General features: G+C 38.9%; 1 protein-coding gene across 4 annotated transcripts; it reads right to left on the bottom strand.

Annotated features, from left to right (window-relative positions):
- Positions 1 to 49,141: 49,141 nt before the first annotated feature.
- LOC128643130 (C-reactive protein) lies at positions 49,142 to 114,315 on the bottom strand. 4 transcript variants are annotated; one of them, XM_053696085.1, is made up of 3 exons: positions 114,026 to 114,315; positions 101,907 to 102,016; positions 49,142 to 49,956 (listed from the first exon to the last, which is right to left on the bottom strand). In XM_053696085.1, the coding sequence occupies exons 2-3, from the start codon at positions 101,959 to 101,961 to the stop codon at positions 49,319 to 49,321; spliced, it is 693 nt and encodes a 230-aa protein (XP_053552060.1). In that variant the 5' UTR covers positions 101,962 to 102,016; positions 114,026 to 114,315; the 3' UTR covers positions 49,142 to 49,318. The 4 variants fall into 4 exon arrangements, with proteins under 4 accessions (XP_053552060.1, XP_053552069.1, XP_053552075.1 ...); XM_053696094.1 differs by lacking the exon at positions 114,026 to 114,315 and adding an exon at positions 106,965 to 107,065; XM_053696100.1 differs by lacking the exon at positions 101,907 to 102,016.
- Positions 114,316 to 144,179: the final 29,864 nt, after the last annotated feature.

Raw genomic sequence — 144,179 nt, 5'->3', positions numbered from 1 at the left:
GCTTGATAAATGGGCCTCATAGAGAAAAGAGAAGACTCGCCAGAAACACGGGCCCACAAGTTCCGTACGGAGCTTGATAAATGGGCCTCATAGAGAAAAGAGAAGACTCGCCAGAAACACGCCCACAAGTTCCATACAGAGCTTGATAAATGGGCCTCATAGAGAAAAGAGAAGATTCGCCAGAAACACGGGCCCACAAGTTCCATACAGAGCTTGATAAATGGGCCTCATAGAGAAAAGAGAAGACTCGCCAGAAACACGGCCCACAAGTTCCATACAGAGCTTGATAAATGGGCCTCATAGAGAAAAGAGAAGACTCGCCAGAAACACGGGCCCACAAGTTCCGTACGGAGCTTGATAAATGGGCCTCATAGAGAAAAGAGAAGACTCGCCAGAAACACGGGCCCACAAGTTCCATACAGAGCTTGATAAATGGGCCTCATAGAGAAAAGAGAAGACTCGCCAGAAACACGGGCCCACAAGTTCCGTTAGATTAGGGGTATGTGGGTGGTGGGTTGTAATGTTGGGGGGGGGTATTGTATGTTTTTTTTTTTACAGGCAAAAGAGCTGAACCACTTGGGGCATGCCCCACAAAGGGCCCTGTTCAGGGCTGGTAAGGTAAAAGAGCTTTGAACTTTAGTAATTTAGAATAGGGTAGGGCATTTTTTATTTTGGGGGTCTTTGTTATTTTATTAGGGGGCTTAGAGTAGGTGTAATTAGTTTAAAATTGTTGTAATATTTTTCTTATGTTTGTAAATATTTTTTTATTTTTTGTAACTTAGTTCTTTTTTATTTTTTGTACTTTAGTTAGTTTATTTCATTGTAGTTATTTGTAGGAATTGTATTTAATTTATTTATTGATAGTGTAGTGTTAGGTTTAATTGTAGGTAATTGTAGGTATTTTATTTAATTAATTTAATGATAGTATAGTGTTAGGTTTAATTGTAACTTAGGTTAGGATTTATTTTACAGGTAATTTTGTTATTATTTTAACTAGGTAGCTATTAAATAGTTCTTAACTATTTAATAGCTATTGTACCTGGTTAAAATAATTACAAAGTTGCCTGTCAAATAAATATTAATCCTAAAATAGCTACAATGAAATTATAATTTATATTGTAGCTATATTAGGATTTATTTTACAGGTAAGTATTTAGCTTTAAATAGGAATAATTTATTTAATAAGAGTTAATTATTTCGTTAGATTAAAATTATATTTAACTTAGGGGGGTGTTAGTGTTAGGGTTAGACTTAGCTTTAGGGGTTAATACATTTATTAGAATAGCGATGAGCTCCGGTCGGCAGATTAGGGGTTAATAAGTGTAGGCAGGTGGAGGCGACGTTGTGGGGGGCAGATTAAGGGTTAATAAATATAATATAGGGGTCGGCGGTGTTAGGGGCAGCAGATTAGGGGTACATAAGGATAACGTAGGTGGCGGTCGGCAGATTAGGGGTTAAAAAAATTTAATCGAGTGGCGGCGATGTGGGGGGACCTCGGTTTAGGGGTACATAGGTAGTTTATGGGTGTTAGTGTACTTTAGAGTACAGTAGTTAAGAGCTTTATGAACCTGCGTTAGCCCAGAAAGCTCTTAACTACTGACTTTTTTCCTGCGGCTGGAGTTTTGTCGTTAGATGTCTAACGCTCACTTCAGACACGACTCTAAATACCGGAGTTAGAAAAATCCCATTGAAAAGATAGGATACGCAATTTACGTAAGGGGATCTGCGGTATGGAAAAGTCGCGGCTGAAAAGTGAGCGTTAGACCCTATTTTGAGTGACTCCAAATACCGGAGTTAGCCTAAAACCAGCGTTAGGAGCCTCTAACGCTGGTTTTCACGGCTAACGCCAAACTCCAAATCTAGGCCAAAGTATCTAACATTATATATAATTTTCAGTTTCTGCAGAAAATGGCTTAATAACTGATTTTAATTATTATTAAAGAAGTAAATGTGTTTATTGAAATTCATCATGTATGTTTCTGACAATTTGAATTTGCCTTAACTCAGGACCATAATGACAGCCAGGACTGTAACAAATTGAAGTTCATTTTCCACAACATTAACGTTTCCATATGTTTCATAGTTTAAGGATTTCTAGTTAATCACATCCCCTTTATTCCCTTATTATACATACATTTATGTTTATTCTGATTGCTCAAAGCGTGTTAAAATATCCCTGCATAATAAAAACATAATTAGAAGACATAGAGGCCGAATGATCAAATGTCTGTCGGACCTGATACGACAGTGCGGATCAGGTCCGACAGGCATCGCTGAATGCGGAGAGAGCAATATGCTCTCCGTATTCAGCATTGCACCAGCAGCTCACAAGAGCTACTGGTGCAATGCCACCCCCTGCAGACTCGCAGCCAATGGGCCGCCAGCAGGGAGGTGTCAATAAACCCGATCGTACTCATCAGAGCAGGCGGACAGTCTTTAGACCGCTGCTCCATAACGTGATTCTGGGGAGTCTGAAGACTCGCCAGAAACACGGGCCCACAAGCTCCGTACAGAGCTTGATAAATGGGCCTCATAGAGAAAAGAGAAGACTCGCCAGAAACACGGGCCCACAAGTTCCATACAGAGCTTGATAAATGGGCCTCATAGAGAAAAGAGAAGACTCGCCAGAAACACGGGCCCACAAGTTCCATACAGAGCTTGATAAATGGGCCTCATAGAGAAAAGAGAAGACTCGCCAGAAACACGGGCCCACAAGTTCCGTACGGAGCTTGATAAATGGGCCTCATAGAGAAAAGAGAAGACTCGCCAGAAACACGCCCACAAGTTCCATACAGAGCTTGATAAATGGGCCTCATAGAGAAAAGAGAAGATTCGCCAGAAACACGGGCCCACAAGTTCCATACAGAGCTTGATAAATGGGCCTCATAGAGAAAAGAGAAGACTCGCCAGAAACACGGCCCACAAGTTCCATACAGAGCTTGATAAATGGGCCTCATAGAGAAAAGAGAAGACTCGCCAGAAACACGGGCCCACAAGTTCCGTACGGAGCTTGATAAATGGGCCTCATAGAGAAAAGAGAAGACTCGCTAGAAACACGGGCCCACAAGTTCCATACAGAGCTTGATAAATGGGCCTCATAGAGAAAAGAGAAGACTCGCCAGAAACACGGGCCCACAAGTTCCGTTAGATTAGGGGTATGTGGGTGGTGGGTTGTAATGTTGGGGGGGGGTATTGTATGTTTTTTTTTTTACAGGCAAAAGAGCTGAACCTCTTGGGGCATGCCCCGCAAAGGGCCCTGTTCAGGGCTGGTAAGGTAAAAGAGCTTTGAACTTTAGTAATTTAGAATAGGGTAGGGCATTTTTTATTTTGGGGGTCTTTGTTATTTTATTAGGGGGCTTAGAGTAGGTGTAATTAGTTTAAAATTGTTGTAATATTTTTCTTATGTTTGTAAATATTTTTTTATTTTTTGTAACTTAGTTCTTTTTTATTTTTTGTACTTTAGTTAGTTTATTTCATTGTAGTTATTTGTAGGAATTGTATTTAATTTATTTATTGATAGTGTAGTGTTAGGTTTAATTGTAGGTAATTGTAGGTATTTTATTTAATTAATTTAATGATAGTATAGTGTTAGGTTTAATTGTAACTTAGGTTAGGATTTATTTTACAGGTAATTTTGTTATTATTTTAACTAGGTAGCTATTAAATAGTTCTTAACTATTTAATAGCTATTGTACCTGGTTAAAATAATTACAAAGTTGCCTGTCAAATAAATATTAATCCTAAAATAGCTACAATGTAATTATAATTTATATTGTAGCTATATTAGGATTTATTTTACAGGTAAGTATTTAGCTTTAAATAGGAATAATTTATTTAATAAGAGTTAATTATTTCGTTAGATTAAAATTATATTTAACTTAGGGGGGTGTTAGTGTTAGGGTTAGACTTAGCTTTAGGGGTTAATACATTTATTAGAATAGCGATGAGCTCCGGTCGGCAGATTAGGGGTTAATAAGTGTAGGCAGGTGGAGGCGACGTTGTGGGGGGCAGATTAAGGGTTAATAAATATAATATAGGGGTCGGCGGTGTTAGGGGCAGCAGATTAGGGGTACATAAGGATAACGTAGGTGGCGGTCGGCAGATTAGGGGTTAAAAAAATTTAATCGAGTGGCGGCGATGTGGGGGGACCTCGGTTTAGGGGTACATAGGTAGTTTATGGGTGTTAGTGTACTTTAGAGTACAGTAGTTAAGAGCTTTATGAACCTGCGTTAGCCCAGAAAGCTCTTAACTACTGACTTTTTTCCTGCGGCTGGAGTTTTGTCGTTAGATGTCTAACGCTCACTTCAGACACGACTCTAAATACCGGAGTTAGAAAAATCCCATTGAAAAGATAGGATACGCAATTTACGTAAGGGGATCTGCGGTATGGAAAAGTCGCGGCTGAAAAGTGAGCGTTAGACCCTATTTTGAGTGACTCCAACGCTGGTTTTCACGGCTAACGCCAAACTCCAAATCTAGGCCAAAGTATCTAACATTATATATAATTTTCAGTTTCTGCAGAAAATGGCTTAATAACTGATTTTAATTATTATTAAAGAAGTAAATGTGTTTATTGAAATTCATCATGTATGTTTCTGACAATTTGAATTTGCCTTAACTCAGGACCATAATGACAGCCAGGACTGTAACAAATTGAAGTTCATTTTCCACAACATTAACGTTTCCATATGTTTCATAGTTTAAGGATTTCTAGTTAATCACATCCCCTTTATTCCCTTATTATACATACATTTATGTTTATTCTGATTGCTCAAAGCGTGTTAAAATATCCCTGCATAATAAAAACATAATTAGAAGACATAGAGGCCGAATGATCAAATGTCTGTCGGACCTGATACGACAGTGCGGATCAGGTCCGACAGGCATCGCTGAATGCGGAGAGAGCAATATGCTCTCCGTATTCAGCATTGCACCAGCAGCTCACAAGAGCTACTGGTGCAATGCCACCCCCTGCAGACTCGCAGCCAATGGGCCGCCAGCAGGGAGGTGTCAATAAACCCGATCGTACTCATCAGAGCAGGCGGACAGTCTTTAGACCGCTGCTCCATAACGTGATTCTGGGGAGTCTGAAGACTCGCCAGAAACACGGGCCCACAAGCTCCGTACAGAGCTTGATAAATGGGCCTCATAGAGAAAAGAGAAGACTCGCCAGAAACACGGGCCCACAAGTTCCATACAGAGCTTGATAAATGGGCCTCATAGAGAAAAGAGAAGACTCGCCAGAAACACGGGCCCACAAGTTACATACAGAGCTTGATAAATGGGCCTCATAGAGAAAAGAGAAGACTCGCCAGAAACACGGGCCCACAAGTTCCGTACGGAGCTTGATAAATGGGCCTCATAGAGAAAAGAGAAGACTCGCCAGAAACACGCCCACAAGTTCCATACAGAGCTTGATAAATGGGCCTCATAGAGAAAAGAGAAGATTTGCCAGAAACACGGGCCCACAAGTTCCATACAGAGCTTGATAAATGGGCCTCATAGAGAAAAGAGAAGACTCGCCAGAAACACGGCCCACAAGTTCCATACAGAGCTTGATAAATGGGCCTCATAGAGAAAAGAGAAGACTCGCCAGAAACACGGGCCCACAAGTTCCGTACGGAGCTTGATAAATGGGCCTCATAGAGAAAAGAGAAGACTCGCCAGAAACACGGGCCCACAAGTTCCATACAGAGCTTGATAAATGGGCCTCATAGAGAAAAGAGAAGACTCGCCAGAAACACAGGCCCACAAGTTCCGTACGGAGCTTGATAAATGGGCCTCATAGAGAAAGGAGAAGACTCGCCAGAAACACGCCCACAAGTTCCATACAGAGCTTGATAAATGGGCCTCATAGAGAAAAGAGAAGACTCGCCAGAAACACGGGCCCACAAGTTCCATACAGAGCTTGATAAATGGGCCTCATAGAGAAAAGAGAAGACTCGCCAGAAACACGGCCCACAAGTTCCATACAGAGCTTGATAAATGGGCCTCATAGAGAAAAGAGAAGACTCGCCAGAAACACGGGCCCACAAGTTCCGTACGGAGCTTGATAAATGGGCCTCATAGAGAAAAGAGAAGACTCGCCAGAAACACGGGCCCACAAGTTCCATACAGAGCTTGATAAATGGGCCTCATAGAGAAAAGAGAAGACTCGCCAGAAACACGGGCCCACAAGTTCCATACAGAGCTTGATAAATGGGCCTCATAGAGAAAAGAGAAGACTCGCCAGAAACACAGGCCCACAAGTTCCATACAGAGCTTGATAAATGGGCCTCATAGAGAAAAGAGAAGACTCGTCAGAAACACGGGCCCACAAGTTCCGTACGGAGCTTGATAAATGGGCCTCATAGAGAAAAGAGAAGACTCGCCAGAAACACGGGCCCACAAGCTCCATACGGAGCTTGATAAATGGGCCTCATAGAGAAAAGAGAAGACTCGCCAGAAACACGGGCCCACAAGCTCCGTACGGAGCTTGATAAATGGACCTCATAGAGAAAAGAGAAGACTCGCCAGAAACACGGGCCCACAAGTTCCATACAGAGCTTGATAAATGGGCCTCATTGTGTTCATAATCATATGACTACATTCCATTAATGGAGCATTTGGGATGTCATGGGCATACATAAAATAAGTGACTGATGTCATATGATTTTTTTTAAATGTGCTAGAGGTGTCCCAGATGTTACTACTTATTTTTTTTCTTTACTACTTTTACCACTAATTACATTTTATTGACTTAAAGGGCCATGCATTGTGTGTATTGGCTAGAGTGGTGCTTCTGATAAATGATAAACAATCTGAATGGCATTTGTATATGGGCTTGATGGACGTTTACTCAATTATTATTTTTTTAACTTTTAAAAGTTTCAAAATATGTTTTAAACTTTTTTGAAAAATTGAGAAAACTATTTTTTTTTTGTTAATATTTTCATCTAAAATTAGGATCAACACTGTGGGAAATATCATCTTCTATATCTGCATTTGAACAGTTCTCATGTCGTAAACATGAAACTGTTAAAGGAACAGTATACTCCAGAATTTTATATAAAAATATAGACAATCCCTTTATTACCCATTCCCAGTTTTGACAGATTTGCATTTTAGCCTATCAGTGCCCTGTCATAAGTAACTCCATGGGCGTGGTCACAATGTTATCTAATATGGCACAAATGAATTAGCGCCCTCTAGCTGTGAAAAACTGTCAAATGCATTTAGATAGGAGACGGCCTTCAATGGCTTAGAAATTAGCATATGAGCCAATTAGCTTTCAACTAAGAATACCAAGAGAACAAAGCAAATTTAATGGAAAGTTGTTACATGCCCTATCTGAATCATGAAAGTTTAGTTTTGAGTGACTAGGCTGTCCCTTTAAACTAGTGACATGAAAACACTATTTTTTTTAGATAGCTCATACTGTTTTAAACACCTTTACAATTTGCTTTTGTTATCTAATTTGCTTTGTTCTCTTGATATTTTTTGTTAAAAAGCAGACCTAGGTAGACTCAGGAGCAGCAATGCACTACTAGTAACTAGCTGCTGATTGGACACTGCATATATATAACTCCTGTCATTGGTTCAGCCGATGTGTTCAGGTAGGTCCCAGTAGTGTATTGCTGCTCCTTGTCAATGGATACCAAGGAAATAAAAATCATTTGGTATAGGAAAGTCAATTGGAAAGTTGTTCAAAATTCTATCTTCTGTGTAAACCATGAAAAAAAAATGGTTTTATATCCCTTTAACATGTACCAGTTTCATGTTGGGAAAAGGAGGACTGGATTCATGCAACAATCAATGCATACAAATACACAGTAAGACTGATGTACCCAAGATCTTAGCCGGAGGAGATTCACAGAATTGTTTTGTTGCTGTGCTGTTGGTGTTTACTGGACCCCATATGACGTATGGATTGGACGATTTATATTAGTGAATATATTACATTATTTTATTTTATTGAGTGGACAAAGAAAGACAGCGCCTCATAGTGCAGATAAAGTTCAGCAAATGGTGTCACACATGGACAAGCAGGTGGAAATATACTCACAGGAGTACTGGCACTCTTGTATAAAGAAGTGCAAATGTGCAGGCTGACATTAAACAGCAGTCAGTACGCTGGAACACGGATCCTCCAAGATGTAAAGGGTGCAGCCGTGGACTCTCCTCCGAAGTGCACACAAAATCTTCAATGCCGGCCCCGTCTACAATAAACAGGTGTATTGTGCACTTTCCCCTTGGTATCTGGAGTAATTTGGAGACAGCTTGTGTGACCAAAAACTTCCCCAAAGGGATGTAGGGAGACTGATAGATAAAAGCTGTGACCAAATATAAAATTAAATCAATGTTTGTTTTATTAAAACGAGCTTAAAATGCGTTTCTCGGCCGCAAGCTCCTGGCCGTTTCCTCAAGTTAGATATACATGTAAGATCTGAACAAATTTAAAAAGGGTGTCATGAAATTCAATTGGCCGAATTTCGACAAATCACAGCTTTGGATACAATGTAGACAAACGATATAACAGCTGAAAATAACTGTTTAACAAACCTATAATATGCTGAATCAAGCTAGATACATTCTTTCAAGACTAACGTAAAGCATTAAACAAATGTTTCACAAGGTTTTGCAGCATAAATATTGTGATTATATCAGTGAAAACGAACTGATGACCTTTCTAAAAGAATTTTTGTATGTGGATGCCGCACTGAAAAAAACATAAAATGTAAAGTATTTTCACAAATAATGTGCAAATTTTAACCAATGTATGATTATGTTTTAACACTGTCTTAAAGAGTGTGGAATAGCAAAATTATAAATAAAGCCTAGAGCTTATATAAATATATATATCCAAATATCTATTCTAATGATAAAAAGAATCCTTAAAAGAAATCTGAAGAAATAAAATGGAATTCAGAGCAAATATAAAAAGAGAATGTACAACGGGCAAACGCATATATACACTCACTCGTATATATAAAAAAGTATTGCATGTATACACCCGCATTTGGCATTGAACAATTAACTAAGAACAGTTCCTGATTTGAATACAAGTGTGTGTATATCATCGTGGAATTAGGCTGCATATCTATAGTAGTGATGTCGCAAACCTAAAATTTGAACGGCGAACATGAACTTCCGCAAATGTTCGCGAACCGGGCGATCTGGGCGAACCGCCATTGACTTCAATGGGCAGGCGAATTTTAAAACCCACAGAGACTCTTTCTGGCCACAATAGTGATGGAAAAGTTGTTTCAAGGGGACTAACACCTGGACTGTGGCATGCCGGAGGGGGATCCATGGCAAAACTCCCATGGAAAATGAAAGAGTCTGGTTTTAAGCCATAAAGGGCATAAATCACCTAACATTCCTAAATTGTTTGGAATAACGTGCTTTAAAAGATCAGGTATGATGTTGTATCGATCAGGTAGTGTAAGGGTTACGCCCGCTTCACAGTGACAGACTAAACTCCCCGTTTAATGCACCGCAAACAACCGCAAACAGTCCATTTGCACAACCACGAGATCGATAGATTTGATAGATAGATAGATAGATACATAGATTACATAGATCAATAGATGCAATATACATTTGATAGATACCAATTACATAGATCAAAAGATGCAATTTACATTTGATAGATACGAATTACATAGATCAAAAGATGCAATATACATTTGATAGATACAAATTACATGGATCAAAAGATGCAATATACATTTGATAGATACGAATTACATCAATAGATGCAATATACATTTGATAGTTACGAATTCCATAGATCAAAAGATGCAATATACATTTGATAGATACAAATTCCATAGATCAATAGATGCAATATACATTTGATAGATACGAATTGCATAGATCAATAGATGCAATATACATTTGATAGATACGAATTCCATAGATCAATAGATGCAATATACATTTGATAGATACGAATTGCACAGATCAATAGATGCAATATACATTTGATAGATACGATTGATAGTTAGATAGATTTATAGTTAGATAGATTTGATAGATAAATAGCTAATTTGAAAGATATATAATTTCCCAGGCAGAGAATTACAAAGACATGCGATTGGGACCCATGGTAAGGTTACTTCCTGCACAATCGAGTATACCAGTTGCAGAGGTTCTGACCCTGCATTCTGGCTGCGCCTCTCCCTGCAAGAGAGATCTGTTACAGAGTCTGTGGGCCTGTATGCAAAGAGCTGGCCTGCCTGAAAGGAGCAGCAAGGCAGATCCAATATACATTTGATAGATACGAATTACATAGATCAATAGATGCAATATACATTTGATAGATACGAATTACATAGATCAATAGATGCAATATACATTTGATAGATACAAATTACATAGATCAATAGATGCAATATACATTTGATAGATACGAATTCCATAGATCAATAGATGCAATATGCATTTGATAGATACGATTGATAGTTAGATAGATTTGATAGATAAATAGATCATTTGAAAGATATATAATTTCCCAGGCAGAGAATTACAAAGACGTGCGGGCTGGGAGCCATGGTAAGGTTACTTCCTTTTGCACAATCGAGTACAGGTTGGGGTCCGGGATTGCCTTTTTGTGCTGTCTGATTCTTTCAGGTATACCAGTTGCTGAGGTTCTGACCCTGCATTCTGGCTGCACCTCTCCCTGCAAGAGAGATCTGTTACAGAGTCTGTGGGCCGGTATGCAAAGAGCTGTCCTGCCTGAAAGGATCAGCAAGGCAGAGGGATCGATTCCTGCCTATAAGAAACCAGAGGGCACGCTACCTGCTGGAAGTGTGCAGTGAGGCAGAGGGATCTATTCCTGCCTAGAAGCAGACAGGCAGAGGGGACGCTACCTGCCTGGGAGCCCACTGAGACCAGCCCAGCTGGGGGAGATGCAGCCGCTGGCTTGACCCCGGTCTCAGCCACGATAGCCCTGGTCCCACTATTTGGAGGCAGAGGGATCTATTTCTGCCAAGAAGCAGCCTGGCAGGGGGATTTATTCATGCCTAGAAGCAGACAGGCAGAGGGGACGATAACTGCCAAGAAAGAGCTGCAGGGCAGAGAGGACGCTACCTGACTGGGAGTCCACTGAGACCAGCCCAGCTGGGGGAGATACACCCGCTGGCTTGACCCCGGTCTCAGCAACTATATCTCTGGTCCCACTATCCGGTGGCCACCCCTGGGTTTGGACAGAGGAAGGGAGACCCCCTAGTGGAGTACCGCTACATCCGGGAGATGGAAAAAGATGTTTGGACACCCAGTACAGGTCGTTCTCCTTCAGCCTTTTTATACGAGGGTCCCCGACCCCAAACAGGCACGACAGCATGAAAGACCCCATCTGCCATGACTTACTTTTGCACAATCGAGAACAGGTATGGCATCGATTTTAGGAAAACAGTGTAGGAAGTCCAGCACACAGTAGATTATGCAAAGTCACCGTGACCTGCTTCCAAGGTCAGAACAAATGTATTCAAAACGACAAAAGGTGACAGCATAAAGCATTTATTTAGAGACAGCAGGAAAAAGACAGCAACGTTTCGGGACTTCTGTCCCTTTGTCAAGCTAATGTGTACAATGAATTCAAACACCTTATATACCAATGAACCACCAGGTGGCGCAAAAAACACATATGCAAATAGGTACAAAATGTAACCTTTCATATACCAAATTAATTATTTTTTTATATAAATATCCTGATTTAATTATAATCATTATGTACAAAGATTACTCAGAAAAAGGCATTTTATCCAAAATTATTAGATGATAAATTTCATTTTTAAGTTTCATTTTTAATGTGCAATAATAGGATTTAAAGTGCAATATTGGATTTTAAATTTTAGATTTTAAAATGCATGTAGTTAGATATATCTTATAAAGAATTTTGATTCCCACCAATTTAATCCAGACATAATCTACTTAAAGAAACACTGATAAATCCCAGTCTTTATTCATGCCATTGGGATACAAGGTACCCAATTCATGAATCCAAAACGCCTCTCTTTGTTTTAACATTTTTTCCCTGTCCCCTCCTCTACGTAGTTTGGAGACATGGTCAATAATCTGAAAACAAAGCTGATTTATGGCGTGTTTTTTTTCTAAAAAATGTTCAGCGACTGGAGCTTTTAGATTTTTAATTCTTATAGAACTTTTGTGTACTATAATTCTGTCGCATACACATCTAGTTGTTTCTCCAACATAGCTCCGCCCACAAGGACATTTAATTAAATAAATAACATAATCGGTGTTACAAGTATAGTACCCTTTAATATGATATTTTTTACCATTACACGGGTGGTAAAACACTGGACCTTTAATTAGATTCCCACAGCATGAACAGTACAGACATGCATATGAGCCTAATCTGTTAGTAGTTATATATCTTTGGTTTATAGATCTTCTAGGGCCTATATCTGCCTTAATTAAATGATCTTGGAGATTTTTACTGCGTTTGTATGCAGGCATTGGAGGTTTTTGGAATTCTAGAATGTTAGGGTTACAATCAGCTAATATATTCCAATGTTTTCTAATAATTTTTTGAATGGCTGGACTGAGGCTGTTGAATTCAGAGACAAAGGCTAATCTGTTGTCTTTTTTAACCTGTTTTCTCTTATTTGTAGTCTGTAATAGACTTTCTCTAGAGGTTGACAACACTGAAGGTATTTCTTTCTGAATTAAAGATGATGGGTAGCCTCTCTCTAAAAATCTTTGGCCCATATCTGTTAATCTTTCATTGACCAAATTTGAATCAGAAACAATTCTCCTAACTCTCAATAGTTGACTTTTTGGAAGGGAGGAAATCAAAGATGGTGCATGAGCACTGTCATAGTGTAACAAGCTATTACGGTCAGTGGCACTGTCATAGTGTAACAAGCTATTACGGTCAGTGGTAAATATTTCTGGGACTAATATCACTAATGAGGAACTTTCTGTGCTAAACAAAGGCTTATCATATTGCCCTAAACAAAGTTGTAATTTCTTTAGGTTGCAAACTGATTTGTTTAAGTTTTTTCGTTCTCTAAGATTGAAAGCTTTTTTTAGTCATATTCCTTATCAAACAAAGCCTAAAATACAAAATAAAGAAATAATATCTATGCAGCAACTTGGCTTACGTAATAAAAGTGCATTTATTCCTAATCAATCAAACCACAGTGTAGAAACCTACATAAATTTGGTAAAAAATGATATTGAACATCTTAAATGTACTACTGAGTCTCATAAAAAACCAAGTCATAGGAAATACGGCTTAATTAATAATAAGAAATTAACAAACTTTGATAAAAAAGGAGTTTGAAACTTTGGAAGCTTTAAAACTTAAACATGACATCATACTTAAAAGAGACGATAAGGGTGGAGCTTTAGTTATAATGACTAAAACAGATTACATTAATGAAATATATAGGCAATTAAAGGATACCACTGTTTATAAGAAATTAACCATTAACCCTCTATTTTCTATACAAAAGGAATTAGATCACATTCTAAGTATAGCTTTGAAAAATGATTTAATAGATGAGGATTTAGTTAAATTTCTTACTGTTAAATACCCACACACTCCAGTTATGTATGTTCTTCCAAAGATATATAAAAATCATTGAAAGCACTGACTCCGTACTAACTAATGTCTCTATTTTTTTAAATCGAATGTTAAGACCCTATGTGGAACAATCTACTTCCTTTATTAAGGACACCAGCGACTTTCTCCTTAAATTGGACACTCTAAATTTTTCATCAAGTAAGTTTATTCTTTATAGTTTAGATGTAGAGAGTCTCTACACTTCTATTACCCATGCTAGTGGTATAGGTGCTATAATGTCAGTGCTTGTCAATGATGTTAATTTGAATGAACAAAAAGTTGATTTCTTGTTACAGTTAGTTGATATGGTATTAAACTGTAATTACTTTCTTTTTGAAGACAACTATTATATGCAGATCCAAGGGACAGCCATGGGTTCCAAAGTCGCCCCGAACTACGCTAACATTTTTATGAACGTTTTCGAAGAAAAATTTGTCTTTTGTAACAAGTGGTTTGTACTATGTGGCACCACCTGGTGGAGTTACATAGACGATATCTTTGGTGTGTGGTTGGGCGACGTTGGAACCCTAATGGCATTTGTAGTGGATCTTAATACTGCTACTAACCATATCATATTAAAGGGTACTATACTTGTAACACCGATTATGTTATTTATTTAATTAAATGTCCTTGTGGGCGGAGCTATGTTGGAAAAACAACTAGATGTGTACGCAACAGAATTATAGAACACAAAAGTTCTATAAGAATTAAAAATCTAAAAGCTCCAGTCGCTGAACATTTTTTAGAAAGAAATCACGCCATAAATCAGCTTCGTTTTCAGATTATTGACCATGTCCCCAAACTACATAGAGGAGGGGACAGGGAAAAATTTTTAAAACAAAGAGAGGCGTTTTTGGATTCATGAAATGGGTACCATGTATCCCAATGGCATGAATAAAGACTGGGATTTATCAGTGTTTCTTTAAGTAGATTATGTCTGGATTAAATTGGTGGGAATCAAAATTCTTTATAAGATATCTAACTACATGCATTTTAAAATCTAAAATTTAAAATCCAATATTGCACTTTAAATCCTTTTATTGCACTTTAAAAATGAAACTTAAAAATAAAATTTATCATCTAATAATTTTGGATAAAATGCCTTTTTCTGAGTAATCTTTGTACATAATGATTATAAATTAATTCAGGATATTTATATAAAAAAATGAATTAATTTGGTATATGAAAGGTTAAATTTTGTACCTATCTGTATATATGTGTTTTTAGCGCCACCTGGTGGTTCATTGGTATATAAGGTGTTTGAATTCATTGTACACATTAGCTTGACAAAGGGACAGAAGTCCCGAAACGTTGCTGTCTTTTTCCTGCTGGCTCTAAATAAATGCTTTATGCTGTCACCTTTTGTCGTTTTGAATCGATTTTAGGAACCCAGAGATAATTTTTAGGAACCGTGAGATGGAAAAAGATGTTTGTACACCCAGTACAGGTCGTTCTCCTTCAGCCTTTTTATACGAGGGTCCCGACCCCAAACAGGCACGACAGCATGAAAGACCCCATCTGCCATGACTTACTTTTACACAATCGAGTACAGGTATGGCATCGATTTTAGGAACCCGGAGATAATTTTTAGGAACCGGGAGATGGAAAAAGATGCTTGGACACCCAGTACAGGTCGTTATCCTTCAGCCTTTTTATACAAGGGTCCCCGACCCCAAACAGTCACGACAGCATGAAAGACCCCATCTGCCATGACTTACTTTTGCACAATCGAGTACAGGTATGGCATCGATTTTAGGAACCCGGAGATAATTATTAGGAACCGGGAGATGGAAAAAGATGTTTGGACACCCAGTACAGGTCGTTCTCCTTCAGCCTTTTTATACGAGGGTCCCCGACCCCAAACAGGCACGACAGCATGAAAGACCCCATCTGCCATGACTTACTTTTGCACAATCGAGTACAGGTATGGCATCGATTTTAGGAACCCGGAGATAATTTTTAGGAACCGGGAGATGGAAAAAGATGCTTGGACACCCAGTACAGGTCGTTCTCCTTCAGCCTTTTTATACGAGGGTCCCCGACCCTCAACAGGCACGACAGCATGAAAGACTCCATATGCCATCACTCCTTTTGCACAATCGAGTACAGGTATGGCATCATTTTTAGGAACCCGGAGATAATTTTTAGGAACCGGGAGATTGAAAAAGATGCTTGGTCGGTCTTCCTACTTCAAATTTGGGGCACTGCGCGTGTAATCTACTGTGCCACCAGATATGAGTGGTGTGTTAAGTAGTACTATTCTTAACAGTTTAATCACTGTTATGTGCCTTTTTTTGGTTTGGGTTTTGTAGCCACAGTGTAGCACCAGAGGCCAGAAAAATTAGTTATGTACAAATGCCTGAAAAATTAGGTATTGTTGCAGCCGCTGCTGTAGCAGCGGCCAGAAAAATTGATGTTTGTAAAACAGTTAGAAAGTGCCCTAAAACATTGCGGCTTGAACCCTAGTTGTTGGCGGATAAGTCACGCAAGTCAACCGGCATTCGAAGATAAAATACAGCAGCGTGTACCATTTGTAGCCCAAGGCAGCTCATCTCATCAGACCTTTTTTACTCTAATGTATCGCACAATGTCAGTCCCTTTGGGATCCATCCCTCATTCATTTTAATAAAGTTGAGATAATCAAGACTTTTTTGACCTAGGCGACTTCTCTTCTCAGTGACAATACCTCCTGCTGCACTGAAGGTCCTTTCTGACAGGACACTTGAAGCGGGGCAGGCCAGAAGTTCGATTGCAAATTGGATAGCTCAGGCCACTGATCAAGCCTGCACACCCAGTAGTCAAGGGGTCCATCGCTCCTCAGAGTGTCGAGATCCGCAGTTAATGCTAGGTAGTCTGCTACCTGTTGGTTGAGTCTTTCTCTGAGGCTGGATCCCGAAGGGCTGTGGCGATGCATAGGAGGGGTGACTTTGGGAAATTGGCTTCTTACACTCAAACATGTCCTTGACAGACACCTGACTGTGGGCAGATGACCAGGAACTGCTATGTAAGAGAGACTGAGTGGCGGATGGTTGAGAGGGGGCAAGGAGGACAGCAGTGGTTGACGTGGCTGAAGATGCTGGACCAGGAAGAGGATTGCGGCTTTGAGTTTGTGTGCTGCTTCTACTCATGTGTTCATCCCATCGGCATTTGTGATGTGAGACCATGTGCCTTCGCAAAGCAGTTGTACCTAGGTCGGTGTTGGACTTCCCACCACTCAGTTTCTTTTGGCACAGGTTGCAAATGGCATCGCTGTTGTCAGAGGCAGACACACACAAAAAATGCCACACTGCTGAGCTCTGCGATGATGGCAATCTGGTGGTGGCAACAGCATGCGTTGATTGGCGTGCTGTCTGGCTGACCCCGGGTGCCGATGCATGCTGTCTGACTGTGCCACTAGCCCCTTGCGATGACCTCCCCCTGCTTCCAACTCATCTCCTCCTCCTCCCTGTCTCCCCATCTGAACTTTCCCCCTCTTCTCTTCTAGCGGGCACCCACGTGACATCCACGGACGCATCATCATCAACCGATTCACTTGTATCTGACAAATCAACAAAGGAAGCAGCAGCGGGTACAACATCACCATCATCATCACACCGTACGTCCATGTCTGTAATGCTGCCTGACTGAGACATATCACTGTTATCTACATCCTCTGTCAATGATGGTTGCGCATCACTCATTTCTTCCAACTGATGTGTCAATAACTCCTCTGACAGATCAAGTGAAGTGGCTGTGGTGCTAGTGTTTGTGGTGGCGGCAGGCGGGCGAGTGGCACTGGTCACTTGAGAGGTGCCCGCAGCTAAGCTGGAGGTGGATGGTGCGTCAAGGTTAGGAGCGGAAGCTGTAGAAGTTTGGGTGTCCTGTGTTAGCCATTCAACTAGGTCCTCCTAAGAACTTTTCAAGTACATGGCACGTGGCCTCTGAACACTGTGCATTATTGTAGGGTCAAAGGTAATCACTGCACCACGACTACGACGGCACCTGCGGGGTGGCCTGCCTCTGCCTGTCATTTTTTTTTTAAATGCAGACTTACACTACTACAAAATATGAGTGGTGCCACTGGGCAAGTGGGCACAGTATACGCTGTGAGCCTGATACAAAAAAAGCAGACTGATCTTTCACAATCCAAAAAGTTTTTTTTTTAAATGTACACTTACACTACTATTAAACAAGATATGAGTGGTGGCACTGGGCAAGTGGGCACAGTATACGCTGTGAGCCTGACACAAAAAAGCAGACTGATGTTTTACAATCCAAAAAGTTTATTTTTTTTAAATGTACACTTACACTACTATTAAACAAGATATGAGTGGTGGCACTGGGCAAGTGGGCACAGTATACGCTGTGAGCCTGACACAAAAAAGCAGACTGATGTTTCACAGTCAAAAATGTTTATTTTTTAAATATTTAAACTACTGTTACAACAAATATGAGTGGTGCCACTAACTTGGCAAGTGGGCCTGGCACACACGCTGGCTGGCAGGCAGGCAACTGCAATTCGATTGCCCTAGCAGACTGATGTTTCACGGTCAAAAAAGTTTTTATTTTAAATATTTACACTACTGTTATAACAAATATGAGTGGTGCCACTAACTTGGCAAGTGGGCCTGGCACACACGCTGGCAGGCAGGCAACTTCAATTAGATTACACTAGCAGACTGATGTTTCACAGTCAAAAAAGTTTTTTTTTTTTAAATATTTACAATACTGTTATAACAAATATGATTGGTGGCACTAGTTGGCAAGTCGGCCTGGCACACACGCTGGCTGGCAGGCAGGCAACTGAAATTCGATTGCACTAGCAGACTGATGCTTCACAGTCAAAAAAGTTTTTATTTTAAATATTTACACTACTGTTACAACAAATATGAGTGGTGCCACTAACTTGGCAAGTGGGCCTGGCACACACGCTGGCAGGCAGGCAACTTCAAGTAGATTACACTAACAGACTGATGTTTCAGTCAAAAAAGTTTTTTTTTTTAAATTACACTACTGTTATAACAAATATGATTGGTGGCACTAGTTGGAAAGTGAGCCTGACACACACGCTGGCAGGCAGGCAACTGCAATTAAATAACACTAGCAGACTGAAGTAAAAAAAAAATTAAAACAAATTTACACTAATGTTACAACAGATAGGAGTGGTGGCACTGAGGATGGAAGTAGGCACAGTATATGCTGGGAGCCTGACACACAGGCTGGCACTAGTGGCAGGCTGGCCTGGCAACTGTAATTAAATAACACTAGCAGACTGATGTAAAAGTTTTTTTTTTTACAAAATTTACACTAATTTTACAACAGATAGGAGTGGTGGCACTGAGGATTGAAGCAGGCACAGTATATGCTGGGAGCTTGACACACAGGCTGGCACTAGTGGCAGGCTGGCCTGGCAAATAAAATTAAATAACACTAGCAGACTGATGTAAAAGGTTTTTTTTAAAAAAAATTACACTAATGTTACAACAGATAGGAGTGGTGGCACTGAGGATGGAAGTAGGCACAGTATATGCTGGGAGCCTGACACACAGGCTGGCACTAGTGGCAGGCTGGCCAGGCAACTAAAATTAAATAACACTAGCAGACTGATGTAAAAGTTTTTTTTTTACAAAAGTTACACTAATGTTACAACAGATATGAGTGGTGGTACTGAGGATGGAAGTAGACACAGTATATGCTGGGAGCCTGACACACAGGCTGGCACTAGTGGCAGGCTGGCCTGGCAACTACAATTAAATAAAAATTTACACTAATTTTACGCCAGATATGAGTGGTGGCACTGAGGCTGGCAGTGGCAGGCTGGCCTGGCAACTGCAATTAGACTGGTGTAAAAGTTTTTTATAAAAAAAATTACACTAATGTTACACCAGATATGAGTGGTGGAAAACAGAGCAATTAGGCACAGTATATGCTGTGGGCCTGACACACAGGCCTGATGGAAAATGAAATTAGATTACACTAGCAAACTGATGTAAAAGTTTTTTTTTTTTAAATTTACACTAATGTTACACCAGATATCAGTGGTGGCACAGAGCAATTAATCACAGTATATGCTGTGGGCCTGATACTATAGATATGCAGCCTAATTCCATGTAGATATACACACACTTGTGTTCCAATCAGGAACTGTTCTTAGTTAATTGTTCAATGCCAAATGCGGGTGTATACATGCAATACCTTTTTATATATACGAGTGAGTGTATATATGCGTTTTCCCGTTGTACATTCTCTTTTTATATTTGCTCTGAATTCCATTTTATTACTTCGGATTTCTTTTAAGGGTTCTTTTTATCATTAGAATAGATATTTGGATATATTTATATAAGCTCTAGGCTTTATTTTGCTATTCCACACTCTTTAAGACAATGTTAAAATATAATCATACATTGGTTAAAATTTGCACATTATTTGTGAAAATACTTTACATTTTATGTTTTTTTCAGTGCGGCATCCACATACAAAAATTCTTTTAGAAAGGTCATCAGTTCGTTTTCACTGATATAATCACAATATTTATGCTGCAAAACCTTGTGAAACATTTGTTTAATTCTTTACGTTAGTCTTGAAAGAATGTATCTAGCTTGATTCAGCATATTATAGGTTTGTTAAACAGTTATTTTCAGCTGTTATATCGTTTGTCTACATTGTATCCAAAGCTGTGATTTGTCGAAATTCGGCTAATTGAATTTCATGACACCCTTTTTAAATTTGTTTAGATCTTACATGTATATCTAACTTGAGGAAACAGCCAGGAGCTTGCGGCCGAGAAACGCGTTTTAAGCTCGTTTTATTAAAACAAACATTGTTTTAATTTTATATTTGGTCACGGCTTTTATCTATCAGTCTCCCTACATCCCTTTGGGGCAAATTTTTGGTCACACAAGTTGTCTCCAAATTTGCAGACATTTTCTGCTTACTCCAGATACCAAGGAGAAAGTGCACAATACACCTGTTTATTGTAGACGGGGCCGGCATTGAAGATTTTGTGTGCACTTCGGAGGAGAGTCCACGGCTGCATCCTTTACATCTTGGAAAATCCGTGTTCCAGCGTACTGACTGCTGTTTAATGTCAGCCTGCACATTCGCACTTCTTTATACAAGAGTGCCAGTACTCCTGTGAGTATATTTCCACCTGTTTGTCCATGTGTGACACTATTTGCTGAACTTTGTCTGCACTATGAGACGCTGTCTTTCTTTGTCCACTCTTTAGATACACTGATTGATCACTCAGTATTAAGACCAGCAGCCAAGCGCATTATTCTACCATCCTACCAGAGACTGTTCTAGCACCTGCAATATCACTTAAGGTTTTATCGTTCAAGGTTCTTGGACTGTTCTTCAATTAGCCTATTTTTACTATTTTATCACTTTGTGAGCACTATCACCTTGCTATTATTTTTATGTTTTTTGTTTATTGTTTTTATATATGTCTCAGTTTTTTTTGCATTCTAAAGTGGCGCACACTATTACTATATATATGATATAGGTCTGCAATTTTATTTTATTGATTAAGGGACAATAGGTCTCAGTACTGCAGCATCATACAGTAAATGGTGCTTTTTGCAGTTATATCATGATGTATCCGCATTTAAGCTGTTGCAGCAATTGTAAGTTGCCTTGTGTACTTCCACGCAGATCCAGCATTGTTGATCTTTAAAGGGACAGAAAACACCAGTTTTCTTATAACTGCATGCAACAGTCACTACTCTAAAGATGAATATGCACAGATACTGATCTAAAAATCCAGTATAAAACCTTTTAAAAACTTACTTAGAAGCTCCCAGATTTGCACTGTTGATGATGTTAGGCTGGGACACCCAGTGAAAGGGGCTTGGAATACATGAAGAACAGATATCCCCCCCCCCTTCCCTGCATATGAAAATACAGATTAGACAAACAGGTGCCACAAGAAACTGTAGACATAAGTATACATCTAAAGCTTTGGGGCTTGGTTAGGAGTCTGTAAATCAGCCCATTGTTATTAAAAAATAAGCAATACTATACATTGTTACAAAAACACTCCCAGATGGGCTATATAAATAGATAATTTACAAAACATTTATACAAAGAAAAATATAACGTACAATGTCCCTTTAAGTATAAAATAACTTGTTGATTGTGTGCATCTTCCCTATCTATGTTTCCCTTTTATATCTTAACAAAATTACTCCTAATTACTCAGCTTCACCTTAAATTTTTTTTTATATATATTTGATAATAGTGGTTAAAGACCATAAAGGATTAAATGCCCTATATTGTTTGGTGCTGTAACAAACACCTTAACCACCACTCTACTTTACCACCCACAAATAACACACTGACAACAGAGATTTGGCAACCATGAGGCCTATTTATCAAATGTCTGTCGGACCTGATCGAACAGTGCGGATCAGGTCCGACAGACATCGCTGAATGCGGAGAGCAATACGCTCTCCGTATTCAGCATTGCAACAGCAGCTCACAAGAGCTGCTGGTGCAACGCCGCCCCCTGCAGACTCGCAGCCAATCGGCCGCCAGCAGGGAGGTGTCAATCAAACTGATCGTACTCATCAGAGCAGGTGGACAGAGTTATGGAGCAGCCGTCTTTAGACCACTGCTTCCTAACTGCTGTTTCTGGTGAGTCTGAAGACTCGCTAGAAAGTCTGAAGACTCGCTAGAAACATGGGCCCTCAAGATCCATTTGGAGCTTGATAAATGGGCATCCATGTATGTCAAATTTATCAACAGTTTCAACGTCAAATAACGCTTAAACTCAGATGATGGCAACCAGGCCCTAATACTAAAAATCTCAGCTATGAAGGTTGGTGTCCTAGCTTGCTTAGATGGAGCCTAGCTATCACACCACTGAAGACATGGGCATCTACTCAATCTCTTCTACCTACTGGAAAACATCCCTGCCTCCTCAATGGCCATCACTCTCTCATAACGCTGTCATGGCCATTGCCCAAACCAACCATGTAGCTAGGATGTAATCAACCACTCCAACTCTTAAGGACCCCAGACTGTCTAGTCGTACAACATGTCTATTTGAGGGGAGTGCAAAATTTACTAGTTCAGACTTACCTCTTCTAGTTTTACTAACCCTGTGGGAGCTGAAAACTGCACAGCACCCCTAGTGGAAGCAGTAATCCTGATTGCCAACCACCATATAGGGAAAATGACCTCAGTCCAGGAAGTAAGAAGAGGGCAGCAACACGTGACTCCTCTTCGTGTACTGGTAAATAGGTTTTTAGGTTTCATGTCCCTTCAAAGTATATTTTACAATCAAATATATTGAATATTATTTATGAAAAGCAGCATAATAGTATTTAAAATAATACAGAAGGATACATTCTAGAAACTCTATAATGGTGAGGTATAATCATTGTTGATCATTTTATCTCATGGGTTAATTTGGCTGCATTCTAAGCCATCAAAATCCTTACAACTCCTACCTGCATCTATCAGAAAAAGCTAAGTGAACAAAATTGTTTTTTTTTATTTAATTGAGTTTCACCCAATATCTATCAAGCGCTATAAATCTTTACAATTGATCCTTCCCATTATTTAAAAACTTGAAAGAGCTTACCAGATCCCCAAAGCCATCCAAGAATTGGCACAAGCCCACTCACTAGATGACACACTGCTCCTATGCTCTCCTCCTGTTGCTAAGGATACGGCAGTGTAACGGCAGCATGGTGATGACATCATAACTGCCTACCCAGTCTTCCCTATGTAAAGGTCTCAGTCTCTCTCACCTGCACCCTAGTATAGGTGTTACTTCTTGTGCTCCTGTGTGCTGTATATCTGTATGCTGAATTGCTGGACTGCTTTACTGTTGATGAACTCTGACTGTTTTGACTACTCTGCTTGTATTAAACCCTGAATTGCTGGACTGTTTAACTGTTGATGAACTCTGCCTGTTTGACTACGCTGTTTGCCTTAAACTATACATTGCTGGATTGCTTAACTGTTGATGAACTCTGCCTGTTTAACTACACTGCTTGTCTTAACCCCTGAATTGCTGGATTGCTTTACCATTGATGAACTCTGCCTGTTTTGACTACTCTGCTTGCCTTAACCCCCTGAATTGCTGGACTGCTTTACTGTTGATGAACTCTGTCTGTTTTGACTTCTCTGCTTGCCTTAACCCTGAAATATTGTATTGCCATTCTGTTGCCGAACTCTGCCAGCCTGACTATTCTATGATTTACCCTTGAACTGCCTTACTGCTGGATTCCCTACCTATTGCCGTCAAAGACTATCCTGTCTGTTTCCAGTCCTTCAAGTGGTTTACCTTTGAACTGTCTAACCGCTGATTCTTACCTGCTGCTGCCAAAGACTACCCTGCATAGACTACCCTGCATAGTGTGAGTACAGCTTACCTAATTTTGTGAACTTTCTCTCTTTCTCTGGGATATTCCTTATCATTCCAGCTTGATGCCGGGATAAGAATACTACTGGCCAAGTTTGGTCTGATAGTGGAATATCCCACGAGCATTACACTAGAGTATTAGCATCAACCTCTCTAACACCACACATTGGGCCTGATTCTAAAAAATCCACTGGTCAAGACGTGGTTTTCCACTCCAACACTCGCAGGGGCAGCCCTCATGGAATTCTACAGAAAAAGGGCTGTCCTTGCAAGTGGCGAGATGTCTCCTATACAAATAACGAGAATTCTTTTCTAGGTAAAGGTTTGCAATGGAGAGTGAAGTGCAAAGGGGGAAACTGAATTGTTTTAAACAAAATTACGCTGTTTTCAGTGCATTGTACCTTTAATTTACTGTAATTTCCGTATGCATAGGTTTTCCTTTTAGAATAATTCACCTACAAATTTTATGTTTTTAATAAAATATGATTTTAAAATTTAACAATTTTGTTACGAATGTTGATGCACCTTAACAATACAATTTTTCCCTGCATATTTGTGTGTGAATGGTTCTATTATTAATTTTATATGATTTTAAAATTACAAATTTTATTGAGCACTTTTGTAATATTTGCATCTCCTTCCCATATAAAAAAATGCAGTATACACATCAGCTAGACACCCTGCTTACAGACTTTAAATCATTTCACCTGGGATATAGAAGGGCTGTCGAGCATTCTTATAGAATGTCACATGCCCAGGGATCTTTTTAGAATCAGGGCCTAACTCTTGAAATCCAGTAACTAAAAGGATAAATTGATGAACCATTTTACGTCCAGAATACCCATACACTATTGATCCAAAACCTATTAGTTGCTCTTGTCAAACACTGCCTATGATTCTGTCAGGTTATCGCTGTAATCCTGGTTATTGACTGATAACCACCTGGCCATGTGACCCTGCTTTAAAAAATTGTCCTCAGTGCTTATTTTTGGATGCTATGGTTCCTTTTACTGTATGGTATTGCTGCTTTCAAATAACGGGTCTAATGTTTGTTGTATAGTAAGGGAAATTTGGGGATACCCCAACCCCTTCATTTTGTTCCATATGCCTATGGTTCTTTTAAATGATCACTATTGCCATCTTGATCAATTAATAGACATCTGAGCATGTGACCCCTCCCTTGAAAATGGGTAACAACCTTGCTATATTCATAGTATAGGTGCTAATATATCCTTTTTGACAGCATCTCAATCCTGTTACTATTAATTGTGTGCTGTTGCTAAGTTATATATAGGTAATTTTTGCCTGCAACCAGAGAAAGCCACTGATATTTTCACCAGCATACAAACCTCTGATTGTGTCGCAAGTCACCACCAGGAAACAGCTTCTTTTAGCCCAATTGTGCTTTTCACGTAGGAGAATTTTCCCGAAGTATATCAGTATGATTCCATCTAACAAAGACAGTCCAGCACCAAAATGCCAGGAAATCCTTCTCTGAATGAGGAAAATGGCAGACCCAGATGATTGTTTCAGGCATTTTTGGACCTTATCAGTGACGTGTAACCATACGCCTATAGGCAAATTGGACATGCCATCCATGTCTGGTTTACCATATCACTCTTAGAAAGACTCCCCAAGGGTCATCATTTACATACTCTTAACAAGAGAGAAGCAACCAAGATAGAACAACTGCACCTCTTGTGGAAAGCCTCTTTTAGCCCAGTTGTGCTTTTCACAGAGGCGAACTTTCCTGAACTACAGAATTTTGCTGCACTATTCAAATGAATAATAATAATAATAATAATAATATCAGTCATGACTGATATAATGATAACAAGAACAGTCCAACTCCAAAATATCAGGCAATTCTCCTCTGCATGACACCCAAGGCAGCCCTAGGTGAATGTTTCAGCCCAAATGTGCCCTTATAAGTGAGGTGCAGCCATACACCTCTAAGCACATTGGGGAGGGAGTCCATATCTGCTTTCCCCTATCATCGTTAGGTAGACTTCCCAGGTTCATAATTAGTTATTGATAATGAAAGAGAAGCAGTCAACAAGAAGGATTAATGCTTCAACAGCAAGTCACCACCTGGTACAATTGTTCTTTTCACAGAGGATATCATTTACATTAATGTCCCTTTAATTCTGGGTACCCTAGACCTGTCAGTGAGCACATCACTAATTGACTTCTTATTTTGAGGACCCATAGTGACATTCGCTTTTTCAGATGGTTTTTAAAACCCTTTACCTCTTCTTAGGTCCCCCCCCCCCCTCTTCCTGTGTATGTATCTTCCAAGTCATGCACCAAAAAAAAATGCTTAAAGGGACGTAAGGATTGCATGAGTGCATTTCAATTTTCAGTAGAAGCATTTTTGTAAAATACTTGCATTAGCTATAACCCATACACTGGCATTCAAGCACCTACCAGCTAAAATACCAAGCAGGATGTGTACCTCATCAGTGATGTATCAAATGTGCATCATACATGATGTGCAGCATATGTGAGTATGACACTTTATTAGTCTTTTACTAGAATAATTTCTGCTGGTAAAAGTAAATTGGAGAAATGATTGTATTAAAAATTGAAATACACTTATGCACATTTTAATTTTTACCATTATGGACACTGAAGTGTGTGTTCTGTTATAAACCAGATATTGTTTTAAATGTAAGTTTGGGATTTTGTGTATATTTAAACGTATTCCCTTCTTGTGTGTATCTTGCTCCAACTTCAATACATTAAAAAGAGAAGTGGCGAGTCCTCACTTATTTAGCGTAAAACAGTGTAAGATTTTTTCTGTTATTTATGTTTGCCACTGGTCAATCAATTATAAGTGGAGCGGTATCTCTTTTGCACAATATTTATAGTGTAAATTGTACTTGAGTGAAATCCCTAATGAAAGTAAAGTTTTTTGCTTGAGCAAATTACTGGAGCTGAAAGCAAATCATGTTTCTTATTGTTGTGAGGTTACCAGAAACTTACCAGTTTTACCTTATACAAATGAAAATCACTTATACATTCAGCAGGATTAACCCTTACAATACAGGTGTTTATGATGTAAAATGACAATAGAATTTAAAGGGACATGAAACCCTAAATTTGTCATTCATGATTCAGATAGAGCATACAATTAGAAACATAGAATTTGAGGATAGATAAGAGCGAAAAACATAATTTATGTAAGAACTTACCTGACAAATTAATTTCTTTCATATTGGCAAAAGTCCATGAGCTAGTGACATATGGGATATACAATCCTACCAGGAGGGGCAAAGTTTCCCAAACCTCAAAATGCCTATAAATACATCCCTCACCACACCCACAATTCAGTTTAATGAATAGCCAAGTAGTGGGGTGAAAAATAAAGGAGTAAAAAGCATCAACAAAGGAATTTGGAAATAATTGTGCTTTATACAAAAAAAACATAACCACCATAAAAAGGGTGGGTCTCATGGACTCTTGCCAATATTAAAGAATTGAATTTATCATGTAAGTTCTTACATAAATTATGTTTTCTTTCATGCAATCGGCAAGAGTCAATGAGCTAGTGACGTATTAGATATTAATACCCAAGATGTGGAACTTCACAGAAGAGTTACTAGAGAGGGAGGGATAAAAATAAAAACAGCCATTTTCTGCTGAAAAAATTAAATCCACATGCAAAAGAATAAGTTTTTCTCATAATTGAAAAGAAAAAACTTAAAACATAAGCAGAGGAATCAAACTGAAACAGCTGCCTGAAGAACCTTTCTTCCAAAAACTGCTTCCGAAGAGGCAAATACATAAAAACGGTAGAATTTAGTAAATGTATGCAAAGAAGACCAAGTTGCTGCTTTGCAAATCTGATCAACTGAAGCTTCATTCTTAAAAGCCCATGAAGTGGAAACTGATCTAGTAGAATGAGCTGTGATTCTCAGAGGTGGGGCCTGACCCGTCTCCAAATAAGCTAGAAAGAAAAAAACCCAGAGAGGGAGAAAGCGACAGTGTACTAGCACTCTTTTATACAATTAATAAAGTATCATAATGAGCTGCTAGAAGAGTAGCCTTGGTCAGGTCAAAGTATAAAACATAACGTTTATTAGATAAAGTTAATATATGCAATAAAATGTATAAGGTGAACCCTGCAATTGTGTGGTGTGTTAAAACTTAGAATAAAAATGAAAATGAATGCAGGAGACTATTATCCCAAAAAGCTATGAGTCACTAAAGTAGTGGAATCCACATAGTTTCAGTGCAAACTTGGATAAGGCTCAAATGCTGAAATATTTAACTGCAAAAGGGAATTGACCCCATCAACAATATTAACTAAATTAGATGCATACGAGCCAAAGTAAGCACTGTTCTGTGTGGATAGGGACAATGCCCAACAATTAACAAAATTAAGGAGCCACTAAATTATGGGATATAATCTTATTATTAGATTATATCCCATAATTTAGTGGCTCCTTAATTTTGTTAATTGTTGGGCATTGTCCCTATCCACACAGACCAGTGCTTACTTTGGCTCCGTATGCATCTAATTTAGTTAATATTGTTGACGGGGTCAATCCCCTTTTGCAGTTAAATATTTCAGCATTTGAGCCTTATCCAAGTTTGCACTGAAACTATGTGGATTCCAGTACTTTAGTGACTCATAGCTTTTTGGGATAATAGTCTCCTGCATTCATTTTCATTTTTATTCTAAGTTTTAACACACCACACAATTGCAGGGTTCACCTTATACATTTTATTGTGTATATTAACTTTATCTAATAAACGTTATGTTTTATACTTTGACCTGACCCAGGCTACTCTTCTAGCAGCTCATTATGATACTTTATTAATTGTATAAAAGAGTGCTAGTACACTGTCGCTTTCTCCCTCTCTGGGTTTTTTTCTTTCCCCTATCTCACTGAATATAAGTAATTGTTATAGACTTGATCTGGGGACCAGATCAAGACTCTATTTGCACTATTAGCTTTGTGACTATTAGGGGTTTATATTGATTTTCATTTTCCCAACACTTTTTCTCTTTTCTCTACCCGTCTCCAAATAAGCCTGATGAATCAAAAACTTTAACCAGGATGCCAAGGAAATGTCAGAAGCTTTCTGACCTTTCCTAGGACCAGAAAAGACAACAAATAGACTAGAAGTAGCTTCAACACAATATTTCAAAGCTCTTACAACATCCAGAGAATGTAAGGATCTCTCCAAAGAATTCTTAGGATTAGGACACAAAGAGGGAACAACAATTTCCCTATTAATGTTGTTAGAATTCACAACTTTGGATAAAAATTCAAATGAAGTCCGCAAAACTGCCTTATCCTGATGGAAAATCAGAAAAAGGAGACTTACAAGAAAGAGCAGATAAAAAACTTCTAGCAGAAGAGATAGCCAAAAGGAACACCACTTTCCAAGAAAGTAGTTTAATATCCAAATAATGCATAGGCCTCTATTTATCAAGCCGTAAACCGCAAATACGCTGGAATTCTGCAGCGTATTTGTGGCGAGGCTGATTTGCCTTAGTTATCAACCCCTACTGCCTGGCAAATGTAGAATATAGTGACGTAACCTACGATCCGCCGGACTCAGTCCGACACAGATCAATGGTTACGTCACTACAGATGTTCCGAACGCAAGTACGGCACAATCTGACTACTTTTGCTAGTTATCAAACTACTACCAGGTACGCTCGCCACTATTCCGGGCCAGCGTACCTGGATTTCAATCTGCCGCCCTGGAGGCGGCGGATCCCATGGGAATCAATGGGAGTCTGATCATAGCGAAAGCTCATGTTCACTGCTGCCCGATATCCCATTGATTTCTATGGGAAGTGTCTGCACCTAACACCCTAACATGTACCCCGAGTATAAACACCCCTAATATGCCCCCCCCTACACCGCCGCAACTAAATAAATTTATTACCCCTAAACCGCCGCTCCCGGACCCCACCGCAACTATAATAAACATGTTAACCCCTAAACCGCCGCTCCCGGACCCCGGCGCCACCTACATTATACATATTAACCCCTAATCTGCCGCCCCCTATACCGCCGCCACCTACATAAACTTATTAACCCCTATCCTGCGGATCCCGGACCCCGCCGCAACTAAATAAATAGTTTAACCCCTAAACCGCCGCTCCCGGACCCCGCCGCCACCTATATTAAAGTTATTAACCCCTATCCTGCCCCCCCTATACCGCCGCCACCTATATTAAAATTATTAACCCCTATCCTGCCCCCCCTATACCGCCGCCACCTATATTAAAATTATTAATCCCTAAACCTAAGTATAACACTAACCCTAATCCCCCCTAACTTAAATATTATTTTAATAAATCTAAATAATATTACTCGTATTAACTAAATTAATCCTATTTAAAACTAAATACTTACCTGTAAAATAAACCCTAACGGCTAGATTTAGAGTTTGGCGTTAGCCGTGAAAACCAGCGTTAGAGGCTCCTAACGCTGGTTTTAGGCTACCGCCGGTATTTGGAGTCAGTGATTAAAGGGTCTAACGCTCACTTTTCAGCCGCGACTTTTCCATACCGCAGATCCCCTTACGTCAATTGCGTATCCTATCTTTTCAATGGGATCTTCCTAACTCCGGTATTTAGAGTCGTTTCTGAAGTGAGCGTTAGAGCTCTAACGACAAAACTCCAGCCGCCTGAAAAAAGCAGGAGTTAAGAGCTTTCTGGGCTAACGCCGGTTCATAAAGCTCTTAACTACTGTACCCTAAAGTACACTAACACCCATAAACTACCTATGTACCCCTAAACCGAGGTCCCCCCACATCGCCGCCACTCGATTAAAATTTTTTAACCCCTAATCTGCCGACCGCCACCTACGTTATACTTATGTACCCCTAATCTGCTGGCCCTAACCCCGCCGACCCCTGTATTATATTTATTAACCCCTAACCTGCCCCCCACAACGTCGCCGCCAGCTACTTACAATAATTAACCCCTAATCTTCCGACCGCAAAGCGCCGCCACCTACGTTATCCTTATGTACCCCTAATCTGCTGCCCCTAACACCGCCGACCCCTATATTATATTTATTAACCCCTAATCTGCCCCCCTCAACGTCGCCGACACCTGCCTACACTTATTAACCCCTAATCTGCCGAGCGGACCTGAGCGCTACTATAATAAAGTTATTAACCCCTAATCCGCCTCACTAACCCTATCATAAATAGTATTAACCCCTAATCTGCCCTCCCTAACATCGCCGACACCTACCTTCAATTATTAACCCCTAATCTGACGACCGGAGCTCATCGCTACTATAATAAATGGATTAACCCCTAAAGCTAAGTCTAACACTAACACCCCCCTAACTTAAATATAATTTAAATCTAACGAAATTAATTAACTCTTATTAAATAAATTATTCCTATTTAAAGATAAATACTTACCTGTAAAATAAATCCTAATATAGCTACAATATAAATTATAATTACATTGTAGCTATTTTAGGATTAATATTTATTTTACAGGCAACTTTGTAATTATTTTAACCAGGTACAATAGCTATTAAATAGTTAAGAACTATTTAATAGTTACCTAGTTAAAATAATAACAAATTTACCTGTAAAATAAATCCTAACCTAAGTTATAATTAAACCTAACACTACCCTATCAATAAAGTAATTAAATAAACTACCTACAATTACCTACAATTAACCTAACACTACACTATCAATAAATAAATTAAATACAATTGCTACAAATAACTACAATTACATAAACTAACTAAAGTACAAAAAATAAAAAAGAACTAAGTTACAAAAAATAAAAAAATATTTACAAACATAAGAAAAATATTACAACAATTTTAAACTAATTACACCTACTCTAAGCCCCCTAATAAAATAACAAAGCCCCCCAAAATAAAAAATTCCCTACCCTATTCTAAATTAAAACAGTTAAAAGCTCTTTTACCTTACCAGCCCTGAACAGGGCCCTTTGCGGGGCATGCCCCAAGAATTTCAGCTCTTTTGCCTGTAAAAAAAAACATACAATACCCCCCCCCCCAACATTACAACCCACCACCCACATACCCCTAATCTAACCCAAACCCCCCTTAAATAAACCTAACACTAAGCCCCTGAAGATCTTCCTACCTTGTCTTCACCATCCAGGTTCACCGATCCATCCTGAAGAGCTCCTCCGATGTCCTGATCCAAGCCCAAGCGGGGGGCTGAAGAGGTCCATGATCCGGTCAAAGTCTTCATCCAAGCGGGGCAGAAGAGGATCTTCCATCCGATTGAAGTCTTCATCCAGGCGGCATCTTCTATGGTCTTCCATCCGGAGCGAAGCGGCAGGATCCTGAAGACCTCCAGCGCGGAACATCCATCCGGCCCGACGACTGAACGATGAATGACGGTTCCTTTAAGGGACGTCATCCAAGATGGCGTCCCTCGAATTCCGATTGGCTGATAGGATTCTATCAGCCAATCGGAATTAAGGTAGGAATATTCTGATTGGCTGATGGAATCAGCCAATCAGAATCAAGTTCAATCCGATTGGCTGATCCGATCAGCCAATCAGATTGATCTCGCATTCTATTGGCTGATCGGAACAGCCAATAGAATGCGAGCTCAATCTGATTGGCTGATTGGATCAGCCAATCGGATTGAACTTGATTCTGATTGGCTGATTCCATCAGCCAATCAGAATATTCCTACCTTAATTCCGATTGGATGATAGAATCCTATCAGCCAATCGGAATTCGAGGGACGCCATCTTGGATGACGTCCCTTAAAGGAACCGTCATTCGTCGTTCAGTCGTCGGGCCGGATGGATGTTCCGCGCTGGAGGTCTTCAGGATCCTGCCGCTTCGCTCCGGATGGAAGACCATAGAAGATGCCGCCTGGATGAAGACTTCAATCGGATGGAAGATCCTCTTCTGCCCCGCTTGGATGAAGACTTTGACCGGATCATGGACCTCTTCAGCCCCCCGCTTGGGCTTGGATCAGGACATCGGAGGAGCTCTTCAGGACGGATCGGTGAACCTGGATGGTGAAGACAAGGTAGGAAGATCTTCAGGGGCTTAGTGTTAGGTTTATTTAAGGGGGGTTTGGGTTAGATTAGGGGTATGTGGGTGGTGGGTTGTAATGTTGGGGGGGGGGTATTGTATGTTTTTTTTTTACAGGCAAAAGAGCTGAACTTCTTGGGGCATGCCCCGCAAAGGGCCCTGTTCAGGGCTGGTAAGGTAAAAGAGCTTTTACATTTATTAATTTAGAATAGGGTAGGGAATTTTTTATTTTGGGGGTCTTTGTTATTTTATTAGGGGGCTTAGAGTAGGTGTAATTAGTTTAAAATTGTTGTAATATTTTTCTTATGTTTGTAAATATTTTTTTATTTTTTGTAACTTAGTTCTTTTTTATTTTTTGTACTTTAGTTAGTTTATGTAATTGTAGTTATTTGTAGCAATTGTATTTAATTTATTTATTGATAGTGTAGTGTTAGGTTAATTGTAGGTAATTGTAGGTAGTTTATTTAATTAATTTATTGATAGGGTAGTGTTAGGTTTAATTATAACTTAGGTTAGGATTTATTTTACAGGTAAATTTGTTATTATTTTAACTAGGTAACTATTAAATAGTTCTTAACTATTTAATAGCTATTGTACCTGGTTAAAATAATTACAAAGTTGCCTGTAAAATAAATATTAATCCTAAAATAGCTATAATATAATTATAATTTATATTGTAGCTATATTAGGATTTATTTTACAGGTAAGTATTTAGCTTTAAATAGGAATAATTTATTTAATAAGAGTTAATTTATTTCGTTAGATGTAAATTATATTTAAGTTAGGTGGGTGTTAGTGTTAGGGTTAGACTTAGCTTTAGGGGTTAATCCATTTATTATAGTAGCGATGAGCTCCGGTCGTCAGATTAGGGGTTAATAATTGAAGTTAGGTGTCGGCGATGTTAGGGAGGGCAGATTAGGGGTTAATACTATTTATGATAGGGTTAGTGAGGCGGGTTAGGGGTTAATAACTTTATTATAGTAGCGGTGCGGTCCGCTCGGCAGATTAGGGGTTAATAAGTGTAGGCAGGTGTCGGCGACGTTGAGGGGGGCAGATTAGGGGTTAATAAATATAATATAGGGGTCGGCGGTGTTAGGGGCAGCAGATTAGGGGTACATAGGGATAATGTAAGTTGCGGCGGTTTACGGAGCGGCAGATTAGGGGTTAAAAAAAATATGCAGGGGTCAGCGATAGTGGGAGCGGCAGATTAGGGGTTAATAAGTGTAAGGTTAGGGGTGTTTAGACTCGGGGTACATGTTAGAGTGTTAGGTGCAGACGTAGGAAGTGTTTCCCCATAGGAAACAATGGGGCTGCGTTAGGAGCTGAACGCTGCTTTTTTGCAGGTGTTAGTTTTTTTTTCAGCTCAAACAGCCCCATTGTTTCCTATGGGAGAATCGTGCACGAGCACGTTTTTGAGGCTGGCCGCGTCCGTAAGCAACTCTGGTATCGAGAGTTGCATTTGCGGTACAAATGCTCTACGCTCCTTTTTTGGAGCCTAAGGCAGCATTTTTTTGAACTCTCGATACCAGAGTTAATTTTATGGTGCGGCCAGAAAAAAGCCCGCGGAGCGTTAACAGCCCTTCTACCGCCAAACTCCAAATCTAGGCCTAAGATAGCTACAATATAACTAATAATTATATTGTAGCTATTTTAGGATTTACCTAGCTAAAATACTTACAAAATTACCTGTAAAATAAATCCTAACCTAAGTTACAATTAAACCTAACACTACACTATCATTAAATTAATTAAATAAATTAACTACAATTACCTACAATTAAATTAAATTAAATGAAATAAACTAAACTATAGTACAAAAAAACAAACACTAAATTACAGAAAATAAAAAAAGAATTACAAGAAGTTTAAACTAGTTACATCTAATCTAAGCCCCCTAATAAAATAATAAAGCCCCCCAAAATAAAAAAATGCCCTACACTATTCTAAATTACAAAGTAACCAGCTCGCATTCTATTGGCTGATCGGAACAGCCAATAGAATGCAAGCTCAATCCGATTGGCTGATTGGATCAGCCAATCGTATTGAACTTCAATCTGATTAGCTGATTGAATCAGCCAGTCAGATTTTTCCTACCTTAATTCCGATTGGCTGATAGAATCCTATCAGCCAATCGGAATTCGAGGGACGCCATCTTGGATGACTTCCCTTAAAGGAACCTTCATTTGTCGTTCAGTAGTCGGTTGAAGAGGTTGGCTCCGCCTCGGCTCCTTGGAAGATAGCTCCGCTCCACTCCGGATGGATGAAGATTGAAGACGCCACCTGGATGAAGACTTCTACTGGATGGAGGACCTCTTTTGCGCCACTTGGATGAAGAATTCGGCTCGGCTGGGTGAAGACGACTCAAGGTAGGGAGATCTTCAGGGGGTTAGTGTTAGTTTTTTTTAAGGGGGGTTTGGGTGGGTTTGAGTAGGGGTATGTGGGTGGTGGGTTTTAATGTTGGGGGTTGTATTTTTTTTACAGGTAAAAGAGCTGATTACTTTGGGGCAATGCTCCGCAAAAAGCCCTTTTATGGGCTGGTAAAAGAGCTGGTTACTTTGCAATTCAGAATAGGGTAGGGCATTTTTTTTATTTTGGCGGGCTTTATAATTTTTTTAGGGGGCTTAGATTAGGTGTAATTAGTTTAAACTTCTTGTAATTCTTTTATATTTTCTGTAATTTAGTGGGTTTTTTTGTACTATAGTTTAGTTTATTTAATTTAATTTAATTTTAGGTAATTGTAGTTAATTTATTTAATTAATTTAATGATAGTGTAGTGTAAGGTTTAATTGTAACTTAGGTTAGGATTTATTTTATAGGTATTTTTTAAGTATTTTAGCTAGGTAGTTATTAAATAGTTAATAACTATTTAATAACTATGGCCTAGATTTGGAGTTTGGCGGTAGCCGTGAAAACCAGCGTTAGAGGCTCCTAACGCTGGTTTTAGGCTACCGCCGGTATTTGGAGTCAGTCAAAAAAGGGTCTAACGCTCACTTTTCAGCCGCGACTTTTCCATACCGCAGATCCCCTTACGTCAATTGCGTATCCTATCTTTTCAATGGGATCTTTCTAACTCCGGTATTTAGAGTCGTGGCTGAAGTGAGCGTTAGAAATCTAACGACCAAACTCCAGCCGCAGAAAAAAGCCAGGAGTTAAGAGCTTTTTGGGCTAACGCCGGTTCATAAAGCTCTTAACTACTGTGCTCTAAAGTACACTAACACCCATAAACTACCTATGTACATCGCCGCCACTCTATTAAATTTTTTTAACCCCTAATCTGCCGACCGCCACCTACGTTATACTTATGTACCCCTAATCTGCTGCCCCTAACACCGCCGACCCCTATATTATATTTATTAACCCCTAATCTGCCCCCCACAACATCGCCGCCAACTACCTACAATAATTAACCCCTAATCTGCCGACCGCAAAGCGCCGCTACTTAAGTTATCCTTATGTAACCCTAATCTGCTGCCCCTAACACCGCCGACCCCTATATTATATTTATTAACCCCAAATCTGCCCCCCACAACGTCGCCTCCACCTGCCTACACTTATTAACCCCTAATCTGCCGACCGGACCGCACCGCTACTCTATTAAATTTATTAACCCCTAAAGCTAATTCTAACCCTAACCCTAACACCCCCCTAAGTTAAATATAATTTTATTCTAACGAAATAAATTAACTCTTATTAAATAACTTATTCCTATCTAAAGCTAAATACTTACCTGTAAAATAAACCCTAATATAGCTACAATATAACAAATAATTACATTGTAGCTATTTTAGGATTAATATTTATTTTACAGGCAACTTTGTAATTATTTTAACCAGGTACAATAGCTATTAAATAGTTAATAACTATTTAATAGTTACCTAGTTAAAATAATAACAAAATTACCTGTAAAATAAATCCGAACCTAAGTTACAATTAAACCTAACACTATACTATCATTAAATTAATTAAATAAAATACCTACAATTACCTACAATTAAACCTAACACTACACTTTCAATAAATTAATTAAATACAATATCTACAAATAAATACAATTAAATAAACTAACTAAAGTACAAAAAATAAAAAAGAACTAAGTTACAAAAAATAAAAAAATATTTACAAACATAAGAAAAATATTACAACAATTTTAAACTAATTACACCTACTCTAAGCCCCCTAATAAAATAACAAAGACCCCCAAAATAAAAAAATGCCCTACCCTATTCTAAATTACTAAAGTTCAAAGCTCTTTTACCTTACCAGCCCTGAACAGGGCCCTTTGCGGGGCATGCCCCGAGAAATTCAGCTCTTTTGCCTGTAAAAAAACCCATACAATACCCCCCCCAACATTACAACCCACCACCCACATACCCCTAATCTAACCCAAACCCCCCTTAAATAAACCTAACACTAAGCCCCTGAAGATCTTCCTACCTTATCTTCACCTCACCAGGTATCACCGATCCGTCCTGGCTCCAAAATCTTCATCCAAGCCCAAGCGGGGGCTAGACATCCATCATCCGACGGCTGAAGAAGTCCAGAAGAGGGTCCAAAGTCTTCATCCTATCCGGGAAGAAGAGTAGATCTGGACCAGCAACCATCATCTTCCAAGCGGCATCTTCTATCTTCATCCGATGAGGACCGGCTCCATCTTGAAGACCTCCATCGCGGATCCATCCTTCTTCTCCGACGACGAGACGACGAATGACGGTTCCTTTAAATGACGTCATCCAAGATGGCGTCCCTCGAATTCCGATTGGCTGATAGGATTCTATCAGCCAATCGGAATTAAGGTAGGAATATTCTGATTGGCTGATGGAATCAGCCAATCAGAATCAAGTTCAATCCGATTGGCTGATTCAATCAGCCAATCAGATTGAGCTCGCATTCTATTGGCTGTTCCGATCAGCCAATAGAATGCAAGCTCAATCTGATTGGCTGATCGGATCAGCCAATCGGATTGAACTTGATTCTGATTGGATGATTCCATCAGCCAATCAGAATATTCCTACCTTAATTCCGATTGGCTGATAGAATCCTATCAGCCAATCGGAATTCGAGGGACGCCATCTTGGATGACGTCATTTAAAGGAACCGTCATTCGTTGTCTAGTCGTCGGAGAAGAAGGATGGATCCGCGATGGAGGTCTTCAAGATGGAGCCGGTCCTCATCGGATGAAGATAGAAGATGCCGCGTGGAAGATGATGGTTGCCGGTCCGGATCTACTCTTCTTCCCGGATAGGATGAAGACTTTGGACCCTCTTCTGGACTTCTTCAGCCGTCGGATGATGGATGTCTAGCCCCCGCTTGGGCTTGGATGAAGATTTTGGAGCCAGGACGGATCGGTGATACCTGGTGAGGTGAAGATAAGGTAGGAAGATCTTCAGGGGCTTAGTGTTAGGTTTATTTAAGGGGGGTTTGGGTTAGATTAGGTCTATATGAGTGGTGGGTTGTAATGTTGGGGGGGGGGGTATTGTATGTGTTTTTTTACAGGCAAAAGAGCTGAATTTCTTGGGGCATGCCCCGCAAAGGGCCCTGTTCAGGGCTGGTAAGGTAAAAGAGCTTTGAACTTTTGTAATTTAGAATAGGGTAGGGCATTTTTTTTATTTTGGGGTCTTTGATATTTTATTAGGGGGCTTAGAGTAGGTGTAATTAGTTTAAAATTGTTGTAATATTTTTCTAATGTTTGTAGATATTTTTTTATTTTTTGTAACTTAGTTCTTTTTTATTTTTTGTACTTTAGTTAGTTTATTTAATTGTATTTATTTGTAGATATTGTATTTAATTCATTTATTGATAGTGTAGTGTTAGGTTTAATTGTAGGTAATTGTAGGTATTTTATTTAATTTATTTATTGATAGTGTAGTGTTAGGTTTAATTGTAATTTAGGTTAGGATTTATTTTACAGGTAAATTTGTAATTATTTTAACTATTTTAGCTATTAAATAGTTCTTAACTATTTAATAGTTATTGTACCTGGTTAAAATAAATACAAAGTTACCTGTAAAATAAATATAAATCCTAAAATAGCTATAATATAATTATAATTTATATTGTAGCTATATTAGGATTTATTTTACAGTTAAGTATTTAGCTTTAAATAGGAATAATTTATTTAATAAGAGTTAATTAATTTCGTTAGATTAAAATTATATTTAATTTAGGGGGGTGTTAGTGTTAGGGTTAGATTTAGCTTTAGGGGTTAATACATTTATTAGAATAGCGGTGAGCTCCAGTCGGCAGATTAGGGGTTAATGTTTGAAGTTAGGTGTCGGCGATGTTAGGGAGGGCAGATTAGGGGTTATTACTATTTATTATAGGGTTAGTGAGGCGGATTAGGGGTTAATAACTTTATTATAATAGCGGTGCGGTCCGGTCGGCAGATTAGGGGTTAATAAGTGTAGGCAGGTGGAGGCGACGTTGTGGGCGGCAGATTAGGGGTTAATAAATATAATATAGGGGTCGGCGGTGTTAGGGACAGCAGATTAGGGGTACATAAGGATAATGTAAGTAGCGGCGGTGTAGGGAGCGGCAGATTAGGGGTTAATAATAATATGCAGGGGTCAGCGATAGCGGGGGCGGCAGATTAGGGGTTAATAAGTGTAAGGTTAGGGGTGTTTAGACTCGGGGTTCATGTTAGGGTGTTAGGTGCAGATGTAGGAAGTGTTTCCCCATAGCAAACAATGGGGCTGCGTTAGGAGCTGAACGCGGCTTTTTTGCAGGTGTTAGGTTTTTTTTCAGCTCAAACAGCCCCATTGTTTCCTATGGGGGAATCGTGCACGAGCACGTTTTTGAGGCTGGCCGCGTCCGTAAGCAACTCTGGTATCGAGAGTTGAAGTTGCGTTAAATATGCTCTACGCTCCTTTTTTGGAGCCTAACGCAGCCATTCTGTGGACTCTCAATACCAGAGTTATTTTAAAGGTGCGGCCAGAAAAAAGCCAGCGTTAGCTACGCGGGTCGTTACCGACAAAACTCTAAATCTAGCCGTATATTACCTAGTTAAAAAAAATACAAAGTTGCCTGTAAAATTAAAATAAATCCTAAAATAGCTACAATATAATTATTAGTTATATTGTAGCTATCTTAGGGTTTATTTTTATAGGTAAGTATTTAGTTTTAAATAGGAATAATTTAGTTAATAATAGTAAGTTTTATTTAGATTTATTAAAATAATATTAAAGTTAGGGGGGTGTTAGTGTTAGACTTAGGTTTAGGGGTTAATAAGTTTAATATAGGTGGCGGCGGGGTCCGGGAGTGGCGGTTTAGGGGTTAAACATTTAATTTAGTTGCGGCGGGGTCCGGGAGTGGCGGTTTAGGATTTAATGAGTTTAATGTAGGTTGTGGCGGTGTAGTGGGGGGCAGGATAGGGGTTAATAAATGTAATGTAGGTGGCGGTGGGATCCGGGTGCGGTGGTTTAGGGGTTAAACAATTTATTTAGTTGTGGCGGGGTCCGGGATCCGCAGAATAGGGGTTAATAACTTGAATATAGGTGGCTGCGGTGTTGTGGGGGGCAAGATAGGGGTAAATAGGTATAATGTAGGTGGCGGCGGGGTCCGGGAGCGGCGGTTTAGGGATTAATACATTTATTATAGTTGTGGCGGGGTCCAGGAGCGGCATTTTAGGGGGTAATAACTTTATTTAGGTGCAGGGGGCTCCGGGAGCGGCGGTTTAGGGGGTAAAACAGTGTAGTTTAGTGTGGGTGCTTAGTGACAGGCTATAAAGAAAGCTGCAAAGAAGCCAATGAGCAGCGAGATCGATGACTGTCAGTTAACAACAGTCCGCTGCTCATCGCCCCGTACTTGGTGCGCGGCTTCTTGACAGCTTTTTTGATAACTTTGGCGAACGTATTCAGGTCCGCGGCGGCGATGGTAGGCGAGCGTATTGGGCCGGCGAATGCAGGTAAGTAGACGGCTTCATAACTAGAGGCCATAGGCTCAAAAGAAGGAGACTGTAAAGCCTTAAAAAAAACAAATTAAGACTCCAAGGAGGAGAGATTGATTTTATGACAGGCTTGATACGGACTAAAGCCTGCACAAAACAATGAATATCAGGAAGCTTAGCAATCTTTCTGTGAAATACAGAAAGAGCAGAGATGTGTCCCTTTAAGGAACTTGCAGACAAACCTTTATCCAAACCATCCTGAAGGAACTGTCAAATTCTAGGAATTCTAAAAGAAAGAACACCATGAAATATAAGTCTTCCAAACTCGATAATAAATCTTCCTTGAAACAGATTTACAAGCCTGTATCATTGTATTAATCACTGAGTCAGAGAAACCTTTAAATTTAATGATTTGAGATCCTGATGGAAAAACGGTCCTTGAGACAGAAGGCCTGGTCTTAAAGGAAGTGGCCAAGGTTGGCAACTGGACATTCGGACAAGATCCGCATACCAGAACCTGTGAGGCCATGCTGGTGCTACCAGAAACACAAACGATTGTTCCATGATGATCTTGGAGATCACTAGAGGCGGGAAGATATAAGTAAGTTGGTAAAACTAAGGAACTGCTAATGCCTGATTATCCCTGGACCTGGGCAAGTACCTGGGAAGTTTCTTGTTTAGATGGGAAGCCATCAGATCTATTTCTGGAAGACCCCACAGCTGAATAATCTGAAAAAACACATCTGGATGGAGAGACCACTCCCCTGGATGTAAAGTCTGATGGCTGAGATAATCCGCTTCCCAATTGTCTACACCTGGGATATGTACCGCAGAAATTAGACAAGAGCTGGATTCCGCCCAAGAAAGTATCCGAGATACTTCTTTCATTGCTAGGGGACTGTGAGTCCCATCCTGATTATTGACATATGCCACAGTTGTCATATTGTCTGTCTGAAAACAAATGAATGGTTTTCTCTTCAACAGAGGCCTAAACCTGAAGAGCCCTGAAAATAGCATGCAGTTCTAAAATAGTGATTGGTAACCTCGCCTCTTGAGGTTTCGAGGTTTCCAAACCCCTTGGGCTGTCAAAGATCCCCAGACAGCTCCCCAACCTGAAAGACTTGCATCTGTTGTGATTACAGTCCAGGTTGGACGAACAAAAGAGCCCCCTTGAACTATACGATGGTGGTCTAACCACCAAGTCAGAGAGAGTCGAACATTGGGATTTAAGGTATTAACTGTGATATCTTTGTATAATCCCTGCACCATTGTTTCAGCATCCAAACCTGGAGAGGTCTCATGTGAAAACGAGCAAAGGAGAATGAGTCTGATGCTGCATTCATGAGACCTAAAACTTCCATGCACATAACCACTGAAGGGAATGATTGAAACTGAAGGTTCCGACATGCTGAAACCAATTCTATTTGTCTCTTGTCTATTAGAGACAGAGTCATGGACACTGAATCTATCTGGAAACCTAAAAAGGTGACCTTTGTCTGAGGAATCAAGGAACTTTGTGGTAAATTGATCCTCCAACCATGTCTTTGAAGAAACAACACTAGTTGATTCATATGAGATTCGTCAGAATGTAAAGACTGAGCTAGTACCAAGATATCGTCCAAATAAGGAAACACCGCAATACCCTGTTCTGTTATTACAGAAAGTAGGGCACCGTGAACCTTTGAAAAATTTCTTGGAGCTGTCGCTAGGCCAAATGGTAGAGCAACAAATTGGTAATGCTTGTCTAGAAAAGAGAATCTCAGAAACCAATAGTGATCTGGATGAATCGGAATATGAAGATATGCATCCTGTAAGTCTATCGTGGACATATAATGACCTTGCTGAACAAAAGGCAGAATAGTCCATATAGTTACCATTTTGAAAGTTGACACTCTTACAAAATGATTCAAAATTTTCAGATCCAGAACTGGCCTGAATTAATTTTCTTTCATTGGGACAATGAATAGATTTGAATAAAACCCCAAACCCTGTTGCTGAAACGGAACTGGTTTGATTACCCCTGAAAGCTCTAGATCTGAAACACACTTCAGAAAAACCTGAGCCTTCACTGGATTTGCTGGAACACGTGAGAGGAAAAATCTTCTCACAGGAGGTCTTACTCTTAATCCTATTCGATACCCTTGAGAGACAATATTCTGAATCCAATGATTTTGGACAGAATCTGCCCAAATGTGTTTGAAAAATCTTAATCTGCCCCTCACCAGCTGAGATGGAATGAGGGCCGCACCATCATGCAGATTTGGGTGTTGGCTTTGGTTTCTTAAAAGGCTTGGATTTATTACAACTTGAAGAAGGTTTCCAATTGAAATCAGATTCTTTGGGGGAAGGATTTGGTTTCTGTTCCTTATTCTGTCGAAAAGAACGAAAAAGATTAGAAGCTTTAGATTTACCCTTAGATCTTTTAACCTGAGGTAAAAAAACTCCCTTACCCCCAGTGACAGTTGAAATAATTGAATCCAACTGAGAACCAAATAAATTGTTACCTTGGAAAGAAAGAGATAGTAATCTAGACTTAGATACCATGTAAGCATTCCAATACTTGAGCCACAAAGCTCTTCTAGCTAAAATAGCTAAAGACATAGATTTAACATCAATTTTGATGATATAAAAAATAGCATCACAGATAAAATGATTAGCATGTTGAAGCATGTGAACAATGCTAGACAAATCAGGATCTGTTTCCTGTTGCGCTAAGCTTTCCAACCAGAAAGTTGATGCAGCTGCAACATCAGCCATAGAAATGGCAGGCCTAAGAAGATAACCAGAATATAAATAAGCTTTCCTTAGATAAGATTCAAGTTTCCTATCTAAAGGATCCTTAAAGGAAGTACTATCTTCCATAGGGATAGTAGTACGTTTGGTAAGAGTAGAAATAGCCCCATCAACTTTGGGGATTTTTCCCCAAAACTCCAATCTGACTGCTGGCAAAGGATACAACTTTTTAAACCTAGAAGAAGGAATAAAATAAGTACCAGGCCTATTCCATTCCTTTGAAATCATATCAGAAATAGCATTAGGAACTGGAAAAACCTCTGTAGTAACCACAGGAGGTTTATAAACAGAATGTAAATGTTTACTAGTTTTAGTATCAAGAGCTCTAGTTTCCTCAATATCCAAAGTAATCAACACCTCTTTTAACAAGGAACAAATATACTCCATCTTAAAGAAATAAGTAAATTTGTCAGTGTCAATATCTGAGGTAGGATCTTCTGAAACAGATAGATCATCAGAGGAGGAGGATAATTCAGTATATTGTCGATCATTTGAAATTTCATCAACTTTATGAGAAGTTTTAAAAGACCTTTTACGTTTATTAGAAGGCGGAATAGCAGACAAAGCCTTCTGAATCGCATCAGCAATAAAATCTTTTATATTCACAGGGATATCACGTACATTAGATGTTGAAGGAACAACAGGCATTGTACTAGTACTGATGGATACAATCTCTGCATGTAAAAGTTTATCATGACAACCGTTACATACTACATCTGGAGATATAATCTCCGCTAACTTACAACAGATACACTTTTCTTTGGTAGAACTGTTATCAGGCAGCAGGGATTCAACAGTGGTTTCTGAGACAGGATCAGATTGAGATATCTTGCAAATGTAAGAGAAAAAACAACATATAAATAAAAACTATTAATTTCCTTATATGGCAGTTTCAGGAATGGGAAAAAAATGCAAACAGCATAGCCCTCCGAGCATAGAAAAAGGCAAGAGGCATATCGGAAGTGGGGTTTAAATAATTAAATTATCTGGCACCAAGTATGACGCGCAACGCAAAATTAAATTTCTTGGCGCTAACAACATCCGGAAATGATGCAACTCGCGTCATGGCAGATGCAACCTTGTGCAAGGAGGCCTGGCGTCAACTAAGACACCGAAAATTATGAATTTGCGTCACCGAACGTATCTTCACGCCAAAAAAAATCTTGCACCAAGAATGACGCAATAAATATCATAATTAATGAAAAACAGTCAATTTTGAAGAAAAGACTATACCCCAGGTAAGAAAAAATAACTTCCTAAATATGTTTTCCCAATTTTGAAACTGAAAGTCTGCAAAAGGAAATATACATAAACCTGACTCATGGCAAATATAAGTACAATACATATATTTAGAACTTTACATTAAGTGCCAAACCATAGCTGAGAGTGTCTTGAGTAATGAAAACATACTTACCGAAAGACTTAGCGAAAGACACCAATCCACAGAGGTAATGGTATATAAGAGTATATCGTCGATCTGAAAAGGGAGGTAGAAGATGAATCTCTACGACCGATAACAGAGAACCTACGAAAAGATTTCCTGCAAGGAAAACCATGGAATTCAATAGGTGATACTCCATTCACATTCCTCTGACATTCACTGTACTCTAAGAGGAATTGGGCTTCAAAATGCTGAGAAGCGCATACAGAAGAAAATCAAGCACAAACTTACTTCACCACCTCCATAGGGAGGCAAAGTTTGTAAAACTGAATTGTGGGTGTGGTGAGGGGTGTATTTATAGGCATTTTAAGGTTTGGGAAACTTTACCTCTCCTGGTAGGATTGTATATCCCATACGTCACTAGCTCATGGACTCTTGCCAATTACATGAAAGAAAAGGCCCTTAAAGTTCCCATATTACATGTTACTTCTCAGGATAGCCTTATGCGTGTCCCAGGCATTATTTTATTTATTTACCATCCTTTCTGAAAAAACAGCTTCCTCACATTTCTCCTGAATCTCCTCCCCTCTAACTTAAAGGGTCTCTACAGTCAAAATTAAACTTTCATAATTCAGATAGAACATTCAATTTAAGCAACTTTCTAATTTACTTCTAAAATCAATTTTTCTTCCTTCTCTTGCTATCTTTATTTAAAAAGCAGGAATGTAAAGCTTAATAGCCGGCCCATTTTTGGTTCAGAACCTGGGTTGCACTTGCTTATTAGTGGCTACATGTAGTCACCAATCAGCAAGCGCTAGCCAGGGTTCTGAACCAAAAATGGGCCGGCTCGTTAGCTTTCATTCCTATCTTTTCAAATAAAGATACCAAGAGAAGGAAGAAAAATTGATAATAGGAGGCCTATTTAACAACGGTCTTGCGGACCTGATCTGACAGTTCTGATCAGGTCCGCAATGACCTTGCTGAACACCCAAGCTGTGAGGGCATGCTATATGTCTTTCACTGCAAATTGTTCTTGTACCAGAGCAAAGTTTTATGTTAGTATAATATGTGGCTTAATATGTTCCACTAGTCCTTAGTGCTATAGCTGATTTTGAGCTCTATATAACGAACATATTCTAATTTAGAGCGGCTTAACTGCAAGTTAAGGGAGATACATTTTATTAACTGATTTATTTTTACATACTGTAACCTGTTCTGGGTCATCGAGAATAGCTCTCATATGTTTCCTTAGTCCTTGTACTAGCCTTATATGACTTCATATTCTATTAGGGTATTTCAGTTTTCAAACTATGTTTCTAACTCGCATTAACCTTGACTCCCCATAGACTGAAGTCACATACTCATACTCTTCTTGACCTAAGCTAGTGTTGCTCAGTGCTATAACACTACAGGTCATTCAGGAGATTTAAATCATTATACATAAGTATAGATTTTAACTCCTCTAGCTTTAGAGAGATATATTCCTTTAGTGGTTGTGAATCTAATCCCAACTGAGTCTGGATTCCCTAACTTGATAGTAACTAAGATCTACTCAACTGGTATTATATTCTATAAAGGATATATAAAGATACAACCAAGAAACTAGTGTTTCCTATGAATCTACAAACGCCTTAACACTAGTATAATTTGTAAATAATGGGTATACCTCTGGCAGCTGTCTTTAATAGGCTATACAGACTACTTCTGTGGACTTATATTAGCTCATTTTATATTACTTACTCTATGCTATTTGACTCATGCCCATATTGGCCAGTTAAACTTATATGCTAATGATTAACCACCCTAGACCAGTCAGAACATTTAGCTACCAGGTGTATTCCTTTTCTATACCTATGTCCTCCACACAGTATGATACGTTTCATGAGAAACAACATGAAGCAGCAAACTGTTCTTTTAAAATAGCCCTAAGGGTCTAATGATGGCCCTATATAATTTATTCTACTCATTTTACATATCCCCTACCACGTTCCCCTATTTATAGAAGTTAAAGGTTAAGGCCCAAGAGTGGCCACTGTTTTTTTCTTTTTTTTTTTGATGGATGTTATACCTATGTATACATTCATTGAAAAATAGGGGTTAACTAGTTTATATTATAGAGAAAAAAAGAAAAAAAGGAGCTTTATCATTTGAGACCCTAGAGTGGTCTCCCTACCTACTATACCTACTGTAGATTTAAATTTTATATGAGTTAGGGGGTCCAGGAGTGGACTAAGAGGTATACAATTCATATGGGCAAGTGATACAGTGGGGCAAAAAAGTATTTAGTCAGCCACCAATTGTTCAAGTTCTCCCACTTAAGAAGATGATAGAGACCTGTAATTTTCATCATAGGTATACCTCAACTATGAGAGACAAAATGTGGAAACAAATCCAGACAATCACATTGTCTGATTTGGAAAGAATTTATTTGCATATTATGGTGGAAAATAAGTATTTGGTCACCTACAAACAAGCAAGATTTCTTGCTCTCACAGACCTGTATCTTCTTCTTTAAGAGGCTCCTCTGTCCTCCACTCATTACCTGTATTAATGGCACCTGTTTGAACTTGTTATCAGTATAAAAGACACCTGTCCACAACCTCAAACAGTCACACTCCAAACTCCACTATGGTGAAGACCAAAGAGCTGTCGAAGGACACCAGAAACAAAATTGTAGACCTGCACCAGGCTGGGAAGACTGAATCTGCAATAGGCAAGCAGCTTTGTTTGAAGAAATCAACTGTGGGAGCAATAATTAGAAAATGGAAGACATACAAGACCACTCATAATCTCCCTCGATCTGGGGCTCCACGCAATATCTCACCCAGGGGGGTCAAAATGATCACAAGAACGGTGAGCAAACATCCCAGAACCACACGGGGGACCTAGTGAATGACTTGCAGAGAGCTGGGACCAACGTAACAAAGGCTACCATCAGTAACACACTATGCCGCCAGGGACTCAGATCCTGCAGTGCCAGACGTGTCCCCCTGCTTAAGCCAGTACATGTCCGGGCCCGTCTGAAGTATGCTAGAGAGCATTTGGATGATCCAGAAGCGGATTGGGAGAATGTCATATGGTCAAATGAAGCCAAAGTTGAACTGTTTGGTAGAAACACATCTCGTTGTGTTTGGAGGAGAGAGAATGCTGAGTTGCAGCCAAAGAACACAATACCTACTGTGAAGCATGGGGATGGCAACATCATGCTTTGGGGCTGTTTCTCTGCAAAGGGAACAGGACGACTGATCCGTGTACATGAAAGAATGAATGGGGCCATGTATCGTGAGATTTTGAGTGCAAACCTCCTTCCATAAGGAAGGGCATTGAAGATGAAACATGGCTGGGTCTTTCAGCATGACAATGATCCCAAACACACTGCCCAGGCAACAAAGGAGTGGCTTCATAAGAAGCATTTCAAGGTCCTGAAGTGGCCTAGCCAGTCTCCAGATCTCAACCCCATAGAAAACCTTTGGAGGGAGTTGAAAGTCCATGTTGCCCAGCGACAGCCCCAAAACATCACTGCTCTAGATGAGATCTGCATGCAGGAATGGGCCAACATACCAGCAACAGTGTGTGACATCCTTGTGAAGACTTACAGAAAATGTTTGACCTCTGTCATTGCCAACAAAGGATATATAACAAAGTATTGAGATGAAATTTTGATATTGACCAAATACTTATTTTCCACCATAATATGCAAATAAATTCTTTCCAAATCAGACAATGTGATTGTCTGGATTTGTTTCCACATTTTGTCTCTCATAGTTGAGGTATACCTATGATTAAAATTACAGGCCTCTCTCATCTTCTTAAGTGGGAGAACTTGCACAATTGGTGGCTGACTAAATACTTTTTTGCCCCACTGTATGTCTACTCACTTTTTTACAAAATGTTATATTTATGTTTTGCAACAAACTTTATGTATATTTTTCAAATGTCACAGCTTGTATGTATGCCCTATTTCAAACCTCAATAAAAAAAAATATATATATATAATTAAAAAAAAGAAAACTCCTATATTTTGTGCTGTTATTCAGTGTATAGACAAAGTACTTACTGAGTCATTTATGAAAAAAATTAAAAAATAATTCACTAAAAATTAAAATGTTAATATAAAAACCACAGCAATCACTGGTCAAATAAAACATTCCAAAGGCTTTATTTTCTAAAAGAGTGTAATAATCTCAGTGTTGAATCTGTCTATTGTGTTACATCAGCTAACTGATTTGAATTTAACATGAAATCTTTTACTTGAACCTTGTGAAATCATAGAACATGTATCAGATTATTTATCTTTGTAGCTCTGGGAATACTAATTATTTGTATACCCAGCCTGGCTCTCAATTTTGGGTTGGACAAAAACATTCCCTTTCATCTCATACTGTAAAGCATTCCAGCTAATGACATTCCCATTAGTGCTTGTAAACCCTAACAAAGCCTTTTGTATATCTAATGGTTCCAAAACGTAATCCCACATATGGAGATCAGTAATTTCTCCCACAAAAGACTGCTTAATATCAAACCCACCACCAAAAGAGTCCTGTTCTTGTCCCAAAATAATACTTGTCTTAGCATTAAAAGAAAATCCTTTTTTGGAAACTTTTCTTGGATACAGCTTCCCATTGATCCACAGCTGTACCACTCCTGTGTCAGAGTCCCATGTCACACAAGTGTGCTTCCAGTCAAGTGTGTCTGGATTGATCTTGAAAAGATTCTCTTCCTGACCTACAAAAGCAGCGCAGGCATTTGGTGGCTTTGCATAGAGGATGAATGCGTTATCATTTGAAGAACCTGGGGTAGCGATTGAGATAAGAGAATGTTCTCTGAGAATTTCAGTGTAGGATCGTAGGCAGATTGTCAGCTTGTTTAAAGGATCATTAAGTGCTGGTTTCAGGGTCACATATGCGGTAGAAGTTGCTTTGGGAAAGAGGAAGACTTTGCCATCCATATCTAGTGAATATTGAAATAAAAAAGAAAGGTCAAGATAAAAAGCGGATTCAGGTTTCTGATACTACAGACTTTTTCTTTTATACATTAATGACACTTTAAAGAAAGGTAAACAACACTATGCTAACTATGTAAATGTATATTAAAAAATTAAGAATAAACTAATAGCACTACTGGTTGTAATCCCCTATTGTTTGGTATGTCCTAAATAGAATTATTCTAATCATTTGATTAATTATGGTTATCCACTGAATGGAGAAGGTGCTGTATACTAATTACTTATTTGGGTAGTCAGTATAAAATACTGAATGACAGAGTATACTCAAAAACAACTAAATCACCATTCAATACTTAGATCTAGATTACAAGTGGAGTGTGAAATATTGCTTGCGCGCAAGCGATATTAGCTCTCCATTTTGTAATTACAGTGCACGATAATGTGCGCTGGTGTTACAAGTTAGGCGCAATGCGAACGCAACCTCAGGATTGCATTGCTTGGAAGCATTGCTCTTACGAGAGTGAGCTTCCATAGGTTCCAATGGGAGCCTCATTCTGATGTTGTAAGAGACAGCATCAGAACCTAAGCGCAGCGATTGCAGCATTTTTAAATATATATGTATATGATTATAAACATATATATTTATGTGTTAATATGTGTATAAACACATAAAAAAAAATATATATATATATATATATATATATATATATATATATATATATATATATATATATATCTGTATAAGCATATACATATATATATTTACTGGAAACACACAGTTCCCATAGACCGCAAAGTAAAGGCAGCTTTCAGTGCCGTTTTTTCTAACACCCCACACCCACCAACTTTAACCCTTTGAGTGCAAAGCACTTTCCCACCTGGGTGCTAATATTTTCTATGTTTTTTAAATTTTTGTATTATTTTACAGACCCCCAAGACTTACACTGTTGGAAAGGTTAGGCGATTACCTTTCCAACAGTGGGTCTTGGGGGTCTGTAGCTGCTTAGATGCCTGAGATACAGGCTTCTAAGCAGCATGCCCCCTCCTCCTATACTTAACATTGTTAAGTATAAATAAAGTTGCGCGGTGATGTCATCACGTAATTGCGCGTGACGTCACCACGCATCACGTGAAGCCCTGGCGATGCCTGTCACTCTACAGGCACGATCGCCGGGGTAGGAGCTGTTAGGAGCACCCAGATCTCCCTCAAGGTGGGAGAGTGCTCATGACGGCTCTGAGCCGTCATTAGCACCAGAGTGAGAAACTCTGTGACGGCTCAGAGCCGTCATTAGCACTCAAAGGGTTAAAGGCCCCAAAAATTTTATTGTGCTCTATTTTAGGGCATTTGGGGCACTTTTAGAAAATATCTAATTTCTGGTTAATTTTCTGAGCACTAATTGTAAACTGTTTTAACTCCATTATAAATAATTTAACTCTGGTTGAAGAATAATAATAAGGTTTGCGATGATAGCCTCTGTTACAACCTAAGGGTTTAATCCGTATGCAGCATTATTACTTATGTTATTATGCCAATCTATATACCTGATTAATGAAATTAGAACTGATATATATATCATTATAAACAAGTAATGCATTGCCAGTCTAAAGCTGACTTTTAAACTAGGTCTTTGTGGAGGCTTTAGCACAAAGTTTTCTGCAAAGGTTAACTGTTTTCCTCAAAGTTCAATAAGTCCCATTTTGTTAACTAAGCAAAAGACCAGGGGGGCGATTTATCAAACAGTCAATCGGCCCCAAAGTGTAATGGTCGTGGGATAGTCCACTATCAGACCAAACTCGGCCAGTAGTATTCTTATCCCGGCGTCGAGCCGGAATGATAGGGAATATCCCAGAGCAGAGAAAGTTCGCAAGATGAGGTAAGCGGTACTCACTATAGGCAGGATAGTCTTTGACGACAACCAGCAGAGAATCAGAGGAAGGTGGTTCAAGGGTAAACCACTAGAATGGTCAGGCAGGCAGGGTTTGGCAACAGTAAGGCAGTCCAAAGGTAAACCACTAGAATGGTCAGGCAGGCAGGGTTTGGCAATGGTAAGGTAATCCAGTATATTAGGGGTTAAGCAAGCAGAGTAGTCAGACAGGCTGAGTTCAACAGTGAAAAAATCCAGTAATTTAGGGTTAAGCAAGCACAGTAGTCAGACAGGCAGAGTTAGTTAACAATGAGGCAATCCAGTACTAACAGTCACACCTAGCAGTACACAAAGTAACACCTATACTTGGGCAGTGAAGGTAGAAAAGTGAGCAACTTACATAGGCACAGGATTCACGCCACAGGAGATCCTGACTGGCTTCAGAGTGAGAGGACATGCAGCGACATCATCGGACATCACCGACGCACACAACATGCAGAGGACATCACTGCCGCACACAGCAGGAGCCGACACAGCCCTTGACAATGAGCAGGAAAGCAGACGCCGCGACCCTAGCAACAGCTAAAGGGGTGTGGCATGACACAATGCATCTGTTTCCGAGCGAGCCTCCAGGCTCGTGGGAAACAAGAGTTAAGAAGCAGCGGTCTTAAGACCTCTGAGGCGACGGACAGCAATCCGCCTGATCGTGTACTATCAGGTTGATTGACACCCCCTACAAGTGGCCGATTGGCCGCAAATCTGCAGGGGGCGGCACAGTTGCCCTCATCTATCTCCTAACTAATATCATTCTCACCTTTCCAGTCCCCACTTCCTGTTTGCCATCCTCCTACCCATCTAGATTTTAAATTCCCACGGGAATAGGGCCCTCAATTCCCCCTGTATTTTATTTCTCTGTTGTACTTTTATCTTTGTACCCATGGGCAGCGCTGCGGAATCTGTTGGCGCTTTATAAATAAAGAAGAAGAATAATAATACAGTATCACATTTTTAGACACTGACTTTAACATAATTCCTACTGTAAAGCCTCATCAGTATGTTCTGAATCTGAGACTTAATCTGGTTTTTTTTTTGTTAGTGTCCTGAATCGCTAAGTTCCCAAAGCTGCATCCGCTGCTTAATAAATGTGGCCCATAATGCAGAGAAATTTAATATTTTTCTTGTTCTCCTGTAATTTTTTGTTAATTTTAATTTTTTCATTAACCTCCTATATTTCTCTGTAATGATCACAAAGTGATAAGTTTATATGTTAGAGGAACCGTAAAAAGAACAGTGATCATTACAATTGTTTTTACTCAACAGGTGGATGAAATGTTGTACAAGCCTTAACGGAAGTTTGCTAATGGTCATTTAGAACCGAGAATAATTAAGAAGAGATTCTTAAACAGTTTATATCAGCAATTAATCATATCTACCCTAGAATGAATTGTAAAAATTGTTGAACAAAGTAACACTAGAGCAGTAGATTGTAGAATTTTGAGAACACCATGTATATATGGAGCCTTATAACATGCATAAAACATACCTATCAGTTTGTGGTGGGTTTATTAAAATCCTGAAACTAGAGCTACAGCTATTATGTGTTATTATCCTCATCTGTCTGGATTATGTGTTATTATCCTCATCTGTCTGGATTAAAGGCCTAAGAGTTATCAGTGTAGTGCATTACCAACATTAGCATCTTAATAATAAATACAAGAAGACAAGCAGCTGGGGAGAAAACTATGTTGGTCCTTTTTATTAAATCTTCAAAAAAACAAAAACAAGTAACCGACACAGGGCTCGCTTCCATTGAGCCGTAATTCAGTTTGCGTGCACTCGCAAACCGATAAATATGCTGTCGGAAGTAATATCGTTTATCGACTGCTTCCAACGGCCCGTAATACCTCAATTTCGGCAACCGAACTCCAGTTGCCGAAAACAAAGTATAGGAAGCTGCTAATCTTTAAATTATACCTGGTTTCCAATGCATGCGCAAACCGTTACTACACTGGCGGAGGCTGCCGATACACTAACTAAAATAACACCCAGCTAAACTAGGTGTAAAACAGGAAAAAGGTGCTCTTTGAGACCGTTTTCCCATTGAAATCTAACCCGACACGTCAAAACCCCTCTAAACCGCCATGCCCCACAACGCAAACTAGCTATTTAAACTATAAACCCCTAATCCGCAATGCCCCCACAATGCAAACTATCTATTAAATCTATTAACCCCTAATCAACAATGCCCCCTCTATGCAAACTATCAAATCTATTAACCCCTAATCCGCAATGCCCCCACAATGCAAACTATCTATTAAATCTATTAACCCCTAATCCACAATGCCCCCACAACACAAACTATCTATTAAATCTATTAACCCCTAAACTGCCAATAACCCACATCACAATTAACTAATCACTAAGCCTCCTAACTAATCTTAAAAAAATACTAAGTCCACCCTCTAACAGTAAAACTCCCCACCCAACAAAATAAAAAAAACTAACACTAAAAAATCCTAAACTACCCAATAGGGCAGCCAAAAGGATTTCAGTAGCTTTCATCCTATTGGCTGATTTGAATTTAAAGAATGAAATCAGCCAATAGGAATGCAAGGGACGCCATATTTAATCGCATACCTTAAATTCACTATTCAGTGTATGGCGGCGATCGTACAAAGATAATCCTCCACACTCCATGGTTCCACGGTCGCCGGTCTTCAGTTCTGCAGTCCAGGATGAAGATAGAAGAGGTTGCTGCTTGGAAGAAGACTTCATCGCCGGACTTCAGGAACCGGTCACCGCTTGGAAGAAAACTTCACCGCCGGACTTCAGGAACCGTGAGTATCTATCTGGGGGTTAGAGTTAGTCTTTTTTTTTAATTTTTTTTTTTTTTTTTTTTTAGATTAGGGAATTTGTTTACAATCTTAAAAGTGCTGAATGCCCTTTTAAGTGCAGTAGAAGAGCTGAATACCCTTTTAAGGGCAATGCCCATACAAATGCCCCTTATGGAATTTTTTTGTGTTATTTTTTTTTATTTTGGGGGGTTGGTTGGTTGGGGGGTTTTACTGTTAGAGGGGGGACTTTTTTAAGGAAAAGAGCTGTTTAATTTAGGGCAATGCCCTACAAAAGGCCCTTTTAAGGGCTATTGGTAGTTTAGTATTAGATTAAGGGGTGTTTTTATTTTGGGGGGCTTTTTTATTTTCATAGGGATTAGGTTTAATTTTTTTATTTTTGATAATCTTTTTTAATATTTTATGTAATGTTAGACTTTTTTATTTTCTGTAATTTTAGCTTAATTTAAACTTATTTTTTAATTTTTAAAGTAATGTTAGGTTTTGAATTTTAATTGTAATTTAGGATTATTTTAATTTATGTAATGGGGTTAATTTAGGGGGTGTTAGGTTAGGGGGCTTAGTGATTAGTAAATTGTGAAGTGGGTTATTGGTGGTTTAGGGGTTAATAGATTTATTAGTTTAATTGTGATGTGGGTTATTGACGGATTAGGGGTTAATAGTTTAAACTAACAGCATTGTCCTAACAAGGCTAGCTCAAGTAACCCTACACCAGCCATGTTAGCTCCAGCAACCCAATGGAAGCTATAAACCTGAAAGCCGGCATCCAGCCATCTAACAGGGAGAGTAAGAGGGGCAAACAAGATTTTCGGCTAGCAGCAGAACCTGCTGCAGTGACTTTTTAAAAGTAACACTCCCCTAAACTGCAACACTGTTGCAAACTCCTAACTAAACTCTAACTACACTTCCCACCACTCTGTGTCTTCACCCTCAAGGCTGCTCCTAGCCCATGAACTGCTCTACACTATCAATTGCTGAAGTTCTGGGTAAACCTGGCCTAGTGTGTATTGTTATTGTACTAATTCTAGCCTGATGATGTATCATAAAATGAACTTGCTCTTTTAGAGAGTTCCGTAAACATCACAATAAATTAGCTACCAAAATTAAAGTGTAAACCTTTCTATATGTGACTCCAGGCTATGCATTGTCCCTGTCATCCTTTTAGGTTTTAGTATTTTTGTAATGAAAATTTAATTTTATATTTATGAATCCCAGTTCTTTTATTTTTCCACCCTAATCCTCACTACAGTCTTACTAGGTAACCTAGTCTATTTTTGACTGAAAGATCTTACTTTGCTGAATGTTCGCTCATATTAGAACATAGGACACCACTTCAATAATGGATTTGAAATATAAACAACCAATTTCTTTAGATACAAAACAAATATAAACAAGATTGAGGAAGTACATGTGTCACATACAAAATTTGTCTGTCAGACTGGGGAAGGGGGTAACGCTGCCCCCACCATATTTATTTATAGTCAGCTAGATTACGAGTTGTGCGTTCATCTTTTAACGCTGAAAATATGGCATTTTCAGAGTTAAAAAAGCACCGCAGCCATTACAAGTCTTGTCGGTATAGCTGTACTGCAAGCCTTTTAGCCTGTAACGCAACGTCAGTCCCGCTCTCAAACCATTATAATTTTTGCGGTGAGGCTAAAAAACCTGCATTACAGCCTAAAACAACAAGATCCGTAACACCATCTTAAAGCAGTAGTTATGAGTTTTACGCAACAAAACTGTTACATAAAACTTACAACTAAAGTGTTACAAAGTGCACTAAACACCCATAAACTACCTATTAACCCCTAAACCAAGGCCCTCCCGCATCGCAAACACTATAATAAACTTATTAACCTCTAATAAAAAAAATACAAAGACCCCCCCAACTAAAAAAAAAAACCACTAACCCCCGAAGATCCACAGTTTTTGAAGTCCCGCTTGAACGATCTTCATCCAGGTGGCGAGAAGTCTTCACCCAGACAGCCTCTTAAATCTTCATCCCGGTGGCCAAGTCCTCATCCAAGCGGTGAGAAGTCTTCATCCAGGCAGCCTCCAGCCAATAGGATTTAAGCAGCTCTCATTCTATTGTCTGATTCAAATTTTTCAGCCAATAGGAATGTAAGGGATGCCATCTTGAAATGGCTCCCTTGCATTGAAGATTCAATGTACGGTGGCGACAGTATAATGAAAAGAAACTCAACTACATACAGAGTTAGTTCTGAGATTCCTTGACTTTGTTCTTAAAAACAATATATTTTCATTTGATGGAAAGTTCTATCAGCCAATTAGAGGCACAGCCATGGGGGCTACATGTGCACCCACTTATGCCTGTTTACATCTTAGCCTTTGGGAACTGCGAGACGTGTTTTGCAGTATGTCCGAATGGGTGGACGCACATGTGCTCCTATGGCTGTGCTATGTGGATGACATTCTTATCCAATGGGATGGCACTGTTAAAGAGGTGGAGACCTTTGAGGCAGAATTAAATAACAATAATAATATATTTTTGACTTACCAAGTGAGTAAGGATTCTATAACGTTTTGGATTTAAAAATCAAAAAATATAACGGAGCAATCCATTTTGAAGTTTTTCATAAAGATATTGCCACAAACAAATTACTGTGAGGTATGGATATGTTAAAAATGGAATGTATTTATTACAGTTAATATACAATGAAAATACAATATAATACATACAAATTAAAAAGCTTCTAAAATTCTTCCTAAAATCTCTATGGATCCATGAGATATGTCTTAAGGATATAGTGTTACCTATATCTGTGGTGTTGGAACAAATATTACATTAGCTCCGACAACAGTCTAAGACCATAGTATTATGGTCTATAAAGTGCAGTTTAAGCACAGATATTTACAAACAGCAGATGTGATGTAAATGGACAAAATTGGCGTAGTACAATGTAAATAATACAGATGTCAACAATACAGATGCAGTATAAAAGTATAAGTGATAGTAATACAATATAAATAAAAGTGTAGGAGAAATCCAATTGTGTAAAAATGGAAATAAAATTTGTTGAAAAAATGAAGAAATTTATGTCTCTCAAATAGTTTCTTAAAAAATGTCTCTTTGGAAAATCACAGTGTTCCAAAAAAATAAAAAAATATATATATATATATATATATATATATATATATATATATATATCAGAGTGTTCCACAAAAATTGCAAAAGTGTTCCACAAAAATTGTAAAAAATGAATCCACAAATAAATATCAAAGTGTTCAAAAAATATGGTGGGTAAGTGCGTTTAAAGAAATCCTAGATGATTAACTTCCAAAATAAACTCCAATAGCTGTGGTAGACGTGAAGGAGATTATAAGAATGCAGAATATAAAAAATATATAAAAAATGTAGATTATAAAAATGCAGAAGAAAAAAAAGTACAATAATGTGGCGGGTAGGTCCAAAGTCCTCCTCCTAATCTGTGGGTGAAATAAAGTGCAATAGTGTAATAACGTCTAGATGTGGTATAATAAAATCAGAAATTTGCTCACCAGTATGTCGACGCGTTTCGGCCCTCCTAGGCCTTTCTAAAGACAATACTGGTCTGTATGTCTCTGGGAGCTTTATACCCTAATACCATAGGTGATTGGTTCTATTTTGGCGCCAAAAGTCGGGGTCTGCCCTTTCCTGTTTAGCCCAGTGTTATATGGGAAATGTAGTTTTTTTTTTTTTTTTTACATTTTACATTTCCCATGTAACACTGGGCTAAACAGGAAAGGGCAGACCCCGACTTTTGGCGCCAAAATAGAACCAATCACCTATGGTATTAGGGTATAAAGCTCCCAGAGACATACAGACCAGTATTGTCTTGAGAAAGGCCTAGGAGGGCCGAAACGCGTCGACATACTGGTGAGCAAATTTCTGATTTTATTATACCACATCTAGACGTTATTACACTATTGCACTTTATTTCACCCACAGATTAGGAGGAGGACTTTGGACCTACCCGCCACATTAATTTTCTTCTGCATTTTTATAATCTACATTTTTTATATATTTTTTATATTCTGCATTCTTATAATCTCCTTCACGTCTACCACAGCTATTGGAGTTTATTTTGGAAGTTAATCATCTAGGATTTCTTTAAACGCACTTACCCACCATATTTTTTGAACACTGATATTTATTTGTGTATTAATTTTTCACAATTTTTGTGGAACACTTTTGCAATTTTTGTGGAACACTCTGATATATATATATTTTTATTTTTTTTTATTTTTTTTGGAACACTGTGATTTTCCAAAGAGACATTTTTTAAGAAACTATTTGAGAGACATAAATTTCTTCATTTTTTCAACAAATTTTATTTCCAGTTTTACACAATTGGATTTCTCCTACACTTTTATTTATATTGTATTTCTATCACTTATACTTTTATACTGCATCTGTATTGTTGACATCTGTATTATTGACATTGTACTATGCCAATTTTGTCCATTTACATCAAATCTGCTGTTTGTAAATATCTGTGCTTAAACTGCACTTTATAGACCATAATACTATGGTCTTAGACTGTTGTCAGAGCTAATGTAATATTTGTTCCAACACCACAGATATAGGTAACACTATATCCTTAAGACTTATATCTCATGGATCCATAGAGATTTTAGGAAGAATTTTAGAAGCTTTTTAATTTGTATGTATTATATTGTATTTTCATTGTATATAAATACATTCCATTTTTAACATATCCATACCTCACAGTCCTTTTAAGCTTCCCAGCGCTCACTATATCACACAATTGTAGTCACATCCCAAGTCCACTAGGGGACTTTTGCCAGTGAGCATAAGGCTGTAAAATACTAGCGCTCGGTCTACCACACACACGTTTCACAAACAAATTACTCCACGCCACCAGCCATCACCCAAGAAATTTAAAGGATGGCATTCCAGTGGGACAGTTTCTACGTCTTAAACGAAACTGCTCCACAGAAGCCGCCTTTGAAAGTCGTTTTAGAGAAAGGGGATACTCAAATAGAAGTATTAAAAAGGTTTGGGTAAGAGCACGTACTACAGATATACATAATATGCTTTATGGTGCAAAATGTAAAGAAAAAAATGAAGCAGAAATGGTGCGTTTAATAACCCTGTACAATTGTCATTGGGGTAAGATACAGCACATAATGCGTAAACACTGGCATATTTTACACACTGATAAAGTGTTACGTCAGTTTCTCTCAGAAATCTTTGCTAACTGCAAAAAGAGCAGTAAAAGTTAGGGATAGCCTTGTACACTCGGAATTTGAAAGAAGGATGTCCCCTGTTAAATGGCTGAGCAGTCTACAACAGTGAGTGGGGTGTCACCCTTGTGGCAAGTGTACTTATTGCAGTAACATATATAAAACCAAAACTTTTAGTACCAACCCACAATAAACGTTTAATATTAGAAAATGGACAACTTGCAACACGTCAGGGGTCATCTACTTATTACATTGTTCTTGCCCCATATTTTATGTTGGTAAAACTAATAGAGAATTAAAATATAGAGTAAAAGAGCACAGAAATGACATCAAGCAAAAAGATATTGATAGTCCAGTGGCTAGGCACTTAGCAGAATGTAATGATGCAAAATACACTTGCTTACAAGTGATAGGTATCGAACATCCTAAACAAAAGAGAAGAGGTGGAAATTATGACAAAATTCTTCTCCAACAAGAATCAAAATGGATGTACAGGTTGAAGACTTTAACCCCAAATGGGTTAAATGAAAAAATAGAGTATGCTTATTTTTTATAATAAGTAATAGCATGTACTAAATAAGTGATAACTCACTATAAACTTGTGTAAATACATGTCTTCTTGATTGTTTTTCCATGTTTCTAAAAGGACTGCTATTATTAGCTGTAAAAGTGTTATAAAATCCGTAATAACGACAAACAAAATGAATGAATAAATAACTGGTTTGTTGCTATGCTGTTGCCTCTTCCATAAGTAATAGTTCCAGAATTAATATATATGTTAGGGTTGTATTTAATCACCAATAGTATGTAATATAGCTTTAAGTAAGCACAAGATGGATCCTTATGGACTGTCAGGGTGCCAGGAATCAGACTGAGATGAGAAGTGCAAAAATAATCACACCTTTATTAATAGCAAAACATTATAAAATGTCCACACGTCAAATAAGCCAGGATTCAAAACCAGAGCTGGTAGTCAGACGAGCCGAGTCAGGAGCCAAAGCGAGTAGTCAGACGAGCCGGAATCAGGAACAAGGAGAACAGCAGAGTCAGGAACAAGCCAGAGATCAGGAACCAGGAGGGATGTCAGACAGCCAGGTAATACACAGGAGCTCTCACAAACAGGTCTGAGACAACACAAGGGCAAAGCATACTGAACAGAGGCCCTTTAAATAAAAAGTGATGACATCACAATTCTGAGACTGCATTCTGTCTCACACGGATGATGTACACCAGTCTGGCCATAAAAGGAAGTGCAGGAAATGAGCACCATCACACAGTATGCACCAGAGTCAGCAAGAGAGTGAGTAAAATGACTGCCAGCAGCACATGGCAAACAAAACAGGGAAAAACCCCTGACATGGATGCTATAAAAGAGCCATTTAGGCTCACTGACAGATATCTGACGAAGCCCTGGCCAACCCCTGAGTGGGAGGGCGAAACGCGTCATCTGGTATTACACACATAGTGTTCGTTTGGTGAAGACCTCACACGTTGAATTCCAGCAATTCAATATTGCATCTTCAAGTGTTTCAAGCAGCTAGGAGGGTAACTTATATGTAACGAATGCAGATTACCTGGATACATTGCACAGAATTGCAACTTTGTTTGGTGTGCTTTATACAGTAACCGGATGTTGATTGGGATGCCTTGATATCTCTATCAAGGCATATATTTTTTATTATTTGTTGCATTCATACACAAATTAATAATTAACAGCCACCTACACAATTTGAAAGAATAATTAAGTGATTTGTAAATTTGTTATTCATTAAATTAAGAAAAATACTACATTACACTTAACCCCTACACACTACACTTAACCCCTAAAACAACAAAACCCTGTGCAGCATCAACCGCCATATTTAACAACCTTAACCGCAACACTGCCACAACACTTTAAAGGGACAGTCAAGTCAAAGAACTGAGATAAGGGGACAGTCTGCAGAGGCTTAGATACAAGGTAATCTCAGAGATAAAATGTATATTAATATAACAGTGTTGGTGATGCAAAACTGGGGAATGGGTAATACAGGGAGTATCTATCTTTTGAAAATGAACTGAATGAATGAGACATGAAACCCAAAGATTTTCTTTCATTATTCATTATTGAAAATAAATGTTTGTTTTAAACTGATTCTCCTTAAAGGAAACATAAAGACAAATGTATGTGTCTGTTGTAATTTCAGAGGAGACTACTATAGAGGAGATCCAAGATAGGATCAAGGCTCTAAACTTGGCTAATACTTTTATCTGTAATGCCAGTATGCAGGTTGTCAGCCTGGGAGCTAAGATTTCTAGTTTTGCGATACTAGCCTGCAGAGCCCTTTGGTTAATGTCTTGGTTTGCGGATGTGACTTCCAAATCCAAGCTTCTGTCTCTACCTTTTAAGGGTAAGACTTTATTTAGTCCTAGTCGGACAGAGATCATTTCCATGGTTACTGGTGGAAAAGGAGTCTTTTTACCACAGGATAAGAGGAATAGACCAAAGGGTCATCAAACTTCTAATTTTCATTACTTTCATAACTTTATGGGACAGAAATCTTCCTCTTCTAAATCTGAGCAAGCCAAGACTTCTTGGAGATCAAGCCAGCCCTGGAATAAGGGTAAGAAGTCCAGAAAGCCTTCCACTGATGCTAAGTCAGCATAAAGAGGCCGCACTCGATCCAGTTCTGGATCAGGTCGGGGCAAGCTCTCCTTTCAGCAGGCTTGGATTTGCGATGTTCCAGATCCTTGGGCAGTGCATGTAGTCTCCAGGGATACAGGATAGGATTCAAATCTTGTCCCCCGAGGGACAGATTTCTATTATCAAGATTATCTGTAAACCAGGTAAGGAGAGAGGCCTTCTTAAACTGAGTAAGGGATCTGTCTTCGCTGGTAATTATCTCAGTTCCTCTAGCAGTACAAGGTCAGGGATTTTATTCAAATCTGTTTTTGGTTCCCAAAAAGGGAAGGAACTTTTCAACCTTTTCTAGACGTCAAGTCTCTCAATAAGTTTCTCAAGGTTCAGTCCTTCAAAATAGAGACTATTCATTCTATTCTCCCTGTGGTTCAGGAGGGTCAATTTATGACCACCATAGACCTAAAGGATGCGTATCTTTATGTGCATATACACATGGAACATTTTCCTGAGGTTCACTTTTTTGGATCAACATTTCCAATTTCCTTTCGGCCTCGCCACTGCTCCTTGAATCTTTAGGAAGGTTCTAGGGGCTCTTCTGGCTGTGGCCAGGTCTCTAGGGATTGTGGTGGCAGTTAGCAAGATCCCATACAGTTTCTCTGTTAGTCATTCTCCGCTCTCATGGGTGGAAGGTGAATCTTGGGAAAAGTTCCTTGGTGCCAAATACCAGGATATGTTTTCTGGGGACAATCATAGACTCGGTATCTATGAAGATTTTTTTGACGGAGGTCAGAAAATTCAAGCTTCTGGAGGCCTGTTGTCCTCTCTCAGAGGATAGTTTTAGACTCCCAGACAAGGATTTCTCTGTCTTGGTGGATCTCCCAGGACCACTTGTCTCAGGGCACTTGTTTCCTGAGACCTTCTTGGGAGATTGTGACAACGGATGCCAGCCTCTTAGGCTGGGGAGCAATTTGGGGTTCCCTAAGATCTCAGGGACTTTAGACTTAAGAGGAGTCTGCCCTCCCTATAAATATCCTAGAATTGAGAGCAATTATAAATGCTCTAACAGCTTGGCATCAACTGAGTTTAGTCCGGTTTATCAGATTTCAATCGGACAACATCACTTTAGTGGTGTATATCAATGACCAAGGAGGAACTCTGAGCTTGTTAGCTATGAAGGAGGTGACTCACATCCTTCAGTTGGCAGAGTCTCACAATTATCATCTCTCTGCCATTCATATCCCAGGGGTGGAAGCAGATTATCTAACCAGGCAGAAGTTTCATCCAAGGGAATGGGCTCTCCATCCAGAAGTTTTCTCATGTTAACCTTCAAATGGGGAGTTCCGGAGTTGGATCTGATGGTGTCTCATCTAAAAGCTAAGCTTCCAAAATTCAGAGCAAGATCAAGAGATCTTCAAGCAGCTCAGCTAGTCGCCCTGGCAGTGCCATGGGATTTCGGTCTAATTTATCTGTTTCCTCCGGTTGCCCTCCTTTCTCTGGTGATAGCTTGTTTGAAACAGGAGCAGGCTTCTGTGATTCTAATAGCTACAGCATGGCCTTGCAGAACTTGGTTTTGTGGACCTAGTGAAGATGTCGTCATGTCCCCCCGTAGAAATTGCCTCTGAGGAGGGATCTTCTACTTCAGGGTCCCTTGCTCCATCCGAACTTAGTCTCTCTGAAGCTGACTGCTTGGAGATTTAACGCTTAGTCATGCCCAGACAAGATTTTTCTGTGAAGGTTATTGAGGCTATGATTTAGGCTTGTAAGACTGTTACTCGTAAGATTTATTATAAGGTTTGGCGTAAATACCTTCATTGGTGCGGATCTAGGGGTTTTTCTTAGAGTCAGGTGAGAATTCTGCGTATTCTGTCCTTTCTGCAGGAGGGCCTGGAGAAGGGTTTATTAATCAGTACCCAAAAGGGTCGGATTTCGGCTCTGTTGATTCTCCTGCAGAGGCATTTGGCAATTTTGCCAGGTGATCAAACTTTTGTCCAGGCTTTGGTCAGAATCAGGCTTGTGTTTAGGTCAATTGCTCCTCCTTGGAGTCTTAATCTAGTTTTTAAAGTTCTACAGCAGGCTCCATTTGAGCCTATGCATTCTGTTGATATTAAGTTATTTTCCTGGAAGGTTTTTGTTTTTACTGGCAATTTCCTCTGCCCGTAGAGTTTCGGAACTTTCGGCTCTACAGTGTGATTCTCCTCTTATTCTTCATGCAGATAAGGTGGTTCTCCGTACTAAAGTAGGATTCCTACCTAAGGTAGTTTTGGAACGCAATATTAATTAAGAAATTGTTGTTCCTTCTTTTTATCCTAATCCTTCCTCTAAGAAGGAGTGGTTGTTGCACAATCTGGATGTTGTCCATGCTTTGAAGTTCTATTTACAGGTTACGGAAGATTTTTGTTAATCTTATGCTCTTTTTGTTGTCTTTTCTGGTAAACAGAGGGGTCAGAAGGCCACTTATTCTACTCTCTCTTTCTGGTTGAGAAGTGTTATTCGATTGGCTTATGAGGCAGCTGGACAGCAGCCTCCAGAGAAAATTACAGCTTGCTCCACTAGAGCTGTTGCTTCCTCTTGGGCCTTTAAGAATAATGCTTATATGGAAAAGATTTGCAAGGCAGCAACTTGGTCATCATTGCATACTTTTTCCAAATTTTCCAAATTTTATGTTTTTGCCTCAGCTGAGGCTTCTTTTGGGAGGAAAGTTCTTCAAGCAGTAGTGCCTTCTGTTTAGGATATATGCAAGGTAGAGGTGAGCGCCAATAGAAGGCTGAGGGTAGGGTGGGGAACGCTAAAATAGGCTAAAATTAGCTGATAGAATGTAAAATTAAAAATTACAAATTTTTTTATTCCATACAATAATTATAATAATAAAAAAGAACAATATACACTGATAGTTGTTCATGGATCCATGTTACAAATGGTAGCAAATTACAGTGTTAGGTAAAATACAATACAATATAATAATAAAAACAATTGTAAATACTGATAAATTCAGTGGCTGATGATATAGCCTTTTATGCTGAGTATCTGTTAAATGATTAACACCTTGGTTGAGTCCAGTAAGTGTAAGATGCTCCTGGTAGATAGTGTAGGGTTAATTGTAATCCAATATTGTGCAGGAGAAAAAAGTAGCAAGATTTGGGTGTGATCAGTGTCCAATACAACAATTTAGAAAAAAGTGGTAGAAAAAATGTGTGTTCACTCTATGTGATGAAAAAATGATGATAAAAAATGATGAAATCCCTCCAAAAAAATGTTATAAAAAAATGAAAAAAGGTGAAAAAGGATAAAATAGGATAAAAAAATAGTGTCAATTTCGAAATCCGAAGTGATGTTGGTGATGTCAGTGCAAATCAATCAATCAGTGGTTCAGTATTGATGCAATGTTTTGAAAAAATAAGATTATGCAAAAAGAAAAAATCCTGAAAAAAAAATCCTGAAAAAAAGAAAAAAAGAAAAAATCCTGAAAAAAATCCTGAAAAAAAGAAAAAATCCTGAAAAAAATCCTGAAAAAAAGACAAAATCCTGAAAAAAAGAAAAAATCCTGAAAAAAAGAAAAAAAATCCTGAAAAAAACCTGAAAAAAAGAAAAAAAGAAAACAAACAATACTCTAATATATGCAATCTGTACAATAGATATATCAGTATTATGCTTACTCAGATCTGTCGACGCGTTTCGGCCATATACCTCTGGCCTTTATCAAGACTGATCAGATACTCAGCATAAAAGGCTATATCATCAGCCACTGAATTTATCAGTATTTACAATTGTTTTTATTATTATATTGTATTGTATTTTACCTAACACTGTAATTTGCTACCATTTGTAACATGGATCCATGAACAACTATCAGTGTATATTGTTCTTTTTTATTATTATAATTATTGTATGGAATAAAAAAATTTGTAATTTTTAATTTTACATTCTATCAGCTAATTTTAGCCTATTTTAGCGTTCCCCACCCTACCCTCAGCCTTCTATTGGCGCTCACCTCTACCTTGCATATATCTTTTACACATTGGGCACGCTAGGGTACCCATCGAGGAGAGCTAGAGGCATCCCCCACCCCCCTTCCCCACCTGTTCTTTGCGCAGGATATACACCACCTTTATTCAAAGTGCCTTCTGTTTAGGTTTGCCTGTCTTGTGTATCCCTCCTTTCCATTCTGTAGACTCTAGCTTTGGTATTGGATCACACTAGTAATTGCATGGATTTGTGGACTCTCTATGGCATTGGAAAGAAAGAATAATAATAATAATAATAAAGAATAATTTATACTTACCTGATCAATTCTTTTCTTTCCTGGCATTTTTCTAAACCTCAGGCACCTCTATACCCTTTGTGTCATCTTCTCTTTCCATAATTCCTCGGCTGAATGACTGGGTAATGTTGGTAGTGGGAGGATACTTGAAGCTTTGCTGGGGTGTTGTTTGCCTCCACCTGGTGGCCATGAGTTGAATTCCCAGTAGTAATTGAATGGATTTGTGGACTCTCCATGCCAGGAAAGAAAATAATTTATCAGGAAAGTATAAATTATGTTTTTTCAGGACATGAACACACCACTAGAAAAGCTTTTGAAATATTGTTTGTCTTACTTCCTTTGTTGTGATTTGGTTCAGATGGTGTCAAGCGTGTGTGGCGGCAACCAGATGAGGAGTACAAAGACAAGTGTGTCTTGCCTACAGTCAGGCATGGTGGTGGGAGTGTCATGGTCTGGGTCTGCATGAGTGCTGCCGGCACTGGGGAGCTACAGTTCATTGAGGGAACCATAAATGCCAACATGTACTGTGACATACTGAAGCAGATCATGATCCCCTCCCTTTGGAGACGGGGCCACAGGGCAGTATTACAACATAATGACCCCAAACACACCTCCAAGAAGATCACTGCCTTGCTAAAGAAGCTGAGGGTAAAGGTGATGGACTGGCCAAGCATATCTCCAGACCTAAACCCTATTGAGCATCTGTGGGACATCCTCAAATGGAATGTGGGGGAGTGCAAGGTCTTTAACATCCACCAGCTCCGTGATGTTGTCATGGAGGAGTGGAAGAGGACTCCAGTGCCAAGTGGCAACCTGTGAAGCTCTGGTGAACTCTATGCCCAAGAGGGTTAAGACAATGCTGGAAAATAATGGTGGCCAAACAAAATATTGACACTTTAGGCCCAATATGGACATTTCCACTTAGGGGGGTACTCACTTTTGTTGCCAACGGTTTAGACATTAATGGCTGTGTGTTGAGTTATTTTAAGGGGACAGCAAATTTGCACTGCTATACAGACAGTACACTCACTACTTTACATTGTAGCAAAGTGTAATTTCTTCAGTGTTGTCACATGAAAAGATATAATAAAATATTTACAAAAATGTGAGGGGTGTACTCACTTTTGTGGGATACTGTATATATATATTTAGCCTGGATGGCTTCTTGTTTTAGTTTTATGGCTTCTTCATTAACCTGACAGTTTGATGTTAGATATCACTCTACTTTTAGGCTGTTCTTGTTTCTCTTAGTTCTTAATTTTATTTTAATATCAAGTTTTTTTTATCATTTTGTTTTTTCATATAAATATTAAACTGTGGTTTAGTGTTTGCATTCTTTATGTGGAAATTTTTAACTTTGTTTTTTCCCCTTCATAAACAGACATTATGCATTTACAAGAGGAACTCCAAACTACCCCTAGTGTCTCTCAGACAATGGATATTCCCCTCCCTTCTTCCAAAGAAGACTTATTTGCTTATATTAATTTGGATATTGCACCTGCTTTAAAAAAACAATCAACCTCCCCCATTGGAGGTGGGCATAACCCTGTTTCAACTCGCGCTAAAGCGATCCCTCCTTCATCTGATTCCTACAACTCCGAATCATAACCACCCAGACTGCGCAAGAGACATTGCAAAGCTCAATCATATCCAGCCCCTCATAAGGGCAAAGCTCCAGCCCGTAGGCCTTACGCCCCTCCCCTGGGCGTTTCACATAGGTGTGATAGAACCTCCTCCCCAGAGGTAAAAAGGGGTAAAAGAATCCTCTACCCCAGGGTTTTCAAGAGGGGCATCAGAGCTCAGACTTTGACAATTTTTATATAAATTACTTTTATATGGACGACTTGGCGTGGGAAGAAAAGGTCCAATCTGATCAGGATGTGGATCCCTCTGTTTCCCATTCCAACACATCTGTCACTTAAGCGAGCCATATGGAGCCAGAAGATGATTTGGTGGATCCTTCGGGAAACCCAATTTTTAGCCCCAAGTACATGAAGCCATAAAGCATCCTAGATCCTCTGACTGGTCACTGGCTCCTCATCTCTCACAATTTCTGCAAAAGCGACATTGCAAATCTCTAGACCGCGAAGATCGCAACAAGCTTAGGGCTGAATGTCGCGCCAACAAGAGGCCAAGGGATAAATATACTCACAGAGAGATAAAAGAAGATTATTTAATGAAACATGTTAAAAAGCATCAGTAATAAAAGACTATATATAAAAAAATGTAAAAAGCACATATAAATAAAATTACAAATACAGGAATATCTTACAGAAGCGGCTCAAAGGGCCAAAGCTGATAATTACAATAAAAACAGAGGTAATAACAGGTGATCAGTGTGAGTGGTACACCAGAATAAGAGTGTATACTAATAAAACAGAATTAGCCTAAGTACAACTATAACAAGTGCATCAAGCAAAAAACTAATAAACAATAATACAAACAATAGTGTTCAAAATTAGTGTTTCAAAAATAGTGCAAAAAAAGGGGGGTAGCAAAATAATTGTATAGATACGATCAAATAGTGAGTGAGTGCAAATGGATATAAAAATGCTAGCTACTTAATCCAGTGAGGTTAAGCTATAATTAAATAAAATACACAATATGCAATAACATAAAAAATAATAAAATACACAATATGCAATAACATTAAAAAAAAATATATATAATCCAAAAATGTGTTCAAAAAGTTGATCAACAAATGTTAGTGAAGAACAAAAATAAGTCAATCAAAACTAAAAAATGGAAAAAATGGGTGATGAAAAGCAAGGTGAAAGTGAGGAAATTGATTCCTTCCAATGTTAGTTACTTTAACAGATCCAAATTCCTGAGTGTGGTAGCTGAAGTAGCTAATTGGATCCTAGCACCTGTCAGCTGCTCCTATGGTATCCTAAAAAGTGTCCCTGTAAAAAAAGAAATTCACAACATAGTGTATCCAATATGAGAATGAAGTAAAGATTAAAGTAATGCTTACCAATATGTCAACGCGTTTCTGCCCTCAAAAGAGGGCCTTTCTCAAGATTAGAATATTGGTAATGGCAGCTAGCCTTATATACAGTTTAGAAGTAGCCTATATGGTAGTTTAATTGATTAATTGTATTGTTTGGGCGCCAAATCCCTCCACTTCCTGTGTAACATCTAAAAGATTCCCCCATAAAGTGTAGCATCACTTCCTGTGTAACATCTAAAAGATTCCCCTCCACTTTCTGTGTAACATCTAAAAGATTCCCCCATAAAGTGTAGCATCACTTCCTGTGTAACATCTAAAAGATTCCCCTCCACTTCCTGTGTAACATCTAAAAGATTCCCCCATAAAGTGTAGTATCACTTCCTGTGTAACATCTAAAAGATTACCCTCCACTTCCTGTGTAACATCTAAAAGATTCCCCCATAAAGTGTAGCATCACTTCCTCTTTTAGATGTTACACAGAAAGTGGAGGGGAATCTTTTAGATGTTACACAGGAAGTGATGCTACACTTTATGGGGGAATCTTTTAGATGTTACACAGGAAGTGGAGGGATTTGGCGCCCAAACAATACAATTAATCAATTAAACTACCATATAGGCTACTTCTAAACTGTATATAAGGCTAGTTGCCATTACCAATATTCTAGTCTTGAGAAAGGCCCTCTTTTGAGGGCAGAAACGCGTTGACATATTGGTAAGCATTACTTTAATCTTTACTTCATTCTCATATTGGATACACTATGTTGTGAATTTCTTTTTTTACAGGGACACTTTTTAGGATACCATAGGAGCAGCTGACAGGTGCTAGGATCCAATCAGCTACTTCAGCTACCACACTCAGGAATTTGGATCTGTTAAAGTAACTAACATTGGAAGGAATCAATTTCCTCACTTTCACCTTGCTTTTCATCACCCATTTTTTCCATTTTTTAGTTTTGATTGACTTATTTTTGTTCTTCACTAACATTTGTTGATCAACTTTTTGAACACTTTTTTGGATTATATATATATTTTTTTTAATGTTATTGCATATTGTGTATTTTATTATTTTTTATGTTATTGCATATTGTGTATTTTATTTAATTATATCTTAACCTCACTGGATTAAGTAGCTAGCATTTTTATATCCATTTGCACTCACTCACTATTTGATCGTATCTATACAATTATTTTGCTACCCCCCTTTTTTTGCACTGCAGTGCATTTTTCTATTTTTTGGAACACTATTTTTGAAACACTAATTTTGAACACTATTGTTTGTATTTTTGTTTATTAGTTTTTTGCTTGATGCACTTGTTATAGTTGTACTTAGGCTAATTCTGTTTTATTAGTATACACTCTTATTCTGGTGTACCACTCACACTGATCACCTGTTATTACCTCTGTTTTTATTGTAATTATCAGCTTTGGCCCTTTGAGCCGCTTCTGTAAGATATTCCTGTATTTGTAATTTTATTTATATGTGCTTTTTACATTTTTTTATATATAGTCTTTTATTACTGATGCTTTTTAACATGGTTCATTAAATAATCTTCTTTTATCTCTCTGTGAGTATATTTATCCCTTGGCCTCTTGTTGGCGCTGTATTCACTTCTTACTACTTGTGCATATTTTTTGGAGGTTGGTTAGGATCTCTGTTTGGATACAGCTTGGGGATTACCTTAGCGCTTGTACACTACCCCTTTTTCACTTAGGGCTTAATGTCGCAGACCTTCCTGGAAGAGAATCTGTAACTCCCGAATTTGACTCTAAATTAGCCACTTTTCTCACTAGAAAGGGCAGAGACCCCAGAAAGGGTATGGATAAGGCACTCAGAGGGGTGCATGATAAATTACTTGATATTTCTTGCCCCCTGGCTCAGTTCCTGCACCTCACTGATGAAGCACTTCTCTCCGGCTCCTCCTTGGATCCCTTCGTTATTCGAGAATGGGCATTCCAAGCATTTTGTTTTTTTGGGCAACGCAAATGTTGCCCTATCCAGTGAGTGCAGGAGATTAGCCCTGTTGCGTATCAATCCCCGCTTAGTGGTTCTTGCAGTAGAAGAAGCGGGCTCTTCAGCCAACTGACTTTTTTGGGGATCCCTTCTTACAAATTATGAGACATTATGTCATCAATTTCACCTCATTTGAGAAGATTCAATCCTCCCTCAGAAAGGTCTTCAACCTTACTCAGGCTTTTGGCAGGGCCAGCAAATTCAGGGGTCATCTCCCCGGCTGCCAACAATTTCTGGCACACCAGCATCAACAATGCCAAGTGCTCTGATTTCAGCAGTACCCCTCACACCCTATGATGCTCTTCCCTCCTTGTTCCCGAGCAGCCAGATCAAGACCCCCCAGAGCTGCCCCACAGAGTGAGTACCCTGTCTCCTCCTGCCTCTTCCCCCTTTCCATTTGTGGGCAGACTCTCATTTTTCCTATATGTGGGACTTAATCTCACAAGATCCCTGGATTTGCCAATTGATTAGAGGTTTTGAACTTGAATTCATATGTCCTCCTTTTCAGGACTCCCCCCTTCAAACCCCATTATTTGGTCCAAAGAATCTGCAGTCTTGGTTCAAGAAGAGGTTCTCTCTCTAAGTTGAAAAGGTGCTATAGAACCGGTCCTCTCCTCAGACCTAGGCTTTATCAGCAACATCTTTCTGGTAAAGAAAAAGACAGGTGGTTTTCGACCCGTCATCAATCTCTGGGATCTCAACTATTTTGTGACATACTGCCATTTCAAGATGGAGGGCATTCACATGTTGAGATATCTCGAATTGGAGATTGGATGGTCTGCCTAGATCTGACCAATGCATACCTCACGGTGCCGGTTTCCCAGAATCACCAGAAATTTCTAAGATTCGTTTGGGCGAACAAAACCTGGCAGTTTACTTGCCTCCCGTTCTGCCTCAGTTCTGCCCCTTGGTGCTTTACCAAGCTCATGAAACCAGTAGTAGCATCCTTGAGAAACAGAGGTATTCGATTGATTATATACCTCAATGACATTCTCCTTATAGCAGAGGATCAGACGACGCTTGGGCGTCATCTAGATGACACCCTATACCTCCTTCAAGGTTTAGGTTTCATCTTCAACTTCAAAAGTCATCCCTGTTACCTTTGCAGCAAGTGGAATTTCTAGGCTTTCGCATAGACTGCACTTCGGGCCTTCTTTTCCTTTCCCAGGACAAAATAGACAGAATCAAATTGGAGATTCAAGGAGCACTTTCTGCCCCCATGGTTTCCATTTGACAACTGTCCATTGGTTTCTTGTCCTCTTCCATTTTAGTGATCTTTCCCGCTCCTCTTCACTAACTGGCAATGCAATGCCTGAAGATTCAGTCTTTCCGGTAATCCAGGTCTTATCACCAAATGATTTTCCTGACAGACGAAGTGAGAGCAGAGATGTCCTGGTGGTTGCTTCACATGGAATTGTGGAATGGCAAAGCTATAATTGGCTACGGTCCGGATTTTGTACTGTCCTCGGATGCCAGTCTCCTGGGATGTGGGGTTCTGGAGGCTCTTTGACCTCTCAAAAAAGCTCTCTCCACGTCAATTGTCTAGAGCTGTTGGCAGGATCTTTTGTGATCCAATGTTTTTCAAAACAATTTACAGACTGTTGCATCCTTCTCCGGATGGACAACATCTCAGCCGTTCAGTATACTAATCGCCTTGGTGGCACCAAGTCCAAAGCCCTATGAGATTTGGCCTCCAACCTTTTTCAGTTTTGTGTTTCCTGCAACATTTTTCTCCAGGCGCAATACATTCCTGGTATCACCAACACAGTGGCGTATAGGTTCTCTCGCTTCTTCAGAGATTGGCGACTTCACTCTATATTTCTACCTATTCAGAAATCCTTCGGTCCCTTTTTCCTGGACCTGTTTTCCTCCCGTACCAACCATCAACTTCCCCGGTACTTCAGCTGGCTTCCAGACCCAGGGAGCGAGGCAACAGATGCCTTTCTACAACCTTGGCCTCTCTCGGGAGCTGTCAGGGTGCCAGGAATCAGACTGAGACGAGAAGTGCAAAAATAATCACACCTTTATTCATAGCAAAAAATAATAAAAAGTCCACAAGTCAAATAACAAGCCAGGAGTCAAAACCAGAGCTGGTAGTCAGGAGCCAAAGCGAATAGTCAGATGAGCCGGAATCAGGAACAAGGAAAACAAGGAACAAGCCAGGGATCAGGAACCAGGAAGGACGTCAGGCAGCCAGGTAATACACAGGAACTCTCACAAACAGGTCTGAGACAACGCAAAGGCAAAGCATACTGAACAGAGGCCCTTTAAATAATAAGTGATGACATCACAATTCTGAGACTGCATCCTGTCTCACATGGATGATGCACACCAGTGTGGCCATAGAAAGAAGTGTAGGAAATGAGCAGCATCCCCCACAATGCACCATAGTCAGGAAGAGAGGTGAGTAAAATGGCTGCCAGCAGCACATGGCAAACAACAGGGAGAAAACCCTGACAGTACCCTCCCCTCAACGACCCCTCCCCCGCGGGAGGACAAAAGGCTTATTGGGAAAACGGGCATAGAAGGCACGGAGGAGGGCGGGAGCATGAACATCAGAGGAGGGAACCCAAGAATGCTCCTCTGGACCGTAGCCCCTCCAGTGAACCAAATACTGTACACGGGCCCTTAATGTTTGTGTATCTCCCTAATTTGATCATACAATTTACATTAAACTTTCAGCCTGATAAATGTGCTGGCAATAGCCATGACAATATTTCAAGCTGACCAGAGGTCAGACTGGTATAGTACTGGTGCAATACATGTTAGAGTCCACATCACAAATCCCTTATGAAAAGCCAACTACATGGGTTATAACGTTTTTGTATTAGTAACTAATTACAGTAATAACAGAGTGCATTTATATAATTTCTTAGAAAGTGTGGAACATGTATAATATATTGTCTAGTTATTACTTGGGTATGTTTGGACTCTCACAGTCTAATGATGCAATTTCAGGCGCTTTACTGGGTGATTCTTTACAAGACCATATAGGCATTTTTTATATAATCTTTATTGTATGCTGAAGGCATTCACATAATCTCCTGGGAATTCTTAGAGGCCTGATATGTGATATTAACTATATCTGTCGCTCAGTTAACACTCTGGAATACATATAATATGTATATCGTTTATTAGAGTCTACCCTTTATGCTTCTTTAGTAGACTTATCTTCCAGTAGAATATGGCTCAGCTATTATAGGCGCAGGGTTAGTACTCATTTAATTTCTTTCATGGTGGTTGAGGGAGGTTATACCCACTTTTAGTTAATAGAGTTTGACCTTTTTACCTTACTCAGTTTAGCAGTTATATTTGAGCTGCAGGTATATTCTTTACAAGTACTCCTCTTACCCATTATTATTGCTATTTAAACTTCACAATAATTGAATATACTACGCCTACATTGGAAAACATTTCTACTGGTATAACTAAGACTCCTAATTTAAGAGTATTGCTTTTGTAGATAAATTCACAAGTTTACATTAGATCCAATATTTAATAGCTATCAAGTAAGCGAAAACCTTATAATATTATTTTATTATCTATATGCTATATCAGTATAACTTAAATTGTTATATCCATAATATAAGGCTATACATTACTTATATCATTATGCTATATATTCACAATTAACTAGATTAAGAGTTTTGAGTTCATGTTTTAATGCTGAAAAATGGCCATTTCAGCGTTAAAACAGCACCGCAGTCATTACAAGTCTTGTTGGTATAGCTGTACCGTAAGCCTTTTAGCCTATACCGTCAAGATCCGTTTCGCAATCTAAAAGCAGTAGTTATGAGTTTTACGCTACAAAACTGTAACATAAAAATCATAACTAAAGTGTTACAAAGTACACTAAACACACATAAACTATCTATTAACCCCTAAACCGAGGTCCTCCCGCATCGCAAATACTATATTAAACTTATTAACCCCTAATCTGCTGCTCCCGACATCGTCACCACTATAATAAAGTTATTAACCCCTAAACCGCCGCTCTCCCGCATCTCAAACACTATTTAAATATTATTTACCCCAAATCTGCCATCCGCTCACATCGCCACCACTATACTTAAGTTATTAAGCCCTACACCACCGCCAATATAATAAACCTATTATCCCCTAAACCGCAAGTCCCCCACAATGAAATATACTAAAGTAAACTATTAACCCCTAAACTGAAAGCCCCCCACATCGCAATAAACTAGTAAACCCTAAACCTAACACCCCCCTATCTTTAGATTAAAATTACAATTTCCCTATCTTAAATTATATTAAAATTTACCTGTCAAATTAAAAAAATAACAATTAAACTAACTACCAATTAAATTAAACTAAAATACACATTAAAAAAATCCTAACACGAACCACCGAAATGGCCAGACGTGTCTCTATATAGCTCCTGGCTTTGTGATCTAATTTTAGGGGATTATCTGACAAACACATACTTAAAATTTGATTAAAAGACCATGTATGTTAGCAGTCTTCACATCTTTTTGAGCAGACAGGTCGCCTGGCTAGAAGACAAGATAACAACATATACAGTGCCATGTGGTTAGGCCTGTTATCTCACTCTTTGGAGATCTTCCATTATCTGACCCGCAGAAGCTACGGAACTATTCTGCAGTCTATACTCCCCTGGGGATCCCTGATCAAGTAAGCAGCATTCTCTGATAAGGCAGAGTTATGGATTTAGTAGAGAGATGGGAGGAGGCCACGCTCCAACTACTCCACCGCCATTTTTCAGAGCTCAGACAATGTCTCTCTATGGTAATACTGAAAGCTCAGGAGAGCCCCTCTGTAGAAGAGAGGATGCGCATGCAGACCCCTACGCAAAGCTGTGACATAGAGGAGGCAGCGATCGAGACACAACGAAGTACTGATCTCACTTCAACGCAGAGACCCCTTGATCCCCCTCACTCCACTGGCTATTTGACAAGGAGCATACCTAAAGATCCACAGTCATCGCCAGTCCTTATGGAGACCGACCACACTAACAACCTGAGACCTACATCAAAGTTCAGTGAAAATTCAGCTAAACTAGCTACAAACGTCGCCACACTAAAGCTTGACAGTTTAGCTTGCTTCTGGCTATCGGAACCCCTCTGCTCAGTTCTCCAAGATGGATTCACATGTAGGATCCTCTCTGTCCACAAGAACCTGACAGGACTCCAGATACAGAGACTTGGTATAGGATAGAGTGGTCCTTTCTGTCATTTACCCTGGCCATCTGGGGTGAGATGAACTCAAGATTTGTAGCTACGGGAAACTTACCAAGCCACACTGTGCAGCTACACAGGACTCTTACCAGCTTGTCTTATTAGCACTCATCAGTAAATTTTAATATAAAGTTGTTTGATGCTCTTATATGTTACTCATTTTGATAATTGGACTAAAACGAACAGTACCCTATTGTTGTTTATTAGATAGTATATAGTTGAAGTTTGCATATACAATCCTAGATATAGCTAAATGCCTTAGGTTATATACGCTACCAATGAAAACTACACTGTTTAACTGGTATATCACTAAAATTTCCCGATTGGTGTAATTAATATTTATTACCACTAGAGGGGAGTCACAGCTTAGTTACAGCTGCATCTCCACGGTAGACTTATGTGATTTTGCCGTCTAGATCATTTATCTATCTCCCTCTGAACTCCCTGCCCTGGGAATCGTCATTTTTCAGGCATCTGGAACCAGCATCTGATATATATTATTGTATGTATCATATCTAGTTTTTGTCTTTGTTTTTATCCCGAGAGGCAGGCAATTTTAGCATAGTTGTGTTATTTTCACTATTCCAGTTATATATTAACCTAGTTAAATGTTTTCCTTAAGTGTGGGCTTGATTGTGGGTATGTATATAAATAAGGTGCTTCTGATCTTATGCAACACTAATAGTTTTCTCCTTTTTTTTCCCAGCTAGTTATTATGTATATTATAAGTTAGTAACATGAGTGGTACTATATCTGCTCTTATAGCTAGTCTTTAAAACTGATTGATGCTCTGCTATCCCATCTGAGAGATGTCTGTATACATTATTAATACGGTTGTGGAAATCTAGTCAGTCTTTTACTATGAAGTGTTATCTGATAATTTGGTTCATAGGTTTCCTAATAAGACATTTTCAATACTGTTGTATATGTGTTACTGTGCCCTGCTCATATAATAATAACCTCTCACATTGTATAAATATCCTCTCTGACACAAACTACATTATCACACTGTTTATCATATATATATTTATGTGTATTGGATCCAACAAAAGGTTTTATTGTTTGTTTTATGTTTATGTTATAGCAGGTTGATTATTTATGTGACATTTTAAGTGTCAGCTTTCAGTGTAACTCAACCACTTAACACAATAGCGTGGCTAGTGAAACACAATGACAGTGGCCGTATGAACCCATAGTATGGTCTGCTAAGAGAGGGACGTCCTAACTCTATTTGGGAATGTATAATCACTTAGTTACCTAGCGTCTAGATGAAAAGGTTACATAATCAGCCCTACATGTTAATATTGAAGCTACTCCATTTTAGTTACTCTCTTTTACTGGTCTGTTGGGGTAAACTATGTGTGATCAAGAACCCAGCCATAGGTTACAATACAAGTCCTCATCCATGCAGTGATAATTTGTTTCTTATTTTGTGTACAGGTGGCCCTCGTTTTACAACGGTTCAATTTACACCGTTTCAGAATAACAACCTTTTTTTCCAGTCATATGACTGCTATTGAAAAGCATTGAGAAGCAGTGCATTGATTAAAATAGCCAGTAGGTGGCGATGTCCGCTTGTGTTGCAGCAAAGCCAAGCAAGCTGAAATTAATCAGTTTAACCAGACCTGAGCTATCGAGCAGATTTCAAAGGAACAAGATATTCCTGTCTATAAATCAGTCCAGATTGGAATGCATAGAAAGAACTGTTTGCAGAAAAATGCAAGTGAAGTCTGTGTTGTGTGATTATTTTATTAGATTTATAATGCTGTTTATCATTTAAAGTCTTAATTTCAAAGCTTTAAAAATAATGTATTAGGTGTTACTTATGACAATTTTGAGAGGGGCCTGGAACCTATCTCCCTCACTTCCCACTGACTTACATTATAAACTGGGTTTCAATTTACAACAGTTTCGATTTACAACCATTCCTTCTGGAACCTAACCCCGGCGTAAACTGAGGGCTACCTGTAATGTATTTTTTTCATTTTGGGGTGGGTTTTTATTTTCAGATTAGGCCTTGGGCAGTTCATAAAAGAGCTGAATGCCATGTTAAGGGCAGGAAAAAGAGCTAAATGCCCCTTTCAGGGCAATGGGTAGATTAGGTTTTCCTTTATTTTTATTTTGTGGGATTGGGGGGTGGGGGTTTGTATACTGTTATGGGGTGTTTGTTTTCTTTTGTAGTAAAAGAGCTGTTAACTTTAGGCAAAACCCTACAAAAGGCCCTTTTAAGGGCCCTTGGTAGTTTATTCTAGATTGGGCTATTTTATTTTGGGGTGTTTTTTTTTTTAAAGGTTATTAGAATAGGAATAATTTTTACTTTTTTGGATAATTTCATTTTCGTTAGGTTTTATTTCACAGGTAGGTTTGTATTTATTTTAACTAGGTAGTTAGTAAATAGTTAATAACTATTAGTTATATTGTAGCTAGTTTAGGTTTTATTTCACAGGTATTTAGTTTTAAATAGGTATTATTTAGTTAATAATTGTAACTTTAGTTTAGCTCTATTTTAATTATGTTAAGTTTAGGGAGTTTTAGGTTTAGGGTTAGGGTCACGTTAGGGTTACGTTAGGGTTAGATTTAGGGGTTAATATAGTTTAATTTTGGTTGTTGCAATGTGGGGGGCTGGCAGTTTAGGGGTTAATATGTTTATTTAGTAGTAGTGATGTGGGAGGCCAGAGGTTTAGGGGTTAATACCTTTATTTAGTGGTGGCAATGTTGGGGTTGGGGCGGAATAGGGGTTAATAACTTTAATATAGTGGCAGCGATATTGGGAACAGCAGAATAGGGGTTAATAACTTTATTTAGGTGGCGGCGATATCAGGAGCGGCAGATTAGGGGTTAATAACAAGATGTAGGTGTCGGCGATGTCGGGAGCAGCAGATTAGGGAGTGCTATTTTTTTTCCCTAAACATTAATGGGGCTGTGTTACGGAGCTTTTCATTCCGCGATTGCAGGTGTTAGACTTTTTTCTGACCCGCTCTCCCTATTGATGTCTATCGGGAAAGCGTGCACAAGCACGTCAAAACAGCGCTTGAATTGTGTGTGGTATGGAGCTTAAAACCACCATATCGCTGTTTGAAAGCCGGCTGTTAGAAAATGCGCTTCACTATAGGCTGTTAAATAATGCAACTTTTGTTGCGTTCGTTAATTTCCCTATAGCACGCATAACTAGTAATCTAGCTGATTGTTTATTGCTAGGTCCAAAAGCAACCAATTCAAACGCTAATTTTCCTCTTCTATAATATATGTTGTTGTTTTTTTTGGGGTGCAATAGTTACCTTTTGTGCCAAATGAGGAAACTTGTTAAGAGAATGTTTTAAAACTGAGGTTCCAGATCTACCTTTTGCAATTCATTATATGGAATCCGCCAGTGTTGATGGTTATTGTGACACTGAATTTTTTTTTTCTTGTTATTTCTGTATTATTAGAACTTTTATACATCTTATCATTTGTACAACCTCAATAAAAAGTTATTAAATAAAAAAAAGGAGCTGTTTAACTTAGGGCAATGCCCTAAAAAAGACCCTTTAAGGGCTATTGGTAGTTTAGTTTAGATAAGGGTTTTTTTTATTTTGGGGGGCTTTTTATATTCGTAGGGATTAGGTTTAATTTTTTTATTTTTGATAATTTTGTTTATTTTTTTCTGTAATGTTAGACTTTTTTTTTTGGTAATCTTAGATTAATTTAATTTAATCTTAGTTTTTATTTTAATTGTAACTTAGTATTTTTTATTTTATGTAATTGGGGTTAATTTAGGGGGTGTTAGGTTAGGGGGCTTAGTAATTAAATTACAGGTAAATTACAAGGTATGCGTGCTATAGGGAAATTAACGAACGCAACAAAAGTTGCGTTATTTGACCCTCTATAGTGCAGCCATTACAAGTTAAAAGCCGGCTTGTGCGTGCGATATGGCTGCGTTGAGCTCCATACCTCACACAATCCAAACGCTGTTTTGACGCAGTCACGTGCAGTCACTAGAGGCAGGTGAGGCAGTGCCTCACCTGTCATAATGACTAAAAAACAGTTATTAAAATGATTATATTATTAAAATATTTTTTTTTATAAAAATAGTTTTTTTTTATTTTTTTACTCCCCCCCTCGTCCGGCATACTTGGTATAATCCATGTTGTGCAATGGAAGGGAGGCTGTGAGCTGATCCGCTGCCTTCCATTGCACAACATGCTTGCCTGAGCCACGACTGAACCAGCGCCACCCTGTGGTGTCCCATACGCTCCCATTTGAGGCTGCTCCATAGCAGCCTCTTTTGGGAGTCAATCAGCAGCAGTTTCGTCAGTCACATGACTGCTTTCGAGGCAGAGCAGTGTGCCGATGTGCTTGGAGCCCTCAGCCGAGTCACGTGGACAGTGCGTGCAGGAAGGAAGGAAGGAAGGTTTAAGAAGATGGTGGGACCGACGCAATCAGTGGAGTCAAGCAGCCAAGACGCAAGCCGCACCCACTGAGGACCGTTACTTGTTGCTGGTATTTGGTAAGTAATCTATTTTACAATTTTTTTTACTATTTTTTATCCTGATAAGTCGACCACCGCCTGAGAGTATGTTACACAACTGAACCACTACCACTTGCACACTAGTCTAGGTCCGGAGTGTGTAATTATTAGACTGAGTAAGGAGTCAGGCACTAGGGGCATTTACTGGACGTCCATGAATATGTGTGCTCCTCATATTATCAATGCTGCTAAACAAGCTTGTAACACATTGCAGATAAATATTTTGCTAACAACTATGGTATGCAAGGGGTTACAGCTATTAGCTATGTGGCTGTTAGACATGTCTGTGCCTATGTATGTCAGTGAAATGAATATGGCAGCAGATGGGTATGATCTGGTATGTGGATATGGGTATATTATCTATTTGCCTGGTACTTGAAGGGTGCCCTTGTGACCTGCCATCCGCAGAAACTGCACAACTGGATGAAAGATGTTTGCTGTGATGTGACAGTTTATTTAACATGGTGTTTTTTACATTGGAGCTGAATGTGTTTTACCTTTGCACATGACAATGCTGCTGCAATGAGGGCAATGCTTTGGGGCTCTTGAAGGTCACGAGGGGGATTTTATGGGTCTTTAAGTTGGCACTTCTGTGATTTAAGAACTGATCTCAGATTGAGTGTATATATCTGCATCAAGCCGAATAATTGAATTACAGTGTTGTGCTTTTAAAGGGAAACCACCATATTCCTGCTATTGATTTTTTTTAGCCTGATAGAATCAACACCAGGACTCCTTCAGATAAGTTTTGTGCAGTAGTGGGACTGCAGTGGTATAATTGAATCAGCTGATAGTTTTCCCTTGCTGTGGGTTTGAGCATTATAAAAGTGAGAGCTGCCCTGTAAAGAAAAGTTAAATGAAAGTGGCTAACATAAGGGACAATCTAGTTAATCAATGGCACAGTATGTATATTATTACTATATAGACTGTGTAATCAAGTGGTTATGATGACAGCCAGCTCTCAGGAAATTAAAAGCAGATTTGCAGAACAACAGCCAGCAAGTGATTTGCTGTGTTTAAAATGAGTAATTTATCCTTAGAAGCTTTGCAAGTCTCCTGTTAATTAATTAATTAATGTATATAAAGGTCTGAGATATAGTGTTATGTTTACCTAGATTCTTTATAAAACAATTATACTGAGTGCAGGGGGTTACACTTTTGCTTTAACAGCACATTATCAGGTCCTGTAGAGCAATACATACTGCTAGCAAGATTGTTATACTGACATAAATGTAAAATAATTGTGTGGCTTACACATACACATACATGCAAGTCCTATACACACACAGAAGTCTTCCCCTGAGGGACATGAGAGTTTATGCTTTGCATAGGGAACCATGTTAAAAATGTGATTAAAGAAAAAAAATCTCTGTTTTCTTTCCTCTTTTTCTTACTCTCTCCTCTCTTTGTTCCCCCTCTTTCTTTTCTCCTCTCTTGCTCTTTCTCACTGTCTCTCCCCCTCTGTCTCTCCCCTCTTTTATTCCATCTCTTCCTCTGTCTATTTTGCCCCCATTTCCTCTCTCTCTACAGTCTCTCTATTCTTTTTTATCCAACTTTTTGCAATTCTATATCCCTTCTCTATCTTCTCTCACTCTATTTCCACTTTCTTCCCCTCTCTACCCCCTCCCTCTCCAACTCTTCCTCTTCTCCCTAAAAGCCCAAAATTCACTTTGCATCTTCATCTTTAGTAACCTCCACAGATGGAGGATTTCTGCAGGAAGGAGAGTGTTTGTGTGTGTGTGTAAGTATGAGCAAGCATCTGTGTGTGTGTGTGTGTGTGTGAAAGAGATCATCTGTATGTGCATGTGTAATTATGAGAGATCAGCTGTATGTGCATGTGTAAGTATGAGAGAATCTCTATGTGTAAGTATGAGAGCATGTGTGTGTGTGTGAGTGACATAGCATGTGTGTATGTGAGTTTTAGAGAGATCATCTGTATTAGACATGTGCACGGCTAAAAAAATCGGTTCGTTTTCGGTTCGGATCGATTCGGACTTTTCGAATTTCGGTTCGGATCGAATCGGATTCGGCAAAATTTTAATAAATTCGTTTCGGATTTATTCGGATTCGGCTGAATTCGGTTCTATTCGGTTCCGAAATTCGGTATGTTTTAGTACACTAAGTCACTAACACCCATAAACTACCTATGAACCACTAAACCGAGGCCCCCCCACATCGCAAACCCTATAATAACATTATTTAACCCCTAATCTGCCGATCGGATATCGCTGCAACCTACATTATAACTATTAACCCCTAATCTGCTGTCCCTAACATAGCCGACCCCTACATTATAGTTATTAACCCCTAATCTGCCCCCCCAACGTCGCCGCAATCTAACTACAAGTATTAACCCCTAATCTGCCGACCCGATATTGCCGCCGCCTACATTATAGATATTAACCCCTAATCTGCTGTCCCTAACACCGCCGACCCCTACATTATAGTTATTAACCTCTAATCTGCCCCCCCAACGTCGCCGCAATCTAACTACAAGTATTAACCCCTAATCTGCCGACCCGATATCGCCGCCGCCTACATTATAGATATTAACAACTAATCTGCTGTCCCTAACACCGCCGACCCCTACATTATAGTTATTAACCCCTAATCTGCCCCCCCCAACGTCGCTGCAATCTAACTACAAGTATTAACCCCTAATCTGCCGACCCGATATCGCCGCCGCCTACATTATAGCTATTAACCCCTAATCTGCTGTCCCTAACACCGCCGACCCCTACATTATAGTTATTAACCCCTAATCTGCCCCCCCCAATGTCGCCGCAATCTAACTACAAGTCTTAACCCCTAATCTGCCGACCCGATATCGCCGCCGCCTACATTATAACTATTAACCCCTAATCTGCTGTCCCTAACACCGCCGACCCCTACATTATAGTTATTAACCCCTAATCTGCCCCCCCCCAACGTCGCCGCAATCTAACTACAAGTATTAACCCCTAATCTGCCGACCGCAAATCGCCGCCGCCTACATTATAGCTATTAACCCCTAATCTGCTGTCCCTAACACCGCCGACCCCTACATTATAGTTATTAACCCCTAATCTGCCCCCCCCAACGTCGCCGCAATCTAACTACAAGTATTAACCCCTAATCTGCCGACCGCAAATCGCCGCCACTATAATAAATGTATTAACCCCTAAACCGCCGCACTCCCGCCTCACAAACACTACAATACATTTTATTAACCCCTAATCTGACCTCCCTAACATCGCCGCCACCTACCTACAATTATTAACCCCTAACCTCACGCCCGCACCGTCACCGCTACTATAATAAGGTTATTAACCCCTAAACCTAAGTCTAACCCTAACACTAACACCCCCTAACTTAAATATAATTTAAATAAAACGAAATAAATTTACTATAATTAAATAAATGAATCCTATTTAAAACTAAATACTTACCTGTAAAATAAACCCTAATATAGCTACAATATAACTAATAGTTACATTGTAGCTATTTTAGCATTTATATTTATTTTACAGGCAACTTTGTATTTATTTTAACTAGGTACAATAGTTATTAAATAGTTAATAACTATTTAATAACTGCCTAGCTAAAATAAATAAAATTTACCTGTAAAATAAATCCTAACCTAAGTTACAATTACACCTAACACTACACTATCATTAAATTAATTAAATAAAGGAATCCTATTTAAAACTAAATACTTACCTGTAAAATAAACCCTAATATAGCTGCAATATAACTAATAGTTACATTGTAGCTATTTTAGCATTTATATTTATTTTACAGGCAACTTTGTATTTATTTTAACTAGGTACAATAGCTATTAAATAGTTATTGACTAATTAATAGCTACCTAGTTAAAATAATTACAAAATTACCTGTAAAATAAATCCTAACCTAAGTTACAATTAAACCTAACACTACACTATCATGAAATAAATTAACTACAAGTACCTACAATTATCTACAATTAAATAAACTAAAGTACAAAAAAAACACTAAATTACAAAAAAAAAAACACTAAATTACAAAAAATAAAAAAACATTACAAGAATTTTAAACTAATTACACCTAATCTAAGCCCCCTAATAAAATAACAAAGCCCCCCAAAATAAAAAAAAAATGCCCTACCCTATACTAAATTACAAAAGTTAACAGCTCTATTACTTTACCAACCCTTAAAAGGGCCTTTTGCGGGGCATGCCCCAAAGAAAACAGCTCTTTTGCCTGTAAAAAAAAACACAATACCCCCCCCCACATTACAACCCACCACCCACATACCCCTACTCTAACCCAAACCCCCCTTAAATAAACCTAACACTACCCCCCTGAAGATCTCCCTACCTTGAGTCGTGTTCACCCAGCCGGGCCGAAGTCTTCATCCGATGGGGCAGAAGAGTACATCCAGACCGGCAGAAGTCTTCATCCAAGCGGGGCAAGAAGAGGTCTTCCATCCATCATACAAGTACCAAAATACAAACAAACACTAAATTACCAAAACTAATAAAATATTACAATAATTTTAAACTAATTACACCTAATCTAAGCCCCCTACTAGCTATTAATATAGCTACAATATAACTAATAGTTACATTGTAGCTATTGTAGGATTTATATTTATTTTACAGGCAACTTTGTATTTATTTTAACTAGGTACAATAGTTATTAAATAGTTAATAACTATTTAATAACTACCTAGCTAAAATAAATACAAATTTACCTGTAAAATAAATCATAACCTAAGTTACAATTACACCTAACACTACACTATCATTAAATTAATTAAATAAATGAATCCTATATAAAACTAAAGACTTACCCGTAAAATAAACCCTAATATAGCTGCAATATAACTAATAGTTACATTGTAGCTATTTTAGCATTTATATTTATTTTACAGGCAACTTTGTATTTATTTTAACTAGGTTCAATAGCTATTAAATAGATATTGACTATTTAATAGCTACCTAGTTAAAATAATTACAAAATTACCTGTAAAATAAATCCTAACCTAAGTTACAATTAAACCTAACACTACACTATCATTAAATAAATTAACTACAAGTACCTACAATTAAATACAATTAAATAAACTAAACTAAAGTACAAAAAACCCCCCACTAAATTACAAAAAATAAAAAAATATTACAAGAATTTTAAACTAATTACACCTAATCTAAGCCCCCTAATAAAATAACAAATCCCCCCAAAATAAAAAAATGCCCTACCCTATACTAAATTACAAAAGTTAACAGCTCTATTACCTTACCAGCCCTTAAAAGGGCCTTTTGCGGGGGCATGCCCCAAAGAAAACAGCTCTTTTGCCTGTAAAAAAAAACACAATACCCCCCCACATTACAACCCACCACCCACATACCCCTACTCTAACCCAAACCCCCCATTAAATAAACCTAACACTACCCCCCTGAAGATCTCCCTACCTTGAGTCGTGTTCACCCAGCCGGGCCGAAGTCTTCATCCGATGGGGCAGAAGAGGACATCCAGACCGGCAGAAGTCTTCATCCAAGCGGTGCAAGAAGAGGTCTTCCATCCATCAGAAAAGTACCAAAAAACAAACAAACACTAAATTACCAAAAATAATAATATATTACAATAATTTTAAACTAATTACACCTAATCTAAGCCCCCTACTAGCTATTAATATAGCTACAATATAACTAATAGTTACATTGTAGCTATTTTAGGATTTATATTTATTTTACAGGCAACTTTGTATTTATTTTAACTAGGTACAATAGTTATTAAATAGTTAATAACTATTTAATAACTACCTAGCTAAAATAAATACAAATTTACCTGTAAAATAAATCCTAACCTAAGTTACAATTACACCTAACACTACACTATCATTAAATTAATTAAATAAAGGAATCCTATTTAAAACTAAATACTTACCTGTAAAATAAACCCCAATATAGCTACAATATAACTAATAGTTACATTGTAGCTATTTTAGCATTTATATTTATTTTACAGGCAACTTTGTATTTATTTTAACTAGGTAAAATAGCTATTAAATAGATATTTACTGTTTAATAGCTACCTAGTTAAAATAATTACAAAATTACCTGTAATATAAATCCTAACCAAAGTTACAATTAAACCTAACACTACACTATCATGAAATAAATTAAATAAATTAACTACAAGTACCTACAATTAAATACAATGAAATAAACTAAACTAAAGTACAAAAAAACAAACACTAAATTACAAAAAATAAAAAAATATTACAAGAATTTTAAACTAATTACACCTAATCTAAGCCCCCTAATAAAATAACAAAGCCCCCCAAAATAAAAAAATGCCCTACCCTATACTAGATTACAAAAGTTAACAGCTCTATTACCTTACCAGCCCTTAAAAGGGCCTTTTGCGGGGGCATGCCCCAAAGAAAACAGCTCTTTTGCCTGTAAAAAAAACACAATACCCCCCCCCCCACATTACAACCCACCACTCACATACCCCTACTCTAACCCAAACCCCCCTTAAATAAACCTAACACTACCCCCCTGAAGATCTCCCTACCGTGTCTTCACCCAGCGGGCCGAAGTCTTCATCCGATGGGGCAGAAGAGGACATCCAGACCGGCAGAAGTCTTCATCCAAGCGGGGCAAGAAGAGGTCTTCCATCCATCAGAAGTCTTGATCCAGGCGGCATCTTCTCTGTTCATCCATCCGTAGCGGAGCGGCAGCATCCTGAAGACATCTGACGCGGAGCATCCTCTTCTTTCTTGATCCGATGACTAAATGACTGTACCTTTAAGTGACGTCATCCAAGATGGCGTCCCTTGAATTCCGATTGGCTGATAGGATTCTATCAGCCAATCGGAATTAAGGTAGGAAAAATCTGATTGGCTGATTCAATCAGCCAATCAGATTCAAGTTCAATCCGATTGGCTGATCCAATCAGCCAATCAGATTGACCTCGCATTCTATTGGCTGATCGGATTGAATCAGCCAATCAGATTTTTCCTACCTTAATTCCGATTGGCTGATAGAATCCTATCAGCCAATCGGAATTCAAGGGACGCCATCTTGGATGACGTCACTTAAAGGTACAGTCATTTAGTCGTCGGATCAAGAAAGAAGAGGATGCTCCGCGTCAGATGTCTTCAGGATGCAGCCGCTCCGCTCCGGATGGATGAACAGAGAAGATGCCGCCTGGATCAAGACTTCTGATGGATGGAAGACCTCTTCTTGCCTGGCTTGGATGAAGACTTCTGCCGGTCTGGATGTCCTCTTCTGCCCCATCGGATGAAGACTTTGGCCCGCTGGGTGAAGACACGGTAGGGAGATCTTCAGGGGGGTAGTGTTAGGTTTATTTAAGGGGGTTTGGGTTAGAGTAGGGGTATGTGGGTGGTGGGTTGTAATGTGGGGGGGGGGGTATTGTGGTTTTTTTTTACAGGCAAAAGAGCTGTTTTCTTTGGGGCATGCCCCCGCAAAAGGCCCTTTTAAGGGCTGGTAAGGTAATAGAGCTGTTAACTTTTGTAATTTAGTATAGGGTAGGGCATTTTTTTATTTTGCGGGGCTTTGTTATTTTATTAGGGGGCTTAGATTAGGTGTAATTAGTTTAAAATTCTTGTAAATTTTTTTATTTTTTGTAATTTAGTGTTTGTTTTTTTGTACTTTAGTTTAGTTTATTTCATTGTATTTAATTGTAGGTACTTGTAGTTAATTTATTTAATTTATTTCATGATAGTGTAGTGTTAGGTTTAATTGTAACTTAGGTTAGGATTTATTTTACAGGTAATTTTGTAATTATTTTAACTAGGTAGCTATTAAACAGTAAATATCTATTTAATAGCTATTGTACCTAGTTAAAATAAATACAAAGTTGCCTGTAAAATAAATATAAATCCTAAAATAGCTACAATGTAACTATTAGTTATATTGTAGCTATATTAGGGTTTATTTTACAGGTAAGTATTTAGTTTTAAATAGGATTCATTTATTTAATTAATGTAATGATAGTGTAGTGTTAGGTGTAATTGTAACTTAGGTTAGTATTTATTTTACAGGTAAATTTGTATTTATTTTAGCTAGGTAGTTATTAAATAGTTATTAACTATTTAATAACTATTGTACCTAGTTAAAATAAATACAAAGTTGCCTGTAAAATAAATATAAATCCTAAAATAGCTACAATGTAACTATTAGTTGTAGCTATATTAATAGCTAGTAGGGGGCTTAGATTAGGTGTAATTAGTTTAAAATTATTGTAATATTTTATTATTTTTGGTAATTTAGTGTTTGTTTGTTTTTTGGTACTTTTCTGATGGATGGAAGACATCTTCTTGCCCCGCTTGGATGAAGACTTCTGCCGGTCTGGATGTCCTCTTCTGCCCCATCGGATGAAGACTTCGGCCCGGCTGGGTGAACACAACTCAAGGTAGGGAGATCTTCAGGGGGGTAGTGTTAGGTTTATTTAAGGGGGGTTTGGGTTAGAGTAGGGGTATGTGGGTGGTGGGTTGTAATGTGGGGGGGGGGGGTATTGTGTTTTTTTTTACAGGCAAAAGAGCTGTTTTCTTTGGGGCATGCCCCGCAAAAGGGCCTTTTAAGGGCTGGTAAGGTAATAGAGCTGTTAACTTTTGTAATTTAGTATAGGGTAGGGCATTTTTTTATTTTGGGGGGCTTTGTTATTTTATTAGGGGGCTTAGATTAGGTGTAATTAGTTAAAAATTCTTGTAATATTTTTTTATTTTTTGTAATTTAGTGGGGGGTTTTTTGTACTTTAGTTTAGTTTATTTAATTGTATTTAATTGTAGGTACTTGTAGTTAATTTATTTAATGATAGTGTAGTGTTAGGTTTAATTGTAACTTAGGTTAGGATTTATTTTACAGGTAATTTTGTAATTATTTTAACTAGGTAGCTATTAAATAGTCAATATCTATTTAATAGCTATTGAACCTAGTTAAAATAAATACAAAGTTGCCTGTAAAATAAATATAAATGCTAAAATAGCTACAATGTAACTATTAGTTATATTGCAGCTATATTAGGGTTTATTTTACAGGTAAGTCTTTAGTTTTATATAGGATTCATTTATTTAATTAATTTAATGATAGTGTAGTGTTAGGTGTAATTGTAACTTAGGTTATGATTTATTTTACAGGTAAATTTGTATTTATTTTAGCTAGGTAGTTATTAAATAGTTATTAACTATTTAATAACTATTGTACCTAGTTAAAATAAATACAAAGTTGCCTGTAAAATAAATATAAATCCTAAAATAGCTACAATGTAACTATTAGTTATATTGTAGCTATATTAATAGCTAGTAGGGGGCTTAGATTAGGTGTAATTAGTTTAAAATTATTGTAATATTTTATTAGTTTTGGTAATTTAGTGTTTGTTTGTATTTTGGTACTTGTATGATGGATGGAAGACCTCTTCTTGCCCCGCTTGGATGAAGACTTCTGCCGGTCTGGATGTACTCTTCTGCCCCATCGGATGAAGACTTCGGCCCGGCTGGGTGAACACGACTCAAGGTAGGGATATCTTCAGGGGGGTAGTGTTAGGTTTATTTAAGGGGGGTTTGGGTTAGAGTAGGGGTATGTGGGTGGTGGGTTGTAATGTGGGGGGGGGGTATTGTGTTTTTTTTTACAGGCAAAAGAGCTGTTTTCTTTGGGGCATGCCCCGCAAAAGGCCCTTTTAAGGGTTGGTAAGGTAATAGAGCTGTTAACTTTTGTAATTTAGTATAGGGTAGGGCATTTTTTTTTATTTTGGGGGGCTTTGTTATTTTATTAGGGGGCTTAGATTAGGTGTAATTAGTTTAAAATTCTTGTAATATTTTTTTATTTTTTGTAATTTAGTGTTTGTTTTTTTTTGTAATTTAGTGTTGTTTTTTTTGTACTTTAGTTTATTTAATTGTAGATAATTGTAGGTACTTGTAGTTAATTTATTTAATGATAGTGTAGTGTTAGGTTTAATTGTAACTTATTTTAGGATTTATTTTACAGGTAATTTTGTAATTATTTTAACTAGGTAGCTATTAAATAGTCAATAACTATTTAATAGCTATTGTACCTAGTTAAAATAAATACAAAGTTGCCTGTAAAATAAATATAAATCCTAAAATAGCTACAATGTAACTATTAGTTATATTGCAGCTATATTAGGGTTTATTTTACAGGTAAGTATTTAGTTTTAAATAGGATTCATTTATTTAACTATAGTAAATTTATTTCGTTTTATTTAAATTATATTTAAGTTAGTGGGTGTTAGGGTTAGAGTTAGGTTTAGGGGTTAATAACTTTATTATAGTAGTGGCGACGTTGTGGGCAGGAGATTAGGGGTTAATAATTGTAGGTAGGTGGCGGCAATGTTAGGGAGGGCAGATTAGGGGTTAATAAAATGTATTATAGTGTTTGCGAGGCGGGAGTGCGGCGGTTTAGTGGTTAATACATTTATTATAGTGGCGGCGATTTGCGGTCGGCAGATTAGGGGTTAATACTTGTAGTTAGATTGCGGCAACGTTGGGGGGGCATATTAGGGGTTAATAACTATAATGTAGGGGTCGGCGGTGTTAGGGACAGCAGATTAGGGGTTAATAGCTATAATGTAGGCGGCGGCGATATCGGGTCGGCAGATTAGGGGTTAATACTTGTAGTTAGATTGCGGCGACGTTGGGGGGGGCATATTAGGGGTTAATAACTATAATGTAGGGGTCGGCGGTGTTAGGGACAGCAGATTAGGGGTTAATAGCTATAATGTAGGCGGCGGCAATATCGGGTCGGCAGTTTAGGGGTTAATACTTGTAGTTAGATTGCGGCGACGTTGGGGTGGGCAGATTAGGGGTTAATAACTATAATGTAGGGGTCGGCGGTGTTAGGGACAGCAGATTAGGGGTTAATATCTATAATGTAGGCGGCGGCGATATCGGGTCGGCAGATTAGGGGTTAATACTTGTAGTTAGATTGCGTCGACGTTGGGGGGGGGGCAGATTAGGGGTTAATAACTATAATGTAGGGGTCGGCGATGTTAGGGACAGCAGATTAGGGGTTAATAGCTATAATGTAGTTGGCGGCGATATTCGGTCGGCAGATTAGGGGTTAATAAAATAATGCAGGTGTCAGCGATAGCGGGGGCGGCAGATTAGGGGTTAGTAAGTGTCAGATTAGGGGTGTTTAGAGACTCGGGGTACATGTTAGGGTGTTAGGTGCAGACTTAGTGTTTCCCCATAGGAAACAATCGAGCTGCGGTGTTAGTTTTTTTTTCAGCCGAAACTCCCATTGTTTCCTATGGGGAAATGCCGAATTTTACCAAGCTAATTCGGATTTATTCGGAGATACGGCAGCTATTTCGGATTCATTCGGTAGATTCGGAAGTATTTTAATTCGGAAATCCGAATCGATCCGAATCTCCGAATTTACCGAATTTTCCGAATTTCCGAATAAATCCGAAACGAACCGCACATGTCTAATCTGTATGTGCATGTGTAATTATGAGAGAGTATGTGTTTATGAATATACGTGTTTCTCGGGTGTATCATAGACAATGCCTCACCAGCGTCTGACTTCACTGCACGTCACTGTTTTGACGTGCTCGTGCACGCTTTCCCCATAGACATCAATGGGGAGAGCGGGTCAGAAAAAAGCCTAACACCTGCGATCGCGGAAAGAAAAGCTCTGTAACGCAGCCCCATTGATATCTATGGGGAAAAAAAAATAAAAATGTTTAAACCTAACACCCTAACATAAACCCTAAGTCTAAACCCCCCTAATCTGCTGCCCCTGACATCGCCGCCACCTACATAATGTTATTATCCCCTAATCTGCTGCCCCCGGCATCGCCGTCACTTACATGTTATTAAAGCCTAATCTGCCTTTCCCAATATCGCCGCCACCGAAATAAAGCTATTAACCCCTAATCTGCCGCTCCCAATATCGCCGCCAGTATACTAAAGTTTATTAACCCCTGTTCCCCTGCACCCCAACATCTCCCACACTATAATAAATCTAATAAACCCCTACTCCACCACTCCCCGATATCACCACCACTAAATAAAGCTATTAACCTCTAAACCTCTGGCCTCCCACATTACTACCACTAAATAAACCTATTAACCCCTAACCCGCCAGCCCCCCACATCGCAACAACCTAAATTAAACTATATTAACCCCTAAACCTAACCCTAACACCTCCTAACTTTAACATAATTAAAATAGAGCTAAATTAAACTTACAATTATTAACTAAATAATACCTATTTAAAACTAAATACAAACTTACCTGTGAAATAAAATCTAAGCTAGCTACAATATAACTAATAGTTATATTGTAGCTAGCTTAGGTTTTATTTTTATTTCACAGGTAAGTTTGTATTTATTATAACTAGGTAGACTAGTTAGTAAATAGTTAATAAAAAAAGCATAATCTAGACTAAACTACCAAGGGGCCTTAAAAGGGCCTTTTGTGGGCCCTTAAAAGGGCCTTTGTAGGGCATTTCCCCAAAGTTAACAGCTCTTTTGCTACAACAAAAACAAACACCCCCTAACAGTATTACAACCCCACCCCCCAAACCCACAAAATAAAAAAAATATCTAAAAAACCTGAAAAGGGCATTTGTATGGCCATTGCTCTTAAAATGGCATTTAGCTCTTTTGCATTGTCCTGAAAAACGTATTTAGCTCTTTTATGAATAGCCCAAACTCTAAACTAAAAAAAACAAAAACCCACCCAAAACCCCTTAAAAAACCTATCACTAACCCCCGAAGATCCACTTACAGTTTTTGAAGTCCTGCTGAATGATCTTCATCCAGGCGGCGAAGTCCTCATCCAGGCGGCCTCTTCTATCTTCATCCAGGCGGCAAAGTCCTCATCCAGGCGGCGAGAAGTCTTCATCCAGACGGCATCTTCTATCTTCATCCTGGCGGCATTTTCTTTCTTCATCCCAGCGGCATCTTCTATCTTAATCCATCCTGAAAACATCTGGTGCGGAGCATCCTCTGCATACGGTCGCCGCAGTATACTGAATCTTCAATGCAAGGTATGCTATTCAAAATGGTGTCCCTTGCATTCCTATTGGTTGATTTGATTTTGGAAATTCAAATCAGCCAATCGGAAGAGAGCTACTGAAATCCTATTGGCTGTTCAAAACAGCCAATAGGATGAGTGCTTCTGAAATTCTATTGGCTGGTTTTTTTTTTTAGTTTAGGGTTTGGGCTTTTCATAAACAAACTAAATGTCCTATTCAGGGCAATGCAGAAGAGCTAAATGCCCTTTAAAGGGCAATGCCCATACAAATGCCCTTTTCAGGGTAATGGGTAGCTTAGGTTTTTGTTTATTTTGGTGGGTTGGTTGGGTGGTGGGTTTTTACTGTTGGGGGGTCTTTGAATTTTTTTTTTTACAGGTAAAAGAGCTGTTTAACTTAGGGCAATGCCCTACAAAAGGCCCTTTTAAGGGCTATTGGTAGCTTATTGTAGGCTAGGGTTTTTTTATTTTGGGGGGCTTTTTTATTTTGATAGGGCTATTAGATTAGGTGTAATTCTTTTTTATTTTTGATAATTTTGTTTGTTATTTTTCGTAAATTAGTGTTTGTTATTTTTTGTAATTTAGTGTTAGTTATTTTTGTAATTTAGTCTTTTTTTATTTTTTGTAATTAGATACTTTGTAATTTTTATAGTAGTGTTAGGATTTTTTTAATTTTTTTTTAGTTTTCTTTAATTGGTAGTTAGTTTAATTTTAGTTTAATAGTTATATTAGTTTAATTGTTAGTTTAAACTTAGTTTTTTTTATTTGAGATAGGGAAATTGTAATTTTAATATAAAGTTAGGGGTGGCGTTAGGTTTAGGGGTTACTAGTTTAAATTAGTTTATTACGATGTGGGGGCTTTCGTTTTAGGGATTAATAGGTTTATTTAGTATATTTTGTTGTGTGGGCTTTCGGTTTAGGGGTTAATAGGTTTATTATAGTGGCGGCAGAATTAGGGGTTAACAACTAAAGTATAGTGGGGTTGATGTGGGCGTACAGCAGATTAGGGGTTAATAATAGTTAAATAGTGTTTGAGATGCGGGAGGTGTAGGGGAGCAGCTGAATAGGGGTTAATAATTTTTAATAGTGGCGACGATGTCGGGACCGGCAGATAACTCATAACTACTGCTTTTAGATTGCGAAACAGATCTTGTCGGTATAGACTTGAAAGCAGGTTTTTTAGCCTCACCGCAAAACTAGCAATGGCAGCGCTATGGAAGTCCCATGAAAAAAAGAGTGCGGGACTGAAGTTGCGTTACAGGCTAAAAGGCTTGCGGTACAGCTATACCGACAAGACTTGCAATGGCTGTGGTGCTGTTTTAACTCTGAAATGGCCATTTTTTCAGCGTTTAAACACGAATGCAAAACTTGTAATCTAGGTGTTAGTTATTTGCGTTGTGGGGGGTTGGCGGTTTAGGGGTTAATAGGTTTATTAGGCTTAATGTGCTGTGGGGGAGTTGGCAGATTAGGGGTTAATAGTCTTGATAGGTAGTTGACGTTGTGGGTGAATGACAGATTAGGGGTAAATACATATATTAGGTATATTGCGTTGTGGGGGATTGCGTATATATTGGTTTTGACATGTCGGGTTCGTTTTTGGGAGGCGGGTTAGACTTTTACGGGCTATTTAACTTTTTTTTTTTCTTAGGCACCAGCATTTTTTAAATTGCCTTAAGTCACTGGTGACTTCAGAAATGTGTATTTCCGCACATTTCTGGACATCGATTCGCTAGTTTATCCGACTTACAGGAGTTTATTTTAATTTTTTTTCTTTTTTGTAATTTTAGGGGTTTTTATTTTCTGTATTGTTAGGTTTTTTTATTTTGTGTTAGGGTATGTTGGTTTTTTTTTGAGTAATGTTAGTTTTTTTTTTAGTGTTTTTTTATTTTTTGTAATTGTATATTATTTTTAATATAGTAAGCATTTTTTTTATATAAGTGTATTTTAATTGAGGTTAAGTTATGGGGTGTTAGGTTAGAAGGCTAAGTTATAAGGTTAATACTTTGCGCTGTGGGAGGTTGGCGGTTTAGACCTAACAATGGGTTAATAGTGTAATTAGATACTTTGCGTTGTGAGGGTTTTGGCATTTTAGAGGTTAATAGTGTAATTAGATACTTTGCATTGTGGGAGTTTGTGGTTTAGGGGTTATTAATGTAATTAGATACTTTGGGTTGTGGGGGGTTGTCGGTTTAGGTGTTAATAGTTTAATTTGGTGTTTACGTTGTAGGTGGTTGGGGGGGTTGGCAGTTTAGGGGTTAACAGGTTAATTAGATACTTTGCAATGTTGGGGGTTGGCGGTTTAGGGGTCAATACGTTTATTAGGTAGTTTGCGATGTGGGGGCGGCAATTTAGAGGTTAATATGTTTATTAGGTAGTTTGCGATGTGGGGGATGATGGTTTAGGGGTTAATATGTTTATTAGGTAGTTTGCGATGTGGGGGCTTTGTGGTTTAGGGGTTAATATGTTTATTTGGTAGTTTGCGATGTGGGAGTTGGTAGATTAGGGGTTAATACTTTTATTAGTTATTGCGTTGTGGGGGGATGGTGGTTTAAAGGTTCATATTGCGCATGCGTTAGGTGTTTGTTAAGGCTTCCAGGAAGTTACGGTACTTTTATACTCAGCACAAGGCTTGCCGCTCCTGCCTATGTGTGGCGAGGTGAAAATGGAGCAAAATTTCTCCATTCTCGGTGCGTAAATCCTTCACTGAATATGTGATACCGACTGGTGACGCTGGTTCTATGTTAGTTTATGGGAGTAAAAACTGCGGGCAATGGGTAAAATATACGCGCATAACTTGTATGCTGCTGTGTAAATGTGATTGCTCGATTTGACAAAAAATTGGCAAGAGTGGGTTTTGCGCCCGTCGCCACATATGTTATCGTGCCCCCTGAGCCTTAAGACTTTTATTACAAGATCTCTGGAACCATGGAATCAGCATAAAAGTTAAAACAACTAGTACATAGCTGATAGTGATAGTCAGTATTTTCTTTTACCTGAAGGTCTGCAAAAGAAGTCAAAATACTTCAGAAAAATACAGACAGTAAATGCAGCAGGTGGTTAACAGTAAAAACACAGCCAAGACAGTTAAAGGGACAGTAAAGTCAAAATGATACTTTCATGATTCAGATAGAGCATGCAATTTTATAACAACTATACAATTTACTGCTGTTATCAAATTTGCTTCATTCTCTTGGTATTTTTTATTGAAGAGTAAGACTAGGTAGGCTCATAAGAGCTCAGCAGTGTGCACGTGTCTTTAATACTCTATGGCAGCAGCGTTTTGCAACATTATTTGTAGCTTTGTTATACGTTTGAAACGCTGCTGCCATAGAGTACTAAAGACACGTGCACACTCCTGAGCTCTTATGAGCCTACCTAGTTTTACTCTTCAATAAAAGATACCAAATGAACAAAGCAAATTTTATAATAGAAGTATATTGGAAAGTTGTTTAAAATGTTATGTTCTACCCAAATCATGAAAGAAAATGTTGGGGTTTCCTGTTCCTTTATTAGCTTTATTTATAGAAAAAAAAATGTATTATCAGATTCTGGTATAGGCTTGAACCAGTCTGAGGAAACTTAGGGTTACTCATTTTTACTACCAGACACCAAGATTACAAATTGTGCTCTAAACCGGGTGCGTAAATAACATAAAAAAAATGAGCGGCATCGCACTCTCCATAGCGCTGCCATTACAAGTTACTGAAAAACCTTCTTTTGTTGTGCAATATGGTGTGATAAGCCCAAGGCCTGACTTTACGTGCACGCTTTCCCCCATAGACATCAATGGAGAGAAAAACCCAACACCTGCGATGGCGGAATGGCGATCGCTGTAACGCAATCCCCATTGATTTCTATGGGGAAAAGAAAGTTATGTAAAACCCTAACACCCTAACATAAACCCATAGTCTAAATACCCCTAATCCACCGCCACCTTGACATCACCGACACTAAATAAACTGATTAAACTCTAAACCGCCGCCCCCCTTCATTTCTAACACCTAAATAAACCTATTAACCCCTAAATCACCGCCCCCCCACATCGCCAACACTAAAATAAAGTATTAACCCCTAAACCGCCAACCATCCACATTTCAAAGACTATAATAAACCTATTATCCCCTAAACCGCCAGCCCCCACATCGCAAAGTCTAAACCTATTAACCCCTAAACCGCCGTCCCTCCACATTGCAAATCGCTGAATTAAACTATTTACCCCTTAACCTAACTACCCCCTATACTTTAAATTAAACTTACAATATAACTATCTTAAAATAACTATGTTCAAATCAGCCAAAAGGATTCATCCTATTGGCTGATTTGAATATTTCAGCCAATAGGAATGAAACGGAGCCCCAATATAAGAGGGGTACCTTTCATTCAAGCTTCAGTGTGCGGCAGACGATCGCATGAAGAGGAGGTTCCGCCCTGGATGTTGCCACCGGTCCTGGTCAGCTCTGCTCTGCGCCGCCACAGCTCTGCGCCACCGGGATGAAGATAGAAGATTCCCCCGCGATGGAGGAAGATATCGCCACCTGGATGAAGACTTCTCACTGCCTGGATGAAGATGGATGTCCGGACTTCAGGAACTGAGTAGATTTTCTGGGGTTAGTGTTAGGTCTTTTTTTATTTTTTGGGGTGTTTTTTTTTTAGATTAGATTAGATTTTTTACATTTTTAATGGGCGAAAAAGAGCTGAATGCCCTGTTAAGCGCAATGCCCATACAAATGCACATTTAGGGGCATTGGGTAGCTTAGGTTTTTTTTAGACTTAGGTTTTTTTATTTTGGGGGGGTTGGTTGGGTGGGTGGGGTTTACTTTATCGGGGACTTTGTAATTTGTTTTTAGGTAAAAGAGCTGTTTAACTTAGGGCAATGCCCTACAAAAGGCTCTTTTAAGGGCAATTAGTAATTTATTGTTAGGTTCTGGGGGTTTTTTTTTTGGGGTGGCTTTTTTGATTTATAGAGCTATAAGTTTAGGTTTAATTTTTATTATTTTTGATAATTTAGATTATTATTTTTGTAATCTTAGTTTCTTTTTAATTTTTCGTAATTTTAGTGTTTGTTATTTTTGGTAATGTTAGTTTTTTTGTTATTTTTCATAATTTTAGGGTTTTTTTTTTTAATGTTAGTTTTTTTTATTTTCTTGTAGTGTTAGGATTTTTTAATTTTGTAACTTGGGTTTTTTATTTTTTGTTTATTTTTTATTTTTAATATAGTACTGTTAGGTTAATTTATAGTTTAATCTTAGTTTTTTTTTTATTTCACAGGTAAGTTTTTATTTATTTAAAGATAGTTATATTGTAAATGTAAATTAAATTATAGGGGATAGTTAGGTTTAGGGTTTAATTTAGTGTTTTGCCATGTGGGTGGCCGGCGGTTTAGGGGTTAATATGTTTAGGTTAGTAGTTGTGATGTGGGGGCCCTGGGGCCGGCGGGTTACGGGTTAAAATATTTATTTTATTAGTAACGATGAGGGGGGTTGGCAGTTTAGGGGTTAATAGGTTTATTATAATATTTGCAATGTGGGAGGTCGTCGGTTTAGGGGTTAGTAGGTTTATTATTTAGTGTTGCTGATGGTAAGATGGTAGCAACGACAGGGAACTATACGGAAGAGAAACCACTGCCTCAACAACAAACCAGTGCTGTAAAGACAAAGATTTAGTGGTGCAACAAACAGTACATTTTGGAGGAAAAAAACCTCATTATGGGAACAACAGCAGCTGCCTTCAAAAGCCCAGAGAACCCCATACATGTGGATGGGGTGTCCCTGTGCTGTCCACCTGATGGCTGGACAGAACTAGGAGGAGGAGGGGGCAGTGTAAAAATTTTTATATTTATATAGGTAACCAGGGGAGTGGGCAGTTCTGTTCATGCCCCTCAAGGGAAAGGATTCTCACTGGTAAGCATTACCAAGGAGTGCCAAGAGTTAAGCAAAAGTGGTTTAAATTTAAGAGCCCTACGGAATTTGGCGGCGCTATACAAAAAATGATAATAATAAGAGAAAACTAACAGAAAGAGCATGATTACATACACCTGAGTATTGGGACTCTATTGCTCACTGGCGGACAGGAACATCTGTTCATCAAGCAAAGCTCTGTAATATATATTGAAACGTTTTTGGATAGAACAGAGTATACTTTTGAGTATTATGTCCCTTTAAGAATTTAAAGGAAAGATTTACAAGCTCAATATAATAAAGGGGATAGAAAGAGGAAAAGAAACTCAATAATCAATTTCACTAGCATTTATTACATGAACATTAAATAAGTGTGCAATATACACTTCTTAGAAACTTTGCTTGCTTTATTGTAAAATACATTTTCTCTAAAGCTTCTGCTTGTATTACGTTCCTCAGAAAGGCTGACAAGAAGTTCTGGTACCTAAAGAAGCAGCAAAATCCTGCAAACTGCTAGACAATCTATGTATTTTTTCCAAATTGATGCCAGTTAAGTCTAACTGTAAAGTGATCTCTGTTTAGTAGATGAAGCTGGGTCAGATAATCTGCAGCATACTTAACCTAGACAAAGCTGGTTGCATATGTTATGTATGGTTGCATCACAATAAAGCCTATATAAATTTGTGGTTGCTTAGTGATCTTTTTAAGAGACACATATCACCCTCTTTCTTAGGCTCCCAGTGTTGGTGACCACAAAGTATGTGACACCTCTTGCACTTGTATAAGAGTGAAATCTGTGCATTGGAACACCTTACAACATTTCCTGCGTGCTGGCAGTTTAACTAGTGGGTGGAGCTATCAATAATGTTGGCAGGGTCAAGTGTCATAGGTCATGTGTAATTTCAAGTCTCATACTTTTTAAAGGTAAAGGAGTTTAGTGGGAGGAGCAGCAGGAAAGATCTTCCAAACCAAGACATATAAAACGTGGGACTGTTGAAAACACTGATGCACATACCATACCCAGGTATTTTCGACAGCCACATGCCCAGGAATAAGTAATCACAAAGGCTTTAATTATATATATATAATATAGCAAAAAAAAATATATGGATTAAGTTATGTAATTTCAATGGTTTAATTTTCATCTGTTTCCTATACCATGGGAACGATTTATTAAGGACCGAATAGCCCTTAATGCTTGCCGGAAACAGGAGTTAAGAAACAGCGGTCTTAAGACTTAAGTCGTATGCGGCCTCTGAGGCTGGGGATATCAATCCCCCTGATCACATATGATTGGGTTGATTGACACCCCCTGCTAGCGGCCAAATGGCTGCGAATCTGCAGGGGGCGGCATTGCACAAGCAGTTCACCAGATCTGCTTGTGCAATTTTAAATGCCGACAGCAAAAGCTGTCGGCATTCAGCGATGTCGGGCGGACATGATCCATTACAGCGGATCATGTCCGTCCGACTGTTAATAAATCGGCCCCCATGTCTCTATATGTTTTGACTGATTGGTCTTAATGGTGGGGAAGTCCCTGTACTGTTTACATTCTTCAGAATGATTCACATTCCCAACTTACTTTGTTGTGCAAGAGTTCCAGCAAATAATGTGATTGCCAGGAGAATTTTCTCCATCTTCTGAAATAATTCCACGTAGTCTTTATCACAATCTGTTCAAGCTTTAAATTCCCTAAATTACATCAAAATAATTATAAGAAATAATCAGTTTATCTCCCAAAAGTTTAAACAACCTACAATATTTAATGTTGCCTTTATTGTCATATTATATTTTTTGTTCCTAGACCAACACTTGCACCAAACTGTGAGGTTAAAAGGACACAAACGCACATTTTTTTCTTTCATGACTCAGATACAGCACGCATCAATTTTTCTTTGCTCTTTTGCTATCTTTATTTAAAAAGCAGGAATGTAAAGCTTACCAGCTGGCCCATTTTAAATTCAGCACCCTGAATGGGCCGGCTGGTAAGCTTTACATAACTGCTTTTTAAATAAAGATATCAAGAGAATGAAGAAGAATTGGTAATAGGAGTAAAATAGAAAGTTGCGTAAAATTGCATGCTCTATCTGAAACATAAAATAAATAATTTGGGGGGCGGAGCTAACCGCTGTATGAAGAGGCTGTGGATTTGTGCAGCTCCTGTAGATATAGAGACAAAATCAGGATTTACACTCCTTAAAGTAATTTATATAGTCTGATTAAGCAGTATATAGCAGGAGAGAGGCTCACTGAGTATGTATTGAATCTCTCGAGCTTGTACATCGAGAAATCCACAAACTTTGAACCCTGACATTCTGGCTGCCTCTGTGTGTACCAGACTACTACAGTAAGGGAGTGACTGTTTGAAGCCTGCTGCTTCATCACCTCCGGAGGGTCGGGGATCCGCTCCGGAGGGCATTAGAAGATAACACAGCTGTGGTGATCGGAAGGGCTCAAACAATAGTGGAATTTAGTGAGTACTGGTCGGACCCTGAGGCTGTTAGCACTAAGCCACTGGAAAAGATCACGCACAGAGCGCGGCAGACAAGTGACTTGCTCTGATCCCTAGAGGAGAGTTTGCTGTTAGAAGAGACCCAGGTGAGGCAGAACGGAGGATCTAGAGTTCCCGGTGCCCATGCTGAAAGGTAAACCATAGACTGTAATAAGTGATTGGAGATGGTTTGAAGTGCACCGGGCTCTATCTGTCAAATTGGGTCATATACTTCATAGAGAACGTGTACGCATCAGAACATTACAGAATATTGTACACTTATAATTTGACATTCTGGAGCTGACCGGATAGAACTCTTGGACTGGCAAACTTGTTCCACATAGTATGTGACAGTGTGGGGTGCTTATGATACACGGCTCAGGATTTGGCGCGAAAATACGCCATCTTAACTATACTGTTGCGCAGTTTCCTGATATCACACACTAGAGGGGAGAGACACAGTAACAGCCGATAGAGATTATTCAAACAGGCATAGCAGACCACACGGTCAGAAAATAACTGTAATACTACATTTATATCACAACCCTTGTGATTTTTTGGAGCTAATAGACTGAGAATCCCTGCCTTACAACTAGTAGATATATCTCTTTACAAGGGAAGATTATTATCATCTGGAAAGGGCTGCATGCCCTCAAAGTTTACACTACTGGATTTACTGCACTAGATTTATATACCATACACTGGGATAGATGGTATCACCCTAACTACTAGGATATCATTTCAATTGCTGACTGAAAGATCGCTTTGCAGCTTATTTGCTTGAAAAGAATGATTTGACACCCTAAACTATATGCAGGAATCAAAGTAATATAGAACATATGCCAAATAAAACCCACATAACTGCTATATATACTTAGAGGAAAACAACTTGTCTGAGTGAACTGTTTAAAAAGAAAGTCTTTTGTTTATTTTCTCCTATTTAGCTGGTGTTCTGCTTGTATATAATATTCCTGCTTTAAACTAATAAGGCACACACCTCTTCCTTTCCTGCTGTGCTGTGTTACAGTAGGTCATACCCTCTCTCCTTTTCCCGTTCTGGTCAAGTGAGGACATCATCCCTGAGGTGTAGTGCCAAATAAGGCCTCTCTAACAATAGCCTTTCATGGTACACTGTAGTCTTTTATCTCCTCGAATTTAATGAAGTCAGCATACGAATTCCAATAAAGAGAATAACCCCAAATATGTTTACACACTAGAATCCCAGATGGGGGAGCGGTGGAGAAGCTAGGCGACTGATATATCACTAGGAGCGAATTCCACAAGTGGGGGGCAGGGACCTGAGTTGTCCATAGAGATCCACATATAAACACTAGCCTGATTAAGAAATATTTCTAGAGTTATATCCTCTGTAGATTTGGATTCTTTCCAGAGTAAAACCACAGATTAATAACTTGAAATGGCTCACTCAAATAAGAAAAAACATCAGCAAAGGTCAGGAGAAGGTCCCAAACGCACAGTAGCTGATCATTTTTCTAATAGAATGCTTTCAGACAGAGAAGGTTCAGATGACGAATCAAGAGACTCACTCTCCTCGTATAAGGGGAACCCAGATCCAGAGTCTCTCTTAAAGGGGAAAACGGCACATTCTGATTCTAAAGTATTGGATTCGATAAATGCCTTGTCATCCAAGATAGACACTCATTACACTTCACTCAGGTCTGAAATCCGGAACTCTGTGGCAGAACTGCGCAGAGACCTCAATATACAAAATGAAAGATCCGAGACCATAGAGAGAAAACAGGAAGATATGGCTGTAGAACAGGCTAATCTGCTTTCATATGCCCAATCTTTGGCTGAAATTATTAGTGACCTAGAATCCAAGATGGCAGACATCGAAGACAGGTCCAGAAGAAATAATATCAGGATAAGAGGAGTTAAGGAAGATATCAGCCCTTCTGAGCTACCCTAATATCTGTTAGCCCTATTTCAAGTCCTTCTGGGCCCTATTAAAGATACAGAAGCTCTGATCGATAGAGCTCATAGAGCTATTAAACCAAGAACAATGGCTTCAGAATTACCAAGAGATGTTATTGTACGTCTTCATTATTTCACCTTCAAGGAAAAACTGATGAGAGCCTCATTCTCTAATAAATCATTTAATGAAAAATACCCAGGAGTACAACTGTTTCCAGATCTTTCCTCTTTCACCCTGGCGAAAAGGAGATCATTCGCACCTATTACACTGGGCCTGAGGAAGGCTGGGATTAAGTATAGGTGGGGCTTCCCAGTAAGACTTTTCTTTCAACATGAAAACAAGAGTTATGTGATCTCTTCTCTTGAACAGGGCTTGAAGCTTTTAACAACCCTGGGCTTGGGGCAACAGGCAGCGACTCTGGACCCTGTTCCAGCTCTCCAGAGGAACTTAAGGCCATCAGCAACAGACTGGCAACCTTTGCCTAAAAGACCAAACAAACAGCTTGATAGAGCCGCAACATCCACCTCGGGAGACATGAGTACCACTTAAAGTTATGTATAAAGAAACTTTAGAAGTTCCCAATATCGGAATTGGACACTCAATTCCTGCTAATATAAGATGTTGCTACAAGATACTGATGACTTATAACAACAGCACAGTACAACACCAAATCTGGGTAGCAGCTATCAAGAGAAATTATGTTTCCTGGTTCCAATCCTTTAAAGATAAGACAAGTGTGGTAACAGTTTTCAATTAAATGATGGTTGGTTCCAGAGGACTATTGGGACCCAGAACAAATAATGTAAATGTTGCTTATGCCTTGATGTTTCTATTTCACTGATATATGGAAGTTGAGTGAGTAGTAATTTATAAGGAAAGATGCAATATTTATTATATGTATGCATACCATTCCCTCTTATCTTTATTCTTTAGTAATACTGTTATTATGTTGTTCTTTCCCCTACTTGGTAGCAGGGAGACCCGAGTATCATATAAAATTATGACTAGAGATATTGTAGAAACTCCCATCACCAGAGCCAGACACTCAGCTTACTAATATAAGATGTTACTGTTAGATACTGATAGGCTGTGACAGCAAGACAGTGTTGCATTAAGTCTGAGTAACTGCTATTAAGAGACAATATGTTTTTTAGTTCTAACCCTTTAAAGTTAAGATAAGTATAGTAACAGTTTTCAGTTTAATATCGGTTGGTTCCAGAGAATTGCTGGGACCCAGAATGAATCCTATAAAAGGTGGTTATGTTTTAATGCTCCTATTTCAATGTTATATGGAATTCGAGAAAATAGTTAATTACAAAGGAAGAAGCAATGTTTTTTATATGACTGTATATCATTCTCTTTCCCCTTTGTTTTTCAGGAATATTGTTATTTTGTTATTTTCTCTACTGATCAGTCGCAAAGTTTTTCTCCATACAGAATCTCTCCCCCACTCCATACATATCTTTTCATACTTATATTACCCTTCTATTTATCCACATTAGGCCTATTTCAGATGTGCAGTATAGTCACTATTAAAAAACACATCCTAAACACATTGCTTTAATAACAACTGCTTATGTGCGGTACTAAGTTTCATCTTCTACAGATATGACTACAGAGGCACAGGCACACGATTAATAAGCATCGCAAAGGGCCTCCGCCCCCCCTTCGCCCCTTCCCTTCCCTCTTTCCCCCCTTCCATCCTCCCTCTCAAGAAATTTATCGTGGTTGCAATTCAAACCACATTCTAAATTTACTACTTTAATAACAATAGTTGGTAAGAGACATTAAGTTTTATTACAAGTTGAGATAATCAAGGAGACTAAAATACACTATTCTTGAACATAACAAGCGACTTTCACTTCCCTCCTTCCCTTTCCCCTCCCTTTTTCCCTATTAAGAAGTTATTTGCAGATATAAAATTACAAAGGTTGAATCAGGTTAAACTATCTGAGTAGAGCTCACCCCTGAATAGGTGGGCAAATAAGCGGTGTTTATCCGCTACTCATATCATATTGTTATAAGGTGTCCCCATGTTTATATATATAAAGAAGTAGAGGACAGTGTAACTTGTTTTTGGGCCACCCGCAAGCAGAGTCTCCCCCCTTTTTTTTTTTTTTTCTCTTCTCTCCTCTTTTCTGGACTTCCTCTCCCTCTTTTTCCCATTCTCCCTCCCCTACTTATCTATTTCCTTATCTACTAAGCATACTTACATCTTATAATGACTGGTTTAAGATTTTTATCCCACAATGCACAGGGTTTAAATTCTCCAACTAAGAGAAGCCTCCTCCTCAATCAACTTAGACGAAATAGAACCGATGTAGCATTTATCCAAGAAACGCATTGGCTGCAACAGAGGGGTGAGAAGTTTAAATTTCGCAATTTTTCACATATTTATAGGGCCTCCCACCACACTAAATCTAGAGGTGTAGCCATTTTGATTAAGGACTCAGTTAGTTTTGAAGAGATATACAGTGAAACAGATCCACAGGCGAGATATATCTTCCTAGTATGTAAGCTAGATGGCTCACTCTTTACCCTAGTTAATGTTTACGCCCCCAATGTAAAACAGACACGATTTCTTAAAAAAGTATTAGGGAGGGTGACATCTATTAGACAAGGTGAATTATGCGTAGGTGGGGATTTCAACCTCACATGGGACACTGACATAGACAAATTAGTACCTCCTACACTTAAAAAGGATAGGTCTGCACAATCCAAAGCATGTGCATTTCGAGGGGTGATGTTTCATTTCCAGCTATATGACGCTTGGCGTGCACATAATCCATCTGTAAGGGATTATACCTTTTATTCGAATCCTCATGGATCGTTTTCTAGAATAGACACTTTCTTTGTAACGGCTAAACTATTAGATAAATTAGTAGATTCTAAAATTATCCCAATTTCGTGGTCAGATCATAATTCAGTGACCCTTGAGACAGGCCCGATTGTCCCCAGTGAGGGATTCGCATGGAAACTGGCAGATTGGTTAATCAAGTCACCGGCAGACATACGGAATGCTAGTGAGGTATTGATAGAATACCTGAAGTTAAATGATGATGGCCAAACAAGTTCTCAAAATATTTGGGCCACCCTCAAAGCGTACATGAGAGGCCACTACATTAAGGTAGCGGCAAAAGCTAAAAGGGATAGAGGGGGTACATTGGCGGAATTAACATGTAAACTCAGAGATTGTCAGCTTAAAATCTCCGGAACTTATTCTACAGAGCTCAATGAGCAAATACAAACAATTAACCCCTTAACGACCAACGACGTATGGGGTACGTCCTGCAAAAAAATGCAGTTAATGACCAAGGACGTACCCCATACGTCGTTGGTCTTTGAAAGCCCTGGAAGCGATCCTGATCGCTTCCAGCCGCTTTCATGTTATTGCAGTGATGCCTCGATATTGAGGCATCCTGCAATAACAGTTTTGAGCAGTCCGATGCAGAGAGAGCCACTCTGTGGCCCTCTCTGCATCGGCCATTGATCGCAGTATTCGTTGGTGGGTGGGAGCTTACCAAGGGAGGCGGGTGGGCGGCGATCAATGGAGGAGGGGGGCAGGATCGCGTGTGGGGTGCGTGCCAGAATGCGCGCGCGTGCACGGGAGCGCGCGCGCGTGCACGAGGGTGGGTGCACGCGTGTGCGGGTGGGAACCCTACACTATGGAACATGGAGGAGATATAAGTGGGAGAGACTCAGTGGGATATATAAATAAAATTAGTAATCTGGGAGAGGGTTGGGGGTTGGGGGTTGTGGGGGGGCAGCTACACTACAGAAAATAGTTTTTTTTTTTTAAATAAAAATTAACCAAAACGTTTTTATTTTGAAACTGGGTACTGGCAGACAGCTGCCAGTACCCAATATGGCGCTCAATAAGGCAGGGGGGGGGGTTAGAGAGCTGTTTGGGGGGGGGATCAGGGAGGTTGGGGGCTAAGGGGGGATCCTACATAGCAGCATATGTAAATATGCTCAAAAAAATAAAAAAAAAATAAAAGATAGCTTTGATTTTAGTACTGGCAGACTTTCTGCCAGTACTTAAGATGGCGGGGACAATTGTGGGTTTGGGGATGGAAGAGAGCTGTTTGGGAGGGATCAGGGGGTGTGATGTGTCAGGTGGGAGGCTGATCTCTACACTAAAGCTAAAATTAACCCTGCAAACTCCCTACAAGCTACCTAATTAACCCCTTCACTGCTAGCCATAATACTCGTGTGATGCGCAGCGGCATTTAGCGGCCTTCTAATTACCAAAAAGCAACGCCAAAGCCATATATGTCTGCTATTTCTGAACAAAGGGGATCCCAGAGAAGCATTTACAACCATTTGTGCCATAATTGCACAAGCTGTTTGTAAATAATTTCAGTGAGAAACCTAAAATTGTGAAAAAAAATTTTTTTTTTTAATTTGATCGCATTTGGCGGTGAAATGGTGGCATGAAATATACAAAAATTGGCCTAGATCAATACTTGGGGTTGTCTACTACACTACACTAAAGCTAAAATTATCCCTAAAAGTTCCCTACATGCTCCATAATTAACCCCTTCACTGCTGGCCATAATACACGTGTAGTGCGCAGTGGCATTTAGCAGCCTTCTAATTACTAAAAAGCAACACCAAAGCCATATATGTCTGCTATTTCTGAACAAAGGGGATCCCAGAGAAGAATTTACAACCATTTGTGCCATAATTGCAGAAGCTGTTTGTAAATAATGTCAGTGAGAAACCAAAAGTTTGTGAAAAAATTAGTAAAAAAGTGAACAATTTTTTGTATTTAATCGCATTTGGCAGTGAAATGGTGGCATGAAATATACCAAAATGGGCCTAGATGAATACTTTGGGATGTCTACTAAAAAAAAATGTATACATGTCAATGGATATTCAGAGATTCCTGAAAGATATTAGTGTTCTAATGTAACTAGCGCTAATTTTGAAAAATAATGGTTTGGAAATAGCAAAGTGCTACTTGTACTTATTTCCCTATAACTTACAAAAAAAGCAAAGAACATGTAAACATTGGGTATTTCTAAACTCAGGACAAAATTTAGAAACTATTTAGCATGGGTGTTTTTTGGTGGTTGTAGATGTGTAACAGATTTTGGGGGTCAAAGTTAGAAAAAGTGTGTTTTTTTCATTTTTTTCCTCATATTTTATATTTTTTTTTATAGTAAATTATAAGATATGATGAAAATAATGGTATCTTTAGAAAGTCCATTTAATGGCGAGAAAAACGGTATATAATATGTGTGGGTACAGTAAATGAGTAAGAGGAAAATTACAGCTAAACACAAACACTGCAGAAATGTAAAAATAGCCTTGGTCCCAAACGGACAGAAAATGGAAAAGTGCTGTGGTCATTAAGGGGTTAAAAAACAAATTAGACATCTAGAGCTTTTGAGAGTTCAGAGAACTCTAGATAAGTTCAAACAGCGATTTTATTATTGCAATAATAAACCCACTACATTTTTGGCAAATAAATTGCGCAATAGAGCTGCCCAGAAAAGAATTGTGGCTATTAATAGAGGCGACGTCTTGGTAACTTCCCCAAAGGAAATTGGGCTAGCTTTTAGTAAATTTTATAAATCCCTCTACAACATCCAATCGCCACAGAGTGAACAACCCCAAATGAAAGATACAATTAGCTCTTTCTTGAATACCCTTGAGCTTCCCACTTTGTCGGAGGATCATATAAAAGCCTTGAGAGACCACATCACAATCGAAGAGATTAAATTAGCAATTTAACAACTTAAGACAGGAAAAGCTCCAGGCCCGGATGGATACTCAGGGAGCTTTTATAAGACATTTTCCCAACTTATTACCCCTATTTTGTATAAATCTTTTAATGAAATTATGCTACAAGGAACAGTAGCATCAGAGTTTCTAGAAGCAAACATAGTTACGCTGTTAAAACCTGACAAAGACCCGGCAGAATGTGGAAGTTATAGACCCATATCTTTAATAAATGTAGACACCAAGTTATACTCCAAAATTCTAGCTAATCGCTTGGCTAAGGTGATACCAACTCTGATTCATGGGGATCATGTAGGGTTTATACCTGGTAGGGAGGGTCCTGATAATACTAGAAGATTGGCCCATATAATGTCAGAAGCTCAGAGAAGAAAGGTTCCCCTCCTTGCCCTGTCTTTAGACGCAGAAAAGGCGTTTGACAGGGTGAGGTGGGATTATCTATGGGAGGTCTTGGAGAGATTTAGTTTTCCGTCACAATTCATAACAGCAGTAAGGACTTTATATTCTTGCCCTACAGCAACAGTCAGGGGCGTAGGGTTCCAATCAGAAACATTTACAGTGTCTAATGGAACAAGACAAGGGTGCCCTTTGTCTCCCTTATTATTTGCGCTTGCGATAGAGCCACTTGCCCAAGCTATTAGAAGCGATACTAAAATAGAAGGTATCACATTTAGAGATTCCTCCCATAAAATTGCACTTTTTGCAGATGATGTCACCCTTTTGATGACCTCCCCCCAAACCTCGCTGCCAGCCCTTCTAGATGTTATTCGGAGATTTGGGGAACTTAGTTTTTATAAATTGAATGTATCTAAAACGGAAGCCTTACCGATAGGGATCCCAGATGTAGGAGTACATCTAAGCCCTGATATGGCCACTATGATAGACAGGAATTTTACAAATAGAATGCAGGAGTTTAAAAAGATATTGGAGTCATGGGAATACTCAGAAATCTCATGGACAGGCAGGATTGCCTCCGTCAAAATGTCATTCCTCCCAAAAATCACGTACCTCTTTCGTTGTATCCCTATTCAAATACCAAGATCAATAATTAATAGGTTACAAAGTATGATTTCCGTATATATATGGAGGGGACAGAAGCCAAGAATATCCAGTGGAAGTTTACAAAAAACCATTAGACAAGGGGGTCTTTCGGTACCGAGTATACTAGCGTATCACGACGCGGCTAGGCTGTCTCATATCATGGGATGGAGTACTGCAGACTCCAGTCTCAGATGGCAGGAAGTTGAGAATGACATGTTACCGCTGTCTATGAAACTTACAGATTTAATTTGGATTCCCGCACACTGTAGGGATAAACTAGGAATAACTCAGCCAATTATACTTGATGCCCTTAGATTTTGGGATAAAAACAGACACAGAGGACACCTGGCTCCACACCCCTCACCTGTACACCCTGTCGTTAGTGTGGCATGGTGTTTACAGGAATTACATATGAACATATGGTTAAAACATAGAGATATGTTGGTAGCTGACATACGCGACGGAATTGACACCTTAACATTAGACTCCTTTATGACAAAATATCATATTCCCGGAAAATACAGTTTTGAGACAATAAGGCTATTTAGTTTCTTGAGGAGTTGGGGTCTACTGAGTAGTGAGTGGAGGGAAAAAACCAAATGGGAAATGTGTTGGACATCACAACATAAACCTAGGGGTATGATGTCTTTCCTTTACTCATTATTAATTGAAGATCAGACATTAACTAAAACCTCAGCTCAAGTGACCTGGGAGAAAGATTTACAAGAGACTTTTGACTTGAGAAATTGGTACAAGGCAATGATGTTTGCTAAGTGTATACAAAGAAAGCGGGTCTCAAGCGAAATTTGAAATCCAATGCACCTTTATTGTGAGCAAAATAGAAAGTAAAATAATAGAACATAAAAACTACATGTAGACTAAGTGGTCAGACACGTTTCGGCTCACGCCTTCATCTGTGACCACCAATGATGTTTGCTAGACAATATTTACATTGCTCAACACTATGGGAAATCCATTATAAAATAGTTTGGAGATGGCATTTAGTACCTGCGCGTTTGCACCGATTCTATCCCTCTTCCTCCCCAGCTTGTTGGAGAAATTGTGGTCAGAGAGGCACTTGGATGCATGTGTGGTGGGAGTGCCCACAGATCAGACCCTTCTGGTGTACCTGTATGAAAGTACTAGGAGACCTACACTATAATATCTCTTTTTCTCCTTCAATTAGTTTGCTACATTTAAATTTCCCAAGAATGCCTTTACCGAAAAGGATCTTTCTAATCTACTTCCTTACAGCCACTAAACTAATTATTGCAAGAAAATGGAAACAGGTTTCACCTCCTTCCATTCAAAATGTTGTGGATCAGCTTTCACATATGAAACATATGGAACAATATGTATATAGCTTAATGGGGAAGATAGACTTACATGTTAGAATATGGGAGGGATGGTCAGAACTACACTGAGAATAATCATTAATTAGAAGATTGAGAACAACAGAGTGTAGAAACTGAAATAACACCCTCACTAGTAAAAGAAACCCGCCTATGTAACCAAGCCTTCACACCTATCCCCCCACTCACTCTCATACCGATTTTATTCTACCTCTCATGTCCTCCCCCCCTCCCCTTTTTTTTTTTTTTTTTTTTTTTTCTCCTCTCTCCCTCTGCTTGCAGGAAAGGGCAGATTACTTCATTTTTTGCTATGCCCTTGTACATTATATTTCAAATGGGAATTGCCTGTACTGGCTTCCTTAATTTTGCAAAGATTTAGATAATGAATACACTTTTATTACATACAAAGTATCACTCTATAAGAGGTATATGTTTTCATGGTTATTTAATTAACATAAACATTTATTTTGTCTCAACATAAGAAACAAAATGTAAAAGAGGTGAATATGACTTATGATTCAAATACTCTGTATCTACATAAAGTGTCTTAGACTCCCCCTCTATATGGTAAATGAGGGTGAGGTAGTATTCGAGAGGTCAGTTTTATTTTGTATAGATAAATGATATGTCATGAATGAATACATACTATAATTCCACGAAATGTATATTGTATTTATTAATTGTATGTTCTTGAAACACCTCAATAAAAAAATCTTGATTAAAAAAAAAATAAAAAAAATAATTTGGGTTTAGTATATCATTAAAAAGATGCTGATATTAATACATATGTGAAAGTGTCTCATTATATAGTTTGTCTGCCATATTACTTGATATGTACAAGCGTGTACAAACATTAAAAAAATCTAGGTAGGGTTTGCAGCACAGCATTTAATGTGATTGTAAATGTAAGACTAAGAATGTTGCAATTAAAATATATATTAGTGTACAAGCAAAACAACAATTATTAAAAAAAATATATATATATTTGTAACCAAGCTTTTACTGATTAATTAAAATGTGTTTAGACTGGTAGCTTCTTTTTAAAAAAAGTATCTTTAGTATTAATATTCATCCTATAAAGCTGAAATAACATAACAGTTTACGAGTAAACATATAATTTCATTACACATCCTTACCTTACTATTTTCTCTGCAGAACGATTCTTCTTCTCTGTAGTTCTGCCTTATATCTCCCCTTCTTGAGTTTGTATGCAAAACATTATTTGTTTAGTGGGATTGGTCAGGAAGTATAATTCACCAAAACCTACAATACAACTAGGACGAGTTTGTCAAATAAATTATTCTACATTATTCACAGTCTTGGCAGGTAAAAAGTATTTGTTTTTTTATGATAATTAATAATTAATTGTTTCCTTGCAGTTGTAGCTAGGAATGAGTGAAAGCTGTTAATGGATGAGGTTAAGAAATTCTGCATCCCCGTACACAATCACTTTTAACTCACATGGTCCTAGTCACCTGACACATGATTTTCTGCTTTTTATCCTGACCATGTGACACAGGGAATGATTTCTATGTAAAGTAAAAACCAACAGGGTCAGAACGAAGCATATTTCCCTACTTCAGTCAGTGGGGTTGCTGGATGTGCTGCAGCTCTTTAAAGGGGCATTATAGTACAACATTGTTTATAGTGTAATTTTAGCACTACAGACATTGGAACTGTATGTCCTTAACCCCCGCAAACAGGGTAAACACATAGTTTAATTACCTCTCTAGAGCCCCAAAGGTTAAACACAAGAAATAATAGATTCAGCTTAGGAAACAGAAGGAGAGCTATCACTATTTAGATAGCAAACTGTACAACATTTAAATAAATTATTTAAAAACATTTTAATTTTGTTAGCAAAGTAGTATTGTTTTGTAGTCCATTAGCATACCCCTTAAAATGATCTCTGGTCTAGCTCATTTTATCTTTGCTGTGACCACCTAGAAATGAACAAGCTGAAGCTTATGCAGAAGAGAAGACTGCACAATCAGTGAAAATGAGGATAAACAAAATTCTTTAAATATATCAGTGAAAAGAATAAAACTACAGAGGGTTAGTAAGAGTCAAAACACTTTATTGAAGATTGGTGGTAAAAGATAACTATTTGCAGGCTGTCTCAGTGAATACTTCGGTCTTCACAAATGGACGCTACTAAAATGGAAACTGACTTAATACTCATGTTTTTACATAGCATGAGGATTTATTGGCATTTAAAAAAATAAATAATCCATGCACGCAGCATCATTAAAGGGACACTCATTAAAAATTAAACTTTCATTATTCAGATAGAGAATGCTATTTTTTTTTTAATTTTTTTTTTTTTTTTTTAAATTTTTTTTTTTTTTTTCCAACAGTATATACATTTGAAAATAAAGAAATTAAACATTTCCAGTTCACCTCGCAGGGTAACATACTAAAAAAGAAAATAGAAAAAACAAATGAGGAGTAAAATAAGACTCTTTCTTGTTCGTAGCGGGTTGACTTACTTATATATTAAAGCAGTACTAAACAACCTGACCCTTAAATTCTAACTCCCCTAAGCCAATTCTTTCTTGGTTGGGATAAAAACTGAGGAAAAATGAAGTCATGAAATTCCTTACGTATTTACATCCTATCCTCCTTGATCGAACCTTTACTGTTGGCTTAAAAAAAAAAAAGAAAAAAAAATTAAATGACCTGGGAGCCATAACACAAACTCATATATCCAGATAAACACACACACACACACAAAATTATAAAAATTAATTGTCCATCTCTCTCCCACTCCTCACCCCCTACCATACTCCCAACAGAACTAATTCTGAGTTTTGAAAAGGGAAAATCAGATAGTCAATTTCATTAACGGAAAGTGATTTAATATAAGCTGCCCATTAATTAAAGAAATTCTTTATATCCTCTTCATTATCTATATCTGTGTCCTTTTGTTCTAAGACACATTGTTTTTTTAAGCAGTTCTGAATTTCAGAAATACTAGGTACAGAACGCATTTTCCATTTTTTACTTATCAGATACCTAGTGGCTAAGATAGAAGTGGAGATCAGCTTATCCTGCGGATGAAACTTGTTTAAATTGTCCAGGCAAAGTATTATCTGATATAAGGAAAAGGTCACTGAGGGTATTTTCAACACGTTGTTAAGCCAATATTCTAGTTTACACCATACTTTTCTAATTTTTGGACACCTCCAGAACATGTGTTCAAGATCAGCTGCTGGAAATGAACATTTTGGACATCTATCAAATTCCAGATTGTGCAACCTGTGACCCTTCTCCGGGGTGAAGTATGCTCCATGTAATAGTTTGATGTGTGCTTCCCGCCATGTAGCAGATAGAGTTGTCTTTGCTACTTTGCTTATGGAGTGCTGTATAATTTTTGAGTCCACTAAATTCTGATCTAAGATTACCGTCCATTTTAGAGCAAGCTTTGCCAATATTGGAGTTCCCCTATTGATAGCCAGATGGTAACATATAGATATGGACATCTGACCGGCTCTAATAAGCGTAAGCCATTTTTCTAAATGGCCTAGTGTCCAAGACCATCCTACTTCTCTAATTATTTCAGAGAAAAAATGTCTTAGCTGTAGGTAAGCGAAGAAATCCTTGTTAGACAAATTGAATGCCAATTTCAACTCTTGAAAGGTTTTGATCTGTTTACTATCTCCATCGATCAGGATGGATATTTTGTTTAGACCGTTCTTATGCCAATGGGAAAAGACCTCGGAGTGCAACCCGGGTTGGAATCTTGGATTACCTATCAGGGGTAAATAGTTAGATATCCTAGGGTTAACTGAAAGAAGTTTTGATATCTTCCACCACACCTTAATTGGATTAGTAATCGTTTTAAATCCCTTTATCTCTGATGGTAACTCTTTAGGTGAAGAGTGGAGAAGGGCTAAAGGAAGGTATGGGTCGCATATACTTGATTCAAGGCAGTTATTTAGGACATAGTCCTTGGATAGGATCCAACCTGTTACTATCCGAGCCAAGAAACTAAGATTGTAAGCTCTAATATCTGGGAGTGCCAAACCTCCATATTCACATGGGAGAGAGAGTTTAGTATGTGAAATCCGTGCTCATTTCCCCTGCCAAAGAAATTGACCTATTATGCTGTTCAACAACCGTACATCTTTTTCATAGAGACTTACCGGGACATTCTGGAGTACGTATAGCAATTTCGGGAGAAGAACCATTTTCCATATTGCGATTCGCCCTGAAAGTGACAATGGTAAACTTTGCCACATTCTACGTTTCTCTCTAATTTGTTTTATAATTGGGGGTATGTTATATTCATAAAGGTCCCCGGATTTTACCGGAATATTTATCCCTAGATATTTAAAGGCATCTATCACTACTTTGAATGGGTTATCTAAATATGAATAATTATTTTTCTGAATCCATAAGATTTCCGATTTGGATGCATTTATCTTATATCCTGAAAACGTACCATATTGCTCGATTATCTGCATGAGCTTAGGAATATTGGTATTAGTATTAGATATGTTCAGCAGTATATCATCAGCATAAAGGCCAATTTTGATCTCATATTTCGAGATTTTTATGCCTTCTAGGTTTTGTCTTATTGATATTGCCAAAGGCTCGATAGCAACATCAAAAAGAAGTGGGGAGAGAGGACAGCCCTGATGTGTTCCTCTTTCCAATAATATTGGAGAAGAGACCGATCCATTGACTATCAGACTTGTGGCTGACTGCTTATATAGGTTCTGAATAAATTCCGGGAATTTGCCTTTAACACTTCTCTGATTTTAGCTGAAGAATTTCGATTATTAAGGAAGCCAGCTTGATCCAAGTGAATAATTTTTGGGAGGATAAGCTGTAATCTGGAGGCTAAGATAGAAGTTAAGATCTTATAGTCAGAATTAAGTAAGGCTATTGGCCTGTATTATTCCATTTTTGACGGGTCTTTCCCTCCCTTAAGTATTAGCGTGGTAAAAGAGGAAGAAAATGAGGGTGTAACCGAATTGCCGTTGATATATATATCGTTATATAAGTTTGTTAAATAGGGGGAGATTTCCGCAGATAAGATCTTGTAAAGTTCATTTGGTAACCCGTCTGGACCAGCCGCTTTATTGTTAGGAAGTTTAGAGATTACATTGACTACTTCCTGAATAGAGATAGGGGAATTAAGCCCGCTAATGCACTCCTCTGTTAGTGAAGGAGTCACAATTTTTTTCCAAAATTCTGCGGCTTTATCCTTATCATAACCTTTGCATGAATAAATGTCCTTATAATACTCCGAAAAAGCAGATGCAATTTCATCAGGATTCGAGATTCGCCTATCCCTATTTACAATTTCCTCAATATAAACTTGCTTTTTATCACTCTTGACTAGTCTGGCCAGCATTTTCCCAGATTTGTTACTAAATCTATATAGTTTGGCTTGAGTTTTAAGATCTTTTTGTGTTTTTTGTGTCAAAATGAACGTGTCTCTAGCTTCCTTAGCCTGAATATATTTAGCCCAATTTAAAGTATTCTTCTGCAACAGAAATTTATTGTACGAGTTGGAGAGTGTTTTTTGCATTTCTTTTTCCCTTGATCTCAGTTTCTTGGTTAAGATTATATTATAAAAAAGAATTTCACCTCTGAGGACCGCTTTTGCGGTCTCCCAGAGCGTAGCAGGGCGATCTACATAATCAGAGTTAAAGTGCAAAAATTCCTCGTATTTAGTTTTAAGACATGATTTGAACTTCATGTCAAGGGCTAAGAAATATGGAAATTGAAAGCGAAGATATTTACAGTTCGGTTGTTTGAGCTGGATAGTCAGAGTGATGGGGGCATGGTCTGATAGTAGGATAGGGGCAATCCCTGCCAGGACCGTTGTTGTGCCTAGACGCTCGTCTATCATGAAAAGATCAATACGAGAAAGCGTCTTATGCGCTTTCGAGAGACAAGTAAATTCGAGAACATCTGGATTCTGACTTCTCCAGATGTCACGAAGTGCTAAATTTTGTTTAAGTTAATTATACATTTTACTTTCTAAATTGTCCTTCTTCTGTCTTTTCTGCTTCGTATTTTCTCGGAGTCTGTCCAGCGGGCATTGCGGCGCCATGTTGAAGTCCCCTCCTGCAATCAGGTGTCCTTCGGTATAGAGAAGTAATTTAGATTGTATTTTGTTCCAAAATTCTGAATCAAAGGTGTTTGGACCGTAGATATTACATAAAGTATAGATTACCTTGGCAATTCTTACTTTTAATAACACATACCTTCCTCCCGGATCAGGCTCACAGTGCACGACTTCAAGCTGGGTCCTTTTCCCTATTAAGATCGCTACACCTCTTTTTTTCCCCAGACTAGGTGAATAGAATACCTCTTTAACCCAGGACGCTTTAAGTTTACGAGATTCTTCTGAGCTAAGGTGTGTTTCTTGGATAAATCCTATGTCTGCTTGAGATTTTCTCAGTTGAGTTAGTATAGCTTTTCGTTTAATAGGGGTAGAAATCCCTCCCACATTCCACGAGATAATCTTAAGTTTTTCCATTTTCAATTAGTCTCAGATGACCAATAGGCAGATAGAGAGAGTAGGAGCGAGAGAAAGACAAGGGGGAGGGAAGGGACGAGAAAAAAAAAAAAAATCTCAATCGTGAGCAGCCTAGTATTCCCATAACTCCCTGCCCTGGGGATATCTTCAGTTGCTGATACACTTCTAGCTAAGAAGGACTTGACCTTTCCAAAGTTGAGAGATTCAGAGATACAAAGAGTTTCTCAGCTGCAGCGGCCTCCGAGAAGAAGTGTATTGTATCATTAACTGTAACTTTAAGTTTAGCAGAATACATTATAGTGGCGTCAACTCCGTTATTTATAAATTTGGTACAAATGGGTGCTAGGTCTCTCCTCTTAGAGGCCGTCTCAGCCGAGAAATCCTGAAACATAAGGATCTTAACACAATTAATGATAAGTGGTTGGGATTTTCGAAATTGTTGTAGGAGGGCAACTTTATCCTGATAGTTGAGTAGCTTTGCAATAACAGGCCTAGGTCTAGTAACATTTTTATTCAGTGTGCGCAGTGACCCCACTCTGTGTGCCCTTTCTACCACTATACGAGGGTTTGAGGATGGAAAGTTAAGAGCTGCAGTTAGAGTATCTGAGATAAAGAGAGACAAGTTTTCATACTGTTTCTCCTCAGGGAGACCAATTATTCTAATATTATTCCTTCTGCTGCGGTTTTCTAGATCCTCCAATCGGAAAAGAGTCTTTTGAATACTACTACTGATGGTTTCCAGCTTAGAGCTGTGTGAAACTGTGAGGTCTTCCAAATCAGACACTCTCTGCTCGGCTTCCTGAAGCCTAGAGGAGAATTGTCTGAATTCATGTGTTAAAGAGGATATGTCTTGTTTGATTTCCATCCTCAGAGCCTCAAACTTAGGTGAAAGGGCTTCAGATATGCTGACTACCAAGCTCTGAATATTTAATACCTCAGGCATAGCTGTAGTTCCTGTAACTGATTGGGAGTCAGCACCTGGCTCTTGTGAACCTTTGGGCTTCCTATCGCTTTGTCTTGCTGTCATAGCTGGAGAGGTTGCTTTAGCAGTGGTGCCAAGAAATGTATCCATGTTCTAATTGTGATTTAGTGAAAAGTGTGCCGAAAAGAGGGGAAAAAAACAAAAAACAGGGAAAAGGAATTTATAGGGTTATAGGGTAACCGTGAAAAAATTAACAATCACCTACACTAAAAGGATGGGCTTTGTGATGTGGTGCCCATTAGCATTTAATTGTGTGAAAAAGTGACACTCTGGTGCTAAATTCTAAGGAAAAGAAGGGGGGAGAAAAAAAAAAAAAAAAGGTGAGTTGTGTATATACTGCTCGTTAAAGAGTGTGCAAGTGTAAAAAAAAAAAAAAAAAAGGCAGCTATATTTAGCTTATATCAGGGAAAATTAAAGGGTTTTACTGAGCTACTTCAGCCAGAAATTATTAGTTTACCCAAAGGTTTTAAGATGCAATGAGCTATGCAAGCCCGCGTCTAAGTTGCGAGAATTGTTAAATAGTTGCAACCACACGCCATAAGGAGCTTAGTTTTTACTAAGAATGTGAGTAAAAGCTAAAAGAAGCACACACAAAAAAAATAAAAAGATTATTTTTTTGACTTCAATCAGTTGGTTATGTGCTCCTATTTTTACAAACAGAACTGGAAAAAAAAAAGTATTTTTGCTTTTACCAACTTTGGCTTCTACCCGATTTAATTAAACCTTCCTGTGTTTTTTCTTTGCCTTTTTTTTTCCTTTCCTTTCCTTTAGAAAAGAAACAGACAAAATAAATATTCTACTAATATTACTAGGGAAGGAGTAATAATCCCAGTCCCCACAAACAGCCCAATAACAACTCTAAGTTAATTTTATTATTAATTGTTGTACCCTAAAAAATAGGCAACAAGCTTTTGAATCTGATCCTTTGTTAGGTCTAGGGTATATATGAACCCGTGCAGAACGTCCTGCATATGCAGGTATATAAAAATTTTTACCCTTTTACCATAAATTTTTTTAGTTTCCCCCTTGGGGGGGTTAAAGAAGATAAGTTATAATTTACCCTTTTTTCCTCTTTTTAAGATAGAAAAAAAGAAAAAGAAGGAACCCCCCAGGAGTAACTTTAAAGAAACTTCAAAAAAACCCGGGATTCATTGTCAGGGCAAACGAAAGGGGTTAATCACCTATGTATTTCAGTTTAGAGCAGATATTTTATTTATTTTTTGCAGACACTCAGGTTATAGCAAACTTTGCAAGGACAATTTGTACCCCTCCTTCAGTCTCCACATTAAGGTGAAAAGCAACATACATACAACAGTAAAATGTAGGCCAAAAGTATTTTCTCTCCCTATCTGTGACAATAGAGCTACAGCACTCAGTAACGTTTTTAGATATCAGGGACAAATACCAAACCCTCTCACCAGTTGGATAGAGGAGGGAGAAAAAACAAAAAAAAGGAAACAAAGAGAGAAAGGGGAGCTCAAGGTTTCAACATAAGATATAACATCAATGAATACAATGTAATCAAGTACAGGTTAACGTTTCTCTTTTTTCCTTTCTTTCTCTTTCTGTTATGTTTCTTTCCTATAACTTGTTCCCCTTCTCTTTTCATTAGATAGGAGTCTCTTAGATAGTTGAGTCGAAAGCCCCAGGTCTCTGAGAGATAGTTTGTATTTATAAAAGATACTTTTAAACACTTCTCCGGACCTAATTGGCACTTTTTTCAGTCGTTATATTTAGATATGTCATAAGAGAAACGAGTGTTTAAAAAAAGTCTCCCAGCAAAAAGCGGCTTATTAAGTGCTTTAACGTTGGGGCCCAAAAGCGTTCAATAGCAGCATTTATGCCCTGGACTTTCCATACTGTCTCTCAGTGATACGGACATATGTTTTACCCCTCTGCCGAAAAACAACTGTGATTTTTCCTGAATTAGCTCGACTCACCCCTCCTCCCGTCGTCAGACCACCCGCACGCATCTCTCCTTGTCTGGATCCGGTTTCCCGCCGGGGGAAGAGTCTCAGGGACAGCGTCCTCTGAAGCTGCTGTTCCACGATGCTGGATGCCAGCCCAGGCTCAACTCCCCTCACGCAGCACCGGTGGGAGGGGAGAGGAGGGCGCTGCAACGCGGTTCACAGGTGCACAGAGGAAACTCACAGAAGCCGGTCTGCGGTCTGTAGTCAAACCCGGCTCCCTCCCACGCAGCACCGGTGGGGGTGGGGCAGCTGCCGAGCAGCCGATTCAGTGGACCGGAGGAGCAGCGCTCCTGGGTAATGTAGCAGGTAAGGCTGTTGAAGGTCTCTCCTACGTTGAATTTTAAAAGAGAAAACTAGGACTGCGGGTGGCAGTGACGGGCAGGGGGAGTCAGACCAGCAGGCAGGTCCTTTCAGAAATGGAGTAGAGAGGTTTCAGTATAGCAAAAAAGCATATATCTAAACCCACAATTTGTACAGGTGAGTTTAGCGTGTGGATAAAATTACAGTGAATCCAGGCAACAAACAGCAACCATAAACCAGTGGGATGGCAGACCACTGGTGTGGGTTCCAGAGACAGATTTGACTGACTGTCCAGAAAAGCAGCCTCACTGTTGATGCAAGGCGCAAGGGGTTTCTCTGCCAGGAGCTGTGGGACTGGAGCTGCGAGCTCAGCAACACCTGCCTAGCTCCTCCTCCACCGGAACCTCTCAGGACATGTCCTAGAGCATGCTATTTTAAACAACTTCCCAATTTACTTCCATTAATAAAATGTGAACAGTCTTTTTATATTTAAACTTTTTGAGTCACCAGCTCCTACTGAGCATGTGCAAGTAAGTGTGTATGCATTTGTGAATGGCTGATGACTGTCACATGGTACGTGTATGCATTTGTGATTGGCTGATGGCTATCACATGGTACAGGGGGAGTGGAAAAAGACATAACTTTTAAAATTGTCAGAAAAAAAGTCTAATACTCATTTGAAGTTCAGACTAAGTGCTATTGCATTGTCTTGTTATCTTGCATTTTTTGATTATGCAAATCTACTGTGTTGATTGGTCCTTTAACTAAAAGCAATCTTTATTACATGAAAGTCACACACAAATCACTGCAACGTGTAGGTCCTGAATAGCCCTTAATCATGCATAATTTGGATGGTTTATGTATTATCAAAAATAAAAGTAAAAAGTCCAGATAATATTCATCCAAGGGTTTCTGAGAACTTCAAGCTGTGTTATCTGCCATTTGCTGATCTATTTAAACATTCACTGTTGACAGTAGCTGTCCAGGATGATTAGAGAATAGCTAATGTAGTACCTCTTCATAAAAAGGACCCTCGAGACATAAAGGCAAACCATTTATAGAACAACGTGGTTTTACCTCATGAAAATCATGTAAGACTAATAGGTGTTTTTTTTTTTTACATGGACCAGATTATCCTGAATTCACTATCATGGCAAGAAATACCACTACGACCCTTTCATGAGAATACCTCACAAAATTATATAAGAAAAGTTGTTCAGTTGCAAGTTTACCACTATATAAAGTGTTGAAGCTCATTAGAATGCAAATTCTTGCACTGGAGAGTGAATGTGACAAAGAGAACCCAGCACTAATACCAACATTTTTGTTGTTGTTGAAGGACGCACAAATCAGCGTAATTTACCTTGCTTTTGTTACTAGTTTTGCAAACATGCCTTTTCCATCACTTTTATAAGTGTAATGCATATTTTAAACAAATTTGCCACCCCAAATTCAGTGAGATGAAACTGTGAGACCAACAGACGTAATATGATGACATCATTTTGATACAAATTTTGAAGAAACTTCATACTCACTGAAGGAACACCCTATTCATGCCACTCGCCAGTGCTGCAAGACTCATTTAATCAAAGAAGGAAAAAGGAATCATTCAAAGTTTGACTTCTTGTTTATGATTTTAACTGTTTTTCATAAAATATGTACTTTACATTAGAACTAAGCAAAATGTATATTGGAAATTGAAAGTTGCTTAAAATGTCACTATCCAGTCAAAAGTTTCTTTTTGATTTTACTGTCCCTTTAATAGAGAGCTCTCTCCACTCTTAGTAGATATAGTTTAACTCATTTAAAAAAAATAAGTGCATACCAACCAATAAACTGTAATGAGAGGACAGTGTACAGTGAGATTGTGTATGAATGTGAGTTACAGTGAGAGTGTGTATGACAGCATGAGTGTGTTACAGTGAGTGTGTATGAGAGTGTGTGTATGAGAGTGTTAAAGTGAGTGTGTATGACTCATTTTAAACATAAATGCCTACTTTTAATCAATAAACTGTAATGAGAGTGAGCGTGTTACAGAGAGAGTGTGTGTTACAGTGAGTGTGTATATGTGACTCATCAATAAATGCCTACTTTTAACCAATAAGCTGCAATGAGAGTGAGTGTGTGTGTTACAGTGAGATTCTGTACGACAGACAGTGTGTGTTACAGTGAAAGTGTTACAGTGAGAATGTGTGTATGTGAAAGTGTCAGTGATGTGTATGAGAGTGATAGAGTGTGTATGTATGAGAGTGTGTTAAAGTAAGAGTGTTTGACAGTGTGTGTGAGGGTTAGAGTGAGTATGTGTGTAAGAAAGTCATAGAGTGACTGTGTATTAAAGTGTGTGTGTCAGAGAGAGTGTTAGAGAGTGTGTGTGTGAGAGAAAGCATTAGAGTGAGAGTGTGTATGAGTGTGAGTATGTGACTTTTTAAAAATAAGTGCATACTTTTAACCAATAAACTATAATGAGTGAGTAGGTATTGCAGTGAAAGTGTGTACGATAGTGTGAATGTTACAGTGAGAGTGTGTGACAGTGTGGGATAGTGTGTGAGAGTGTTAGACAGTGTGTGTTTGTGTGGTAAGTAAAAGTGTATATGAGATTTCTAGTGAGTTTGCAAGAGAGTGTGTATGTGAGTAAGAGAGTGTGAGCGATTATTGGAGTGAGTATGTGTTAGAGTGACAGAGTATTAGGGAGTTTGCAAGAGAATGTGTATGTGAGTGAGAGAGTGTGAGAGACTATTAGAGTGAGTATGTGTTAGAGTGACAGAGTATTAGAGTGTTATATTGTAATAGCGAGGGTCAGAGCAGGGGCGTATTATGGCCTAGGCCAACAAGGCAGGTGCCTAGGGCAGCAGATTTGGGAGGGGCAGCACATCTGCCCTATCCTCTGTCTAAAAGCCAGCACACAGTACAGTGAGCGATAAAGTGCAGGCTTTTACAGAGAAGACAAGGTACGTGCGCTAATTAAGGTCACTCTTCACAGGCAATGCACCTTTAAACCGTTGCTTCATTTAGAGCTGCCGGCATTTTTGCAGTGGAAGCGTTCTTGGTGAGAAACTTGCCCAGGGATATGCTTACAAGGTGAGGCTGGCTGAAATAATTCCACGTAGTCTTTATCACAATCTGTTCAAGCTTTAAATTTAATAAATTACATCAAAATAATCATAAGAAATAATCAAGTTTATCTCCCAAAAGTTTAAACAAGCGGCTGCAATATTTAATGTTGCCTTTATTGTCATTATATTATATTTTTGTTCCTAGGCCAACACTTGCACCAAACTGGGAGGTTAAAAGGACACTAAATACAGATACAGCACACAATTTTAAGCAACTTTCTAATTTACTCATATTTTCAAATGTTCTTCGTTCTCTTGCTATCGTTATTTAAAAAGCAGGAATGTAAAGCTTACCAGCTGGCCCATTTTAAATTCAGCACCCTGAATGGGCCGGCTGGTAAGCTTTACATAACTGTTTTTTTAAATAAAGATAGCAAGAGAACAAAGAAAAATTGGTAATAGGAGTAAATTAGAAAGTTGCGTAAAATTGCATGCTCTATTTGAAACATATTTAAGAGGCCCATTTATCTAGCTCCGAATGGAGCTTGAGGGCCCGTGTTTCTTGCGAATCTTCAGACTCGCCAGAAACAGCAGTTATGAAGCAGCGGTCTAAAGACCGCTGCTCCATAACCCTGTCCGCCTGCTCTGATGAGGCGGACAGAGATCGCCACAATTCAACCCGATCGAGTACGAATGGGTTGATTGAAACCCCCTGCTGGTGGCCAATTGGCCGCGAGTCTGCAGGGGGCGGCGTTGCACCAGCAGCTCACAAGAGCTGCTGGTGCAATGCTGAATACGGAGAGCATATTGCTCTCTGCATTCAGCGATGTCTATCGGACCTGATCCGCCCTGTCGGATCAGGTCCGACAGACATTTGATAAATAGGCCTCTAAGAATGTTGCAATTAAAAATATATTAGTGTACAAGCATAACAACAATTATTAAAAAAAAAAAAAAGTTATATATATATTTGTAACCAAGCTTTAACTGATTAATAAAAATGTTTTTTAGAATGGTAGCTTCCTTTAAACAAAACTAACTTTAGTATTAATATGCATCCTATAAAGCTGAAATAACATAACAGTTTAACAGTAAACATATACTTTCATTACACATCATTACCTTACTATTTTCTCTGCAGAACGATTCTTCTTCTCTGTAGTTCTGCCTTATATCTCCCCTTCTTAAATTTGTATGGAAAACATTATTTGTTTGGGGGATTGGTCAGGAAGTACATTTCACCAAAACCTACAATACAACTAGGACGAGTTTGTTAAATAAATTATTCTACATTATTCACAGTCTTGACAGGTAAAAAGTATTTGTTTTTTTAATGATAATTAATAATTAATTGTTTCCTTGCAGTTGTATCTAGGAATGAGTGAAAGCTGTTAATGAGGTTAAGAAATTCTGCGTCCCCGTACACAATCACTGTTAACTCACATGGTCCTAGTCACCTGACACATGATTTTCTGCTTTTTATCCTGACCATGTGACACAGAAAATGATTTATATGTAAAGTAAAAACCAACAAGGTCAGAAACGGAGCATATTTCCCTACTTGCCCGGGATATGCTTACAAGGTAAGGCTGGAGGAGAAGACCTTGTGCCGATATGCTGCCTCCCCTTGACAGCTGTGGTGGGTCTGCGATTGCAGTGCTTATTGCAGGTCTTAGTAACTAACAGACTGTAATCGTCTGTGCACTGCTTAGAACAGCTTGTGATGTCTAATCAAAAACTATCAGCGCTAATGTATGTTAGCTACTAATAGCTAGCTTTCTCTGCATTCATGAACCCATGGAGTAAATAGTAAATGGACACTTAAAAAGTTTCATTACTTGAATGATGATAATTACTGTATGTTGTTGCATGTAAAGGGCAGTGATAGTTTTCAAAGTGTATTCTTCTTTCTCTCCCTTCCTCTCTCTCTTCTTTCCCTTTCTCCCTTCCTCCCTTCTTTCTTTCCCTCCCTTCCTTCTTTCTCTCAACTCCCTCCCTTGCTCCTTTCATTCACTCCTTTCTTTCCCCTCCCCCCTTTTCTCATCTCCCTCTCCTCTCCCTATTACAAAAATGTTATAAGGGCTCAAAGATATGAGGTCTCAGGTGTTAAAAAAAAAAGGCAGACAATGGGCTTTAACATTGAGATACATACATATAAATGTCTAAATGTGTATATGTGTATTTATATGTGTATATATGCATTTACAGACATATATACAAATATAAAAACTCAAACACATATGTACACACATATATAAGTGCATTGAAGCCCTTTGCAATATTTATGCAATATCCATCTATACTATAATTGAGTTTGTAACGCGCCCGTCGCCAGTTGCGCATGCATCCTCAATGGAATGTTCGCTACGCGAGGCAGACAAAAGAATCCACCTGGATGCAGCGTAGGCAAACCCGAAGCCTTAAAAAAAAAACACGCAACCGCCTGCACTAAATAAGTAAAAAACACGTAACCACCCGCAAGAAATAAAAATAAAAACACAATAACTGCCCGCACGAAGTATTACAAAAAAAAAACTAACCTCCCGCACGAAGTATTAACAAACACCTAAACCGTCAACCCCAACATCGCAAAACAATAAAGTAATTAACCCCTAATCCACATATAACATAATGACATTATTAACCCCTTAACCATCAACCACCCACATCACAATTAACCTAATTAACCTATTAAACCTTAAACTGCAAAACCCTCACATTGCAATAAACCTATTTAACCTATTAACTCTTAAACCCCAAACACCCACATCGCAATCAACCTAATTAACCTATTAACCTCTAAACCGTCAACCCCCCATAACGAAAATAACTAATTTAATTACTAAGCCCCCTAACCTAACACCCCCTACATTAACCACAATTACTACTAAATTACAATTAAAATAAAAAAGACAAACATTAAATCACAAAAAATAAAAAATTCTTAACATTACAGAAAAAAATAAACAAAATTATGAAAAATAAAAAAATTATGCCTAATCCCTATCGGCTAGATTTAGAGTTTGGCGGCCAAAGGAGTGTGTTAGCTACGTGTGCTTTTTTCCCCCCCGCACCTTTTAAATACCGCTGGTATTTAGAGTTCACAGAATGGCTGGGTTTTCAGTGCGTTAGGCTCCAAAAAGGGAGCGTAGAGCATAATTTAACGCCACTGCAACTCTAAATTCCAGCGGTGCTTACGGACGCGGCCAGCTTCAAAAACGTGCTCGTGCACGATTCCCCCATAGAAAACAATGGGGCCATTTGAGCTGAAAAAAACCTAACACCTGCAAAAAAGCAGCGTTCAGCTCCTAACGCAGCCCCATTGTTTTCTATGGGGAAACACTTCCTCTGTCTGCACCTAACACTCTAACATGTACCCCGAGTCTAAACACCCCTAACCTTACACTTATTAACCCCTATTCTGCCGCCCCCGCTATCGCTGACACCTGCATATTTTTTTTAACCCCTAATCTGCTGCTCCATAAACCGCCGCTACCTACATTATCCCTATGTACCCCTAATCTGCTGCCCCTAACACCGCCCCCCACAATGTCGCCTCCACCTACCTACAATAATTAACCACTAATCTGCCGACCAAATCACACCGCTACTATAATAAAGTTATTACCCCTAATCCGCCTCACTCCCGCCTCAATAACCCTATAATAAATAGTATTAACCCCTAATCTGCCCTCCCTAACATCGCCGACACCTAATTTCAAACATTAACCCCTAATCTGCCGACCGGAGCTCACCGCTATTCTAATACATTTTTTAACCCCTAAAGCTAAGTCTAACCCTAACACCCCCCTAAGTTAAATGTAATTTAAATCTAATGAAATAAATTAACTATTATTAAATAACTTATTCCTATTTAAAGCTAAATACTTACCTGTAAAAAAAAACCCTAATATAGCTACAATATAAATTATAATTATATTGTAGCTATTTTAGGACTAATATTTATTTTACAGGCAACTTTGTAATTATATTAACCAGGTACACTAGCTATTAAATAGTTAATACAGTAACTATTTAATAGTTACCTAGTTAAAATAATTACAAAATTACCTGGAAAATAAATCCTAACCTAAGTTACAATTAAACCTAACACTACACTATCAATCAGTTCGGAACAGCCAATAGAATGCAAGCTCAATCTGATTGGCTGATTGGATCAGCTAATCAGAATATTCCTACCTTAATTCCGATTGGCTGATAGAATCCTATCAGCCAATCGGAATTCGAGGGACGCCATCTTGGATGACGTCATTTAAAGGAACCGTCATTCGGCGAGTAGGCGTTGCTTGAAGAGGTTGGATCCGCGTCGGCTGGGAAGAAGATGGCTCCGCTCCGGAAGAAAGAAGATTGAAGATGCGGCTTGATAGAAGACTTCATCCCGATGATGGACTTCCGACTTCAGCCCGATGATGGAGTTCTTCAGCCGCCGCTTGGATCATGACTTCGGACCCTCTTCTGGACCGATCGGTGAACCCGGTGAGGTGAAGACAAGGTAGGGAGATCTTCAGGGGCTTAGTGTTAGGTTTATTTAAGGGGGGTTTGGGTTAGATTAGGGGTATGTGGGTGGTGGGTTGTAATGTTGGGGGGGGTATTGTATGTTTTTTTTTTTACAGGCAAAAGAGCTGAATTCTTTGGGGCATGCCCCGCAAAGGGCCCTTTTCAGGGCTGGTAAGGTAAAAGAGCTTTGAACTTTTTTAATTTAGAATTGAATAGGGCATTTTTTTTATTTTGGGGGGCTTTGTTATTTTATTAGGGGGCTTAGAGTAGGTGTAATTAGTTTAAAATTGTTGTAATATTTTTTCTAATGTTTGTTAGTTCTTTTTTATTTTTTGTAACTTAGTTCTTTTTTATTTTTTGTACATTAGTTAGTTTATTTAATTGTATTTATTTGTATGTATTGTATTTAATTAATTTATTGCTAGTGTAGTGTTAGGTTTAATTGTAGATAATTGTAGGTATTTTATTTAATTAATTTATTGATAGTGTAGTGTTAGGTTTAATTGTAGATAATTGTAGGTATTGTATTTAATTAATTTATTGATAGTGTAGTGTTCGGTTTAATTGTAACTTAGGTTAGGATTTATTTTACAGGTAATTTTGTAATTATTTTAACTAGGTAACTATTAAATAGTTATTAACTATATAATAGCTATTGTACCTGGTTAATATAATTACAAAGTTGCCTGTAAAATAAATATTAATCCTAAAATAGCTACAATATAATTATAATTTATATTGTAGCTATATTAGGGTTTATTTTACAGGTAAGTATTTAGCTTTAAATAGGAATAATTTATTTAATAAGAGTTAATTTATTTTGTTAGATTTAAATTATATTTAATTTAGGGGGGTGTTAGGGTTAGAATTAGCTTTAGGGGTTAAAAAATTTATTAGAATAGCGGTGAGCTCTGGTCGGCAGATTAGGGGTTAATGCTTGAAGTTAGGTGTCGGCGATGTTAGGTAGGGCAGATTAGGGGTTAATACTATTTATTATAGGGTTATTGAGGCGGGAGTGAGGCGGATTAGGGGTTAATAACTTTATTATAGTAGCGATGCGGTCCGCTCGGCAGATTAGGGGTTAATAAGTGTAGGTAGGTGGCGGCGACGTTGGGGGGGCAGATTAGGGGTTAATAAATATAATATAGAGGTCGGCGGTATTAGGGGCAGCAGATTAGGGGTACATAGGGATAATTTAGCTGGCGGCGGTGTACGGAGCGGCAGATTTGGGGTTAAAAAATTTAATAGAGTGGCGGCGATGTGGGGGGGACCTCGGTTTAGGGGTACATAGGTAGTTTATGGGTGTTAGTGTACTTTAGAGCACAGTAGTTAAGAGCTTTATAAACCGGCGTTAGCCCAGAAAGCTCTTAACTCCTGTTTTTTTTCTGCGGCTGGAGTTTTGTCGTTAGATTTCTAACGCTCACTTCAGCCACGACTCTAAATACCGGCGTTAGAAAGATCCCATTGAAAAGATAGGATACGCAATTGACGTAAGGGGATCTGCGGTATGGAAAAGTCACGGCTGCAAAGTGAGCGTTAGACCCTTTCCTGACTGACTCCAAATACCTGAGGGCGGTAAAAACCAGCGTTAGAAGCCTCTAACGCTGGTTTTCACGGCTACCGCCCAACTCTAAATCTAGGCCTATGAAAATAAAAAGCCCCCCCAAATAAAAACACTCCCTAATCTAAACTACCAAAAGCCCTTAAAAGGGCTTTTTGTAGGACATTGCCCTAAGTTAAACAGCTCTTTTACCTCTAAAAATACTAAGTCCCCCCTAACAGTAACCCCCCCCCAAAAAAACTAACATTAAAAAAAAACTAAACAATCCATTCAGCTCTTTTACACATATATATACAAATACATACATATACACATATCTATATATATATATATATATATATAAATATATACACAAACACATAAACACACACACACATACAGAAATAGATATATAATGTATCAAAATACCATCAGATATATATAGAAATATGTATTTATGAATAAATATAACATATTCTTCAATGTGAAGAACATTGGAATGTGAAATATTCATATTTTCATGTTGGGTTAGCGCACAAGATAGGTTTTTCCCAACTTTTTTTTGCTTCATTGACTTCTATGGGGGGGGGGGGATACCCGAGCAAAAACTGTTTACTTTCAATTTGTATGAGCGCTAGCCGACATGCACAAAAAGCTTACATCTAGTAGAGTTAGAGCTTGGGCGAGAGTGTTAAATAGTGATCTACTTGGAATCTGGCCCTTAGTGTCTATAAAGTAATGGGTGCCTCACCTGTTATAATTTATATTTTATGCTGAGGCCAAATTATTGACAGCTTTAAATTAAATTAGTTTCTAGAGCAGTGCTTTCCAAACTGTGATGTGACACATTAGTGTGTCGGCGGCAGTGTGAAGGTGTGTCCCAGGTTCAGAACAAACTTTTTTTAAAATTTTTATTTTGGTTTACGACTTTCCACCTTTCTGCTACACATATCACATGGTTGAAACGTGATTGATACCTGGTCACAGATTATTATCTTAACCTATTGCCGCAGCTCAGCCGGAAATGAAACTATTCCCATTGGCGGTAGTGATGTCGCGAACCTTAACATTTCGGTTCGTGAACGGCGGACTCGAACTTCCGCTACTGTTCACGAACCAGCGAACCGCCATTGACTTCAATAGGCAGGCGAACTTTAAAACTCACAGAGAGAACATGGGCAAAAAGACCAAGGAAGAATACAGGAATAGCACTCATATAGTCATCTGACACAAATAGTGTATATGTGTTTAGAAAGATATGGTGCCAATTGGTAAAGGGAGTACGCTGGGATAATTAAAACATAACTTTTATTAATTACGCAAAAAAAAACAGGAGATAAAATAAAGGGATGTGCAATTAAAAACAATAGCTACCTGAGGCGTGATACATTTGTGTATCTTGTAACCTTGAAATTTTGTTTTATAACAATTCAAAATTATCGTATAATTGAGGTATGGATAACTTGGCTGGATAAGGTGACTCACTATAATGTTAGAGATAACCAGTATTTCTTGTGTTAATCGTGTTCGTAAGGTTAGTTATCCCAAACTGTCTGGCACCATATATTTAGTGCAGTGAGAAACATCTGAAGCCAATAAAGTTTAAATTTTACCCCAATTTTACCGGTTAGTATAATGTATTTAAAGTTATATTGAGCACATAAATATGACTAGAGCAAAAATCATTGGTTGTCAGTGTGATTGGTGCATACTTAAGGTATCTATGTTTGTCTATGTTTTATCTTACAGACTACAGCATTATACCTTGGCATAACATATGAATACAGATTGGATCCATATGTATGAAAATTATTCTGTTTGACAGCTATCTCTTAGTTTGTGACCAATCCTTAGCAAAAATAAACTCTCTTAATTTATAATAATTGCAGGTTGTGGCTGCTATATACTAGTTTGTGACAATTCTTTTATCCCACAGTCTTTATAGGCTTGCCAGTAATTGTGAGTAATCTTATATTTTGAAAATTTCATTAATTGAATCAAGTTACTATTGGCCTGCCTAAAATGTGATTGGGTATTCACAAGTCAGTGAACCACTAGTGCTGCAGCTTGTTATTAGTTTACTATATAGTAAATAACATCTGTTGTATAAATGAGAGTGAGCAGCGTTTAATGCTGTGCTTATCAGTATTATTTCTGCACTAGAATACCATTTTGTAAGCAACAAATATTTGTGCTGAATTGTTATATAGCATACTATGTATAGATTGCAAAAACAGTAGCTTGATACTTTGTTTCTTAAGTGTTAGTGACTCACATCAGACAATATTATTAATAATGCACAAGTTAGTATTCAACCGATACCTCTGTTTTGTACTAAGTTAGTGAGATAGCACGTGTTGTCATTTGAATATATATGTAAAAGGTGTACTTAAGTAGGTATTCAGCTTCTATATACTTTGCTGCTAGAGTATTAATAAATTATGTCTCTATCGGTTATGCTAGTTACACATAGCTGAGTGAGATACATAGATAATTACGCTTTTAAAATCAGGATTAAAGTTTGTCTTGGTTTTGACACCCTGATATTTAGCGCATAGTCTGTCTTAGTCTAACATTCAGCCGTCTTGTGCATAGTTGTTATGCTGATATCTGTGCGTTACACTGCTGCTAAAGCTTGTACCTTATTGCTGTACATAGATTTATTGCACTAACAAGCTACGGTTGGCAAGCTGTTTTGTAATGAATGATTGCCCTGCTTAGTGCTCAAAATGTAGGATTTATCGTTAACAAGATTTTTGAAAATAACATGGTCCAGTTTACTATTTTGCTAATGAGCCTTTCCTGCATAGGTTAGAAAGAGAAAGGTAGTCTGTAAATGCCTATAAGCGTTACAACTGAAACCAATGATTTAATAGCAAATGTTACCCCTGGTTTTAGCTAGCCCTAACAAACACAGGAGCTCCCTGACTCCTCACCATTACCCTAACATGTTTCACCGTACACTCGGCTTTCTCAAAGGGAGTGTGAACTTTAAAACCCACAAGGACTCTTTCTGGCCACAATAGTGATTGAAAAGTTGTTTTCAAGGGGACTAACACCTGGACTGTGGCATGCCGGAGGGGGATCCATGGCAAAACTCCCACGGAAAATTACATAGTTGATGCAGAGTCTGGTTTAAACCCATAAAGGGCCTAAATCACCTAACATTCCTAAATTGTTTGGAATAACGTTCTTTAAAACATTAGGTATGATGTTGTATCGATCAGGTAGTGTAAGGGTTACGCCCGCTTCACAGTGACAGACCAAACTCGCCGTGTAACGCACCGCAAACAACCGCAAACAGTCCATTTGCACAACAACGAGATAGATAGATTTGATAGATAGATACATAGATTACATAGATCAATAGATGCAATATATATTTGATAGATACGATTGATAGTTAGATAGATTCGATAGATAAATAGATAGATTTGATAGATATAATTTCCCTGACAGAGTATAACAATAAGACATGCGGTCTGGGACCCGTGGTGTGTTAAGTAGTACTATTCTTAGCAGTTTACTACTACCTGTTACTCCCCCTATCGGGGGAGGTCTATATGGCCTGCATTTTTGGAACAGGGAGATGGAAGAAGATGATTGGTCTGTCCTCCTACTTCAAATTTGGCCTAAACACAAGTGGCTGTCTCCAAACAGTCCGGCCATGAGATAGATAGATTTGATAGATAGATATACATAGATTGATAGTTAGATAGAATCGATAGAAGATAAATAGATAGATTTGATAGATATATAATTACCCTGACAAAGTAAAACAATAAAACATGCGGTCTGTGACCCATGGTAACTAGGTTGTGTTAAGTAGTACTGTTCTTAGCAGTTAAATCCCTATTACTCCCCCTATCGGGGGAGGTCTATATGGCCTGCATGATTACCCTGACAAAGTATAACAACAAGACATGCGTCTGGGACCCATGGTAACTAGGTTGTGTTAAGTAGTACTGTTCTTAGCAGTTAAATCCCTGTTACTCTCCCTATCGGGGGAGGTCTATATCGCCTGCATGATTACCCTGACAAAGTATATCAACAAGACATGCGGTCTGGGACCCATGTTAACTAGGTTGTGTTAAGTAGTACTGTTCTTAGCAGTTTATTAACTGTTACTCCACCTATCAGGAGAGGTCTATATGGCCTGCATGATTAACCTGACAAAGTATAACAACAAGACATGCGGTCAGGGACCCATGGTAACTAGGTTGTGTTAAGTAGTACTGTTCTTAGCAGTTTAATACCTGTTTACTCCCCTTATCTGGGGAGGTCTATATGGCCTGCATGATATATAATTACCCTGACAAAGTTTTAACAATAAGACATGCGGTCTGGGACCCATGGTAACTAGGTTGTGTTAAGTAGCACTATTCTTAGCAGTTTACTCCCTTTTACTTCCCCTATCGGGGGAGGGTCTATATGGCCTGCATGATATATAATTACCCTTACAAAATATAACAATAAGACATGCCATCTGGGACCCATGGTAAGGTTTGTGTTAAGTAGTACTATTCTTAGCAGTTTAATCCCTTTTACTCCCCCTATCGGGGGGAGGTCTATATGGCCTGCCTGATTACCCTGACAAAATATAACAATAAAACATGCGGTCTGGGACCCATGGTAACTAGGTTGTGTTAAGTAGTACTATTCTTAGCAGTTTAATCCGTGTTACTTTCCCTATCGGGGGAGGTCTATATGGCCTGCCTGATTACCCTGGACAAAGTATAACAATAAAACATGCGGTCTGTGACCCATGGTAAGGTTACTTTCCTTTTGCACAATAGAGTACAGGTATGGCATCGATTTTAGGAACCTGGAGATAATTTTTAGGAACCGGGAGATAGAAAAAGATGCTTGGACACCCAGTAGAGGTTGTTCTTCTTCAGCCTTTTTATACTTGGGTCCCCGACCCTCAACAGGCACAACAGCATGAAACACCACATATGCCATCCTTTTGTACAATAGAGTACAGGTATGGCATCGATTTTAGGAACCCGGAGATAACTTTTAGGAACCGGGAGATGGAAAAAGATGCTTGGACACCCAGTACAGGTCATTCTCCTTCAGCCCTTTTTATACTTGGGTCCCCCGACCCTCAACAGGCACAAAAGCATGAAACACCACATATGCCATCCTTTTGCACCATAAATTACAGGTATGGCATCGATTTTAGGAACCCGGAGATAAGTTTTAGAAACCGGGAGATGAAAAAGATGCTTGGACGCCCAGTTACAGGTCGTTCTCCTTCAGCCTTTTTATACTTGGGTCCCCGACCCTCAACAGGCACAACAGCATGAAACACCACATATGCCTCCTTTTGCACAATAGAGTACAGGTATGGCATCGATTTTAGGAACCCGGAGATCATTTTTAGGAACCGGGAGATGGAAAAAGATGCTTGGACACACAGTACAGGTCGTTCTCCTACAGCCTTTTTATACGAGGTTCGCCGACCCTCAACAGACACAACAGCATTAAACAACACATATGCCATCCTTTTGCACAATAGAGTACAGGTATGGCATCGATTTTAGGAACCCGGAGATAAGTTTTAGGAAGCCGGGAGATTGAAAAAGATGCTTGGACACCCCAGTACAGGTCGTTCTCCTTCAGCCATTTTATACTTGGGTCCCCGACCCTCAACAGGCACAACAGCATGAAACACTACATATGCCATCCTTTTGCACAATCGAGTACAGGTATGGCATCGATTTTAGGAACCCGGAGATAATTTTTAGGAACCGGGAGATGGAAAAAGATGCTTGGACACCCAGTACAGGTCGTTCTCCTTCAGGCCTTTTTATACTTGGGTCCCCCGACCCTCAACAGGCACAACAGCATGAAACAGCACATATGCCATCCTTTTGCACAATAGAGTACAGGTATGGCATCGATTTTAGGAACCCAGAGAAGATTTAGGAACCGGGAGATGGAAAAAGATGCTTGGACACCCAGTACAGGTCGTTCTCCTTCAGCCTTTTTATACGAGGGTCACCGACCCTCAACAGACACAACAGCATGAAACAGCACATATGCCATACTTTTGCACAATAGAGTACAGGTATGGCATCGATTTTAGGAACCCGGAGATAATTTTTAGGAACCGGGAAATTGAACAAAAAACATGCTGGACACCCAGTACAGGGTCGTTCTCCTTCAGCTTTTTATACGATGGTCCACGACCCTCAACAGGCACAACAGCATGAAACACCACATATGCCATCCTTTTGCACAATAAAGTACAGGTATGGCATCGATTTTAGGAACCCGGAGACAATTTTTAGGAAGGAACCGGGAGATGGAAAAAGATGCTTTGACACCTAGTACAGGTCGTTCTCCTTCAGCCTTTTTATACTTGGGTCCCCGACCCTCAACAGGCACAACAGCATGAAATAACACATATGCCATCTTTTTGCACAATAGAGTACTTGTATGGCATCAATTTTAGGAACCCGGAGATAATTTTTAGGAACCGGGAAATTGAACAGAAAACATGCTTGGACACCCAGTACAGGTCGTTCTCCATCAGCCTTTTTATACGATGGTCCACGACCCTCAACAGGCACAACAGCTTGAAACACCACATATGCCATCCTTTTGCACAATAGAGTACAGGTATGGCATCGATTTTAGGATCCCGGAGATAATTTTTAGGAACCGGGAGATGGAAAAAGATGCTTGGACACCCAGCACAGGTCTTTCTCCTTCAGCCTTTTTTATACTTGGGTCCCCGACCCTCAACAGGGCACAACAGCATGAAACAGCACATATGCCATCCTTTTGCACAATAGATTACAGGTATGGGATCGATTTTAGGAACCCGGAGATAATTTTTACGAACCGGGAGATGGAAAAAAATGCTTGGACACCCAGTACAGGTCGTTCTCCTTCAGCCTTTTTATACTTGGGTCTCCGACCCTCAACAGGCACAACAGCATGAAACACAACATATGCCATCGTTTTGCACTATAGAGTACAGGTATGGCATCGATTTTAGGAACCCGGAGATAATTTTTAGGAACCGGGAGAAGGAAAAAGATGCTTGGACACCCATTACAGATCGTTCTCCTTCAGCCTTTTTATACTTGGGTCCCCGACCCTCAACAGGCACAACAGCATGAAACACCACATATGCCATCCTTTTGCACAATAGAGTACAGGTATGGCATCGATTTTAGGAACCCGGAGAAGTTTTAGGAACCGGGAGATGGAAAAAGATGCTTGGACACCCATTACAGATCGTTCTCCTTCAGCCTTTTTATACTTGGGTCCCCGACCCTCAACAGGCACAACAGCATGAAACACCACATATGCCATCCTTTTGCACAATAGAGTACAGGTATAGCATCGATTTTAGGAACCCGGAGATAATTTTTAAGAACCGGGAAATTGAACAAAAAACATGCTTGGACACCCAGTACAGGTCGTTCTCCTTCAGCCTTTTTATACGATGGTCCACGACCCTCAACAGGCACAACAGCATGAAACACCACATATTCCATCCTTTTGCAATATAGAGTACAGGTATTGCATTGATTTTAGGAACCCAGAGACAATTTTTAGGAAGGAACACTGAGATGGAAAAAGATGCTTTGACACCCAGTACAGGTCGTTCTCCTTCAGCATTTTTATACTTGGGTCCCCGACCCTCAACAGGCACAACAGCATGAAATACCACATATGCCATCCTTTTGCACAATAGAGTACAGGTATGGCATCGATTTTAGGAACCCAGAGAAGATTTAGGAACCGGGAGATGGAAAAAGATGCTTGGACACCCAGTACAGGTCGTTCTCCTTCAGCCTTTTTATACGAGAGTCACCGACCCTCAACAGGACACAACAGCATTAAACAACACATATGCCATCCTTTTGCACAATAGAGTACAGGTATGGCAATCGATTTTAGGAACCCGGAGATAAGTTTTAGGAACCGGGGAGATGGAAAAAGATGCTTGGACACCCAGTACAGGTCGTTCTCCTTCAGCCATTTTATACTTGGGTCCCCGGACCCTCAACAGGCACAACAGCATGAAACACTACAGTATGCCATCCTTTTGCACAATCGAGTACAGGTATGGCATCGATTTAGGAACCCGGAGATAATTTTTAGGAACCCGGGAGATGGAAAAAGATGCTTGGGACACCCAGTACAGGTCGTTCTCCTTCAGCCTTTTATACTTGGGTCCCCGACCCTCAACAGGCACAACAGCATGAAACAGCACATATGCCATCCTTTTGCACAATAGATTTACAGGTATGGGATCGATTTTAGGAACCCCGGAGATAATTTTTACGAACCGGGAGATGGAAAAAAATGCTTGGACACCCAGTACAGGTCGTTCCTCCTTCAGCCTTTTTATACTTGGGTCTCCGACCCTCAACAGGCACAACAGCATGAAACACAACATATGCCATCATTTTGCACTATAGAGTACAGGTATGGCATCGATTTTAGGAACCCAGAGATAATTTTTAGGAACCGGGAGAAGGAAAAAGATGCTTGGACACCCATTACAGATCGTTCTCCTTCAGCCTTTTTTATACTTGGGTCCCCGACCCTCAACAGGCACAACAGCATGAAACACCACATATGCCATCCTTTTGCACAATAGAGTACAGGTATGGCATCGATTTTAGGAACCCGGAGAAGTTTTAGGAACCGGGAGATGGAAAAAGATGCTTGGACACCCATTACAGATCGTTCTCCTTCAGCCTTTTTATACTTGGGTCCCCGACCCTCAACAGGCACAACAGCATGAAACACCACATATGCCATCCTTTTGCACAATAGAGTACAGGTATAGCATCGATTTTAGGAACCCGGAGATAATTTTTAAGAACCGGGAAATTGAACAAAAAACATGCTTGGACACCCAGTACAGGTCGTTCTCCTTCAGCCTTTTTATACGATGGTCCACGACCCTCAACAGCCACAACAGCATGAAACACCCACATATTCCATCCTTTTGCAATATAGAGTACAGGTATTGCACTGATTTTAGGAACCCAGAGACAATTTTTTAGGAAGGAACACTGAGATGGAAAAAGATGCTTTGACACCCAGTACAGGTCGTTCTCCTTCAGCCTTTTTTATACTTGGGTCCCCGACCTCAACAGGCACAACAGCATGAAATACCACATATGCCATCCTTTTGCACAATAGAGTACAGGTATGGCATCGATTTTAGGAACCCAGAGAAGATTTAGGAACCGGGAGATGGAAAAAGATGCTTGGGACACCCAGTACAGGGTCGTTCTCCTTCAGCCTTTTTATACGAGAGTCACCGACCCTCAACAGACACAACAGCATTAAACAACACATATGCCATCCTTTTGCACAATAGAGTACAGGTATGGCATCGATTTTAGGAACCCGGAGATAAGTTTTAGGAACCGGGAGATGGAAAAAGATGCTTGGACACCCAGTACAGGTCGTTCTCCTTCAGCCATTTTATACTTGGGTCCCCGACCCTCAACAGGCACAACAGCATGAAACACTACATATGCCATCCTTTTGCACAATCGAGTACAGGTATGGCATCGATTTTAGGAACCCGGAGATAATTTTTATGAACCGGGAGATGGAAAAAGATGCTTGGACACCCAGTACAGGTCGTTCTCCTTCAGCCTTTTTATACTTGGGTCCCCGACCCTCAACAGGCACAACAGCATGAAACAGCACATATGCCATCCTTTTGCACAATAGAGTACAGGTATGGCATCGATTTTAGGAACCCAGAGAAGATTTAGGAACCGGGAGATGGAAAAAGATGCTTGGACACCCAGTACAGGTCGTTCTCCTTCAGCCTTTTTATACGAGGGTCACCGACCCTCAACAGACACAACAGCATGAAACAGCACATATGCCATACTTTTGCACAATAGAGTACAGGTATGGCATCGATTTTAGGAACCCAGAGATAATTTTTAGGAACTGGGAAATTGAACAAAAAACATGCTTGGACACCCAGTACAGGTCGTTCTCCTTCAGCCTTTTTATACGATGGTCCACGACCCTCAACAGGCACAACAGCATGAAACACCACATATGCCATCCTTTTGCACAATAAAGTACAGGTATGGCATCGATTTTAGGAACCCGGAGACAATTTTTAGGAAGGAACCGGGAGATGGAAAAAGATGCTTTGACACCTAGTACAGGTCGTTCTCCTTCAGCCTTTTTATACTTGGGTCCCCGACCCTCAACAGGCACAACAGCATGAAATAACACATATGCCATCTTTTTGCACAATAGAGTACAGGTATGGCATCAATTTTAGGAACCCGGAGATAATTTTTAGGAACCGGGAAATTGAACAGAAAACATGCTTGGACACCCAGTACAGGTCGTTCTCCATCAGCCTTTTTATACGATGGTCCACGACCCTCAACAGGCACAACAGCTTGAAACACCACATATGCCATCCTTTTGCACAATAGAGTACAGGTATGGCATCGATTTTAGGAACCCGGAGATAATTTTTAAGAAACGGGAGATGGAAAAAAAATGCTTGGACACCCAGTAACAGGTCGTTCTCCTTCAGCCTTTTTATACTTGGGTCTCCGACCCTCAACAGGCACAACAGCATGAAACACAACATATGCCATCGTTTTGCACTATAGAGTACAGGTTATGGCATCGATTTTAGGAACCCGGAGATAATTTTTAGGAACCGGGAGAAGGAAAAAGATGCTTGGACACCCATTACAGATCGTTCTCCTTCAGCCTTTTTATACTTGGGTCCCCGACCCTCAACAGGCACAACAGCATGAAACACCACATATGCCATCCTTTTGCACAATAGAGTACAGGTATGGCATCGATTTTAGGAACCCGGAGAAGTTTTAGGAACCGGGAGATGGAAAAAGATGCTTGGACACCCATTACAGATCGTTCTCCTTCAGCCTTTTTATACTTGGGTCCCCGACCCTCAACAGGCACAACAGCATGAAACACCACATATGCCATCCTTTTGCACAATAGAGTACAGGTATAGCAGTCGATTTTAGGAACCCGGAGATAATTTTTAAGAACCGGGAAATTGAACAAAAAACATGCTTGGACACCCAGTACAGGTCGTTCTCCTTCAGCCTTTTTATACGATGGTCCCACGACCCTCAACAGGCACAACAGCATGAAACACCACTATTTCCATCCTTTTGCAATATAGAGTACAGGTAATTGCATTGATTTTAGGAACCCAGAGACAATTTTTAGGAAGGAACACTGAGATGGAAAAAGATGCTTTGACACCCAGTACAGGTCGTTCTCCTTCAAGCCTTTTTATACTTGGGTCCCCGACCCTCAACAGGCACAACAGCATGAAAATACCACATATGCCATCCTTTTGCACAATAGAGTACAGGTATGGCATCGATTTTAGGAACCCAGAGAAGATTTAGGAACCGGAGATGGAAAAAGATGCTTGGACACCCAGTACAGGGTCGTTCTCCTTCAGCCTTTTTATACGAGAGTCACCGACCCTCAACAGACACAACAGCATGAAACAGCACATATGCCATACTTTTGCACAATAGAGTACAGGTATGGCATCGATTTTAGGAACCCGGAGATAATTTTTAGGAACCGGGAATTTGAACAAAAAACATGCTTGGACACCCAGTACAGGTCGTTCTCCTTCAGCCCTTTTTATACGATGGTCCACGACCCTCAACAGGGCACACCAGCATGAAATACCACATATGCCATCCTTTTGCACAATAGAGTACAGGTATATGGCATCGATTTTAGGAACCCAGAGATAATTTTTAGGAACCGGGAAATTTAACAAAAAACATGCTTGGACACCCAGTACAGGTCGTTCTCCTTCAGCCTTTTATACGAGGGTCCACGGACCCTCAACAGGCACAACAGCATGAAACACCACATATGCCATCCTTTTGCACAATAGAGTACATGTATGGCATCGATTTTTGGAACTCGGAGACAATTTTTAGGAAGGACCCGGGAGATGGTAAAAGATGCTTTGACACCAGTACAGGTCGTTCTCCTTCAACCTTTTATACTTTGGTCCCCGACCCCTCAACAGGCACAGCAGCATGAAATACCACAAATGCCATCTTTTTGCACAAATAGAGTACAGGTTATGGCATCGATTTTAGGAACCCGGAGATAATATTTAGGAACCGGGAAAATTGAACAAAAAACATGCTTGTACACCCAGTACAGGTCGTTCTCCATCAGCCTTTTTATACGATGGTCCACGACCCTCAACAGGCACAACAGCATGAAACACCACATTTGCCATCCTTTTGCACAATAGAGTACAGGTATGGCATCGATTTTAGGAACCCGGAGATAATTTTTAGAAACCAGGAGATTGAACAAAAAACATGCTTGGACACCCAGTACAGGTCGTTGTCCTTCAGCCTTTTTATACGATGGTCCATGACTCT

The sequence above is a fragment of the Bombina bombina genome, chromosome 1, assembly GCF_027579735.1.
Source record: "Bombina bombina isolate aBomBom1 chromosome 1, aBomBom1.pri, whole genome shotgun sequence".
Taxonomy (NCBI): domain Eukaryota; kingdom Metazoa; phylum Chordata; class Amphibia; order Anura; family Bombinatoridae; genus Bombina; species Bombina bombina.
The sequence above is the reverse complement of the archived record's forward strand: the minus strand, read 5'-3'. Positions and strand labels throughout refer to the sequence as shown.

Coding starts and splice junctions, on each gene's coding strand:
- LOC128643130 (XM_053696085.1), bottom strand. CDS start 101,961: ATGGAGAAAATTCTCCTGGCAATCACATTATTTGCTGGAACTCTTGCA. Junction 49,957..101,906: donor TGGAACTCTTGCACAACAAA/GTAAGTTGGGAA, acceptor AATATTCACTAG/ATATGGATGGCAAAGTCTTC.